This window comes from Hydra viridissima, unplaced genomic scaffold (genome assembly GCF_058129835.1).
Source record: "Hydra viridissima isolate aposymbiotic clone 2 unplaced genomic scaffold, HvirCarnegie_v1 scaffold_6, whole genome shotgun sequence".
Taxonomy (NCBI): Eukaryota; Metazoa; Cnidaria; class Hydrozoa; order Anthoathecata; family Hydridae; genus Hydra; species Hydra viridissima.
The window spans coordinates 17,789,483-17,933,661 of NW_028324305.1; the positions used below are offsets into that span (position 1 = coordinate 17,789,483).

A 144,179-nucleotide genomic window follows, 5' to 3' on the forward strand; every position below is an offset into this window, starting at 1 on the left:
ATGTGTAAGAAGACATGGTTGAGATTATTTACTTAATTTCAACCTCATCACGTCTCGTGTTTTACTAGAACTTCTGAATATTAATTTGTAAAATAAGTTTGTTAGTTGCGTCATATGGCCAACGTAAAATTTCAGTTGCGCGCACGCAATTCTGTGTGGCATTAGAATAGATTGCTTTTAAAATCTGTCCGTGGTGAGCCAAATAAAAAAATTAAGTATATACCCTAGAACCAAAGAAATTGCAAGCAGTAGTCAATTCTTGAGCCATTAATTTTCAAGAATTTACAGTTGTGAAAAAAATGGCATTTAAAAACGGAAAAATTCATATCACATTTTTCAACTCTTAGTAATTTAAGTGTCTTTAACCCTTAAAGGACGGCGGGGTATTTTACTACCCCAGAGGAGTTTATTTTTAACTGCCACATCAACAAATTTTGTCTATTTTCATATTATTATATTTTGTCTATTGTCTTTATTATTATATTAAGTTCAACATATTTTGTATAAAAACCTATGTTTTCAGTTGGGGTAGTTTAATACCCCAGCTGTCCTTAACGTAACTTTTTTTCCCGTCCTTTTAGGGTTAAGCTCAATATTCTTTATACGATTAATTTTTTTTAAAAAAGAAAAGTTACATGTTTAAAACCTATTTTGTCCTAAGTCGCCTTAATTGCAATCAACTTGAGCCACATCAAAAAACAAAAAAATTTAGGCCCATAAAAAATTTTGCAGGAGGGGTTTTTATATTATTTCAGGTTTAAAAGTGCAGATAAAAAAGCATATCAAAAAATATTGTTAGAAAAACGGAGCAACAAAGTTCTGAATTATTTTCCGTTCTATTCTCCTTTCAAACCAACTGTCATTCATACCTTATTGTCTGATCACTTTCTATATAAGGGTTGCCTAAAGATGCTAATGATGATCAGTTTAGCCATAATAAGATTTTCTTTTGAGATTTTAAGAACACAGAAAAGTTAAAATATAAAGAAATGAATCGAAAAGCAATAAGCGAAGTAACAAATTTGCAGATCATATGTAGTCAGGATGGCTTCAAAATTGGCAACAGAGAAAGGTTGTGGTAGAGGGAGTGTTGGTAATTGGGGGTGCTGTAAATTTAATCGAGGTTTGTATAATATCTATTGACGTTTACAAACCTCCACTAAGTTTAGATGAATCAACCAACACTCCTGAGAGGAATATTTTTTTCTCTCAAATTGGCATTCAGGTCTAATAATATCCTCTAGGTCTTAGTAAATTAATGATACAGGAAGTTTTTATATATAATGGATTTTTGTCTAAGATGCTATTCTCCGTCTATTGCGATACCTGAAAATCTGATTTTTTCACCGAAAAAAATTATTAACAATGGAATTAGAGGTTTTAAATTTCTACAAAATGAATGAAATTGTTAGCGTCAACATTTCTAAACTTCAAGTTTTGTGTTATTATACCAGTTGATTTGAAAATCTACAAAAACTTCGGATTATTCTGATATTAGTTGGATATTTTGAAACTAAACTTAAGGCAAACAATATTTAAAGCATTATTAAACACGGCTTAATGAATGACTAAAACGTCCAAGATGGAATTGAAAGCCCATTATTCCTTCAAGTCCTTCGTTGTATGGCATTGAAACAAACTCTTTAGAATCGTTATGAGCCACAACAGCCTTCCGAGATATTGTCATAGAACTTCGGGAATTTATGCAACTTTTCTAATGTTGTCAATCTTTGGTGTTTTGGTCGACATTGGGATACAAAATCTGCAATTTTATTTATTGTTGTTATCGACTTCGACTAAATCGACTAAAAGTTGACTAGTCGAAAGTCGAAATTAGTCGACTTTGAAAAACCGAATAGTCGATTTAATCGACTTTTGGTTTCCTACTAATCGACTAAAAGTTGATTTAGTCGGAAAATCATTCTAATATCTTTATTTCTATTTTTTTAATTTTATAAATCTTTAATCAATTAGTATCATGGCTCAATCTTTACAAATAATTTATCTTGTAAAGAAAAATTATTTGTAAAGATTGAACCATGCGTTAGAGAGGAGCGGTTAAATCCTGATATGCGGATGACAAAAGTAATACTTCAAAACAATGTTTTGAAAACACACCGCGTATATCTTTTTAAATGGATAATTTACGGTTGTTTACTTAAATCGTGTTAAAACGCTTCTCCAATTTTAAAAATTTTCGAATTCTTAAAGTTCTTTAAATAATTATTTTTCTCTGTTAATTCATTTTATAAATGATACTCAATTTAATTTAAAATTTTTTTGTTTTTGCTACTATTATCAAAGAAGTAATTTGTATTTAAAAGAAGTTTATGTGATAATTAGTATTATAAACACAATTAAGGAGACCATGGAATTGCTCTACACCTTTTCAAAATGTAATTGAGAACTTGAAAATTGTAATTCAGAAAAGTAAGACGTGATTTAGAAATACAACATGTAATTTAGAGATCGCGATATGCAATCAAGAAACACAACATGTTTGAAAATTCACCGACTCAGTTAAATTATTTGTGTTTTATTTATTATTCATCTAAAATCTCAATTAAATTTTTCACAAAAATAAAAAAAATTTTAATTGACACCCAATAACATTTTTCCAGTTACCGCCTAAACCTCAAATGTCTTTTTCATTTTGTGTCATTTCATTTCATGACTTTATATATCCTATTGATATTATATTATTTTCAGCTATAAATTACAATGTATATTAGGACTACAAAATTCAAAATACAAAGAACTTTGTCTTCTTTATACTTTCTTTAATTACAACTATCATGTTCTCAATTACATTTTTTTGATTTCTTATTAACAACTTTCATTTTCTCAATTACATCTTGAAAAGGTGTATATTTGTGAAACGTCAAAGGGTGAACAAAGGGTGAACAAAGGGTGAAACGGATAACTTTGAATTTTGTCTTGCACAACAAATTCAATTTTTTCTGATTTCAAAACACTATTTATATTTGCACTTACTTTTATATATTTAAAAGTGCACAAAAACCTTTAAAGATTTAAATCTTTAAGAAACGTATTTTGAAATTTAGAAATGAATTATGAACAATAATTGATACACTTTGGCATTAACTCTGTTAATTTATATATCTATACCTTATATAATATGTTTAAACTATGTTTAAAAATCCAAGGACAAGGTTGTCTTATAATATAACTGTTTACTTTATTTTTTTATATTATTCAAACAAAAAAAACACAAACAAACGCAATCTGAAATAAAGAAACTTTGAGGTCAGGAAGAAATACATATGTAAAATAAATAAGAAAATCTAGATGTTAAATTGATTCAACTGTTGAATATTATTAACTAATCTTTATGCTATATTTACACTTATATTTGGAATCGTTACGTTTATAGTTGAAATCCCAATTGTAGCAAGTTTATTGGAACAGCTTTTGTGAGTTACTCCATCAACAGTGCAAAGAGATTTTTCGTCTTCATTATTATTCAGCTTTTCGGTCTTAAAGATACTTTCTTTCTCATAAGTAGTGGGTTTACAAAAACGCACATTAGTTTTTTCTTTTCTTTTTTTCTTTGTTGAAACAAAATTTGTTTGAGGCTTAATTCTTTTGTTGGAAGCAACTAATGACGACGTCTTTATTTCTTTCACTGAATGATATTTTGACATTGCATCAAAAGTGTTTATTGTAGTTGTTATCTAAAATAGATTCCAATATATATGTGTGTGCGTGTATATATATATATATATATATATATATATATATATATATATATATATATATATATATATACACATATATATATGTAAATATATACACATATATGTATGTGTGTATATATTTATATATATGTATGTGTGTATATATTTACACACACACGCGCACACACACACACACATATATATATATGTAAATATATACACATATATACATATATATATATAATATATTTAATTGTGTGTGTAAGTGTGTGCGTGTGTTTAATGTAAAACTAATAACTGTTAAAAAGATTGATATGGTTCATTACTCACTTGTTTTCCAATGTATTTTAAAGCTTCAATATCCAAGTTGCTACAGTTGTTAACACGGTGCATCAAGGTATGGAGCAAGTTCACTGTCTTGGACTTTGTTTCTTCAAATTTTGAAACTTTGTGTAATTTCTCTAGGTTGCATTTTATTGAATTTATTTCGTTATAAGAGTATCCATCCTGTAGTTCAACTGAATTTTTAGCTTTATCATCAACTTTATTGTTCACAGCTAAAAAGTCCTTAAGCAGATGTACATGTTTACACAAAGTATTTTTTATGAGAAAGTCAGAACAATTGCAATGGAAAGTATGTGTACATACAAAACAGGTTATACACTGCAACCGACAACCTACTGTATTGCACTTGTCTGACAGTCTTGTTGCAACATATTTATTTTGCCCATCTTCAGAGTTGATTAGGAAAACATTTTCATCAGAAGTCTTATTTATGGCTGTATAAGACATTTTTTTACTACTCAAATGTCTGTCATAAATATTTTGCATACGTTGTGTCAAAGAACCTTTAGTTAATTTTATCAAGCGAGAAAATAATTTATCTCTTGAAAATTTAAGAAGATTCACAAGAACTGTGTCAACACGTTTATTACACTTTCCTTTTAAATAGTTGTATTTAAAAGTTCTATGGAATGCCTCAACAAACATATTTGTATTTATACCTTCACCAACGCGGTAGCAATAGGCCCAGCTTTTTGTCACACAAATCCAGTATTTTAAAAAATACGCTTTAAACTCACTAGTAGCATGGGATTCTAGCCTATTAATGAGGGATGATAATTTATCTTGGAAAAGAATTTCATTTGTTTCCTCAAAAACTGTTCTAAGCATTTTGTAAACAACTGTTTCAATTTCAAAATTTTTAATTTTTTTTCGCAATTCTTCTTTCCATGCTTTGTCTACATGCCATGCACAGTATAACCATTTTGGTTGAAGATTAAAGACTTCACAAAAAGCATTGTAGAACTGTGGAGCTAAGTCTGTCATAAACCATTTAGGTTGTATAGTCCCAACCTCATTTTTTATTTTTTTGAAAAAGACTTTAACGAATGATTCATTTTCATGGTTTCATGGTCAACACCAAGCAATTGGATGACCTTGACCAAACTCATCCATAATCAGTAGAGAAATCAAAAGAAAATTATAACCAGTTGTTCCATGTGTTGAGTCGCAGCATAAACCGTTACTCCCAAATTTTTCCAGCATTTCCTTCTGTGCCTCTGTCTGGATTACTATGATAAAATCTTCATCTTTAAACTCGTGCTGAGATGAAGCTTGGCCTAAAATATAATTTTTTATAAAAACGATTTTATTAAGATATTAAAAAAAGAATTTTGTTTGCTAAATTCTTTCCACAACGTTATGGAATGCAGAAATTTCAAGCTTATAAAACTTAATTTTTTTAATATATGGAAATAAAAGTAATTTTTTTTAAGATTTACTGCCAAGAGCATTAAAAGTAAGTTATTTACCTTGAAGTTTATAAAAAAGAATAGGGGTCTTATCTAGTTGCTCCCATTCTTGGATCCATGATAAAACACTCATTTGGTCATTTGCATGTCGTTGCACTTCTTGCAATCCAAAAGCGCGTCCAATGTTTAAAATATCTCTGTTTTCGAGTAAATGAATTCTTTGAAACTTAGAACCAATATCATCTCTATCATAAAAATTTGTAAGTACATTTATGACAAGAATAAAAAAACAAATTACTATGTACTAGTTGTTTGGAATCATATTACAGACTGTGGAATCAAAAGGTTTGTAAGTGACAGGGTGTATGCCAATATTTTAAGATCAGAAAAAATAGACTTTAGATTTAATAGAGTTTTGTTTAGAAAAATGCTCTTCAATTGCAAAAATATCAATATAAATACAATACACATTTAAACAAATTACCTTATATCATCTAGAATTTTTCTGCGTGTAACTCCTTGTTGTAGTTTAGAGGCAATTTCTTGGCGTTGACGTTTAGTTATCCATGTGTGATGATAGCCTTGGCTATGCCCATAATGAGTATAGCAGACTTCAACTTTTACTTTTTCATCACTATTTGTAACTTCTTTGATGGTTGATGTGCAGTTTTTCTCAATCTTGCATGTTCCTAAATTATTACAAATTTAAAGTATTACTTACACACGAGTGACTTTCAAATAGATTTATATGCATAGACCTTTCACAAAAAAAATCTTATTTACCATAATTTTAAATCTGATTTTAATTAACATATCAACTAAAATATAAATATAAAACTAATAAAACTTCATTTTCTAAATGTAACCATTCCATGCTATGGTAAGACACAAGACTTTGTCACAAAGCAAACTAAAAAACTATGTTACCTGAAGACTTAATTCTGCGCTTTCCGGTTCTTCTTGATTTATATATATCACATCGATTGCATTGCCAATACTTTGTTTTGGAACCATCTTTTCCAATAACATCACCTTGAGTCTTAACATAAGAACTTCCCTTCTCTTCTTCTAACTGACATTTCCAGCTATCAAAACCTTTTAAATAAAAATACAAACAAATTAATGCTATATATTTAACATAGCATTTGACATTTTTCAACTAATATTTTTAGCCACAATTAGCAGACTTACTTGCTTTATTATCAAAATTGAGTAACTCGATTCTGAATTCAATATTATGACTTTGATTGAGGTGTTTTCGCAAATCTTTGATTTTATGGAACCGATGTCCACATTGAATACATAAACAATTTCCACTGTGACTAACATCGCTGACTCCATGGAGCTTGATCATGTGTCTTTTTAAATCATATCGACGTGTGAAAGTACTTTTACAATTGTCATATCCACAAGAAAACAGAGAAGTCTTCATTTTTCATTGTCAGTTATTGTAGACAACCGTAAATTATCCATTTAAAAAGATATACGCGGTGTGTTTTCGAAACATTGTTTTGAAGTATTACTTTTGTCATCCGCATATCAGGATTTAACCGCTCCTCGTTAGAGTATCATTCAAAGCGGTTTTTTAAATCATAGTCATAAGAAATAGATAGTCTGGCCACTTGCGGTATTCCTTTGATCAACTCTTTGTTCGCATTTTTTTCGTGTCCAGTCCGCTTCAGAGTGCACAAAATTTGTTTTCATCGATTGTTTATCTACGAACTGCTTGTTTAAATTACATCTTTTTCATCCAATATTTTGAATGCCTGGTGCTAATTGTTCTATTTATGGATGCAGTACTTCTAGGAGGCATAAGGGAGTCTCAATATTTAAAGTTCCTGCTTCTAACGACAGTTTTAATACGTCTTGGAGGGAAAGTCTGATTGCCATTATTCTCAAAGATCGTTATGAAGATTTAAGTTTGAAGACTCAAATAGAAAATAAGCGTCTGTTTATTTGTGAAAAGCATTATCTTCCAGAAATGATACTTTATAATGATAAAAAAAAGACATTAAAACCTGGATCATTGCCGACTCTGTGCTTACCAAAAAAATCTTTCACACCATCAATTCCTATACAAAGAAAATCTGCCTCTGCCATCATTGCTAAAAAAGATGCTTTAACGACTTCAAATAATATTACTGCCTTTAAGCCTATATATAAATCATTTGAAGAGTTCTTAAATCGTATTAGCAAGTTAAAAATTAGTGACTGGACCATGAGTGTGAGTCCTGTTGTGGCAGAGTTTAAACTTTATGATACAATCCACACATGTCCTCGATATGAAATATATGTTGATGATAGTCTTGCTTTCACCATTCGTGTATATTCTTGGCTCATTCCAGATGATCATTTAATATATACAAAATACAGAAGATCTATGCGACATATTTCAGCATCTAATCTTTTATCTATTGTTACTTCTTTTAACCTTTGTTCTGGAATAACTGATGTCTTTGCATTAAAATCAAATCTTTATATTAAACATTGTATTTCAAAAAAATTTGATTTATTTTCATCTAGGAGTGAGTTTCCCTTAAACCAGACAGAGTATTTTCGATCTCAGTCATGTATTATGCTGATTGAGTGGATGTTATGCTGTTCACAATGTAAAAGTATTGAAAAAAGTGAAATTAAATGTTTGAAAAAAAGATTAGCTACTTCTAGTATCCCTGCTAAATTAAATGCACCAATTACATTTACATCTCCAGATCGTCTGAAGCTTACATTACAGAGTGTTCGTCTAGAAAATAAAGAATTAAAAAAAGAATTAGCTTTGATGAAGCAAGAGATTGAAAATTCATCACTAGCTATTAGTAAAAATATTGAAAGTGATTTAGTTCAAATAATGGCAGAAGCTGATAAAAGTCAGATTTCTCCATTTATGAACCTGTTTTGGGAGGAGCAGCAAAAATATTTAAAATGCTCAAAGCAAGGGATTCGTTATCATCCAGCAATAATACGTTACTGTTTGGGATTAGCTGCAAAATCACCAGCTGCTTATGAAGCAATAAGGTTAAATGAGAAAACTCATTCTGGTTTTTTAATTTTACCAAGTCGTAGGCGATTGCGTGACTATAAAAACTATGTAAAGCCCAAGTTGGGATTCAATAAAAACATAATAGAAGAATTAAAAGATAAAGTCATTAATTTTTCAGTTCAAGAGAAATTTATAGTCCTAGTTCTTGATGAAATGAAAATTCAAGAAAATCTTGTTTGGGACAAACATTCTGGAGAATTAATTGGTTATGTTGATTTGGGTGATCCTAGTGTTAATTTTGCAACGTTACAACAAGCTGATAAGCTTGCTTCTCATGTTTTAGTTTTTTTAATTAGAAGTATTGTAAATCCTTTTAAATACAGTTTTGCAAATTTTGCTACTACAAATATTACATCAGTGCAATTATTTTCTCTATTTTGGAAAGCTGTAGGAATTTTAGAAATCTCTGTTGGTTTAAAAGTAGTTGCTGTTACTTGTGATGGAGCATCATCGAATAGAAAATTTTTTAAAATGCATTTTAATCTGACTGAAGAAGAAGATATTAATGGTAATGTTGATGTGACTTACCGCACTGATAATCTATTTGCTGATGATGATGATAAAAGATTTATATATTTTATTTCTGATGTTCCTCATTTAATTAAAACAGCAAGGAACAACCTTTACCATTCTGGAGCTGGTAAAAGCAATCGTTATATGTGGAATCAGGGTCAACATATTTTATGGTCCCATATTTCTGATTTATTTTATGAAGATTTAAAATGTCAACTACATGCATGTCCAAAGCTAACTGTTGAGCACATTAAAATAACTCCATTTTCAGCTATGAATGTTCGTTTAGCTGCACAAGTTTTAAGTGATTCATGTAGTACTGCATTAAAAATCTATGCACCATCAGATACATCTGGGACAGCACAATTTTGCAAATATTTTAATGATTTTTTTGATTGCTTAAATGTTCGGAATACAAATGATTGTATATTAAAATGCAACTCTTTTTTGAAACCATTTTCTGACACAAATGATGTTCGATTTACATGGCTTAGAGAAACATTTTTAAAGTATCTTTCTGATTGGCTTTTTTCTATTGAATCAAGATCTGGAAATTTTTCAAAAAGTGAGAGAAGTAATATGTTTATTACTTGGCAAACTCATGAAGGTTTAAAAATCACAGTTAATTCTGTTATTGAACTTGTCAAATTTTTAATTAACAACAATGTAAGTTATGTATTAACTGAAAGGTTTTGTCAGGATCCTTTAGAAAATTACTTTGGACAACAACGGTCAATTGGTAGAAGAAAAGATAATCCTTCCTTGTTTGATTTTGGTTTCAATGATAATACCATTCGAAATCAACTTATATTTCACCCAATTGCAGGTAACTGTCAAAATGTCAATGAATCAAACAAAATATCAAGGGAGAGTACAACACGTATACCACGCAGAAAATGGACCAACTCTGAAAAATGTATTAATATGAAAAGTTGACTTTTCAAGTGATTCAATAAAAATTTCCCTTATGTCTCCTTGTACTGCTGAAAACAAAGAAAAAGAACATACATAAAAACGGCTATTTTCATAGCCACAAATCTTATTAAAAATGTTAAATGGCATAAAATATTGATTAGTTACATTAGAATTTTTTTTATATTTGTAATAAACTAAATTTCAGTTAATTTTGTAGACATTTCCTTACATTTACTTTTGTTACAATATAAACAGGCACCTATTATTCTTTTTATAAAACCTCCACAGGTATCCACTTCCCCCAAAAAAACTAGTGATTTCACAGGCAGATCTAAGTTAAGATTAGTTGATGTATGCATATATATATATATATATATATATATATATATATATATATATATATATATATATATATATATATATATATATATATATATATTAGGGGTAGAATTGATCTTTGAGTTGTTTTTGATCTATGAGTTATTAGTTGTTTATTATAAATATAAAACTAGTGTGCATAGTTAATTTTGGACTTCATTTTTAACTATTCTTTGTTTTCTTTTAGATAAGGGAGGGTCTCTTACCTAGCTTTTATTTCTATAAACAAATAACAAAAATTTTAAAAACTAATCTTTTTAATGACAAATAGTTGCTAAAGTTACTATGCCAAGCATGCTTTCATGAGATTTGTGGCTATGAAAATAACCGTTTTTAAGTGTAATATTCTACTAAACTTCTATAATCCAATTGATGTTTTTTTCATTTTTGAGCGGAGGGATTTTGACTTTGTTTGATTCTCTTTGATTTTGTGGATACTTAGTTTTTCTTTTGCATACGAAAAAGATCTTACTCTGACATAAAGTGTAATCAGATGATAAAATAAGTTTAAAGACAGTTCTTTGGAAACTCGATTTGTGCAAAGACCACGAAGTTCAGATATGTTAGCCAAAACTCCACTGTTTTTTAAGGTTTCAGCTACAATTAACTCTGAATCAATTTTTTTTACAAAACTTTTACTTTGATGGCGAAAGAGAAACTCAACTTTTGTAAAAATTTCTAAAACTGGAGGAGACACTTTCCACAAACCACCACGATTTTTAGCATTCACAAATTTATCATAAGCTTCAGTGCATGTTTCTGGACTCTCAAATAATTGTTCTGTTTTACCAGCATTAAGAAGTGAAAGGCAGTCTGTGCTTAACTTTTGCTGCCATAATCGAGAACTGCGAATTCTGCAATAAAATGTGCTAAATACATAACCACTTAGATAAAAGATAATTTCTTTGTCTCTATCAGAAAATTCAACAGGTGATAAACCATTTAAATTTAAAAAAGAAGTATTGTAAAGTGAGTTTGTAAGAAATGCTAAAACATGATTGCATAGTTCATAGCCAAGAAGTCTAGTCGATTTTTTAGTCAGATTGCTAAATAAAATTCCTTGATTAACAGTTTTGTAAAATTTAGGATAAAATCTTTCAGCATCACCATCAGCTTTAAAACCAGCTATTACTGTCTCTAATAGAGATAGAGTTTGTTGTGAAGTATCTAAAATTATTGCATGATTAATCCTTAACTCATCTCTATACAAATCAGGATAGCATTCATCGTTGATTAAGGTAGTAATACTTTTATCAAGCAGATTTTTAAATTCATCAAGAAGAATAGGTGGTTTAGGACTTTGTATCGTTAAATCTAAAGGAATACTTTGATGCTTTGAATTTGTATGCCTTGTAAGTCCTCTTTGAGATATGCACTTCTTAGAACAAATTGTGCAAGAAAATGTGCAATCAACTTGTTCACTAGATAACTCCAACACCAAAGCATCTAAATCTTTAACAAAATTTTCGTCTTCAAAAAGAATATCATTCTCCAAAGAAAAAAATAATGCTTCTTTATCAAATTCACCATAGAGTTCTTTCTGCGTTTCCATTTTTTGTGCACTCAGTTCCTGGCCGCCCGACAAATTTCAAGTGTTTCGTATGATTATAAGAAAAATCCAGATATTACGGCCCAAGTGACCAGACTATCTATTTCTTATGACTATGTTTAAATTCAACCAAAATATCTGAACATTGAACCTAATTTGCTGTATCACATAAATTTAACTCTTAGCTTACTGTATGTAGCACCGCTTCATTAATGTTTCTTTATTCTCATTATAGTAATTAGTTGATGCTTTTTAAAACAAAATGTTAAGTAATGTGTTATGGTACTCAGTTAAGAATGGGAAAAAGTTTTATTAATCTGCCTTCACAAAAAATCTTTAGCCGCCCCATCTGCCCCCACCTATCTACGCCACTGTTTTTTGTTAATTAAATTTTTTGTTAATTTTTTGCTTTAATTGTTATGAAAAATGATACAAAATGCCCATCCGTGTTTTTTTTTTTTTTTTCTTTTCTTTATGATTTCCGTTTTAATTTGTTTGTTTATTCATATAAATAAACTGTCAAGCAACATTAAAGTATATGGTTACTATGAAATTTTTTATTCAAATATTTCGACTAAATCGATTTTTAGTCGACTTAGTCGATTTTAAAAATTTATTAGTCGATTTTAGTCGACTTTGAAAAAACATTAATCGATTTAGTCGACAGTCGAATAATTTCAAAGTCGTAACAACACTAATTTTATTACAGAAACGATACAATCGAAACTAACTTTATCTCTTGATAAATTTGGCTTTGATAAAATCGTTACATCCTCCGAGATATATGGTTATATACAAATTTTGTATATGGTTACATACAAATTTTGTATATGGTTATATACAAATTTTGTATATGGTTATATTATATAACCATATACAAAATTTGTATATAACTTATATACAAATTTTGTATATGGTTATATACAAATCTTCTAAAATAAGAAACCAATCCTTCAACTCTTTTGAATCGTTTGTTAATTTCAATTGTGGAAATTAAAAGTAAAATTGATTTTTATTGGGTTTTATTCTTTGTTTACTTATCACGCTCAACTAAAGTAACCATCAGGATCACACAACTTGACGGGTACTGGAATGAAACAGGCAAAATTACTTTTTTTTTAAAAGACTTTTTATAAAAATATTAAGTTAATAGTCCTCAAAAATAAAAAAAAAAAACAAGAAAAAGAAAAGAAAAAAAAGGTTTTTGAATCTGCACGAACTGCTATAATTATCTTTAGATAAAAATCAATTAAAAATATAGTCAAATAAATTTTTAACTAACGTAAGATATTATTCGTAAAAAAAGACTCAAATAAAGATTAAAAGTCATAACCCTCCAATTTATAATTAATAACAATTATGTAACTATTGTGAGTATATTTTTAATTAAAACCTCCAACACTGAACCAAACGTTCGTTGTATTCTTAAAGTATCAAAACGGTGAGCAGAGGTTGCTTCAGAAAAGTTATTTTATTATAATATTTTAATGAAACATTTGTTATAAAAACTATAGAATATATAACTAAATGCTGCATAAGTAAAAACTATAGAATATATAACTAAATGTTAAATAAATAAAAAATATGAAATATATAACTAAATGTTACATAAATATTCATTGAAAAGAGTTCTACATGCTGTTGTTACTGGCAAAAATTTGGTATTAAATCCCAACAGAGTATGAATAAGACTGAAGATGATCAAATTTTAAAAAATTGAATTTAGCTCAAGTTCAAAAGGCTTAACATAAAATCAAAAATCACTTCGAAACGAATCGAACTACGTTCAGAATGTCTGAACTAATTTTCAGTTAAAGGTTAATTATTGGTAATAATCAGATAAGTAAATTATCATAAAAATACATATTGTAGAGAAAGTTTAACGAAGTTTTAATTATTTTTAAAAAGTTTGCGATTTTTATAAAACAAAGATCTTTTTATCGATTAAATCGATGAAAATTGATAAAATGCTTTGGAAATGTCCGAATCTGATTTTTAAAAATCAGGGAAAAAAACTTTTTTGAGGGGAGGAGAGAGACGAGGCAGATTTCTTCTTGTTATTGATCCAAAAAGAAAAGTTTTTGCTTTGCTTCACACAGCAACATCTGTACTATAAACTATTTTAAAAAGTCTAAACATCAAGGCACACTATTTTAAAAGTAAAAAGCAGTTTAAAGGTGAGTTTCCACTCATCCGTTTTAGCTTCGGGAAAGGGAAGGGATGGGAAAATTAATTCCCTGAGCATGCGCAGTGAGTAATTTTCAAAACTAAATTACAAACTGTGTATGCTCACGTGATTAATTTTCCCATCCCTTTCCCTTTCCCGTAGCTAAAACGGATGAGTGGAAGCTCACCTTAAAGGAGTATGGACGAGATAAACAAAAGCCTGGGTCAAAAAGTAAGCTGAGGGTGGGGACTGAATATTACTTGGCCAAGGTCTTAAGGCCCTTTGTCCTCCTTTGCTAATTTTCACAATAGTTTTTTTTTTTTTAGTTTGTGTTATACCGCAAAAACTGTGCGAAACTACCAGCCTGAGATCATAATCTTATTTATCTAAAAGATGGTGTCTTTGAGGTGCAATGACAATGATAAGACAATCATTTGCATTTAAGTTAAACTTCAGCCGCATTGTGATGAGAGTCAAACACAAATACTTCAACTCTACAACGTCTTCTTTTCTGCATAATCAATAAACTTATATGTTCAATTCTTTCTAACTTGTCTTCTTCTCTGAGTAATCAATAAACTTATGCGATATTACATGACCATTTGGGACTTATATGATCCTTGTAATTTATTTAAAGAAGTTTTAAACTTCTTTACGTAAATTACAAGGATTAAACCAGATTGAAATTCATTAAATAGAGCTACTTTACTGTAAGTGTTAAGCTACCAGATGAAGTAGAAGCTGCCATCTTTTGCTGGTGGAAACACTCTTGAAAATGCATTTCAAAAATTAACAAAAGCTTTGAATAACTTTTATATCTTTATTTACTTTCTTTTACAAAAATAATGTGAAGTAAAGCAGTTTTTATCCAAAGAAAAATTCACTGCTTGAAATAAAATTTGCCTCTCATTCCTTTATTTTAAGTATTGTAATTTTATGAATAAATTTTATTTTATTTCATAAACATTTTATTGTTAAAGTTGTTAAAATGAGAACGTTTTATGTTGGAACTTTTTAGCAACAACAGAATTGATGAGTTGATCAAAGTTAATTAAATAACAAAGAAAGAGCAATATCACAGAATACTGATATATTGTTCTATTCCATCTGGTATCGATTTATTGGTTCTGATTTATATTCCAACAATATAACAACAAAATGACAACATATGGCATAAACAACAAAATGACATAAACGCACCTTTCACCTTGACCAAAACTATCTATAGTCAAACTAAAAAAGGAAAATGTGCTAAAAGTGGCAGGCGAGTTACCTCAATCTCCTGATACTTTTCTAATCGAATTTTTGGGAAAAGAACTGCACAGATAGATCTCACAATCGATGTGATCAACAAATGAAAAACACGTGGGAATGTCTTATTCACACAAGTGACAATCTCTCTACCAAAAAGCCTTTTAAAAAATTACCATGAGTTTGTGAAGAAATAAATAATACCAACAAAAAAAGATTTGAATTTACATTTTAGCAATTAGTTTCTGTTTTTTACAAAGAGTTTTTTACCTTTATATAAAATATTTTAAAAATTTAAAAAAAGTATTTTGAAAACTTTTAAAAAACTTGATTTTGATAAAAAAAAAAAAGATTTTGGGAAAAGTAAACTAGTTAAATTTTGATCACAATTATCAAAGACATTAAGAAAATTAAGCTAAACTAGTTAAAGATAAAAATAAAAACTAATTTTATTAGAAATTAAATATAGAAAAAAACTATCATTTTGTTATACATTAACTATTTATAATTTGAGTTGCATCATGATAAGAAGCAGGTCTGTGACTTTTTTTCATGCGAAAAAACTTTTCACCGAGTTTTTATCTTCTGAGTAAACACTATTAATAAACCAAAGATTTGCAGCTGAATCTTCACATACTAAATGTTGTTTTGAATTAGCAATGCTTCTTCGCAAATTCTGCAATACTTTTTGTACCTTTTGATATCATTGTCATGTATGTATGTATGTATGTATGTATGTATGTATGTATGTATGTATGTATGTATGTATGTATGTATGTGTGTGTGTGTGTGTGTGTGTGTGTGTGTGTGTGTGTGTGTGTGTGTGTGTGTGTGTGTGTGTGTGTGTGTGTGTGTGTGTGTGTGTGTGTGTGTGTATGTATGTATGTATATGTATGATAATTTTCAAGTAAAAGCAAATCTATGATATGGACTTTATCAGAAAGTTTTTTAATTGACGAAGTTTAAAAAAGAAAGTGAAACTTAAGCAACTTTTTAAACGGAAGTGCTTTTAAAAAAAAACTATTTAAATAGTTATATATATAATTAAAAAAATAAAACATTGCAGGTTTAAAAATAAAATAAAAAACTTTTTTATTAATAATTGCTAAAGACTTTTTTTAAGAGCATAACGGTTTTGTAAAAGTTTTATAAAGATTATTACGATAGTTTCACTAAACCGGTTGTTCCAGTTTGACAATTGTGGTTCGACAATCTAAGAAAATAAAACTGACTAAACTGAGTCTTAACTGTTCCGTAGAAGGAGAGGGAAAAGACCAGCCCAAGTAAGAAAACAAGCTTTTAAAAGTGGTATATGTTCACGTGCTTAATAAAAACCAATTGTTGTTTTTTTTCTCTTTAACGAGAGAATCGTAAGAAAATTTTAACTGAATGTCGAGGAAGAATTTTTTTGTGTACCATATAATAAGAAGACTAGTAAAATATGTTACTACGATTTAAGCGAAAAAGAGGATTTTCCTCTTTTCTAACTTTATATTCCGAAAGAATTTGAGTCATACTTTGTTTTCGTAACTTAAACAAGCTTTTTTAAATTCCATTAGCTCATTGATATTTGTTAATCTAATGTTATGAGCTTTATTTGATCTGAATGATATAGAGTCAGCAGCATAAGACGCGCGTATATCATTCAAAGTCTTATCAGTAGAAAAATCTATGGTTAAAAATCCATGAGTTTTGCACATTATTATGAATTATTTAAAGTGAATAAGAACTGTTTTTTAATAAATCAAACTTCAAGAGCAACATTATTATTAATATAATATATTATATAATTAAAGAAATTGGCGGTGGATATAATAACCCTTGTAACCGTAAGGCGTGGGTTTGTGGTATTACCCGATTAATATTGGCATTCAATGGAGATTTAATTTTTCGCATGCATCATCAACGCGAATTTTCACGTTATAATTAACAACATTGACAAGAAAAATTTTTCGTCCGAAAAATGGCACTCCTATCCAATCTCAACAAATTTAGGAGGAGGGTGGTGGTGGTGGTGGTGGTGGGGGGGGGGGTTAATTTTGAAACATTAAAAATGCTTAAAAAGACGATTGAAAAATTTCTAGCTATTGATCAATACCAAAAATAAACTAATGTATAAAACGCATTTTTTTTTTTCTAATTGTTAGTGAAGTAAAAAAAAAAAAAGAAAATACTTTTAACCAATTAACTTCTTTATTTCTAACGGTGTCCTCTTTTCTATGTGCATTAAAAAAATTGTAAAATACTGAATGCTCCAATATTCGTCACCAACATCCAATATCAATTGCAATCAATCAAATAATCTTATCAATCGTTAATATCTTTTTAAAGCTTTTGCGTGAACGAATCATAAATCTCGCCAAAAAAATGACAGTTTTTAAAACAAATGAACCTGTGCAGATTATGAGATTGACGTATTTCATTCAACAAATGTGACATTGTCAATTGTTAAAATTTTAGATAATTAATTTAAAAACTAAAAGTTTGTACAAATATTTTTCAAAAAAAAACAAAAAAAACAGAAAAACATTTTTTCTATTTTAATATTAAAACCATTTTTTTTAGAAAAAATGTATAAAACTTTTCTTACTTTTATCACTATTATTATTTGTGTTATATATATATATATATATATATATATATATATATATATATATATATATATATATATATATATATATATATATATATATATATATATTGTAAGGATGTTTAAATACATGCATACATTCATGCATTCATGCATTCATGCATACATACATACATACATACATACATACATACATACATACATACATACATACATACATACATACATACATACATACATTTAAATATATACTTGATATCATTAATTTAAATTTACATATAGCTGAAGTATCAAATAACTCGTGTGTGTGTGTGTGTGTCTATGTATATTAGGTTTATACATATATATATATATATATATATATATATATATATATATATATATATATATATATATATATATATATATATATAAACCTAAAGTTTCTTCTTTAAAAATAGCAACAACAAAATTAATAGTAAAATAAGACTGAATGAAGGCCCACTTTTTCAAAAACTGTTATTTTAAACATAAGGTTGCCGATTCAAAGCAACAAAAACAAAATCAACAGTAAAAAGTATCGGAACAGCAACAGCAATATCGATGCATAATGGGAATATAAATAGCCAACAGACAATAGACTTTGACTCTCTTGAATAAGAAATGAAATGTTATCATATAATAGAAATTTATATTTTCGTTAACTCTGCTTATGCGTATATACATATTTACAAAAAAAGATATTTCTTTTTATAAAAAAGAAGATAACGAAACAAGTTTAGAAAATAACACCATGCCCACTCTAGTGACTTATAAACACTGGTCTAAAAAGTCATGGTCTATAATTTTTGTAATATAATGTCATAATTTCTTTTACATGTGAAATGAAAAGTTGGGACGAGTTGGGTTTGGTCTCATTTCAAGCGGTCTCATGTCACCTGAAACCTGTGTATATGGAAACATACTTTCGTGCGTACCATAGCCGCCACCCATACGATAATACCATGAATCTGGTGAAAACGGAGTTGGGCTATGTGAAGTATTGGAAAAAGAACTAAGATGTGGAGCAACGTGACCAGGATATGCCTTATTGTATTCTGACCATACAGTTGGGTTACCAGTTTGACTAAGATTTGCTGTTGGGGTCATTTGTCCACCGTTCGCCTTAATAATTTTCTTAAACTTCGAGCGTTTATTTTGGAACCATATTTTAATTTGAGTTTGTGTGAGTCCGAGTCCGTGTGCCAGTTCAGCTCGTTCCGGTAGTGAGAGATAATGCGTCCGCTCAAACGAACGGTTCAATTCACGGAGTTGATGACTTGTAAAAATTGTGCGAGGTTTGCGGGGAAGTTTACCTCCTTTTGTTTTTCCTGTTACATCTGATAAAAAGAAACAAACTTAAAAAGCAGTTCAAAGTTAAAAAAAAAAACATTTTTAAATATTCATTCACTTCTCTTTTCTTTCGGACAAATTATCCATCCATTAACATTTAAGAAAACATCTTTAAGTTTAAAAAAACCTTTAGTTTTTAAAGATAAATTAAGGAAAGAGCGAAGAGACCAAAGAAAAAATGGGGTAAAATTAAAATAAAGGCTTTAATAAACAGTTTTTATTATTATTTCATAATTATCTATTAATAATTTATTTCATAGTATTTCATAATCAGTTTTAAAAACACAAATTAAAAAAAAAAAATGTAAAAAAATTTACATCATTGTTTGATTTTCATGATTTTTGACATTCTTTTACTTTTTTTTGACATTCTTTTATCTTTTACTCGAAATACTTTACAAACTACAAGATATCAACAACTGCTACGAAAGCAAATAGTTTGTCTACGATTTATTAGGAACTATTCTAAGATATATAATGAACCCAAGTACCTTATTCGCTGACTTTACATCAGGAGAGATCGATTTAATCATGTCTCCCCAATTTAAACTAAACGTCTTTTTAAACATTTTTTAAACTACTTTGAAATTCAATTTAGTGTGCTGACTACTATGGCTTTCTACAGCAAAAAACAAAATTTCTTTAACAAACTGGCAAAAAAAAAAAAAAGATTTAAGCTGTTATAAAGCATTTTAACTCTTCGTAAAAATTATTGCAAAATGTAAGTTTATGAACTTTTATCTCACCTGCTTCTTCTTCTTCGTCCTCACTTTCGTTCTTATCATATGAACTAGTTGCAGATTTTTCTAAGCTATTAGAAATGTTCGTCAATGATGGATTCATTGGGGTTTGAGAACTTGTGAAGATACTTGTCGAAGTGTGTTCTTTAGAAAATGCATTGTACGATGTAGTTGAAAAGTTTTCGACGCCATTAAACTGTTTCTGTACAGGTGGAATTCTTGAAAAAGGATATTGTAAGCCAGAGGGGGTGTACTTTACCTCAATGTCGACTTTGTTGTTGTCTAAAGGTGGAACGACGTTCTTTATATTCATGTCGTTATAAGTTATTGAAAAGTTATCTCGATAATTCTCGGCTGCTTTAGGCGGAAAATTCATGTCGGGAAAAGGGTACTTGTCTATAATTAAACAATTACAAAAAAAAACTGATTTGGTGAGTAAAGCTTTGCTATATTTGAAAGCAATTTACTCTCGTAAACTACGATCGTTTAACAAAATTAAACAAACCAACTTATGGTGATTGAATCCAATAAAAATGTCATTAAAACTAACCTTGCTATTTTATCGAGTGACAAACAAAAGAAAAAGATTGATTTATGTAACAAGCATAATCCGATTAGTTGATTGAGGAAATTATACATCGCTCGCTTATATTATATTGATCGCTTACATAGAAATTCAAAAATTCATTGACGGTCTTGAACCGCCTTAAAATAGGGCAAGGTTTGTAATGAAAGTTATATTATTTCTCTTTTTTTACAATCTAATTGACTGATAAGAATCAAATACTTCGAGGCTAGTATTTGTAAATCATTGGCTATCGTAACAAAAACTCTCTTTTTTTCTTCTTTGCAGCTTGTATACTTTTAGTGACATGTCACACCTCTGGAAGATAATCAGAATCGTTTGTCTGTCGTTTCAACATGACTATTGTAAGCGCATTAAATTTAGGAACTGAGTTTACGCCTAACTTGGCAATGGGGGTAGAACAAATTCCAATATATCTCAGCTACTTTTCAATAAAAATCACAACAATTATCTCCGCTACTTTACAATGTTATGAAAAGATGTCGCATAGTAATAGTCATTATTCTGTATTTACTTAAATGACTTCGAAAACCATATGTAAAAGTTTAATTGCAGCAGTTAAAAAACGACTTCAATAAAGTAGCTATTTTAAAAATTTAAGCAATTAAAATATTTAGGTGTAACAGGCGTCTTACGATCAACATTTTTAACCACAGATTTTTTTTCTATAAAAGTAAAATTTGGTGCTTCTCCTAAAAGAAACTCCAGAAAAAAAAACAACCAAAAAACTTGAATGTTTCGCTGAAAAAGTACAGGAGTTAAAAGCAGTCGAGCTCTAAGCTGTTTCCTGATAACAAAGATAGGTAAAATAAACTGGGTGAAAATAAATTCAGGGAGAAAGAAACCAAACAGCTTTAGTAAAAATGCTTTTTTGACAATAATAAGTCGACAGTTTCAATGATTTCAAGTGGGTAAAAAAAAATACAATTTTTCGAAGAAAAAAAAAAAAAAAAAGATTTTAAAACCTCTTTTACCAAAATGCAAAACATGTAGTAGATTTACTTTTTAAGACCTTGAAAAGCATTTTTATTGATTAAGGAAAAACTTTTTAATTACAGGTTATGAAAATAGTTCAAGATAAAAATCAAGAAGAATGCTGGGATTATGTTTCTGTCGTCATTAGTTATCAGTTTGTTTTCAATAAAACTTCCTGATATTTGTCCGTTGGTTATTTATTTAGGCTACATTTTTTTGTGTTTCAATTGAAGAAATATTTTGTTTTTTGTTTTTTTAAAACATCCATGAAAAATCACTTTTGAGAAATATTATTTAATAAGATCCAGTCTGTATTAACCACGCTTATAAAAAAATATTTTAAGTTTTTGAAAGAAGCCTTAGTTTTTACGATATTGGTGATAAAATTAAAAAGAGGCGTTTTATAATCGAACGTTAATATCTCATAATATCTAAAAAAAAGATAAGTTTAAAATGACAAAGACGATTATGTTGTTTTTTTTTCTCTCTTGAATTAGCGTATTTACCTCACCAAAGCATTTTTTTGATGTTTTCATGTTTATTTTCAAGTGTAAGTAAGGTTTTGTTAAGAGTTGTTGAGCAACACCAAACAAGATTCTTTATTGTTGACAAAATAGCAAAAAAAGGCAATTAAAAATCCTTTAGAGTTCTGTAGTAACATTTAGAAGAATTATAGGAATTACCTCTAATGATTGCTTACAAATAATTATTTAAATAAACAACCGAAGCAAAAGTCAAATTGGTTAATTGCCGATAACATTTTTTTTTTTAACGATTGATTCTTGAAAATAATCGTGTAATTGTTTAATTGGAGCGAGAAGAGATAAATAAAGGAAAATACTTTATTCAACGGAATTTATGAGGAGGGTTTCATTTCTTTTCACGAGAATATCCATGTAAACATAGAGAATGATTTTTATGACGAAAGAAGGTCTTTGTTAAAAAGCTACCCCTCGTACTGCCTTGAACCCTCCTCCTTCTTCTCTTACAATCAATTTAACTAAATACAATTTAGTTAAATCGATTGTAGGAGTTAAATCATTTGCAGAATGTTACGAAATGCAACCTTTTGATTGTGGTTGCAAGAAATTGTCTGTTTCAGACAATTTTTTAACCTTATATGGCTTCCCTAACGCCTCTTAAACACATTATAGTAAAACTGAGAAAGCTTTAGAAAATGTTCACTACTTGGAGATATCCATTAAATACTTGAAAATTGATATTTTATTCAGTTGATTCATTAAATATTTAGGGTTTAATTTAATTGACTTAAATACCTAAATTTATCCATCGAATTTTTCAAAGTATACAAAATTATATACTTAAAAATATACACGCGTGAAGTTAATTAATCGTTCGAAATATAATTACCAGTACTGTTATAAGAGAATTTTTAAATGTAAAAATTTACTTACCTTTAACTGAACTCACAATCATTTTAAAAATAACCTCCGTAATCTTCAACGACTATTAAAAGGCAATCACCAATTTTCTGCTAATTTATATAGATTTTCAAACGTCCATAAAAAGAGCCTGGAATTTAGTGGTGGCGTCAAATGTTTTATTAATAGGAAGAATATTGAAAAATTTTTCCAGCTTCCGTCCAAAATTTGTCATTCCTACCCCTTATTTATCCGTAAAAAATGGTGCCTAAAGTTTGTCTGTAAATATGTTCTGTAATCTTACGCTGACATATTTTAAAAATACTTGTAAAAGTGAAGTTATGTTTTTAAAATTTAATGGCGAATAGATAATTTCTACCGCAAATTTTCGAAGTAAGATTTGCAAAAAGGAATACCTTTGCATATTCAGATATGTTATTAATTGCTTAAAGTTTTTGTAACGTAATTAGTTTTAATTCATGAAAATAATTTGGCTATTATGAATAATTGAATTTATCATTTTTTTCTTATCCAAGTTCTAAACAAAAAAATTATATACGAGACAAAAAAAGAACAGAGTTAAATATTTTACTCATGTTTCTATCTTTTTTTAAATGTTTTCAAAGTTAAAACTTCACCATAAAATCAAAAAAGTGGCAGAGGTAAAAAAAAAATTGAACAATCGAGAGCGTGGGAGTTATTTTTTTTGAATCTTAAGTCATGTCAGTTTAAAATCCAATTAATATCCTAAAACTATCTACGTCATCAATTAGCGCACCAATAATTGCTTTACTGGATTATTTCCCGATTCTGAGTTGACTAAACCTAATCTGGTCTTTTTTTGCGTTCAGGTGACGTGCTCTTTTTTCGTTTGCACCTCATTTTCTCAATGATATTATTAGCTTGGATAATTTACTCGGATTCCTCATTACTTTGTGTAGGAAACCCGAAAAGTCCCAAGCAATGCCAATTATTTTTTTGAATACGTCACACAAATATTAGTTTGGTAAATTATTCAAAGTTATTGTTAGGTTGTAATGGTTTCCAAAAATCTGCACAAAGAACTGAGTTAATTTTGCTCAATACAAAAACTTTAAATGTATTCTAAATATAAACATTTATTGAATAAATGTGATTGATGATTATGCATATTTATATTACATGTGAATAATATAAATATTGAAATGTTTTTGACAGTTTGATATTTAGGGTCTTTTTAAGATCACTTTTACTGTATGCAACATTAGGGTATTATCTTTATTCATATCGTCTTGTATTTTTAACAATTATTCCGCGTTATAACAAGGCTCAAGCTTAAATATTATCATTTTAATTTGGACGCTTAGTAAACTTGTCAGCAATTTGTTTAAAAGAAGCAAACGATTAATTTTCGTGTCTAACTTAAGAGAAATCATCAATTAAATGCAGACCACAGTTATTTTGTTTTGTTTTATATAATGACGCATAAACTATGCTTTGCCGGAAAGAGCGGATGTTAACGTTATCTGCCTATAGTCTTGCTGGTGTGGCGCAAAAACACGAACTCTATTGCAACTTCTATATACTCAGACTCTGGTAATTTGATTTAAATTAATTGCTTCTAAATTTTTTTAAAAGAACATTTCAAAATGTTTTAATGACTTAAGTAAAAAAAGTAAAAGTTTGCGAGTGCAAATAATTTTTAAAAAAAAGGTTTTGTACAAATGAAAAACGCCTTTCACTTGAGGGATTTTGGTCTAGTTAACAACTCTAGTAAGGAATTCTACAAATGCCATTTTCTGCTACTATAGTTCTTTAGTGATATATGATTTTAATCTCACACTGATTTTACAAATGATCACCGCAAAAGATTCATCAAACTCTAACCGTGCCATGAGTACAAACATACCTGTTTTCAAACAGACATTATACTCTTAAAAAAAAAAGAATGTATGGTAGAAGGTAAACCAAATCCAAGTTGTGGGGTTTGAAAGATAAAAGTAATTTTTTACTTCGTTTATCACACAACAATCAGATTTTAGGGTCTTTAATAGAAAACAACTCAAAGTCTTGAGATTAATATAAAAAGATAAAGTGCTAAGTGAAAAAAAATCGAATAGCAACCCATTATATGTAGAGCCCCAAATACAAATAGTACGCCGACTGAACTAATGGCAATCATCACCGAAATTATTAACAATCAGTTTTTTTAACGTTTAACGTTTTATTTATTGAAATCATTACTTAGATCTGTACTACTTGCTATCATTAATTGAGATCTGTACTATTTATCAATAAATGTACTATTATTTATTAACCAAGAAAGTTTCAAGCGGAGCGTTTTTCAATTTGTTCAAAAGTTTAAAAGCTTTAGAATAACCGTATGATGCCATTGAAAGCTTTAAAAGTCGTTCAAATTTTGCATAAATATTCTTATAAAAGAACAATTAGGGTCATACATGCACGTATGAACAAGTATATAGAATTTAGGTCTTTTTCAACGAACCACCGGACAGCAGCCGTTAAAATTGCTCCCGAATTTAATGAGCATCTCGAAAATTCAGTTTCTACAAAAATTGTCCGTCAGGAGCTTCATATTGTTGGGTTTTATGGAAGGGCTATTATCCGTAAACTTTTGCTCTCAACATTAGAAAACGTTTAATGTGATGTTTGGAGCAGTGGACGAAAGTGATATCCTCAGATGAATCGTCATTTACATTATTTCCGACCACTAGTTGAGATTACGTCTGGAGGAACCCTAAAGAAGCGTATGAGCCCAACTCTCCACTTCCTACTATGAAACACGGAGGAGGATCTGTGATGATCTGGGAAGCAATATAGTGAAAATCAGCCGGCACAATAGTTTGCTTTCGTAGCTGAATCAATAGTCATGGCTATTTGACTATTTTATAGGATCGAACCCATCGAATGATATTAGAACTGTTCCCGGAAGGCAACGCAATATTCCAGGATGACAATGCCCCAATCCATACCGCCAAAGGAATCTCAGAATGGTAAGATGAAAATTCTGAGGAAGTAACTCATCATATCTTGCTACCAAAATCGTCTAATCTCAATATTATCAAACATTTGTGGCGCACGTTAAAAAAATGATTTAAGAAAATATCCACCACCGAAATCACAAAAAGAATTAGGACAGTTTTAATAGAAGGATTGATAGGGGGTCCTACCCCTTAAAGGAATATAATTTTTTTGTTTTCGAAAGTGTTTCCATTATTTTTTCTAACTCCTGTATATACACATATTTGTTAGGATTACACACATGAGGTGATGAGAGTCAAAGGTGATGAGAGTCAATAAATAAAACAGTTTTTTTTATTAAAAATCATCAAATATTTTCAAAATCTCTAACATTAAACCTGATTTTTTTGCACTTAATGGGATAAAACGCTCTGCCCTGAAAAGTTGTAGTGAAGTGAGTTATACCACTTTGACTCTCACTACCTCATATAAGATTATAACTCATTGAACTTTTTAAAAGTGCTTATAGAAAACCTGTGAGAAAACATGTCAACTTCATAGTTGTTTTTTTTTGTATATATTTGTATATATTTTTTCAATAGTAATATCTTATAATGTGTACAATATAAGTTAAACTATAATACCGAAGAACAAGGACCAGTAATTTGAAAGTTAAGAACATCTGGACCAGTAATTTGATGAGCTATCACCAGCCACATAGAATTGTATGCAGAGTGCAACTCCTAATGCAAGCTATTAGACAATACAAGTTTCTTGGAGAGCAAACAGAGATCAAACGAGGAAAGTCAAAAATAACGGGAATATCCAAGGAAGTGAAAAAATTAAGGAACAATAATTGAATTTTTTACGTATCCAATAAGTAATACGAACAAAACATGACAAAATGATGAATCTTTTAGGAGGTAAAAATATGAATGAACTATTTAATGCAACAAATATCAATGGGCAATTGTTATCCATTGAAGACTTTCTAAAAGTGGAAAGAAAAAAAGTGGGGTACTTAGCAGGTCAAATTGCAAGCGAGAAAACATTTTAGCTTTCAAAAAGATAAATTGCTTGCCAAATCAGCTTCAACATCAACATCTAACAATCTTATACCTAATGGTAGTAGTACTGAGTCTATAGAAAAAAAAAAATGAAGTTGAGAGTACTTGTTTATCAGCCAGAGATTACAACATTAGTAAAGTTGCAACCAACTTGTTGATATTTTGGCATTGTTAGCTAAAAAAAGAAAATTGGTAAAGCTGAAACTATTTCTGCAGGAATCACCAAAGCTTTTGATGAATACAATTTATGTAATGCAAAAAAGATGACTTTGCTGAAACAACCAACATCAACTCTGGGAAAAAATTTAGTTCTGCTGTTAAATTACTACAGATGCTCTTAGAGAAGGCTTTTACCAAATTACATTTTATCAGTTGTCAGCAACGGATTCTTTTTCTGGTGATGTACAAAGAACTTGATGGTAACACGTCTTCAAACATAGAATATTTGTATCTAGTGAAAAGGTTCGAGGAATTGAAAGCAAAATTTTAAATGGAACAGAAAAAAATCTTGATAAATCAGACTGGAGAATGACATTAAATTTTTATATCATCTAACACACGTGTTCAGATTATTTGAGGAAAAAAGGCCTTTTCCGTTGATTTACTTTCAAAGAACTCAATATAACCGGTACACGATGGAACTGAAGAGAAATTCTCTTTATTCTTGCTCTCATTACTATGACTACAATAAGGAAGATTTTGGAAAAGGTATGCAGATTCAAGAATGATCATACTATTGGTTTACCAATCTGATGCACAAAAAAAATGACTTCAAGAACTTGTCAGGACTATTGAAGCTTTACAAAAAAGTATTACGCTTATTGGAAAAAATTACTGGAAGCAGAAGCCATCGTTACTTAACCTACCAAAAAGTAATCAGTGCGTAGAACGCAAAATCAAAGTGATTCAAAAACTGTATACTCCCTGCAAAAAACAAATGACAGACTACAGTTGGAATTGAGTGGTATTCCGATCTGGAAATTTGTACAAAAGAAATTTGATCCAAGAAAATATTGAAAGTTTTAAACTAGTTTTTAAATAATTGAAATGAGTTAGTCTATAAATTTCTCCTAAAGTAGTTAGTAATCTGTAATACGATACTTTAAGAGGTACAATCAATTATTCGTCAGGCACGTTAGTTTTTCCTAAGGAAAATTATCTTCACCATTTTCAACCTTTAAAAATTATGCAAAAATATTGCTCCAAGTAACATTTTTTAAAAAGACGTTCACCATAGTAACAAATTTCCTATTTGTTAAAAGCTCAGTCAGCGTAATTCTAATCAGAATACATTTTGAAAAATATATATAAATAGTAAAGAGAATAAGGATTCTTTTCGTACAATAGCTCTATTCGAATTCCCTAAAAAATGAGGTAATACGCACAATCTTGCACCATCTACGGCAAAAGAATTAATTTTTAATCCTCTCCCTCAGAAACACGTAAACTAAAGTCTAATGCCGAATAATCACATAATTCGCTACTTTCACTCACTGAACGAACTTTAACTGAACTATCTATTTTCTCAAATTCTTCTTCTTCCTTTGTATCGCGTGTCATCGACGAATTTTTCAAACGGTCACTTGAAAATAACGACGCCTCGTCATTTTCATCTTCACTACAAGATGGCTATTAAACAAAAAGAGAGGGGTTATAGTAAAGTACGAACAATAATACCGTGGTTAAACTTAAAAACAAAAAAAATTAGCAAAACAGGCGGGGAGCGATGTTGGTGGTTCGCACATGCGTATCTTTTTGGAAGGTAAAAAAACCCATAACCAAACCAGGCGATTGACGACTACTTTAATAATCTTACAAACTTTTGAAAAGTCAGACAAAATATTTTGCATTTTAATGACTTCATTTTAAACACAAAGACAATACTAATAGCTAAAGGATGCGTAAATCATCGGAAAACTGGCGGAAATTTGAGATTTATATATAAATATACGTCAATTTAACATTTTAAATCTTTAATTACCGTGCAAAAAAAATCCCTTTTCCCCTTGCAAAAATATCAAATATTGCCACTACAGCTTTAACCCTGGATATTTCAAAGACCACTGAATATTATCCAATCAAATTTTAGGCTTTTTTTCTGAAATCCTAAGCATTTGAAAAATCTAAAAAATTTTCATCTCTAATATAAATTTTTTAAAGGGCGCCCTATAATGGCAGATTTGCAAAACAGAAAAAAAAAAAGATGAAATCTTGAGATATTCAACAAAAAAAAAATTTTACTTTAGATTTCGTAAAAAAAAAGCTACGAATTTTCAATACCAGTTCTATATTGAATAACCATGAAAAATATCAGCTTAAAAGTAAAAATTTAATCTAAACAAAAGAAGAACATGAAGGAAGCATGAACGCAGCACAAATGATGAATATTAACACAAAAAACACCGGATCATCGGAGTGATCTAATTTTGTATGGTAAGCCCTAAAACAACTTCCGGCTCATTTTCATACTCCCAATCATTATCTTTACCACTTTCCTCATCTTCCAACAAAATATAATCATTCTTTTCATTTTTAAGCCACGTCGAGCAGTGATTTTTGAGAAATGATTTTGATCAACGCTTACTCGGAAAGTTATCGTAGTTTCGGAAAAAATTCGGTTTGCGGAGTTAACACATGCCTTAGAAGAACAATTTAACGATGTTTTGATTGGCAATGGGACTGCCAACAGGAAAGTTTTATTGTTTTCTATTGGCAGTCCTACTGGGAAGGGTAAATAAAGGGTCAGGATCCCTTTGCTAATTAAAAAATTTAGAACCCTTATGTGCATTTTAATAATAACAAATAATGTCCATAACACTTAGCAAACATTTGTTTAAGTGGATTGAAATTTCATTTTCTTCAGTCTATTGTAAGACAATCTAATTGATAGTCTACCAATATAAATTTGGTCTTTTGATGAAGAAAAACACTGTATGTTGTATTTTGATACCATAAAGGTGAGTTTCCATTCATCCGTTTTAGATTAGGGAAAGGGAAAGGGATGGGAAAATTAATCACGCTAGCGTACGCAGTTTGTAACTTAATTTTGAAAATTAATCACTGCGCATGCTCAAGTGATTAATTTTCCCAAGTGGAGGCTCACCTTAAAACGGATTAGTGAAAACTCACCTTAACCCTTTAGCGCCCACCAGGGCTTAAAATTTTCAAAAAACTCCAAAAACTTCAAAAAGCAATTGTTTTAGGGCCTAGATTATGAATTAAAAAATAAAATTTTAAAATTTCACTAGCAAACCCAATTTTGTCATTGTAGCATATGTGATACATATAAATTCAGATAGCATTTTGTGATTCAAAAAGAGGAAACTCTCTTAAATACTTCTAAAACTTACATGTGTTATTAATTTAAAATAAAATAAACAAATAAGCTTTAATATTCGTAAAAAAACAGGAAAAAACTCTCTTTGAAAATACCTTGTCTGACAGCAATCATCCGATTTTTAAAAAGACAATTTTGATGTGTTTTTAAGTCTTGATTATCTAATTATATTAACCTAGCTAAATCAGATCAACAAAAATATGTTGTAAATATGCTACAAAAGGTGTTTTTGAGATCACTGTGTTGACAGGATGGCCATAAAAGGTTTCTGAAGTTATGTAGCAGATCTGCTACACGGGCGCTAAAGGGTTAAAAGTACAACGCATTAAAATAAATCATTCTATATTTGTAACTATTAAATAAGTCCATATATAACACATTCATTTAGTATGTCAGGATGGCCGAGTGGTCTAAGGCGCTGCGTTCAGGTCGCAGTCTACTCTTGTGGGCGTGGGTTCAAATCCCACTTCTGACAAACTTTTACCTTTTGGTTTTCTCCTTTAATGTAAAAAATAATTTCTCAGATTTTGGAAGAATTCTTACGGGTTTTCGAGAAAATACACTTAACCGAAAATTTAACGCACCACTTATAAATTCTAACTTTGAAAAATATGATGTATTTCCCGGATTTATCAATTACAAAGATGTTTATTGTTACGCCTTTAGTAGGTTTTATTCCGTTTCCCTTATTTTCGAAATTATAGCAGCTTTTCATAAGTAGCATGTTTTGCTGCAATTAAACCTCACCTCGAAAAGAAAAGTTTGTATTGCTTTTAAATTGTTTTAACAATAGAAAAGATAACTCATTTGAGCAACACATCTGCTCGCAATGCAGCGTTCTAGACGAAATTTAAGTCGCGATGAATGTGTTGCAATTGTTACTTTGTCAAATGAAGGATTAACAAATCGCGAACTTGATAGAAGATTTGGAGTGTCTCATACAACAGTCGGTAGGGTTCTACAAAGGTTTGTAGAGACTAATGATCACCCTAGACGACTTGGTCAAGGCAGACCACGAGCTACCAATGCCGTGGATGACCAATTTTAAATGCTTCTAACACTGAGAGAACGGTTCACTACTGCACAAAATCTCCAAATACAACTTGCTGAGGTTCATGGAACTGCTGTTAGTCAAGATATTATAAGAAGAAGACTCGTGCTTTAAATAAATGACCTTGGACAGCAGCTACTGGTACCAGATTGTCTGTAGACCACCGAAGAAACAGACAGGCTTTTGCAAGGAGGCATATGAATTTGGAAATACATGAGTGGGGACAGGTCTTATTTACAGATGAATCAAGGTTTTGTCTTGTAAGTTCTGATCACCGCCCAAGAGTGTACAGAAGACCAAATGAAAGATATTTCGCTTGTAACATTCGAGAAGCCACTTTATATGTAGGCGGCTCATTGATGGTATGGGGCGGAATATCTTTAACAGCTCGCACAGAGCTTTTTATTGTCGATGGTTGTCGTCTGATTTTTCAACTATACGCAGCAGACATCTTAGAACCTTTTGTGGTACCTTTTGCACCGTACATTAAAGATGGATTCCTTCTTATGTAGGATAATGCTAGACCACATACGGCACATATTGTTACTGAATACTTAAATAATTTCAATATCGAAGTTTTGGAGTGGCCAGCTTGCAATCCTAAATTGAACCCAATAGAGCATATTTGGGACATAATGGGACGCTGTGTTAGAAGCCAACATCCACTACCTAACAGCGTATACGAGCTGCGACAAAATCTTATCCGCTTGTGAGAAGATATGCCTCAAAAAACGATTAAATCTCTAATTGAATGTTTGCCACAGCGCATACTTTCAATTAGAGATCTAATTAACATCAAGACATAGTAACACTAGTTCTTGATAAGTCAAAAATGTTTCAATTTAAGCTGTATTAGCGTGCATAGCAATAATAATCATTTACTTTATCTTATTAAACGAACCATATTTTTGGTTTTAAGGCCTGTTTATATGGAAAGCGGACTGGCTCGGCAAACAAGCCAGCCCGTTTACCGAGATATAGACGTCATCAATATTTTAACTTAGGGCCTGTTTATATGGAAAGCGGGCTGGCTCGGCAAACGAGCCAGCCCGTTTGCCGAGATATCGACATCATCAATATTTTAACTTAATTTTATTTTGCGTTTATATGAATAAACGAGCTGGCCCGGATAGCGATCCGGGCTAGTTCGTTTATTCATATAAGCGCAAAATAAAGTTAAGTTGCAGTGAGATCTCGCTAACCCGGATAGCGAGATCTCACTGTTTTTTGCCGAGATCTCGGCAAACGGGCTGGTTAATTTCTTATATAAATTTGTACGCATGCGTATAAACTCTTACATTTTTTAAATTTGAAAGCTTCCGCATAAAATAATAAATTTAATAATAAAACTGCCAACTTCCGTGTACTTAAAATTTTAGTTGTTTTGCTTTTATAATTTACCAAAGATCCAGCATCTTTTAAGTAATATAAAGTAATAGCGACTTTTTTATCTGCTGATAGAGCTCTAGAATTAGGCGAAAAAGGGTCAGGAGATAAATAAGGGCTTAACTCTGAAACCAAATTCATGAGAAAAAACCGTGAAAGGCTAAAATTTGTTTTCCATACATCAATGGGAGCTACACCAGTTATTATATTATGCCACCATAAATCAGTTCTGCCAGTTTTAAACCAGCAACTACGATTTTTTCTTTTAAGTCATCTCTCTTGCTTGTTTCATCTTTTGAAGTGATTGTGATCGTTTTCGTAAAAGAATAGTTTTTAAAAAATTATCAAATTTAAATTTGTAAAGGTTATATAACACAATTAGGCTTTTAAGAAGCATTATTTGTGTTATAAAACCAGTTAAACATATCGTGAAAATGCAATGTGTTTTTTTTTTTGTCGCTAGCCGCCATCTTTAAGGTTATTATTTTACCGATAAAGAGGCCAGCCCTGCTAGAAAAAGCCAGGCTGACCTCGATATCATTTTTTTTTTAGCAAAAATTCATATAAACGCAATTTTAAAACTGACTCGTTTTCCGGGCTAGCTCAGCAAACGGGCTAGCCCTTGTCCATATAAAAAGGCCCTTAGTTTCTTTTTCTTAACCCTCAAAGTCAATTTTATTATCATCGAAATAATTATGTTCATGTGTTCTATTCTTAATGTGCTTGTCAAAATGTATAATAATTAAGGGTTTGCGTATCGTTATCGATATGAACCGATATTTTGAAACGATAACGATATAAAATGATAACGAAATCAAACGATATGAGTTTGTCTATGAAACGATAACTTATCGTTTAGAACGATAAATGAATGGAAAAGTATCGGTTCAAACGATAATATCGGCTTTTTTTTTATCGGTTTATCGGAATACATAAAAATAACGAGAATACCGATATTTATCGGTATAATAACAATATTTTAAAAAATATTCCAATTTTTTTTTAAATGCCAAATTTTAGTTCAAATATATTATATATCTACAAGTCGAGTAAAGATGTCATTTTGCCTATCTTTAACGGTTTTACAAGTTAATCTTTCCCAATTGTATATGTTATCTAGATGTCTATCTTCACAAAAATTCTGTAAAGAAAAAGTGAAGCAACACTGTTCTCCAATTGACTCTCAGGTTGAAACTCTCCCCACTCTCGATTTTTTTACATTTTTTATCAATCATATGCATTAGTAAACACAATATGTGTTGGTCAGAAAAATCTGAACTAAGTGCTAAATATCTACATTTTTCAAATTTAAAACGCAAAATTTTTGGCTTTTTTTCTTCCAAAGTTTTAATAAAGCCAGCCATTAAGGTAATCAAAACAAACCCATTTACGACTGCTTTTCAGATAAAAAATATCATTTTCCAACATGGCAGCAAACTTTAAATTATCAACTTGTGCAGTTTGTCTGATAAATAAAGGTATCAGATCAAAATCTCTAACGCCCATGTCACCCTTAAAATGTGAGAAAATTCAAGAATATATTTGGCCAAATTTTGATTTTGATCTTGAAGTTTGTCCTTCACCAGTGTGTTCCCACTGCAGAAGAAACTTGATTTGTCTGAACAAAGGTGAAACTGCATATCTTTACAGCTGGTTAGAGAGTATATCAAAGATACTTTAAAATATTTATTTATATATATATATATATATATATATATATATATATATATATATATATATATATATATATATATATATATATAAATAAATAAATTGTATTTGATAGAAAATAATGTATTTTAGGTAAATAGGAGTATTAAGCAAACCTCTTCACTGCTATGTATCCAGATAAATGTTGAGCCAGAGCCAAAAACTTTAAGTGTGGCTGAAAAAATCTGTGGACTCAGCTATTTAAATCTTAGTATGGATTATTTATATTTATGATTTTATAATTTAGAAATAAGGTTAAAATAAGATTGATTAAAACATTTTTTCTCTTTATATTATTTTACTGTTTGATTCAATAGATTCTTTATTGTTTTTACTTATTTCAAAAATTGTAATAAAATTCTTACTATTAATTTTAGTTTCTTATGATTGCTGTAAAGCTGTATGCAATATCATAGATATTAGTGAATCACTTGGAGATAAACAAACAGTACAAGTAGAATCTGGTTTGTTAAAGTATAAAATGGAATGTGAAAGCATTTTAAGTGGAGAGTAGTTCAAGATGTCTACATCTTCTCTCTGTTACAGTTGGAGTGAATGAAATTAAGTCGAAAAGAAAGAAAATTATATCTCATTTCAAGCTATTATGGAGCTATCAAGTGTATTAGAACTTTCTGAAAATAAAACCAAAAAATTATGTTCTACTTTATGCAGGAATCTAACAAGTGCTGTAGAATCAAGCATTAATGTTAAAATGACTGAATTTCTGGAAACTCTGAATATCTTTAGATGGTGTTCAAAACTTCTTAAAAGCTATTGCTAATGTTTTCAAAAATTATTGGCACCACTTCAACTTGAAGAAGTGAATTTCAGTATGGCATTTGATCTAAAGTGTGCAAACAGTGTTTTCGGACTTTCAAGTCACTCTCGCAAGTATTGTGAAGGAGAATGCTCCCTTGAAGCAGGGAAACTAAAAACGTTGGGTTCCATAGACTTATGTTATGATAATATGTATATGGAAAAAATAGATTAAAAATGTAGGAACACAAAAATGTAATAAATCCTCGTTTAATTTACTTAAAAGAAAATCAAGAAACTTTTCTTGAACACATTGTTCCCCCACCTGAGCTTCACATTATGATGGGAGTTGTGAATAAATTCTGTACTTTACTTTTATATGTTTGGTCAGCTTTTCAAAGCTAATTGAAAACACGTTACATTTTAATGAGAGGGTATCATGGTGTAGGTTTAGATGGAAACAATGATAATTGATTTATACCCCTACTAGATATTTTGGAGAGGGATGTTACCTTAACTGCAACAATCAATATTTTACCAATAAATAATTGTTTGCGTAAGTTTTCATTAGTGAAATCAGCTGTGTTTAGTTTGGGAAATGGGTACAGATATTTCTGTTTAAATTGAAGATTTCAAAAGTTCATTTTTTAGTCTTCAACTATATACAAAAGATGTATTTGGCTATAACTTGACAGTTTCATGGAAAATACATATTTTAGTGTGTCACATTCTCCCCTTTGTATAACACAAAAATATTAGCTTAGGTACCAGAACAATGTGGTGAATCTGTTCATCACAAATTTAAAAAAACTTGGATGAACTATAAAAGAAACATAGGACACGAAGGTTTCGCAGAAAAGCTATACTCTACTGTAGTAAATTTTATTTTAAACAAAAATTAACATTTAAATTATTTGTGAGACAAATGTATTTATATTATGGTTTTTTTTATAAATAAAATAAATTAACCCTTTATTGGCCAAATTAAAAAATATACTTTTTAAAAAAAGTTTGTTAATATTTTCAGAAAACTTAAGGGTCTAAGAAAAAAAGTTCAAACTTTTTTTTTCTTCGTGAAATCAATTTTTTAAAAATAATTGTCATTTAGCAGCTTTGGTCTTGTATGGGGAATCATCAACGACCAGGTTTTGAGGTACACTTTCATTTTTCTTTTGTTGCCATATGGCAACAAGGGCCCATAAAGGGTTAATATAAATGGGTTATTTTGATTACCATAATGACTGACTTTATTAAAACTTTTTAAATTTTGCGTTTAAATTTGAAAAATGTAGATATTTAGCACTTAGTTCAGATTTTTCTGACCAACACATATTGTGTTTACTAATGCATATGATTGATAAAAAATGTAAAAAAATCAGGAGTGGGGAGAGTTTCAACCTGGGGTCAATTGGAGAACAGTGTTGCTTCACTTTTTCTTTACAGAATTTTTGTGAAGATAGACATCTAGATAATATATACAATTGGGAAAGATTAACTTGTAAGACCGTTAAAGATAGGCATAATCTTTACTCGACTTGTAGATTTATAATACATTTGAACTAAAATTTGGCATTTAAAAAAAAAAAAAAATTGGAATATTTTTAAAAACATCGTTATTATACCGATAAATATCAGTATTCTCGATATTTTTATGTATTCCGATAAACCGATAAAAAAAAGCCGATATTATCGTTTGAACCGATACTTTTCCATTCATTTATCTTTTCAAACGATAACTAAACGGATATTATCGTTTCTTAGACAAACTCATATCGTTTCATATCGTTATCGTTTCAAAATAATAACGATACGCAGACCCTTAATGATAATATTAACGACAATTGCGTTAATTTTGCGGTTAAGTGAAGTTTAAAATAAAAAATCCTTCACAGGTGTGAATCTGAGAAATAGCTTATTTCCTGCTCTACAAAATTGTATTAAAAGTAAAATAAAACTGTGGAGGTGTATTAAGCGCGATTTTTTTTTTTATAAAACTTAAAAAAGAAATAATAGAAATTGATTTAAAAATATTAAATATTACTGCAATTTTATGTTTATAATTGTATATATCTTTGTTAATAAATTTATACGATTAATTAACAGGAACTTTGTAAAACAGGAAAACAATCTCCTACAAAAAATTTTTTAAGTGTTATTTGCAACAAAAATTTAAAACTGGCTCACACTAATTTTAAGATATAAATCACATGCAAATTACGATAACTAGGGTCAGGATGGCCGAGTGGTCTAAGGCGCTGCGTTCAGGTCGCAGTCTACTCTTGTAGGCGTGGGTTCAAATCCCACTTCTGACAATGCTGTCGTTTTGATATGAAGCCTTCCAGGGAAAAAACGATGAGATTCCAAAATTTACATGAAAAAATTGAGCTAGTACCATCTAGTAGGATTTTTGTCGCCTTTCAGACTATCGTATTGCGAAAGGGAAAAAACAATGGCAATCCTACGAAAAATGCGTTTTTAGATTGCCCATCCCTTTACAGCGTGTTGTGAAAGTTTCTTTTGCTCATATCTCAAAATGAGATTTTTGGTTATCTCATCGTTTTTCCCCTGGACCCTACATATGGTATTTTATGAAAATGTGACTGAAAAGTGGAAGCCTTGGTCTTACGAATATGTTTATGGAAATAACTTGCTTGGTTAAAAAACCCAGTTTTTGGTTACTAACACTCCAAAAATAAGGTTTTAAAGTTGGTTTTTACACTCCTTTGATATCGAGCTACATCACTGATGTCTGGATTATCTATTTAAGAAACAACGAATAGAATGAAAATGGTGAAGGTTTGATCTTACCTCTTCGATAATTCTGTTCCTTTTCGTCTTTCGATTCATTTTGATGTATTCTTCATAATTGTCATCTTCACTTTCTGATGGTGCATATTCTCGCTTTACAGCTTTGCTTATCTTTATTTCTGATGGGTCTTTAGCGTTTTGACAACTAAATGAATACAAATAATAATATTGTTAAAAAAGTAAAATGCAAAAGTTTACAGTAAGAGATCAAAGCCAATGAAGGCCACTTATAAGCGAGAATAAAATGAGAAATAAATTTAACAAATCTACGCAACATTTTAAATAGAAAATTTTTAATGTGTAGATCCAGCTACCAAAAATTGAAAACAACAACAAAAAAAAACAAAAAAAAAAACACTAAAAAGATACTGGAAAGAAAATTAACGAAAAATTTGATAAAGCAGAGAAAATATTGTATTTTGCTTAGAGTGATTGGTAGACAATGTAGAATGATGGGAGACCATATTGAAAAGTTAAATAACACCATGCAAACATTGTTATACAAATACTTTTTTGTTCTAGACGGTATGTGTAATATATCGGCATTGATGTCTCGAAATATTAAAAACGGTTGCTATTTCAACAAAATAAGCTTTGATGATAGAGACAATGGTAAATTTTGCTACACGTTGTTTTCTGAATTAATATGAAAAAAAAAAAAATTAAAATTATCTCCATGGTAACAGAAAAGCTTCATAACATCAATTTTGGAAATAACAACCATTTTCTATATATTTGAGGCTTAAGAAATCAAAAAAAAAATTGGATGTCAATCAACCTCTGGATTACCTTTCATTTTCCAGAACTTTACTTTCAGAATTTACAACATCTAAGAAAATATTCAAAATACTATTACAACAAAATCATTATAATTTAAAATATAAAAAAATATTTATGATAAGCATATGAAACTCACATTCTTTATCTAGATCATCAGTAAATCTTCTTAAAATAGTCGGGCTTAAAGTTTCTGGAACTCTCCAAAAAGCTTCCTAAAAACAAATGACATCCTTTGCTTAAAAATTCAGACTCAATAAAACAAAACAAATTTAAAATCATTTTTCATGAAATAAGAAAAGACACAACACCTGCTCATCAGCAGGAGGTTTTAAGCCAATAGCTCTTAACAAATATTGAAAATCTTCACAACTTAAAGCTTTTTCATCACTTTCAGTTAAAGTCAACAAAGGAACTGGATACCAATCACCTAAATTTAAAAGATCAATTACATTTTTATGTCAATAGAACAATTTTTTTGGAAAACAAAAAAGGATTTTACATTTTCTAGTTATTTTTAAATTCATTATTCAAAGTTTTTCAATGTGTTTACACAATTCTTGAGCGCACTGGACAAAAGTAACTGTCGAGTTCAAAGTAGTGACATTCAAACAAAATCTTTTTTTTTTTTAAATCCAAGTACTGCGCTATTATAATCTGTTGACATTGTAAATTATAAGATAAAAACACAATAAAAAAATTTAATAAAAACATAATAAAATGTATTTTGCATTTTTTGTGTTTATTATGTAATATGCACATATCAAACATCAACAGAGCTTAGTAATGTTCTAATCAGTGCACAATACACACTGTATGATGTTTATCACTGTTTATTACTTAAAATAAATCTAAGTTGCAGCTTTTCCTGGTTTTTGCAGATATTATAAAGTTCCTGCATCACTTTGATAGCGCATTTTGCACACTAATAGCTTGCATCTCAATTACAAATGGTTCCTGCTTTCAATAATTTCTCAATGACTGTAATGCTTTTTTGTATTAGTGCAATATTTCTGACAAGTTCTTGAAAAAATTTTCATTTTACATGACTGGTAAACCATGATTTATAATAATAATACATGATTTGTTGATATTTATGTGGATGTCACCAAATTGGTCACTGTTTTACTTTTGTTGTATTTTCTGATTGGAGGAGAAAAGTAGCACTAGATACATGATCACAATATGCTAACTTTGATTTTGAGGCTAATTCAGCAGTCAGCTTTCATCTCTTAGAAGAGTGAATGGTTTCCTTACTTGGAACTTTAACTGTTAAACTAAGGCAAAGGTTCATCCATTTATGATACAGGAAATCTTACATTCACAAAAAAACTCATAAAGTTATAACCTTATTCAACATATGGCTAAGAAATATGATAAACTAAGATTCTTTATAAATTTATAATTACAAAATAAACTCAACTACTTTTATTTAAAAATTTCTTAAAAAAATTAATTTTTAAAAATTATAAAATATTAGTAATGACATAAAAATAGTAATTGTAAACAAATATGAAACCAAAATGTGTTCATTCTGCTTTATTGCACTTTTAACAGGTCATTCACCTTTTTGTAATTCTTCTATTACCTATCTTATACCAACTGTATTTGTACTAATTTCTCTTACAGCTAACAAGGTAAATTTGTTGTTTTAAATATTTTGAAACTTGCATGCATATGTAATAAACTTTCAAGCAAAAATACATTTTCAAAACACAAAGACTGGAGGATCTCAAAAACCAAAAAAAAAAATCCTGTAGCACCACTCACAACCGCAATGTCACAAAACATAAATTCTGTACAGCAACTCATTGCTGATGTTGGCCACATTGGCCAGAATCATTTATTTCTTTAAACTCTTCAAACATTCATAAGCATTCTTTTCATTGTTCCTCAAGTAGAGCCTCAAATATCATTATCCTACAGTAACATTAAAAGAACCACTCATGAGTATCTTTATTTTTAAGCCAAATTCAATTAAGGTAAATGGTAGTGGTGTGATGTTTTCATGAACAAAAATCTTGAATCTACTTGACACAAATTAGCAGTAAACAACTAAACTTATCATGGTTGGGTATTGCAGAATCCTCAAGAACAGTCTTCCATTAAGCCCAATTTAAGCCTAAATGCATGGTTCCTTTTTAAATTGACAGACTCCCTTTTTATCTACTGTTCAAAAATACATCAGAGACTGTCTCGAGTTTATTGTTAACATTGAGAAGCAACAACCAACATCAAGTAGCAAAAACATGAAAATCTTGTTCACAAAGGTTGTCAGAGAATACTTGAACAACAAGGGCATCAAGATAATCAACCATCAACTGAACTTGCAGCACATGAGATTTTGTGAATAAAAATGAATACAGCTTAGAAAATCAATGTCATTCAATTGAAGGAACATCATAACTGAGAATTTGGTAACTTTGATAGACAAAAACGTGATGAAAAAATATATGTTAAAAGTTTTAGTTAAGCCAAGTCAGGCTTAAGAGATAGTAGGACCATTAAGAAAACGGAGAACAACTTGTATTAGCAGCTGTTCTTAAATCTGGAGAAAATTAATTACATTAACAGAATTTTTACTTCAAGGTAATCAAAAGAATCAAATTTAAAAAATTAACATTTGCTGCTTAAAAGAACTTGAATAAATAAACCTTGTAGATTTTTAAATATTTTTCAAGTAAAAAAGCTTTAAATAAAACAACCCCTCATTGATTTTAAAGCTTTGCCTACCCTAATGAAAGCTTTGTCTACCCTAATGGAATGAAAGACTATAACAAGATTCAAAAAACATTTTCTGTACAGCATTCTTAAATAAGCATTTATGAAAGTAATAGTTTAATCTGGTATTTAAATAACTTTTAAAAATTTCATGCAAACTTTACCATCTTCCTCCCTTCCTTCAGCTACTCTCTTTAACCTTGTTTGCAACCAAATAATTTGCTGTGAATAACCTGAACACAAAATATAACTTTAAAATACTTGTTATGCAAAATTAATATTATTATAAAGTTATATTGACAATAATAAATGTCATATGAAAAGACATTATTTTTGTTTTTCCTCTGCTCATCTCCACTGCCTAATAGATTGTAAAATATATTTTGTTCTTATATATATTGAATGTATGAAAAATTTAGAGCAAAAATTTACATTTTTTAATGAAACCGCTTTCCTAATTTTAGGGCTCTATTGGCTCCCTTAAGAAAACCAATTAATCAATACTCTGTAAAAAAATGAATGAATGGATACTCTGTAAGGATAAATTGATATGGATACTTGATAAGATATATGGATGGTTAAACTTATTCACTCTACAAAAATTACATGATAAGAATTTTTAGGTGAAACTTTAATTGTTTAGATAACTTGTTTTTCTTGCCTCAATTGTGTAAAGTTTAAACTGTGTAATTAATATGGTAAGTTTAACCTTTAAAATGGTAAGTTAAAAAGAGTCATTCACAGAGAGAGCATCAGTACCATTAGGAAGAAAATGAGGTTGGATAAATATCAAATGTGAACCAAAATAAGTTGCTTTATAAGAATGTATTTTTATTTTTTAAACATAATTTTTTTTTCACAAGTGTTTTTTTTTTTTTTTTTATTGAGAATTTTGTAAAATTGGTATTTTAAAAAATGTTTCCACAAGTTAAAAGTTTCTTTTAATATTTTATTGAAAAAAACCTCCATAGAAATATGCAACCTTGCTGCTTGAGCTGGTGACATAGTTTTGTAACTTTATCTCCAATATATGGGGAATCTTCAGAACCAGCTTCATTATTGAGGCTGGTTTTAATTTTGTCAAAATAAATTGTTCTTTTGTTGACATGTTCTTCAGCTAAAGAAAGATAAATTTAAATTTTAGAATATAAAAAAAAAAGAAGTCAAAAATAAAAATTAAAGAAACTTCTAAAACAAGTACTCTAAAATAAATACTTTTATATTAATATTAGTAAAAGAATATTGAGTAAAACTAACTATCACTGGAGCTATCATTGTTGTTGTCATGGTTGGCTGTATTCTAAATAAACAATACTTTTAGTAAAATTTTGCTTTAACTTCTCGCGATAAAATTTTTTAGGGAATAAAATGCTAATACAAAGTCTTGTAGAGTGCATCAAACAAAAAAAACAAAAAAAAAAAAAAAAATTTAGTAAAAGACTATATCAAAACAGAAAAAACTGACCATAAAATCTGTAAAGTGTTTTTTCGATTTTCTCTGTTTGTATAAGTCTTTTCTCTCTGTAATTTTTCCCTTTTCTATTAGGTGCTTTATAATCTGGAAATTAAAAGTGTTTAAAGAAAAAATTGTAAAATATTCAATTCTTTTCCTTTTGGAAAAAAAAAATTATTTCATTACATTCAATATTAATTTTAACATGTAGTTTATAATAATCATCCATAAAAGAATAAAAAAAATTTTTTTAATAAATATCAAAAAGTGCTTAACATACCATATTTTTTGATTTAGGAAAAGTAAGAGCAGCCATTATGTTTCCAACAGGATCATTTGTTTCTTTAAACTCTTCAAACATTCTTAAAAGTTCTTCTGATTGTTCTTCAGTCCACTTTGGTTGTTTGACTTTTTTCTCCCTGATAATCATATTTTAATATTTATACAACTTGGATATCCTGAAACCATTATACTACAATCACAAACATACATTAAGGAAAGAATAGATTGTACAGAAATAAGATAACCTTCATTAAATGTTTGTATTAGAGGTATGTGTTCACTACTTACTAATTGTGTTGCAAAAAAAATGACACTTTAGAATTTGTATTTATTTTCAAAATTGTCCACCAAATGAAAATTTAAAAAAAAATTAAATTAAAGATAGAAGGGTTTTACAATATTTAATTAATGCAGCCGCCATCATCCACAATTGCAGCTTCAATCCTGAGCCAGAACTTTGGTCACACTAAATCTATGCCCAAACTGAGAAATCAAGGGGGGTTTATCTTAAGTAAAGAGGGAGTCCAGATGTGATATGGCTAAAAAATTATAGCCTAAGACAGCTAGGTTTGTGCAGTCTTTGCTGTATGACAGACATTGCCGTCTTGAATAAAGAAAATTTCTTGTGGGTCAGTAAAGGTAGCAACAATCAAAAGAAGGACATGAGCCTTTAAAACCTGGCTCTGATACTTTTTAGTGCCAGTCCTCAAGCCTGTTTTAAAAAAGGAAGACTGCATCTTTTCTCCTAAGGAGACAATAAATATGTGCTTATAAAATACATAACCTTTTTGGAGTATTCCAGTGTGAGAGCCTTTAGAGAGTCAGTAAGAAAAAAAGTTTTGGTTCTCATCAATGACCTGACACCAACTTTCTATCTAACAACCCTTTTCACTGTTACTTCAGATACATTGAGGTCTTTTACTAACCTTATCATTAACCTGGCTTTTATTTGATTTGTCCATGTTCTTTTAAACTGTTAACTCTGCAAATTGTGCTCAGTGATTTTCCAACTTCACTCATTATCACTCATGAGAATGTCATTTTTGTGATGCAATTTGTAAATGAAATTTTTGGTTGCTAGTGGCTACCATTTATAGATGTAAAGACTTTAAACATTTATAATACATTAATAGGTAGAACATTTATAGATGCAATAACTTGCAGTTGATAGTAATTTATTTGGAATTCATTTTAAACTATTTTGATTTTTTTAAATTATTGCTTTAATTTGTTAAACAATAATCAAAAATGTAAATGATCAATGAATAGAAGCACTAATAAAAAGTGATACAAGTAGATTAGATATAAATATTGTAAATAATATAGTTAGATGTAACTAATATAGAAAGAGATAAGAAGGCTGAGATTACTAGAATCTTCAAAGATTATTGGATGTCAATTAAATTAATGGGAAAAATTCAAATAATGTTTTTATTTGTCTTACCCCACACCCAACTTTCCCCAAAGTTTTGCATTGGATTCAAGTATGAAGTAGAAAAATTTTGAGAATATCTTTTAACGTTACCTGGTAGCTTTAACTTGTATTGTATCTATTATACACTTTTCATGTTAATCGATTATTCTTTAGTTCTACTGGTGTATATATTACACCAGTAGAACTAAAGAATAAACTGCCACATATTACAAGCATTAAAACAGTTTGATAGATCTGGATAGGACTGGAATCATTTAGACAAACATAATTTTGAAAGCAGCACTAGCAATCATTCTGTTATTGTCATATTTTACTGCAAAAGCAAAGCCTCATAAACTTTTTTTGGTATCAGTTAGGAGAATTCCAGCCTAGAGACAACTAAAATGAACTTGAAAGTGCAAGATTCAAATATGACCAAGAGAATTTGGTTCCTAACTTTTATATAACACAATGCTCATGCTTCAGAGATGATCCTCTGCAGTTATTTATCACTAATATGTGCTCTAAGAAATATTACTTTATTACAAAATTACAATAAAAAATTCTGTATGATTATCTTACTTTGGCAATTCTTTAGCACTCTCAACAAGATGAAGTCTTACCATTTTATTGACTATCTAGATTTTAAATCAACAACTTAACTATAAAAATAATTAAAAAGAAATAAAATTTCTAAAAAAAATTTTTAAAATAACAATAAAAAAAATTTACACACTTGTCTTCTTGTACGACCTTTAAATTTATCATTCTTTAAAACCTCCTCAACAACATCTAAAAAAGAAATATATTTAAATATAATATTTAAATATATTTACAAACATTTTGTCATCATATAAGTAATTTTTTATAGACGCTTAATCAAAGAAAGTAACTAACCATTGCTCTCTTTAAACTGATAGTAAATTTCTTTTAGTTCCTCCTCCTCTTCGAATGTCCATTTTTCACGTATTTTAGCTCCATTTCTACAAGAAATAACATTTTTCATGTTTTAGCTCCATTTCTACAAGAAATAACAGAAAAAAAAAAACATAAATTAAGTAAAATAACTTTTTCTATTTGAATCTTTAATAGCTATCAAGAGTATTTTATGATCTCCACTTTGTTGGGTGTAGCAACCCAACACATTATTTTTTTGAATCTATAAAACCAGAAGATGCATAAAGGAGTAAAACAAACAAATGAAAAAACTACCGATTCTCTTCCTCCTCCCTCTCACTTATTTGATAACAATCACCAGAGCCTTTCCAAAAAAGAACTTCTAAAAAAATGTTCGGGTTGCTTTGGGCAGTTTCAATGAACTTGTTTATAATATACTTTGCAAAATCAGCTAATTCCTAAAGAATAAAGATTTAGCAAACTTATAGAAACATTAATGCAAGTGTTATTTATAACCTTAAGTTAATTTCCCAATTTAGACAAATAAAACATAAACATATACTGAAACAAAAACCTTATACTGAGCGGAAGGTTCTTCTAATATTTTTTTAAAGGTAATAAATGTAGAGAGTTGAAAAAACAATTCTCGTAGCTTCAGATCCACTGCTATCCTGTGCATCATTTTAATGACCGCATGATTTGTTGATTGTGAATTTGAGTGAAAATTTTTAAGTAAAAAGCAGTAAGGTCGAATAACTTGATGAGTTGCCAGTCTGAGGGTAAAAAAAAAATCAAAGACATAAAGTTGAAATTATTTACATAAAATATCCAATTAATGAAAAAAATATTAAGGCTACTTAGGAGACATAATACTAAAGAGTGTAAAGGGTGTGTACTTACTAAATATATAGTTTCTGGCATGTAAACACAATGAGACATAAACTGAAATTTTATATTCAAGGAGAGTGAATAAGAAAAAAAAAAAAAAGAACAACTTACGAAGTTAAAAAAGAATTTAAATAAAACTCGCGCTCGACAGCTCGTTCATTTAAAAACTCTTCTTCTTCCTCTTCGTCATCTTTTATAAATAAACAGAAATTATATTATAAATAATAAAATGATAAAATAAAAGATAAAAACTGTTAAAGTTTCTAGTTCATAATGGGTGAGGCCAGGGTGATATAACATATCTCAGTACTGATTATTAATGAGTAGGATAATAGAATGTTTGTCAAACAATTAACATTTGAAGAAAATTGAGCTAATTTAATACTCACTCAATTCATCTTCACTCTGCTCATTTTCTGCAGCTGGACCTCCTAATAAAAAAAAAAAAGATGAAAATTTTATTACATAATATTATCACCTATATTATTATACTGATGTTAATTCAAATAAAATTACAGGTTTATCTGCTCCTATAATATTTATTACTGCATCAACAAAATGTTAAGAAAAATCAAGATAAACAAATCAAAAGTACATAAACTAGACATACTATCCAAATCTTTAAATAATAAATTTCGAACAACCATAAATTCATCTTCTGGATTCATAGTTTGAGGACCAAATGCTTCTTCATCTGGCCAAACTTCCCTAAATAGTCATTCTAAATAAATTAACAACAGTTTTTTTCTCATAAATTACATATACTTATAACATAATATTATAAAATATGTTAGGAGGAAAAATTAAAAGTTCTTCTTGGGTATATATGAGAAAAAGCAACCCTACATGGTTTCATCAATCTTGCAGTGTTGTTTTTAATTAGTTGACTTGCTAACTAATCATAACCAACTATACATTTTAGCTAAATAATTGTTATAACATTAACTAATCACAACTAACAAAAGTATCTAACTATTTAAAACTAGTAAATTTACCAGCAAGTTAATTTGAATTTTAATTTATTTTAGATTTATTTCAGATTATTTTAGAGCATGTATTCACAACCAAATAGGACTTTCTCAATGAAGAGGAAAGCAAGAAAGAATGAATCTGAAATAATCCTTCAAAAATGTCTATAATTTTCAGTGGCTTCCAACCCTCATTGTCAGCTAATATTTGGACTGGGATTAGGAGATAATGAACATAGACACCTCCAAGTTAGGAATTAATCATAACTAATTATAATTTTGTATCTAGTTATAACTATAATTACCTAGTGAATATATCAAATTAATCATTCCTTTTACATACATACATATATATGTGTGCTTGTATATATATATATATATATATTAGAAAATTAAAATAAACCTTGATGCCCGCAGAAGGGCAACTCCCTCCATCTTTCCTGCTCTTAGATGATCTTGAATGCGTATCATAGCAGCATAACTAAAAAATGTAAATTTAAAAGAGCATAGTATTTCATTAAATTATTTTCATTTAAAACTATCAGTCAACAAATTTATTTTCTTTAAATTATCAATATTTAGGAGTAGAAATAATAGCTTTAATTAAAAGAGAATTTTTTAAATATTTTTTTAAATATTAAATACGACCTCCCTGTCTATTCTAATTGAGATTGAACATATCATATTAAATATTTTGATCAAATTATATTTAAATTTGTACAACATGCAGCTTAGCTTTTATTTAAAAAAAATTAGTAGAAAACCTTTGTTCTTCAATAGGTGTTTCAGAAGCAGGGTTAAAGACACTTTCAGAGTTTTCAGCTAACTCTTCATTTCCTTGCAGTATTGCAGAAAGCCTGGGTGCTAATTCATTTTCCCACAATTCTTGAAGTTGGTCATTGGTCAATGAGTTTTGCTTTTGTGTAGCCAGTGACTTTTTATGGCGTTTGACTTTTTTCTTTGTCTAAAAATATTTTTAAAATAGCAATTTATATTTGCTTTAAAGTTAAAATATTAGATGCAAACATTTGGTACAAAAACAGCAATTACTGACTTGAGTTAAAACAGTTCCCTTTTCTCCGCAAAACTTTTCCAACAGTTTCAGAAATACATGAAATGTTTCTGCTAAATCAGCCAAGTACTTTCTAAGAAAGTAAGTGTAAAAAAAGATACAAGTCTAAGATAAAACTCATCAAACATTAAAAAAAGAAGACATTGAGAACATAAATAAAAATGCTGAATTTTTCAATATCCATGGCTGAAACAACTACATATACTACATATGGCTCCAAAGGCCATATGTAGTATATGTAGTTGTGATTTACATATGTAGTTGTGAAAAATTTGAAATTCTAATGTTTAAGTCTTTCATGCAAAAAATATAAAACTACAAAATTAATTTGCTTCATTTTCAACAACACCTCTTAAGAATAATGTTTGAGCAACTTTAATGCTATAATCTTACGAGCCACTACCAATGTTATTTAAATTAAAAAAGGTTTATTTAAAAAAAAAAATCATAAACTTACAATATATTTTAATCAACAAATAATTGAAATAAAAAACAAAATTATGAGATTAAAAACTATAAAATGCTGATTTAAAAAATTTGTTAAATAAAAATAACTATTTACACAAAATTATTTCTTCCCTACTTTGTCTGCTTATTTGCAACGAAATTTCGAAGTAACACAAGGAAGATATTTCTGTATTCTTCATGGTAAAACACATTGTCTAGAAAAAAAAAAATTCTTCATCAAGTTTTCTATTTTAAACTGTTTCAAAACAAATTTGGGAAATAGGAATTAAGTTCTAATTAAGAAAACTAAGACACATTAAATTATATGGGTAGTGTGGGATAATATAGGTCTTATTCTGGTCATTTTTAATTCTAAGTTTTTGTTAGAAATGTACAATTTATTATCTATGTGTTACATACTAAGTACATACTAACTACATCAGAAAATACTTAAATTGTAAAGTAACAATACTAATAGTATTACTTCTAAAATCTATATTCTAAGATATAAAATCTATATTCTAAGATGTTTTAGTTTTGATTCTAAGATTGTAGTAAGATTACTTAAGCACTATTTCTAAGTCATTAACTTAGAAGTTTAACTATTGCTGTAGCATTTACATTTCAGATCAATGTTTAACAAACATAGAGTATGGCAGAAGCACATGGTCCAAACCCTATTAAAGTAGCACACCATATGGATACAGAAATTTAGTTGATTGGCATGCAGACATCATAACAAATTGCACTTTGAGATTGCTCTTAAAAAGATTGCTTTGTTTAAGTACCTCCATGATTACTAGTCACAAATTCATATAAACAAGTTCAGGTCAGAACATGACAACCCAGTATGCATTTAAAAACCTTTACACAACTTGTTGAGATGAAGAGCAATGCACTTGCTTTCACAAAGGAAGATCTACAATCCAGTCAGCAAGTTAATGTTAATTATTGAGATTTGTTAGAGTCAACAGTATTCTTATGGACCCTGAAGTAATGCACAGAGCTAGGTGGATGACCAAGTTGCTGTACTCTGTGAAAATCTGTATGTTTAAACAGCACTTAAAAGCTTAAAGAAAACCTGCATTAAGGTATACAATTCTTTTTAGACGACTGTTGTACACAAAAGGTTAGACATTAAGTCCAATGACTGCTGCTTCAGCCATTGATCTTTAGTAAGCAAAAAAATATGAAAATATTAACAAGAATATCTCCAATATTGCAGTTAAGGTATTCTTTAGATATTTGTGAACTTTAGTAAGGAGCTGATTGCCATGGGATTTTATGATGATGGTGAAAACAGTGACACCAAAAGAAAGATGAGCAGCAAACAAAGCTTTGCTGAAGAACTGAATTAGAAATAAAGCAAGATTAAACCTAGTTCCATTTCAGACAAAAAAACCTGAGGAGTTTGTGTTTAATTTAAGTGTGTTCTTCTTTGATACACTTGGGTTAAATACTGCCTTTCTTAAAAGAAAGAGAGCTAGATGAGTGGTATAGACTGGAAGATTTTCTACTTGCAAATAAGTCAACAGTCTGGTAGTGGTCAACCAAGCTGAGCAAGATGTGAAGCTGATCCAGTATTACAACAACTTCATCACAACAAGTGAAAGTTAAACAGTATCCAATGCTAATTATCTCAAGCCCCAGAGCCAATTACCCAAAAGTCAGAAAATTGCTGCTTTTCAGAGATGAATTTCTGAAGAGAGGACATTGAATAATAATTAGCCATTATATTGTTAAAAACTGAGTGCTGTATCAGTCACATTAACTTTTTTTGCATGTTATTATAAAACGCACAGCTCTAAAGCGTCTAATATTGTTGCCTTTTTATGATACCTAAAACCCTTTAATCATAATGATTTGCTAATTACTAAAAGTGAATTCCAAAAGCAATTTTAAAACTTTATTTTTGACAATACCCTAATAAATACATATATATTAGACTCCAACTTTCAAGAAATTATCTTCAAGCAAAACAACTTTTTATTCTGTTACTCATTTTACTGTCCTAAAGTAAAAAAACAAACAAAAATACTTAATTCAATCTTGAATAAAGAACAATTACCGGACAGTTTGTTTTTGTGAAAGGTTTTTTAGCAAATGCATTTGTACTTTTCATAAGGAAAGTAAATCCTCACAAAAATGATTAATTTCCTCCAAATTCATCATTACCCTGTAAAACTAATATTAACCCTCTCTGCCTCCCCTCTTCTCTCAATAATAAAAATCAAAATGAAATGGAAAAAAGAAATCTTAACAAAATTACTTTTAATGATAGAAGAAGCATCTTTGAGAAGACTATCCTGTGATCTATCCATGTTTAAAATATAAGTTAAAAGCTCTTTGTATGTCTGAATTGCTGAATGCAACCTGAAAAATATTTAATTTATTTAGTATTTAAATTATGTACATAAAACACAGAAATATCTGATTTCATCAAAAAAAAAAAAAAAAAAAAAAAAAAAACAAACATTTTTTTATAAAACTTAGCATTATTACCTCTTTTGCCAAGGCTCCCAACCTCCTCTCTTATGTAAGAAAAACTGATCAAAATAATTGTTGATTTCTTTTAGAACATAATGAAACATATTCATGTTAAGTGTTTCACTAAAAACATAAGTTATAGGTGTGTTTCATCAAATATAAAACTCTACGAAGTAATTTTTCAAAATTAAAAAATAAATCAATATTCACTACCAGAATTTTACCTCACATACTCAACTTTGAACAAATGAGCACGATTAAAAGCCATAAAAAATCTAAATAATTTTTTAAAAACATTTATAAATAGTAAATGACATCACATTATAAATAAAATAAAACGTTAGTCTTTAATCTTTTTTTGTATAATTTATCCTGGCAACATTTCTGAAAGAAACCTTAAAAAGCACACCTGACAGCCCATAGATAGTAAGTTTCATCATTCTCTTGCATACGTTTTGCTACAATATTATTCTTAAGAAAAAAGCATTTTAAAAAATATCATTAACTCTAGAATGAGGTCACTTTTGCTGTCAAATGATATATACAAATATATTAACAACAATGTTAAAGATAATAAAGATATTAATATATATATGAAGATATTAATGAAGTCTCAGTCATCTTCAGTTATCTGCCATGTTATTATGTTGGTATAAGTGATGTTAAGATATCTGTCATTTTATTAGGACTCACAATATATGCAGTTATACATATAATCAGAATAACTTTGTATAAATTATGTGAAAAGACCTTTTTTTAAAAAAACCAATACCAAATTTTTAAATGCACTTATCTTTTAAAGACTTTAACTTTTAAGCCTATAAATTTGCATCTATGAGCAACATTATTTTAAGAAACAAACCTTGACCACTCTCATCAAAGGATTATAGCAGTACTCAAGAAACTTTACACAGAATTCTTTCAAAAACAATCTAAAATTTAAAAATATTAGGTTAAACAGAAGAAAGTTTAAATTAAAAAAAAAAAATCATTATTTTTCAACTTAGCTAACCTAATGCTCAGTGTAGAACTTCTCTCAACCCCAGTTTCTTTTGCTGCTTGCTTTCGTTTGCTAACTTTAGCAGGATATTTGTTATGGTCAAAACTAATGTCATCTACAGCTAAAGAGAAGAGAGTTTTTTTTTAAACCATTAAAAAGTTTTTTTAAAAGAACTAGTTTTTTATGATTTAAAATGGTGACATTACTAACAATTAAACAGTTTGCAGATTGGTAAAGTAAAAATTGAAACTTTTCTTTTATTTATTTGTTATAACAATATTATTATCACAAATATCACTTTGCCATACGAGAGTTTATACATAAATAAGTATTAAATGCTTTTAACTCTTTATAACTCAATTGAGCATCAAAGATTATGCTGTGATAAAATTTTTTTTATAAATAATTGATTTTGCATTAGTATTAGCAATAAAGATAAATGTAAAATAAAGTCAGATATACAATGATCCACAAATGATATATGGAGGTTAAAAAAAAAAAAAAAAATACTTTTAAAAACTATAATATATATATAGAATATATTTTTAAAAATAAGTATAAGTATAATTATAGGAATATATAAAAAATTTATTTAACTTAATTCATCTATTTAAAAAAAGTTTTTTTTTACTTCTCCAAATCTATCTGTTAATTGTATATCTAAATTTATCGGTTATTTTTATATGTAAATCTATCTGTTGTTTCTATATCTAAATCTTTTTCTTTGATGTCCGATCTTAACACCTTAACATCTCACCATTCTTTCTATTATCATTCTCAATATTTTCTTACTTCATTACTATCAATTGTTTTCTTACTTGTGACGTGCTTATGGTGAACAAGTGTCGTTTTTTTGCCAATCCCTTTCAAATTCATAACCCAAAAACTTCCACCAAATCTAGAGTGTCTAAATACAAAATAAATCTTAAATACCAAGATGACTCTCTGCAATCTCCTAGTGATTTTATAAAATCAATTTAGTAAATCTATTGTTTTTGTCATTTCAGTTATTTCCACTCAATGGAGCATTTCTCCATTAAAGAAGAAATTATGTTTAAATGTAATAAACCATATTTGAAATGTTTTTAGTGAAAATAAATGACTACCTGGTATTTGAAAGTTTTTTTGAAGATTGTTTTCTTAAAGCTTCTTCTTTTTCTTTTGCCACCAAAAGAGCTCTAAATATAATATTTCAACAAAAACAGTTTGAAAATAAAAAATTTTTAAGACATCTCATAGCAAAGCATTTTCCTTTTTTTTTTTTTTTTTTTTTTTTTTATAATGCTGCAGAATTTTATAAAGGTATAATTGATGTTTTAAATGGCTACAGAATTTTAAAAAGCAATAGTTGATGTTCAGTATATCTGATTGTGAACAGACAAGTCTAAAACTTACTTTAGTAAAAACCTTCCATTTCAATTCAAAAAAGGTAACCATTCAAAAGTAAACACAAAGAATATTTCAACAAAAATATATGTGGAAATAATGCTGAGATTATTTTTTTTTTTCCAGCACAGTTTTTTAAGAACACTTGAATTTTATTAATGATTTACAGAATTTTATCAGGAAACTTACGTAGTGCCTTGTAGCTTGTATTAAAAAAGATGTAATCATAAAATTAAGCTTTAAACTTCAATAAATTGACATCATAGCAAAATGCACAAAATCTAAAATTAGTTCTTTTAAGGCAAGGTTAGTAAACAGTGCTATATTTTTCAAAAAGTAGGTCTAAATCTATGCAACTTAACAGAGTATAGCCATAGTATCTTATGGTTTTCTGTAGCTTTAAGTTTTAAAGCTGCAGAATACTATAAGATACTATGGCTGTACCAAAACCTTTTGTTTTGTTTTATTTTTTTTAAAGTTAACAGCAAATTAAAGTGGCTAGATGTATATTCCAAATTATTTTAAATATAAAAGAAATTATATCTATAATGAAAGATATATCTAAAACTCAACATTTTATTTGCCAGCTTTTTTTAACTTAGAAATTCTTATTTTTAGTAAGAACATGATGGTATCTACATTTTACTTGCAGCAATCAGCAAAACTGTTAAAAATAAATAATCTTTAAATTATTTGTGACATGCTTTGTTTTATTTAAGACAAAATGCACTTTAAATGTTTAAAAGTTAAATATATTTATCATGTATTCATCAAAGAAAATCCATAAAATTGAGAACTATACCTAACGTTTTCAGTTTTATCATTTGTATTTGATGCCAATGCTAATTTTTCAGGATTCTTTAAAGAATAGTAAAAAGTTTATAAAAATTTCAAAATCAGAAAAAATATAACATTTAAATAAAATATTTAAATAAATATTATATTTAAATACAATATTTAAATAAAAATCACTAATGAATAAACGTTAAAAAAAAACAACACTGCAATAATTATTTTACTCTTTTCAATAGATTAATTTATGGAGCCAACATCTATTTAAAATAACATAATATACAAAAACCTACAGTTACTAAAGTTGTATTCTGTGGAGAACAGGCCTTCATGAATTAAAATTCCTTAGTTCAAGAAAAATATGTCAACTTTTTATTTCATATTTTCTAATGAAATTTGTTTGGAGGCGAACCCAATGAATTATTTTGTTTAATATTCTTTTTATATTATTCTTTTAGTTGATGCAACATATTAATTACCACTTGTTAAATCACTGCTAATCATTTTAACAAACTGCTTTACTTATCAAAGAAATATGGTTCTTCTTTATATTAGACTTGCAAATTTAAATAAAAAACATATTTAAGAATTGGAATTTATTTCTAAAAAAAATACATCAGAACTAATTTTTAATTAATAAATCAGAACTTAAAGAACTTTTCTCTTTTAATATGTAATTGGCGTATTTATTTCTGTAATTTGGTATTTTTTTATGAATAAGCTATTCTTCACTGTCAGTTGGTCTTCTTTTCATTGAAATTATCTTATATTAACCTTTGAACCTTAACGCTTGAACCTTTTATATTAGCACAATAAAATCTATAAACGGTTTACTAAACTTGCAATCAAAATTATTGCATCCTTTAACTTGTCAGAGTTTATAGCAGGGCTATTATCAAAGCATAAATACCACAATACTGTATCTATCTTAGCCTCAAAAACCCAACATTTTTGTAATGATATTTTCAATAGATAGATCAAAAGTAAAACTTTTTCCATTAAATTGGATTGTTTTGTTTTCAAAATTAATTTTTAGTAAAAAATATTGATATATATCTGTGTAGCGCATAAACTTTTGATTTTTGGAAGCTGCAAGTTCATAAAATAATTTTTTTTAAAAATCCTTATCAATTGCATGCTTGTAATTGAAAAGGTCCATGTGTATGATTCTAAACATGTGTGCACCTCATGAAGGCCTGAAAAGAGGGAGAAGGTTGAATTGGGGGAGGGACATGAGGAAGAGCAAAATAACCAGCTAAAACAGAATATATGTTAAGATTAGATTTTTTTTTTTGATAAACAAATGAATGAAAAAAAAAACTTACTTGCTCTTTTAGCATGAGGCTGACAATTTCAAGTGCATGCATTGACCATCGAATCTAAATACACCAGAGAGCCTTTTATGCAACAAAATTTGTTTAAAATTTTGTAAATACTTAAAAAGACGCATACCTCATCTGGTGAACTTGTTATGTAAATTAAGAGATCATCAATCCCATTCATATGGATATTCCTTTTAGAACAGAAAAAAAGTAAAAAAAAAAAGTTAAAATCGCAAACAAATAAATGGATAAGATTTCCAAATAAAACATTACCATAATACTTGATCATGTACTGAAACATCATCCTCTGTTCTCTAAATTACAGATTTAGATCATTTTAACAGCTAATTTTGCTATAAACAGATATATTGATAGAAACATTTTTAATATTTGAGCTCAGAAACAATCTAACTTTCACTACAGTATTATTAAAAAATTAGCATAAATAAAATAATTTGTGTAACCTTTTCTTCATTGGGGTTAGAAGGAACATGCAAAATATTACGAAGAAGGAGCAACAACCTTTCAAACATTAGTATTTCATCTTCACCACGGTCTTCAAACTCCTGCAACAAAAATCTCAAAGATTAGGGGAGATTTATAAAAAGATTAATTGTTCATTTAAAATCTGTGTTTACAGTAAAGCAGCGATAAATAAAACTTTAAAATAATTTTATACTTTACGTTTTCATAGAATGTATTACATATTAATTCACTTTTAATAAACATTTTGTATACAGGTGCTTAGGAAAAAAAATATACACATAAAATTTTATTTATGAAGGTGTTATCCAGGATTAAATTCTATTCTAAATTTTATTTTGATTGGTAAATGCCTCTTTTCCAGATTTGGTGAAACAATATTTCCAACACTTTCAACTTCAGTAAATATTAAGATAAAGGAAAAATAATTTGGTAAAGATATTTTACACATTTTCTTGCACTAAAAAAACTAAACTTGCTGAAAGAATGAAAAACTAGTTTCAAAAAATCTAGAATCTAAAATATCTAAAAGCAGATAACAAAATATTCAAGCAAATAATAAAACATAAAAAGTGAGTAAAAGGTATTTCGTCGTTTTTAAAAATGGATTTAACTGAAATTAGTGTATTATTTATAGTTGAGTTATAAAAAAGTAATGCCATAAAATGGTTCCTATAAAAAATTTAGTAATATTTTATTTGTATTTTAAGGTTGTGGTCATGTTACACTAAAAGTCTTTTCCTCATCTGTAAATCTTTCTTTTAAAATGTTCAGAGGCAAATAGTACTGACCTCTCAAGTGATAGCTTTCTATCAGTGAAAATTGATTTTGAAGATGAGTTTGGACTAATTTATTTAGGAAGAATAACTGTTGAACACAAGCAGCACTCAGAAAGCATAAAAAGACATGTGAAACTACAAGTAGAAGGATTGAATTGACACTTTTTGTACCAGACTACTAACGAAAAAAGTTCATGTTTAGCCAAAATTAAAATAATTTTTGAAGAACACTTTTCTCAGGAAATTCAGGAAATGGAAAATATCTTTTTCATTCTACCCTAAAACCAAAAATCAAAGAAATTACAGCATATTGAATTGATTTTAAAACTAAACAACTGGATGAAAGAGCATGCAGAAGATAAGAAGACAAGATGTTAGTGGTACTGGAGGAGACAGTGAAATTGGTGGTACTGGGGGAAGACAGTGTAACACTCAATGGAAAGGTGAAACTGCAATTTATTGTGAGAAAAGTTATAAATAAAATGTTAATTAGCTCATTTTCACAAAAACAAGTTGCCTCTAAGGAATTTACTTCTCAATTTAGGTGGAAGATCAACTACATTATTGAAGTTATCAATACTTGAGAGGATCTTGTTATCCTCCACTAAGTAATACTACAAACTTGTCTGACAAATAAAAGTACAGATTCAGAATATTAAGTAAGTGGATTTTTTTCACTAGACTTTGGTTTACTGGAAAAAGGTCCCATGAATCTTTCCAAGTTGTTCAGCACTGCAAACAGAGTGATTTTTTAAGGAAAAATTGCTGATATAAAAATCTTAAAGAACAAAATAAAAAGAGTTTACTCATGGCAATAAATCAAATTTTCTTAAAAACAATAAAGCCACAAACTTAAAGAAGTAGTTGAAAATTTATGGTTGTAACATATTTCTAAAAGTTTAATTTACTAGACACCAGAACTTCTTTCTATCATGTTGAGTAGAATTGAATTAGGAGCATTACTATAGAGAAAAGATATTGTGGTAAACAGAGCCTATCAATACTTGCAGACAATTTCTAGACATGTAAAAGAAAGTTCTTCCTTGAATACAAAAGTGATGTTAAGAGAAACAGAAGGAACATAAATTAAAGGCAAAATTAACAAGAATTTTTTTAAGAATATCTGAAGCATGTTAATGCTTCAAATATTCAAAAAAAACTAACTTATTTTTCTTTTTAAGTATATGTAATAGAATATTTGATGGACTCACTGTTGCTAATATAATTTCTGAATAAAAAAAAATATATATATACAGGTTTACATATACATTTTGAGTTTTGGTCTATTACTTTCTTTTTAGCTGTCATAAGCTTTCTGCTTGTATGAAAAATAACAAATTTTATTTTTTTAAATTTGAATTCAGCATGTGAAGTTCTTTATAAAATGGCACATTTCATTTCTGAAACTTAAAAGAATTTAAAACCTGTAGAACAGTGTAATATTTATCAATATCTTTTATTACATTAAAAGAAAATTCAATATACCAACTGCAAAATAGTTCCGAGATGGCTGGCTATTGCAGCAAGAACTTTCTCTTCTGTAAATGCCTAAAACAAGGATTGTCATTGAGATCATGTTTATAATTTTAAATCAATTTTTTTAAAATTTTTTTAATAATTTAAAAAAGCTGTTTTCAGTTTTAAAAGTGGAATCTTTTTTCGGTAACAATTGTTAAACAGCTTAAGAGAAAAATTTGATCAGTAGTAAAAAAATATGAAACCTTTATTTTAATAATTGTAAAACTCACTTCTTTATATGATTGAAGGTAACTCACAACTTCTAGAAACTTAGTTTGATATGAACTGGTGAACTTTTGCTTCCCTAATACTTCTTCAGCCTCCTCTGGTTTCTTATTGAAACAGATATCAGCAGGTGATGTCAAATTGACTAGTAACCTATTACAGTAACAAACCTTTTTCAACGTAATATCTCTTTTATATTAAGACAATATGGAACAATAAAAAATTGTTTTTTCCAGAAAAATGGAACAACTCTACATTTTTGCTTATACAAACATCATGTTGTTACATATTTGAAACCCAAAATCTTCAAGCAAACATTTAAAGTTTAAATAATAAATACTATGAAAATCACTTTAATTTGGTCAAATTGTCTAAATATCACAAACTACTTTAGCATTTTAATAATTTATTAGAATACGTGTTATGCATGGGCTTTAACAAGAATTAGGCATGTTTAATAAATATCTACAATACCTTATAACAATATCAATTAGTTCTTTATCTTCAGTTTCACTAACCAGTAAAGGAAGAAGGTCCTAAAATTACAGTTTTCATAGACATTTATGCAAACTTATCACAGTATGGCTAAGAATTTGGCAGGATATTCTCTCAATCTGCATATAAATAAATTTATATGCAGTTTGAAAGAATGTCCTACCAAATTGAGTACAAAAATGACTTATTATTTTTTTAGATTAATTGTGTATGTAATGCATGTACACACACAGAGAAGAAAATCAAAAATAGACAAACAGGAGGTTGATTAAGTATGTATCAAGAGGTTAAAGCTATGTGCGTACTTTTTGCAAAACTTGTGAATGTCCAAGCTGTCTTCTAATATCACAACTATCATCTTCCTTTCGAAGGAACCTAACAAGATCTTTAAGACTTTCTAAGCAGTCAGCTCCTTTAAAATAATCATCTCCATCAAAATATCCTAAGTTTGCAACAACACAGACAAGCTCTGAGTTCATAGCACTAAACAGGGGATTTTTGTAAACCTATTAATTCATATTGAAAAACTTTAAAGTCACTCAGAAAAATGTATTAAAAGAAAAAAATTTCATACTAGGCAACAAATTTTCCAGTCAAAGTTGATTTTTATCATATCTTGGCTTTTAAATTTTTTTTGTTTTGTTTTCCTAGTTATTTTAGTCAATAGTACCTCATTAAATTAGTTATTCTTTAGTAATAATTAGATTTATTCAAGTTTAAATTTTATGTAAAATGCACTATTTTAGCTAACAAAAGTAGTATGTGATACACATTTTATTTGTTGAATTTTCAAATAGGAATCTTTTGTATACTATATAAAGTCTTAAATGGCAATACTATGATTCCTACGTAGGTTGTATGTCCATTATAGGTGACCAAAAGTCCTAATAAAAATGTAGCCAGCTATGCATAAGATATTGAATAAATACTTAAACTCAAACTATGTTAAAATTTTAGATTGAAGGGTGGTGCATGAAATTTATAACTTTTAAAAATTAGTGTCATGTCAATTGTGGCAGGTAATTCCTGATGTATATTCCCGCGCAATATACACTTGTGACAAAACCATCCAATAAGTTTGTGTGAACCGAGGCAATCCTGGAGGCAGTGGCGTACCTAGGGTAAATAGCGCCTGGGGCAAACACCGATCACGCGCCCCTCCTCCCCCACATAAAGTACTTAATTACAATTTTTTTAATAAATGATGACACAAACTTTATTTTATATAATATATTTATTTTATATAATATATTATTTCTTAAGTTATTTTATATAATTCTCGCTTATTGTATTGCAACCAAGCCTCTTTTGCGCCCCTTTCAGGTTGGCGCCCATGGCACGTGCCCTGCCTGCCATACCCTAGATACGCCACTGCCTGGAGGAGCAGATTAAATGTTGATGATAAAATACTAATTGAAAAATTCGAAAAAAGTTTCTTATCACTAAATGCTTACATTAAGAGTGTTAACAAGATTTAGTTTTATTGCCTGGTTGGAGGTGGAAAAGGGGGGTGGGGGAGGGGGGGCGAGGGAGACAAAAGTGCCTGAACAGAGTAATTTTAGTAGTGGGTGCAGTGGAGGACCTTTTTTTTTAAGAAACTTTAAAAAAAAGTTCTTTAAAAAACAGGACGTTTGAAACAAAGGAAAGTAATCCAGAAGAGTACCGATCGGCGGTAGTACTGTTCTGGAATAGTCCATGGCATTTTAGAACTTTGGGGAGTCACTTCTTAAAATAAATTGTTTCAAGTAAAGGATTTTTTTTTAAGAAAAAAAAAAGTTCATAAATTAGTTTTTTTTTAAGAAAAAAAAAACAACTAATTTATGAACTATAAAATTAAGGTAAAGAAGGGTGGATAAATGATAAATGCAAAAATAATAAATTCCTTTTTAATTAAAGGTTTTCACTAAATGGCAGCCCCATTCGTTTGGTAAGGTTTCTCATTCATTAATTACAAAAAAAAGGAAATTTTTGGATAAAGAGAAAATTAATTTTTTATAAATTTACTGAATATCAATTAATCATATTTTTTTTCAAAAAAGTATTTCTAAAAACACTTTTTTTTATTTCTTTTAAAGGATTTCTTTAATACGCTCGTGATTCAACAGACAGTTTGTGCAACCAATTGCAATCAGCATTTTCTGCAAATTTTTCCGAATAAAAGAATCATTAGAATCGTACCTTGAAACCATGGATATGACATAATTTCTAGACATTGCATGTAAATAAAATTATGAATGTAATGTTTGTACGATAGTTTCGATAGAAGTTTCACTAAACATTTGTTTGCATTGTTAATTATACTTCAAGTAAAATTGGAATAAAAATCAGAATAAAAGTCGGAATAAGAAAAGTATTAAGGGAAAAAGAAAAGAGAAAGGTTCGGTTTTCTGTAGTTGCGAAAAGTACATTCCTTCGATTATTTTTAGCATTGAGCTAAAAAACGAGTTGAAAAAGTTATGGAAGATGCCTTTAACTATTGTCATCTTTTGTTTTTTAAGACTAAAAGCTGTTCAATGATAACTTGTAGGACGAATATTTAATGATTACTTAAAAAAATGAATATTTAATGATTACTTAAAAAATGAAAATTTAATAAAAAAAAAAAGAAATTTCATTGTATTTATTTATGAATTTAAAATTCCAGAATAGCTGTTAAATAATAGTATAAGATAAAGTATGTTTGCACTATACTTTAAATTCCAAAATGAATAATTTACATAAACTTCATAATTACAACATACTTCGGTCGACAAATATATTTTTTCAAAACTTCTCAATAACTCTCAAATATCCCAAATGCCTGTACATTCATAACAAAACGCTTTAAAAGCTAGGGTAGATTTTGTTGAGCAGCAGTATGTGCTTAAAACCTTTTTATGGGTTATTGGCCTAAGTAAATACAGGTTACTTTTTAAAAATAGTATTTGCTATTCTACGAATTATGCAGAAATCCAAGTGTTCCATGTAATATGCAGAACCCAGGAAAAACATGTTATTGCATAATAATATTTTTAAAAAAGCTAGAAAGTTTTACAAATCTACATCTACAACTTCTTTTTTTTTTGCTTATTTATAAGTGCAAATATATATTGCTAAATGCTATTTCTAGTTTTGAATTTTTCACTGTCTATTTTTTGAGATGAGTTCAAAGAAAAAACAAAAACGTTTTAAATTGCAAAGTTCTTACTGTAACAACGTGATTTATTAACCACGTCAACAGACCCGTCGATGGGATGAGTGAGGCCCAGGCCATTATTCATCCTATCGACGGATAAAAGTTTATCTTAAGTAATTAATAAAAGTTAAAAAAAAAAGGCTTGAAAAAAAGCTTTTCATCACTCAAAGTGGTTGGGCCCCGGCAGGTAGCTTTCTCAGAAATCTAAACTTGGCTCAGCCGTTAAACATTTTAGCATTTAAAAAACTTGCTTCCGTAAAAAGTTCGTTTACTTAGTTAAAATGCTGAAATTTTAAATTAAATTTACATCGTTGTAACTCGATTACAGTGTAAAAGGCAATTTCATGCAACAACACCTTGTCCCAAATAATTCATCATTCATTACTCTCTTTCTTTGCAATGAAATTTTCTTTTTTTTCTATTTTTTTTTTTTTTCTTTTTAGAAAAAAATTAACTTTGAAACTAGAAATCTTGATTGTGTCATAGGAAAATATAATTATTATGCAAATCTAATTATTAAAGTATAGTCATTACATTTTCGTTGCTGTTATTTTTATCATTTTCGATGTTTTTATATGAGAAATATTACATGAAACAAACTACGAAGTTATCTAAGAAATCTATTTAATCAATATTGTACTTTTAAAACCAAAAAACAGTCATTTATACAATATTAAATCAATAAAATACTTTATTTTTTAAAATATTTACATTATTATTTACAATTCCTTTGTACAACCCTCACGAATGAGAATAATAAAAAAAAAGAAAAAAAAGACATGCACACAAATCAAAAATAAAACAGAAATCAAAAGGCACTTATACGACTTAATAAATTATGGGCCATTTTGTTTCTCTGTTTTCGTTAAGAGCGTTTCTTTTCAGTTTAAGATTACCGTTTGTAAGTACAGGTCATAGTAGACCACTGGCGTTGTCTGATCGTCTTATAACTTCTTTAACGTACTTTAATCTCTCATTTCTTTATTCAGTACTTCAAAAGCTTTCTTTACTTGTCCATTCTAAGCTCTCCGAAGGATATCTTAAATTCGTCGTACAACCCGGCGGAAGAAGCTGATCTCCAGTTATAGACAGGTTTGGGTTGTCGCTTTCCAAATAATCAATCTTGTTTTTTTGTATCAACAGCGACTTTAGATCCTGGAATTAGAAGTATATTTTAAAACCGAAAAAATATTAAAAACAAAAAAACAAGTGCAACAATCAAGCTTATGAACATATGAGCATTAAATGAAAATCACCTTTGAAATATTTATCAAAAGTCTTGAAGTCGCAGTAGATTTACTTGAGTCAATATACACATTATCTTGCTGAATAAATTTTTGTGTGAAGTCTCTTTTGTAGGTGTACGTATCTTTAGCACTTGAAGCTATGACAAATATTTTATTAAAGTTCTTTATGCCACGACTTCTTCCTTTCGAGACTTCATCGATAACATGACCAGCATGATTCTGATCTGCAATAATTATTACGTTCTTTGCACCGCAATTTTCTAAAGGAGTTAGAAGTTTGCTGATAGAAAGTTTTCCAAAATCACTTGCAGATCTGTCTTCGTTTTTATCCCATAGAAGTATATCGCCGTTGCGTAATGTAGGCCCATTAAGATATATCACTAAAGTATCAATGCAATGCTCTTTGAGTTCACATATGCCTTTCAAATGATTGATAATAACGTTGGAATCATCCGCAGGTAGAGTATCTTGTGTATTCGGATTGCCGTCAACTAGACAAAAATAAAAATTGTTCTAACATCGAGCTAAACAGCAGCAGAAAATTTTTAAATTATTAAATAATTTTCCGGGAATAAATAATTGTATAAGTATAACGAAAAAATGTCGGTAAAGAGTCACAAGAGCTTGAAGAACAAAACTCGATGCGAAAAAAAATCACACTCAGGCATAACTACGAATCTTCCGCCTGTTATCTTTTATAACTTAAAATTCAATAAAATCGAGAGATTAGCAAATGTTGTTATGCAGATCTCCCGACAAACCACGTTACAAAAAAGTTCCCGCAGAAAATTCCATCTAATACAGCGACGATATTTTGTTTCAAAAGCTTGTGAAAATTTCTACATAACTAAAAACGCTGGTTTTCTAATTGGATTTCAATAGAGTTTTTTTTTTAAACCTTTCTTTGAATAACAATTTACCAATAAATCAGGCGAAAAAAATAAACAAATAAAGAAATTTTTATAATTTTTTTTTATAGCAGAGCAAGGTTTTGAATCTGTATTTTAATTATTACGAAGTATTTTTATTTTTTTCATCACTTTTTGTGTTGACATCCACAAATTTTGCTTAATCAAAGTGCTCGGAAAATTCATTATTTTCTTAAAGAAAATAAATTTACATACGACTGTTAATTGCAATATAAGTTGAGGTTAGAGAATAGACTTTTTGAGGGGGGGAGGGGGGCGATGATTTTACAAAGCGTTTAATATAAAGACAAAAAAAAATTTTTTGGATAAACTTACGATCTATAGTTGAATTATTTGCGAAGAATACTTTGATATTTTTTTCGTTATATCCTCTATTCTTTAAATACTTGAACATATCTTTGATGTTATGTAAATGTCTCACGGATTGCGTATGTTTGTCCCAGCCACCAAATATCATAATGCTAAAATCACATGTCAATTTACAAGAATCTTTTACATGAGTTATAGGCTGGTCACATTTAATTGAATTGGAGCACCTAGTATCCGTTTGAGCATTAATTGTCGGGCAAGATGCGAAACCTTCCAGTTCATCCATGCATTGCAATTTGTTTTGAAGTTGTAAAGAGGATTTTTCATAGACTTGAGGAAGAAAAGTTAATGTGCAAGACGTTTTAAAGCCATCGCCACTAAGTTGCCTGTGAATTAAACATTTTTTCGTGTCCGGAAATACCAAGCATTCAGCTACACCGCCTAAAAGAATGACGGATATTGTCGGTTTATAAAACATCGAAAATCAATTTTATTGTAATCTTATCAACTTTGTTGCATTTATTTAAAAAATCAAAATTAAATAGTTTTTGTTCATCTTGCTTAATTAAATATTTATTGTGAATTCTATTTGCTTTAACCAAACGACTGATACGCAGGAAATAAAAAGTGCATTGAAAATAGTAGCACGACATGCTTAACAACTGTAGTTTGTTAAATAATTTGCTTAATTATAATGCCAACAAAATATAGCTAACATGCAAATGAAGGTGAATATTTCTAGATTACAAAATTACAATATGCGTGTTAGAAATTTAAACAATGGACGAAAAGTTGTAAATGAGAATAATTTTTCGTAAGAAATACCTTGGCTGTAATAACTGCCATCTTTGGTATCACATTCCTCTTTTGACAAACCAGCATAGCTTAAGATCAAAACAAGAGTGTGACCAAAATGTGCTTCGGGAATAGGGTCTACAACTACGACTGCTTCTAGTTCAGTAAATTCACGGTGAAAATACTCCGTCATTATTGCGTTGAGCTGCAGCTGTTTTTTTGATGCCATGTATATTCTCATTTTGTGTCTATATTTCCTAAGTACTCTACAGTCTTCAGCTCCCATCAAATCTTTACAGCCGTTAGTCTCATTGAGCTTGCTTTTTATAAAATTGAAAGCTTGTCGTGCACGTTCGCCAGCGCTATTATCAACTTTCTTTCGGTCAACACCACAGTAAACCACACTCCAACAATAAATAGCAAAAAAACACTTTAAAAGCGAACTCATTGCAAAAGATACGAAGTCAGGAAATTTTTAAATATGTGAATGCGCCAGGTACTTGCTTTCTCTGCGTTTCGCTTTGTCTATTTAAATTAAAATAACCTCGAAGACGGCCATTAAAATACGCTGAGTTGAATACGCGGCAAAGATTTGACGCTATTGTGTCGGGTGCTTTGATATAATCAACGCTAAAGGTAATACACTTTCTTTTTTGTAATTACGTTGAGAAAGAAATTTGCGGCCGTGCAATTACATCCATTCAATGATTAAGAAAATGCTTGTGTTTTTGCAATATTTCTATGAAAATAATTCAAAGATGTAAACTGTGGAGCAAGTAATGAGTAAGTATTAAAAAAAAAACAAACAGATTTTTTAAAGCAAATGTTTAATGTAAACAAACCGGCACTAACAATAAAAAACAACATTTATAATCGCATTTCATTGTGATTTACGACATGCATGTACAATACATACTAATAGACGCATTTTCGAAGGAGGGGAATATTTAATGTTTCTAAGATATAACTATTTCGATGATTAAACGACTGCCGAAATTATGTTACACCTCGTCTTGAACAAAAGCCGAGTTGTCGGTATGAAGATATCGAATGTAGCTGTTATAAATAAAACTCCCTCCCCATGAACGTATGTATTCAAACTTATGAATAGACAAAGCCTTCAGTAGTTTTTATCGGCGGTTGAAATACGATTTAGTTAACGTTGAGTTAATTAATGCCCTTTAGTTTTACGTTTAATGTATCTCAATGTAAATGCTTGTGTTGTGTAGCGCTTTCTCAAAATGGCGTAAACATCAACGGCAATCGAATGACATTCGCAACTATCCTTTGTAGAGAACTGTTTAAACTGTTTTTGGTTACTAGAGGATGGGTTGAATTTTTTAAAATAAACCTAGTCTAAAAACTGGATTTTTAACATAACTTTATTAGTTGAAAACTTATGGCAGTATGCGGTGATTTTCAATCAATACAACTTGTATATCTCCGCCACCTTACTCCTTCACAATTACGTCAAACTTACCGATTCTCATTTAACGGAAATAAATCTTGGCATTATCATTGTGGAACCGATAAGCTTAAAAACAACGGTAAATAAATGAAATAAAATTTTACGGTGAAACCAAAGTCCGGCTTTAAATTAGAGTGCCTTAACTTTCAAACTACGACAGCTGACAGATAAATGCTAGGATTACTGTCAACGTTCGCCGGCGACGTCGACGTTCGCGAGAACTTAAAAAAAGTTTAATCACGACAGAAACCATCATACCAGCAGGTCTTCTTACGCTTGCGTTAAAGTTCCTTTTTTTAAAAAAAAGCCTGTTAATCAAATCGACTAAATATATTTTCATCCAAATTAGGCACATCCAAAAAATCTTATTTTAATCAAACTTTTAATGCTTTACTAACATATTGTTCATTTTTCAATTTTTTTTTTTTAAAATGACGTTGTTAATTACAAGATTTCCCAAGACTTTCTCTGTAAACCTTCGTCAATTTTTAAATCCGATTAAAAGGTGAGTAGTTTTCCTTCTGTTAAATGATATCCAATAAGATGGTGTTGTACGTATTTGAAGAGAGTAAAATGTTTATGGCTTGGCAATTTAGGACAATATCCTTATTTAAATAGCTAAGTCTATTTTTAGGCCATTAAAAAAATATATAATTTTGCGGCAAAAAGTTAACTAGTTATTTTAAAAGTTTAAAATAGAAAAGCAAAAACCACAACAAAAACAATAATAACAAATTGGCTGTAGCAACAACAAGAAAAATTTTGGCTGTAGCAGCAACAATGGCAAGAAAAGTATTGAAACTGAAAAAATAACGAGAAATTCAAGCGGCTGCAATAATCGTGGTCACACGAAAAACGCTTTTTGAAAACAAAAGTAAAATTTTTCAACAAAAGCATGCAAAAATATGTATATGTAGAAAAAAAAAAAAAAATTGAAAAAGATTATAAACTATAAAAGTTATAAAAGATTATAACAAAATTTGGCGAATTATTTAAACGCAACGATTTTTAAAACAAAGCTAGAAATTTTCATTTAGCATAAAGTATTAAGCAAATATCTATTTAACCTTACCAAAATTTCTTTTCTTGCTGTACAACACAAGTGAACTTTTTGTCGATAGATATAATTACTGTTTTAAAACTGGTATCGAAAAAAATATTCACTCTTTTGTAATCCCTAATAAACCCATAATAACCTTCAGACAGATATGTCTGTCTTTGAAGTATATTTCTTTCATGTAGCACAAAAGGTTAACCTTTCTTAAATCTCTTAAATTAACTGTGCTTAAAACGAGTAAACAACCACAGTTTATAAGTAGAAAAGTTGACATTTTCATATCATTACATTTTATTGAGCCACTCATTCAGACACAGTTGCTTAATAAGCTTTTCTAAATCAAAATGCTTTGCATTTTGAAGACTTATCTTCGTCGTTAGAAAAATAAACATCGTTTGGTTTACGTGTTGTTCAAACCAAGATTAACTTGCAGTTGATACCATTATTACAACAAAACACGTCATTTTCCAGGGTGTAAGTAAATATTGCTTTTTTTCTCAGAGAAGAACAACAAAAATTTTAAAATATGCAATGGTAACGCAGCCATTTAATTTAATACTTATTTTATACTTAGAAAATCCTTTTAGTCTCTTTACATTCATTTTTATTGCCTTGAAAAATTCTAGATTGAGCCATATTAGAAAAAATGCATGAATTGTCAATAATAATAGAGGATTTTTTTAAAATGAGGAATCGTTGTAGAAACTACAGACATTTAAAGGAATTTTTGAAATTTCATCTTGAGTCTCATGATTCAAAAGTAATATTAGTCGATACTGTTATAGAAGTCGCAGATTAAAATTGCAAAACATTCCTTTTTTCAGTAAATAAAGAAACAGTTTTCATCAATAGACATTATAAGAGCAAATACTTGAAATGTTGAAAAGTTTGAGTTGTTGTACATTGCAGTGTTATAAGAGCCTATCTTGCAATTAAGAATTAAACGTAAGCTTTGTAAAACTTCTTTTTAGCCTTTGTGTAGGTGTAGTTCAACAATTGAAAGAAGTTAACATTTAAATGGCGAAAAATTTCTTAGATATCAGTCGTTTTAATTAACTTGAAAGGTACACAGGTGGCAAAACAGTTTTTGGTTTTTTTTCATTGGCCAATAATTTGGGCTTCCTTGATCAATATGACCTTAAATAGATTTCTACATTTTTAAACTGTCTGTATTTATTATGATGTCTTAACTATAAGAGCCAATTTTAGGCTTAAACACAATAAAATCATAAGTCCGTGTTTCCCAACGCAAAGCCCACGCGCCCGAGGGGGTAAAAATGCGAGTTAAGTGTTAGGCGACAGTTTCTTCAGTGAACACTTTGATTTTTAAATAAATTAAGCATATGATATACAGGCATAAGAATTTTAGAAAGGCTCAGGTAACGCAAAACAATTTTAACTTTGAGACTTTTATAGAAACGCAAACGATCAAATGTTAAAACTCCAATTCAGAACAAATAAAAGGAGAAGCCTGCCATTAGCTAGAAAATAGGAAAAATTAACCACACGAAAACAAAAAAATAAAAACCAGTCGCATTTTAACAACGGAAAAGTTTTCAGTACAATTCTAAACTTTGAAGAATAAGTGAGTAAAAGACAAACGTAATCTAAGGAAATTCATCATCCTCAGCGATTTCCTTTGCATATTCAAGATCTTGCTTTTCACGTTCGCGTTGCTCCTAATAGGAAAAAGTATAATTACAGCGTAAATAAAATGACTTTGCTTTACCAAATACAAAAAAAAGTTCAGCAAGTGCTTACCTCTAGTGTCTCTAAATCTTTATGATAAGATTTTGCAGGGTAACGCATAGCCTAATAATAATTAAAATTTTATAAAGACACTTACATTTGCAGCATTTATTACATTGAGTTAAAGTATTGTTTACATTTGCAGCATTTATTACATTGCGTTAAAGTATTGTTTACATTTGCAGCATTTATTACATAGCGTTAAAGTATTGTTTACATTTGCAGCATTTATTACATTGCGTTAAAGATTTTTATAGATTCTTAGAACTCTGATAAAATTTAGAGAACTTCAATATATTACCAAATAGAATAAATTTTAGATTCTCATTAAACATCCTTGACATAAATTTTTATAACAGTGAAAAAAAGGACACGTAATGAAATCATCACAGTAAAAATATTGACATAATTAAATCATTACCATGTCATAGCTAATCAGCTTTTTATAATACTTTTCTGTCGCACAAGACTTCATTGTTAAATAATACCCGTTAAAATTGAGACTTCAGCTATTCAAAGATATTAATCAAATTTCTTATCTGGGGAACAATTGAGGTTTTCTTAAAGATGGCTTTAAAGCATATTTTAAGCGCTTTCTTTTTTAAACTTTATTGGTAAGCATATCTTAGTTACGCCTAATTCAAGAAACCGATTTCTTAGCCAGGACAATTTTCCCCTGACTGGAGATCGGCCTTTTGATGAAAAAACAAAGAAACTTAAGAATTCCTTATCTAACAATAAGAACCATTCTTAACGAATAACAACAATAAGAACCATTCTTCACGAGATAACTACTTTGTAATTAGAAATTTCATGAGCTACTTATTCAAAGCAAATAATTACCAAATCTTTTTACCAAAGCTGAACATTTTGCTTAATATATCACTATTTCTTTTGCATAACTTTATTTTAAATGTTTAGATTGTAGGAATTTCGATAACAAAAAGAGAAAATACCTTAACAGATTGGTTGTAAATATCTAATGAAAACCGAATACGTTGATGAAAAGCCTGCTGTGGTTCGTTAGTTGAATAAACGTCAACATTTTCCTAAAATTTTAAATTTATGCTATTATTATCATAAAAAATATTAATAGAAAAAAAAAAAAAAAAAAAAAAAACAAAAAAAAAACAGAGCAGCCCTGCTACAGTATCTAGGATACCTTTGATTGAACACATTTTTGCTCATGATCGATAGTAGCATCAATAACACCATCACGAATCGCCTAAAAAAAAAACCAGCATCATAAATTTTTTTTACTATGCTGCTTATCTTAGTACCTTGTAACAGTCAACGGCGTTAAAACGTTAAGTTTTAATTTTAAGTTTTAATGCATCCATTGATAAACTTATTTTGAATACTTTAACGCTGTATTACTTGCCACATTTTTGCCAGATTAAATAGTTATTTACTTGAAGATTAAAGCATAATTTTTTGATTATTAACTCTTCAAGCTAAACTTCAATTAAATCTGGAAAATGTCACTCAATTTAGAACAAGTTCTTTTAAGCGTTCGACAAATAATGGAGCGCCAAATTATTAAAAACACGAGTATCAACGCATGGAATAAAAATTAACGTTTTAGGTTTCAATTCCGCCAAACGCCGCAACGCATTACGACATAATATTACTTGGAGATTCAATTAAAACAAATTTCATGAATTTTCAAGTCAGAAGATTATATAACGTTTCGTTTAGTTTTTTTTATTTAAAAAAAAAAAAGAAGTGAATTTAAAAGAAAGTAACGAATAAAATCCAAAATAATATTTTATTTTTATGAACCAGATTTTTATGTGTACAAATTGTAAAAATACAGAAAAAAAAAAAAAAAAAATTCACCAAGTTTAATTTTTACATGAATATCTTTTATTTTTAACAAGAGTATTTATCCTTTTCGGAATTGAATTGGTAAGATTTTTGCACAATTCCGGAGTGATTACCGTCACCCAAACTTATTGTTACTCATTCATAAGCACATCGATTGTTTTAGCCTCTGGCAAAAGCAATCCAATGTCGATAAAGTCACAGGTTTATGAATTGTTTAAATCACAAAGTTAAGATGTTTATAAAAATTAAGTTGCAAATTTTATAAAACACAAAATCTCAGAAAAAACCAACACAAATCATGAAAATACAGTGTGAAGATAAAATTACCCAGATTTAATAACATAACTTAAAAGATTTTCCTCGGTTTTTTTTTATAAACAATAATTCAACAGACTACGCAAAATTGGAAATAAAAAAAAAAAAAAAAAAAAAAAAAGATATGATTATATTTAATATTTTAAAATATTTTATTTAAAAAAATACTTTCTAGCTATATTATCAAATTCTGAGCTTTATAAGCTATTATGCCTGGGTTCATTATTCTTTTATCAACACCAAAAATAAAAACAATAAAAAATCCAATCCAATAGGTTATAAAGTAAACAAAGAAATTATAAAGTATTTTTTTCACCTTACTAACAATGAATTCAGAATCATCAGCAGAATCAAGGCCCAACTTTGCAGCAATATCACTCAGTGATATCCGAGAATATGACAGACTTATCATTTTAATACCTGTTTTAATAACATTGTGACGCAACCTTAAAAAAAATTTATATTACAAATAATATTAATAAATTAAAATGTCAAATATAAATATTGAATTTATTGTTTCTATATTTTAATTCCTAGAAATAAATTGCTATAAAATTAAGTTGAATAAGAATAACTGATATCAAATTTATAGAAAGATTTATTAGATGTTATTAGAGATAAAGTAATAAAGATTTTAATAATACATTAAAGGAAGTTTTTTTTTATTTATTATAATATTATATCATGTAACATTTCATAATCTCTAATTAAACGTTATTAAATTGTACAATAAATTCATTCCATTTAATTCAATCAAAAACAAAAATTCAAAGTACCAGACAAACTGGTCTGTTACAACATAACTAAATAATGTGAGAAATCGGCAAAATATGTTTCTTTTATGGTACCTTATGATAAGAGTGTACGTCTTCTCAAGCAGAAACTTCTCTTTATGCTGATCAACAACTTGGCTGAACAATAGTAGATTACCAGTTCTTACAGCTAAATATATTCAACATTTAATAAGTTTGCAAAACTGCTAGGTTATTTTTTGTCAAATCAACCAGAAATGTTTAAATTTGTCACTTATCATTTCCAGTTTGGCTCATTTTCACCACACGTTTCATGCATAGATTCATTATTCATTATTCATGATTCATTAGATAATCTGTGCTAATTTTTATCAAGTCCTTATAATTTCTATATTCTAATTGATTTCAATAAAAATGCACAATAAATTGCTTTAGAACTCCATATTTTAAAATACTAAATTTTTATTTACAAGAAAATGCAAATTAATAAATAAAAAATATGTGTTAAACAGCAAGGATATTTTATTTATCAGTAAAAACAAATTGTGATGAATTCAGACAATAGCTTTTTGTTAAGAGTAAAGTTTAAAAGAATATTAATCAAAGAAATAACTTACCACAAATACAGATAAAGGCAAGCAAAAAAAAAAAAAAAAAAAAAAAAAAAAATTTTCTGACAATCAGAAGGAATGTAAAGAGATTATAATGTTAATATCAGGAATCAGAGAAGAAGATGCTATTGCATGCAATTCCCTAATTTAAATTTCTAAAATATATAGCATATGCAAAGCCACTATTGTAAAAAAGCAACTAAATAATAAACACGAAGAAGCACAAATGCATTTGAAACATCTCTGATACATTAACTGGTCTGAACTGGTGATGAAGTTGATTTCCTCAATGTTCTGAGAAAAAAACTTTTAAAAGGTTGAAAATAAAAAGATATGAGCTTAAAAAAAAATTTATCAACTTAATCATGACAGAAACCATCATCATACCAGCAGGTCTTCTTACGCTTGCGTTAAAGTTCCTTTTTTAAAAAAAAGCCTGTTATTAAAATCAACTAAATATATTTTCATCCAAATTAGGCACATCTAAAAAATCTTATTTTAATCAAACTTTTAATGCTTTATTAACATATTTCAATTTTTCTTTTTAAAATGATGTTGTTAATTACAAGATTTCCCAAAACTTTCTCTGTAAACCTTCGTCAATTACAAGATTTCCTCAATAATACTAGTTCTGAGAAAGAGTTTTTAAAAGGTAAGATGGAAAATAAAAGATATGAACTGAGCAGTGGAACTAACCAAATAACATGACAGTTTCAAATTGAACCTTAAAGATTTAGCTGTCAATAACTTTTTTTGAATTCCACAAGTCAGACATAAATAGAACAATATTCCCATAAAATTTATAATTGTGAATAGAGATTTCCCATTAGGAGAAATAATATTTTTTCCAATTCTATGTACATCATAAAGAATAAATCTCTACAGTTAAAGCCGGTTTTTCTTTTTTCTTTTTAGTCAAATTGATATTCAAGCAATAGCTAATCATCAAGCTTGACTTATATCATAATCTGAAACATCTACAACATTGATTGAACTGCTTCCTCCAAGTTAAATTGTTTGACATCCAAATCTTGCTACAACATTAAAAGATGACAAATTAAGGAAGCTGGAGATTAAAGTAGACATTATCAAGTAATCAAAAAAATATTTCTATCGTAGTCATCAAATTCATTAAGACTAATTTAACTAAATTTTATAACTCTCATTTCATATAATTTTCACATTCTCTTGTAATCCCAAGATTACAAGAGAATGTGAAATGCATTAGCTAACTTTATCTTATAAAATACAACAAGATAAAATTTTGATATTTATGTTATACAATTTGGACTTAATTATAAAATACATATTAGCGAACTTTATCTTATAAAATGTAACAAGATAAGATTTTATTATTTACATTATGGGATTTGCACTTAATTATAAAATGCATATTTTTTATTCAGTATTTTTGTATTGAAGCAAAGAAAATCTTACAATATTTTGATTATTAAAAGATAAAATGTCAATTTTTTATAACAATAAATAAAAAAGCTTTTTTTATGATCTTTACAGTAAACTGCAAGTCATCAAAAAATCCACGCAATTCTAAGACAACTTTATTTAAAGAATTAGAATTTACTTATGTGGGAATTAAAAACTTCTTATATTGAATGCCAAAATAGGATTTAAAATAATTTTGAAAATTTTTAATGAATTCAAAAAAGTTTTCTTAGAGACTCAGAAGTTATTGTTAATTAAGTGTTAAAATTTTATTCTCAGCACTATAAATGGATTCTCATGGTGCTAAGAATAAATTAAAAATGATTGGTATTACAAACTATAATTAGGGAATTGTAAGGAATTAGACCATAACACTTTCCCAGCCTATCTGTGCATGATTTGAAAATTGATTAAAAAAAACCAGCTTACTTTAAGATAGTAGATGGCATGTGGTTAATTTAATATGGAACATCACTACCTATATTTAAACTAATTTTCTCAAATTTTTTTTGCACATCACTTTAACTCAGTTTGCTGTGATTGAATTATTATTCTGTAGATCCAATCAAATTACTTTGAACAAAAAAGATCATTGCATCAAACTTTGAATGAGTCTGAGGAACATAAGATTAAAACCATATTTCTCATTTATATTTTTTGAAAGTCTAATTTTTACAAAATATGCAATACCTTGTGTTAGCTGATAATAAGGAACTAATGTCTTCTTAAGAATTGGTTCTTTGAATGTTTTACGATCAGGAATTTCACCCAACAGCAACTGGACTACAACTGCCAGTCGATTCACCTATGCAATAAAAACAAGATTTAGCTGTGCTAATAGTTAACCAAATGTAGTATTTCTCACCATTTTGATTGCAGCAGTATTTGAGAAAGCTTAAAAGTAAAATAAATAAAATACTTTCTTTAATATGGTATTTATCTGCAATTACAGTAGGTTGGCAAGTAGAGTAAAAAATTAGAATTAGTGGCCAACTACTAAAATTTACTGATTACATTTTTATATTTTTGCATTGAGTTTTATTACCAAAGAAAAGGTATTGGTTTCATATTGAAACATTTAAAATTTTCCTTAAACTGAAAGGTTAAAAAAAACCATGAACAGTGGCTCAGAAAGAAAGTTTAATTAAAAACTTCAAGATTGGCTAATCAATTGTAGTTAGGCAAATTTCAACAACTTATGAAAATTAACTGGGTTTCCATACCAACTTTCAGTTGGCAACAAAGCTCACCAAATCTGCATTCTAACACTTTTACTGCAAGAATACTGTATTGGGTTATAGTGTGATTGCTTTGTATCTACATCAGTTTTCCAATATTGATAAAAATAATGTACAGCCTACTCTTTATAGAAATGGGAAAAACTATCAATACTATCAACAATATTGTTATATATTCTCTATTTTAAAATACTTGAAACAGTATTGACAAAGCACAACATTTTGCTTCTTTTAAGCATTTAGATATGATTTAGTAACAGTTCTTTTTTTAAAACACTATATAACAATATAACAATATATAAAGTTTTGCCCGACTCAAAAGGCTTAGAAGCTGCTATTAAAACAAATCATTCTCACAAGAAGGACCTTATAATATTTCACCATAACAACACCATTTCAAACACTAAGCAATTTAATCAATTAACAATAAAGTAAGGTAGCAATTTGAAAACCATCATCATACTATTTTAAAAATTTTGACAAACAGTATAATTAATTTGATAAATAACTTATATATAAAAAATTTCTTATACTGATATCTAGAGGTTGCACCACACCCCACAACTTTTGTTAAATGTTTTTGAAAAAATCTCTTAGCAATATTGTTTAATTCCAGTAATATTAATTTCTAAGTAGATTCTTTAAATAGAATTTTAATTATAAGATTTCATGTTATCCTAACAATAATATGTTGCTGTAATTTAATTTATTTTGGATTGAAAACATTTGTACAATTTACAGTAAATTTCTAATCTTTTATTTAATGCATTTTAGTGAGTGTATAACCAAAATCTTTAGCTTTGTTTTGTAAAAAGGGCTGTATTGCATCAGAAATTTAACATATTTTAAATTAAAGATACAGCATTATTGAGATTTTCTGTTTTTTTTTTTTTTACTTATGTTCCTATTAATCTGTATGCATGCATACATGCATGCATGCATACATGCATGCATACATGCATGCATACATACATACATACATACATACATACATACATACATACATACATACATACATACATACATACATACATACATACATACATACATACATACATACATATATACATACATACATACATACATACATTACATACATACATACATACATACATACATACATACATACATACATACATACATACATACATACATACATACATATATACATACATACATACCGAGGAGCCCAAATCTCCTCTCCAGTGAACAAAAAAGTTGATAAAAAGTTCACTAAAGCTTAAAAAGCATGTTGAAAAGAATTCTACTATGTCCATCAGAAAGACAACAAAACTGTTCAATGTTGATGAGAGTACAGCCAGAAGAACTCTAAAAACACTTGGAAAAGTCAATAAGGCCCAATCTACATGCCAACTTTTGACAAAAAGGCTAAAAACTTTGAGATTGGAGTGATCAAAGAAGCTTCTGAATCAGCTGAAAAGCCGTGCTTCATCAACAGTTACAGTTTTCTCATATAGAAAAATTTTTAGTGTTGACTGTGTACTCAATAGATGAAATGACAAATTCATTATGCAGAGGGGTGACAAAGCACCACCTGTGTGTCACACTAAGCATCCTTAGTCCATCATGATGCTAGAAATAATTGCTTCTAATGGAGAGAAATGTCCACCAATCTATATCAAAGAGAAAGAAAAAGTTACCTCTGATGTGTATATCAGCTTCCTAAAACATTATGTGGTGCCATGACTGAAGAAGACATTCCCAAAAAACAATTACATCTTTCAACAGGAAAATGCACCTTGTCATGAGTCCAGAAAAACCCAACAATATCTTCAGGACAATATGGCTAAATTCTGGCCTAAACAAATTTCGCCACCATCCAGCCTTGACCTGAATGCCCTTGACTATAGTGTGTGGAACGTAGTTGAGAATAAGGGTTGTAAAAAGCCCCACTCAAATATCAAGTCACTAAAATCATCAATTACCTGTGCTTGGAACTCAATGTCAAGGGACTATGTAATCAGCACCTGCTAGACTTGAGGCAGTGATCAAAACCTAGGCTTGAGGCAGTGATCAAAAAAAAGGAGACCCAATTGAATGTTAAGGTGGGAAAAGCATTTATCTTCAACTTTTCTTTTATTAACATTCCATGAAGATAATTTTTTAGTGCTTTGAAAATTCATTTTGAAAAATGTTCTAAAAAATTTGTGAATTGCTGCCATACCCTGTATATATAAACCTCTGGGCCTGCATCAGTTAAAAGAGAAATCGGTAAAAAAAAAAAAAAATCAAAGGAGCTTTTCATTTAATTCCTGATAACATCTTCAGTGAATTAAGTTCAGATCAAAAATATCTTTACAGTAACTTTTTATTCAAATATAGTATTTAAAAATTCTCCACAATACATTCATTATGGTTAACTCCATGGTAGATGCAAAAAGAAGTGTTAGGAGAGAAACATGAAGATACTCTACATACTAAACTGGGGATCGAATTATGCTTAGTTCTTCATTAGTTAACAAAAAGTAGGGGAGAGCGGAGTTGGTTGTCACACTTTTTACATTTTAGAGTGCTCAGCTTTTACTTTTCATCAAATCAATGCCAAACTTTGCACAAAAGTAGTTTAACTATTTCCGGTAACTATTAGAATATTTTTATGACATTGAGTGAAATATTTTTTGCTGTAAAATCATTTATCAAAGACCTCTTCCGTGTGACAACCAACCCCACCCACGAGGTTGGTTGTCACATACTATGGGGCTGGTTGTCACATTTCTTGGTATGTTTTGATTATATTTAAAACTGGTACCAATAAATTTTGTTTACATAATACCAAGAATAAATCTGAATAATCTGGGAAAAAAGAGGCTACATACTGAAAAAAAGAAAATACTATATATCGAGAAATGTTTTTTTTAAATATAACTAAAAACATATATATATATATATATATATATATATATATATATATATATATATATATATATATATATATATATATATATTCTTATTAATATTTTTTTAGCTAGTTTTCTTCTTTTTATAATTAGCAATCCTTTCTTTGACAGGTGAGTTAGTAAGAATCATAGATGAATGCTTTTTCCTACCTTTTTTTGGCACTAACCTTGGACCTGCTTTAGGCAGAGGCCTAATACTCTCAGGTAGTATGGTTGAATTTTTTAAAACTAATAGAGTGATTGGGTCCTGATTAGAGGTTTTATTTGATACAATTGAATCTTCTATTGCTATATCTACCTGATTATCTGGTATCTGAATAAATTCTTTAAACCTTTTATTTGCTGGTTCTGGTTGCATTGAATAAGATTCACAGTTTTTTTAATTTAAATTAAGCTGTGAACAAGGTGGCTCAGGGCAATCAGTTACATAATTAGGACAATAATCAATTACCAACCAGGATTCATTACCAACCATGAAGTCATAGCAGTACTTATATAGTTTTTGAGAGGATCGTAAACTGCCCTGTCCAAGGGCTGCAACTTATGCCTGCAGTGCGATGGAAAAGTAAGCTTTACTATTCCTTTTTTTTTTTTTGCCACATCTAAACCTTCAATACTAAGATGAGTTTCATGATTGTCAAGCAACAATAAAGAAGGTTTTTCTTTAGTGCATTTTGTATTGCCTATAAAATGTTGAAGATATTTTACAAAGTTTTCTTCTTTCATCCAACCACTTGCATTGGCATCTCCTGCACTTCCTGTTGGTGCTCCTATTAGGAAATGATTTTTAAAGTTTTTACGAGGAAAAATAAAAAAAGGTGGAATGCTATTTCCAATAGCATTTACTGTGCATGCTAATGTTACAAGAGTTCCTCTTTCAGCTGATGTGATGGCTCCTACTTGTTTTAATCCTTTTTTGGTTACAACTTTTTTAGGTCTTTGTACAGTAGTTACAGCAGTTTCATCCATGTTCCAAATGTCATTTGGTGAGAACAAGTAATTTTGCATACAGTGCTGCAAATTGCTAAAAAATAATGCAACATTCTGCTTATTGAAATTTGTTGCTCAACTTAAACTAGTAGCTTCAGGTTGCCTAATGAAAATTTTTGGGTGGCGCTTTATAAATCCTGTAAACCAGCTTGTTCCTTTAAAGCCCAAGAATTGGGAACTTTTATATTATTTTTAACTGCAAGCTGTGCACACACACTAAATCAATATACAAACAAAACAACAGACAATTGTGCAAACAAAACAAACAGATGTAGTTACATAGATGAAGTTAAAAATTTAAAAATTGAAGCAATGGTGACTGTGTAACAGACTAATCATTTATACATGTTTTGAATCTACATTTTATTTTCTTTAACAAATTTATACTTAATAAAAACAGGTATTAATTTTGCATCAGCCCAAATTCAGTAAAATAGTTAATACTTAAAAACTCAGTATTATTCTCACATGCTGTTTGAATCCAACAGCCACTTGTTGAGGAGCTTTACGAATTGCATTCATCAGGTGTTTGTGAGATTCTGAATAATCAAGCTGAATAGCTTTAATTAGTCCTAAAAAAAAAAACGTTTAACATAATGGAATACTTCAACATTTGTATAATCTACTTGACACTTAACCCACTAGTTTTGCAAATATCAGCACTTATTTTCAGAAAAAAGGTTTTTTTTCTTTATCACCAATTTTTTGCAGTTTACTTTTGTGAAAGAAAACATGTTAAAGAGAAATTACCTCATAAGTCTTTAATGTTATTTATAAGTCTATCATGTATAATAATTCAAGTTTTAAAAGTATTTTATTAAAAGTTTATTGGTTGTAGTTGAAAAGTTGAAAAAAGCTGATTGGTTGTAGAATTAGTTTAACTAAATTTAATTCCTCTGGATTAAAGTTTTGATATTTTTCACCCATTAGAATTTTTTTTTAATTGCTTTTATTTTGCATCAAACTGTAAAATTTAAAGTTTTACCTAAATAGTATAAATAGCGAGCCCATTCATTATTTGTAGCATTCTCTGGGAAGACAGATTTGGAAACTAATTTGTCTGCCTATAAAAAAAATATCTAAGCTCTGTAAAAATATACATTAAAAAAACTTTATATGGCAAATTGAAAGCAATAGTGTGATTATGAAAAAATTAGTTAAATTTTTTTTAGAAAGAAAATTTCTATTTAGTAAATGTTTCATAATTATAGCTTGCTGTTATATTGTTTAGTCTTTGTTAAACATTTAAATATACCTGATCATACAAATTGTAGTGGATGTAGTTGCGTAACAATAAGTTCAATAGTATTGCCTGGAAGGTATGTTAAAAGCTATAAAATGACTAAGAATTCATTTTCAATAAATAAGCTGATATAAGAGCAAAAACATAATAAATAGCAAACACATTAAAAAATACACAGATCATAGATAAATATCTCCTAGTTTCAGAGTTTTTACTTTGGAAATTCTTTTGAGATCAAAAAGAATTCAAACGGAATTTCCTAAATCTTAATCTATTTATAGTAATTTTTTTAAAGTAAACATTAGAGTTTGTTTTTTAAGTTAACAATAAGGAAAAAGGTATTAACTTTTATATAAGACTTTGAAAAGAAATTGAATTTTCTGAAGTTTATTAAAAAAGAACTCTTTATGAGTTTAAAACAGTAAAAATTTGTAGTGTCAGAAATTTACATTCATACATAAATTGTTATTTTTGCAAAATAAGTTTAATGAATTTAATTGAATAAAAATTCGGCATATTATCTAAAAAGCGCTGAAAGAATATAGTTATGTGAGGTATCCTGTTTTTACTGGAAAATTTTGTGTGAATAAAATATATATTTTTAAACTCAATTTATTTTAAATGACTGAACTAAACATTATTAACAGAAAAACAGAACTCTAATGCTTAATCTTAAGCCATACACTTAAATGATTTTTCTGACGATCTCAAAACTGTGCACATTAAAGTAGTGAACAACTACTTTTGTTAAATAAAAACTGTAATTTAAATAATTTTAAATTCAATTGAAATTTAATTCTTTTTTTTATCATTTTCAATTTTTTTTCGATTTGTAGCTCGCTAGTCTACTCTTAATCTGGTTTATTGGTAATTTTTTAAAATTTTATTTATTTATTTTTTAAATTTTTATTTATTTATTTTTTTTTTGTTAATTGTAAAATCTTTAAAAAAATCTTGAACATTGATTAGTAAATTTCAATTTTCAAAATAAATTTTCAAATTACCTGCCCATCTGTATCATGCCTAAGCGTTGTTGTCCTTAATCTTGCATGTAGAAATCTACACAACAATGTAGGTGTTAAATTTTATTTTAAGATTATAAAACAAAAATATGATATATAATAAGTAATAATATTAAATAACAGCCCCAAAAAACAAAAGCAATTTAACTAAATTAAATACTTTCCTGCTAGTTTCTCCCCCAATAAAGAATTTAATTTACCAAATTCATAAGAACATAGAACTTCAACTTTTAAAAGATTGATTTTACTACTTATCAAAATTATTTATAGTTAAGGTTGAATACTATATATATTTGTAATTTTCAAAAAGTTGAAGATGCATCAAATGTTCAGTGTAAATATGTAACTTAAATTTTCTTATACAATAATAATAAAATATGTATGCAAAAAGTTTATTTTCAATTTTGAATGCACTCCTCAGCAAAATAAATATACAGAATTCAAAATTGAAAACATAAATAAATGATGACCTTTAGAGGTTCAAAATAAATTGTTTAAACTTAGTGTTATCACTTACTCTCTAATTTCTTTTAAACGATTAACCAACTCATATGATCGAGAGTAGTAGAAATAACAAGATGCTGCTAAAAGATCTAATGTTCTACGATTGTAAGTTGAAACTCTCTGAACAAGAGCATCAGCACAAGTAACTGTCTAAAATAAAATCAATTAAAGAAATGTTGAAAAAAAGTCTACTTTTACAAGGAGTAGGTTTGAGTTTTTGTTGTAATTGGAAAAGCCTTTTTTTGGTTGATGATTGCCAGTATGCCAGTATAAAACTTTAAGTACCAACAAAGTTGTCATCCTTTGCAGTATTTTCAATGTAATTGCTCTTGCCAGCGGGCTATTAAGCACTCTTGAGTGAAGAAGTCTTTTACTAATCATATATACGTATGTATGTATGTATGTATGTATGTATGTATGTATGTATGTATGTATGTATGTATGTATGTATGTATGTATGTATGTATGTATGTATGTATGTATGTATGTATGTATGTATGTATGTATGTATGTATAGATTTGAGAAGATAGGGAACAATGATTTTTTTCTAAAGACTCTTTCAAAGTGCCTAAATAGTATTAGAGATTTTCTAAGACTATACAATGCCTTTAATATATAGTGGTGTAAAATACTGTTATTAAAATTAATACAGTTATAACACAATTTTAAAAAACTTTCTACTATACCTTATCTAAAAGAGCATTGTCTATAAAGTAAATAGTGGCTAAAAGATGCAGATAAACATCTATTTCTGGCAGTTGCTGCACATTTGATTTGTTTTTTTCATCTGTATTCTCAGTTGGTTCACTATCAAAATATCCTAGTAATGAGGTTTTTGTACCTAAAGAATTAAAAGATATTTAAATAAACCATAACTTTCTAAACATATTGTGTGTACAGTATTAAGATAGCATTAATTTTTCAACTTTCTGAAATTTTAAAACTCTCCCCGCTCCCCTAAATCATCCTATTTCAATCAGTAAAATCAAAATCTGCAAAACTTTAACTCATTGACCATTAATCAATTTAAATTTGTTGTTGAGTGAATTATACTATGCAATTTTTCATTATCATTAACAGAAAAACTTATTGGGTGATAAACTTTCTATGATAATATACAATTGTATAAATTTATTATACAGGTCAACAAATGAAAAATATTTTACATGTTATGGAGCTTGTATTGATTTGATGTATTTCCAAGTTGCTGAATTCAAAAAATGACTTTAGTTTTACTAGTAATTCTTTGTCAATTTATCTCTAGTATTTGAGATAAAAATCTACTTTAGTTTTGTTGATTGGCTCTAGTTTTTAAGAGCACTTCTAAGTTAATATCTTACCAGTATTTTTTTTTTCATTAGTTATCTAGTAAATCTAAGGTTGATGTATGATAAAACACCTTCTAAATTTCTTTTTTATTATTTCCTTTATTCTTCTTTCTTTCCCAGCATATGTACTGAACACAGTGACATTTTATTTTTTAGTTTTTCATATAAGTACCTTGTATTTTATAGTTTTTCACATAAGTACCTTTTACTTTTTGAATACTTTTACCTAAGTTTTCATGTTGTTAATATATACTAATCTATAGTGCCATCATGTGTAACTTTTATTTATTTTTGCTTTTCTTATTTTATTTTATTTTTTTCACTCAGTTATTCATTTTATTTAAAAAATTAGAGCCAATCTAATAAAGTGATTGATCTGTATTTAAATACAAAACTAATTTATGATTTTAACAGTATAACTTATCATTTCAAAACAATTTGTACTGTTGTTAAAAATTACCAACTTAGTTTTTAGTTTGTTAAAAAATATTTTTAAAGAAGGTAGATGGTATTAATACTTGTCAATTACTCCTGCCCTGCCCCCCCCCCCCTGCACCATACACAAAATATTCACTTAACAAACCTGCTTGAGCAAAAGTTGCTATAAGATTAACAAGTAGATTTTCATTTAACTTCTTTCTAACAGTTACAAGGGATCGAAGTACACGAGATGAATATCGAGGTTCCTTATTGATGACAGCTTTTTCAATTAGTCGTAGTTGATCTTTGATATCTAGTAGAAATAAAGAATAAATCACAAGAAAAAACTTTAAAAAAAAGTTATCAAAATATATATCATTCTAAAAAGCAATAATAATAACAATAATAATAATAATAATAATAATAATAATAATAATAATAATAATAATAATAATAATAATAATAATAAAAATAATAATAATAATAATAATAATAATAATAATAATAATAATAATAATAATAATAATAATAATAAACCTTAAACAAAAATAACCCTTAAAATAAAAATAAAAAAAATGTAAAAAAGATAAATATTGAAATGAAAAACAGCTTTATCAAGTTAAATCCTAATAAGATTCTACTTGGATGACAAATTGTGAACTTTGTATATTCCTAAGTTATTTAACTTAAGTTTGGAAAAATCTACTGTAATTGTTAAGTGAACATCTCTTGTCTGCCATGTTGTGACCTCCAATGTTCACTATTAAAATGCCCTATCATATCCTTTCACAGATAAGAGTCTTTATTAAAAATAAAAATATTCTAATAACTTATGACAAAAAACTTTTTTAAAATAGATTAAGTACCTATAAAAGAAATCTTGTTCAATTCTTCTTGGCTTAAAGGACCAGTCTCCGCTGTCATTTCAACATCCTCTGTATGAGTCATCTTAATAAGATATCAAAGAATCTGAGATTTTAAAGCTAATTTATATTTTTAATATATTTTTCTTCTAAAAAAGAAAGCATTGATAACACTAAAAAAAAAAAATCAGTATAACACATTTTCCATATATATATATATATATATATATATATATATATATATATATATATATATATATATATATATATATATATATATATATATATATATATATATATATATATATAATAATAATAATAATAATAATAATAATAATAAAGAGACAGTTAAATACATGTTAACTAAAAGGTAAAATTACATAATAATAGTAATAATATAGTTCGTACAACAGTAAAATTACATTATGGATTACATGTAAGTCAACTTATTTAAAGTTAAATAAAAGCCAGGAAATCCTGCTCAGTGGTGGTGAACAGGATAACCTCTCAATTATTTGGGTTGGGCAAGGGTCAAAACATCATCAAATGATCTTAGATTTTTTCAATTATCTAATGTGTGCGTGTGTGAGTGTAACAGAAAGAAGGCGAGAGTTTGTAACAAAAAGAAAGCATATGAGAAAGAGAAAGGGAAAAAGAAAAATAAAGAAAGAAAGAGAGAAAGAGAAAGACATACACCTTTTTTAAATGGAAAATACAGTTTTCTTTTACATTTTAGGTTATAAGTTTTAGTGAATTCAACTTTTAGAACAGATGATTTGCTTTGTTTACACTTTAATATGCATGTGTAATAAAGAAAAAAACATTTAAAAATGAGTGAAGAAAAATTAGTATTAAAATATGATGCAAAACAAAATTAATATAACACCAAAATTTATTTTCTATTATTTTTAAAACTTAAATAAGACAAAAACATAAATAAACATTAATAGCATGCTAATGCAGACCATTTATTAAACAAAAATGAGTGAATTGTCAAATTCATGAGCAAACATTTATAATGTAAGATATACAACTATGAGGACCAACCACAGTTAGGCAATTTATTGCTTTTTGTAATATTTACTGTATAGCTCTAATAATTAAGTTGGCTTTTTAACATAAACCACAATCTCAAGAAGATCTATATTGTTGGTTAATTATTTTCTGATGAAATTGTTTTTTTTAGTCTTCTTAACAATCGTGATGCCATTTGATGTTGACTCTTTTGATTAACCTCCTTCAAACAGAGAATGCTTGAAAAGTAAGAAGGACTTGAGCAATTCGTTAACGTTTTTCTTGAAAGAAGAAGAAAAAAAAAAAAAAAAAAAAAAAAAATAGACATAAATGTTAGCGTTATATGTAATTTGGGATTTTTCAAATATAACTTTTCATGACTACATGTACATATTTATAAAAACGACTAAATATGATTGGATTGTGAACACGGCTAGTTCCAATCATTTGACTTTTTTCTTTAAAAACAAATTCCACAAAGCTCAGAAACTTTCACTGTAATTTAAAATATTATTTTACACAAACTTTATAATAATACTTTAAAATTTAAATGTGAGACGTTTTTATGAGTGGTTACCTATAAGAGTTTTTCTAAAATCCTGTTCAACCTAAAATGCTAAATTATAAATCATAAAGAACCAAATGTAAATATTTACTGGCTGATCTGCTACCGGATACGTAATTCGAATCTATTAAACATTTCAGCCATTACCGCGGGACCGTAGCGTAACTGTAGAATTTCAAGTTCTATAAAATGTTGTTTTTCTCCATTTAAATAGCATATATGTATATTTATATATTGCTCTATTATTATAACATTGAGCATTCTTTTACGTACAAGAGCTTTGAATTATTTTGATATAATATATAACCAATCAACATAACCAATCAATCAATCAATCAATATATATATATATATATATATATATATATATATATATATATATATATATATATATATATATATATATATATATATATATATATATATATATATATATATATATATATATATTGAAGTTAAGCTATCTCGTATGACTTTTATTAAAAAAAGGGTTACCATTAGGATTTATACCTAAAAATATAAAAATAAACAGGTGTACTGTAAGTTTCATTTTGGTATTTATTTTGGTTTGTAGGTGTATCATTTGGCATATAAGTTTATCATATTGGTTTGTAAATGCATCATTCAAGTGTATAATTTTCTCATTTTCTCATATTCTTCAGGGCTTGTGTGCAATAACCCGGCGCTTCCAAATGACCGTCACTCGACAATGATCATAACGCAGTGTCAATTTTTCTTCACGTAAATCTCTACTCCTCCAAATTAGTTTTTCGTTCTGTCTTATAGTTTAGTCTGGAAGCCTATTCTTCTAACTTACGATTTTTTTGTTATTCTATCATAAGATATTCCATAGGAGCAAGTTATTGCTTAACTACAAATAATGCTAAATAATCAGCCAACTAACCGAATAATGGATTTTTAAATTAAGTATGTAGTAGCTTACTAATATATCTGCACATTTTAATTAATTTTTTAAAAACTGTAAAATCCCTGAAGCAAATTGTGTTTTTCTACCATGCACAGTTTTTATCTACTGAGAAACATGGAATTGATTGGGAGGTTAAGTAAAAGTATTAAATAATATCAATTTTTAACTTTGAACTTACCCATCAGGTCTCACGAATCAGAAATAAAAGTTGTTGCCAAAACAAATATTTCCAAGAACGATGAAAATTTTAGTATAAATTTTCTCAAAATTAAAAGAAGGATTCAATATGGGACTAAGTTTAGATAAAGAATTGGCTTCTGGCTTCTCAAAATAATCAAACAACTTTAAGAATAAATTCTCTATTTAGGAAGTTGTTTTAATAGAATATCGAAGCAAATTCGATCTCATGATCATTTGACTTTGCCTCCTCACTGACTTCTAAATCAGTTTCAACATATGAAGAATTCGATGATCTAATTTAAAGACTATAAAACTGGCGATAAAGCTTGTTCGGATTTTACTTGAACATTGGAACTTAAGAGCATAAAAAAACCAATTGTACAAAAAAAACGAAATTATAGATTTTAAAGAGCCTAGCCTATAGCACCACATTTTATCGTCGCAATCAATGAGTTATTACAGTTTAGTCACATTATGACTAAAAGGTCTGATCGTAATTTACACAGTAAAAAATAAAGAATCAAAATAAAATAAAAAGAATAACTTATAAAACAAAATTTTATGATATTTCATCACCATTGTATATATTGCACTATTATGATATATGAGGTATCACCATTTTAATATATGATATATTAGACTATGAACAAATTATGCTAATGAGTGTTGTTTCTGTTTAAAATACACAAATCAAGTATTTTTTATGTTTTGTGTCTTTCGAGATAGTGAGTAAATCTTTTTAGAAACTATTTATGCTAACTCAAGTTAAATATCAACTCGGGTTAGCAAATTTAAATTATAAGAGTAATATCATATTGCTAAGACCATTTTTATTGTTCATTCCCATTTCTGTTTCTTTTCTTAAGAAGCGATCTACAAAGTACACTAGTTAAGATTAAGCAAGAAAAGAGAAAAAAAAAACGATTACATATTTTTAATGTTCGATTTTTGTAACAATTTGCAACGTAGCTCGATTTCTTTGTAGACATAAAAAACTTCTTTAAACTTAATTAAAAAATAAACTTGTCCCGATTTCTATATGATTTCTATATGATTTCTATGTAAACCTTTAAGTTAACCTGTGATACCTGATTTAATAAAAAAAAGTTGTTTGAAGGTCTTTATCAAAAAAACCTATTCTAATATAATTTTTGTAATAAAAAAAATTCTTAAAAGTTGCTTTTTGACAATTTTTTTTAAAGCTTCATATGAAATAATAGCATTGTGAAGATAAAGGAAATTTTTGGCAAAAATTATCTGTTCCCCATCTCACTATGAATGCTTTTTATGCAGAATAAACTGATAGAGCCAAAATGTAATGAATAGTTAATGTAGAGTTAATTGAGCATAAGTTGAAGTAGACACAGTAGTTTTTAGGGTTTGTATTTCTGCTCTTTTTCTTAGAGCTAAATTTGTGCATTTAGTTCGATTTTAAGGGGTCAAATTTCAAAGCTATTTTTCTCCAAACAGTTAAAAGTGGAAACAAAATCCTACATTTCTTACATTAACATGAATTTCATTTATAAACTTATTTGCAATATTCCTAATTGAGATCACAAGTCAAGGTAGATTCTCTGTATACTCGCGTGTGTGTGTGTGCATATATATATATATATATATATATATGTATGTATGTATGTATGTATGTATGTATGTATGTATGTATGTATGTATGTATGTATGTATGTATGTATGTATGTATGTATGTATGTATGTATGTATGTATGTATGTATGTATGTATGTATGTATGTATGTATGTATGTATGTATGTATGTATGTATGTATGTATGTATGTATGTATGTATGTATGTATGTATGTATGTATGTATGTATGTATGTATGTATGTATGTATGCATATACATACACACATGTATATAGTTATTTGAATAACTAAAATGTGCTTATATAGTTAAAATAAGTATATGATATGAAAATGACTTTACATGCTTATATTTATACTTCATAAATAAATAAAAAGTTTATTTAAAAAATATTTACGATAATAGTGTTTTTGGGATTTCTGCATACTCGTGCATATAACCATTGTTATCGACACTCGAAGACATGAGCGTATACACGGTTTCTTCATTAAAAAACTCTTGTGGAAAAACGTTCACTTTTTTAAAGCTTTTGCAAGTATTTTTAGGCAAATGAACATTTGGAATATCGTATACAGTCTCAAAACTATCTTTTGTTTCTTTTTCATCGTTAATTTCACATGTGCTTTGAAAGAACTTGTTAAGTTTGTCACAATATGCATGGTGTTGTGAGTCTTTTTTATTACTGAAAAATTCATAGCCATAATTGTTATAAGCATTCTGTCTGCTGAGTGTGCGGGGTCTTAGATCTTTAAACTTCCCTATCGTGATACCTTTGGTTAAGGACGATAGTTTTGTATTTTCAAATGACATATTTTGCTGCGTGAGTCCTCGATTATGCGGATTAGTACCATACAAAGATTGAGTTCTTGAACGACATTCATCAACTTGATTGTGATAGCTTTGTTGATTATCAAAAGAATTGAAACTAGACGGGAATTTATTTCTCGTTTCGAATGAACTGGAATATCCTCTTGGTCGCATTGAATCGTAAGCAAAAGAACGAATCATTCGATTTAAAGTATTTTTAGTTGTTTTACGAACCTGTTCAAAACCATTTTCATAATAATTCTCCTGATCTTTACGAGTTTTGTTTTTAATTCTTCTTCTTAAAAGAGCGCTTTTGTTAAGTTGCTGATAAAACCTTATTTCGTTGTACATAAACTTTAAATGAGTATGTTCCGCCATTTTATTTCTAGAAACAATATCCTCAACTGCTTCCATCTCTTCATCATTTAGGGAAAAAGTGTTTTCTTGAGGCTCTAACAACTCAATAAAAATATTTTCTGCAGGAAATGCGTGAAGTTCATAAGTATTTTCAACTTCTATAGCAGCTATTGCCAGGGTAAAGCAACTTGACCTTATAACTAGCAATCTTTGCTCAGAAATATCCTCTAACTCCTTAGGAAGAGGCCTTATCTCGGTTAGATCAGGAAATATAATTAAAAATGGAATAGTTTCTTCAGCTATTATTTCAAAAATTGATAGCTTTTTTGAATAAGTAGGCGAGTCACAAATTCTGAAATCACCAGGCATATTTATATCTATTCTACAATTTCTTTGATCTGGGTATAAAATAACATCTAAATAGTATTTTTCTTTGTTACTAAAAGATGTTTTCGGCATTTCCATCACTTGACCAGGATTTAGCACATCCCCATTTGATGTAGTCAATCTCGTTAAATTTGTAATCCATTTTAACTTGTTTTTTTTCTGATAATTTATTACATCTTCAAGATTAGAGAAGCTAAGAGATTTTTTTATGGATATGTAAGACACAGGTATGGGTAAGCGAGTAGGTATTTCAATTAAATTTGAAGTCTCTGTTACACACTTAACCTTTTCGACCGCTATCTTTCCGACGATTGTTGCAGTTTTTGAAGTAAGCTCGTGGATATCATTTTCTGTTGGGATAAATTTAACAGAGAACGGAAACTCATTGTCTTTTATTGCACTTGCAAGACTGAGTTCTTCTGAATTGCTATAAACCTGAGGTACACTATTATAATCTGTGGGTAACTGATGTTTAGACTTAGTGATTTTGTTAGCGAAATATTTATCTGCGAGAGGATTTTCTTGAACAGTTGTGAGCTCCTTTGGCTCGATCTAGAAGAGCGACAAATTCTTTTTAAAAAAGAAATATAAAAATCTTTTTATATTTCTTTTTTAAAAAGATTAGGTTTTTTTTATAACAGATTTCTCATTGATTTGAATTTTACAATGTCTAAATTTTCGAGAAACGTTATATAGAATCACTTTATTTATAAACCTATTCTACTTTTAATTTTTTTTTAAAAATACAAAAAAAATATTAAGCTTCATTAATAATACAGTAAATTCAGTAAGGGATGTCCAGAGTAGTTTTTAATGACTATAAGCTACCATTTTCAAAATGAAAATGTTCCTCTTTACAAAAATTTCATTTTATCAATTCTAATTTATGTCAAAAACTTTTATATTTCTAAAAAAAAGTACCTTAAAAGTTATAAGTTAATGAATTTTATAACTCACTATAAAATCAGTAGAGTAGCTAAACTTTTTACTTGACTTGAACTTTCCTCTGATATTCATCGTTGCAACAGCGATTTCAACTTTTTTGGTAATGTACAAGGAAGCAGAAAAAACTTTTTTGCCAAAATCCGTCGAATGCAATAGTTTCTTAAGTGCACGTGATATGTTAATTTATATTAATTGATGTTTCAGCAAATATATTTAGCAATTATGAAATCCTGTATGTATAATTGTAAATTAAAGTTATGAAAATTTTTTTGAAATGAAAAGCTTATTATCTATTGTATAACTGTAATAAATTGACAATTACAGAAGCTACAAAAACTAAATCATGGTAATGCGGGTCAGACAAGAGTTATATAATTTATAATATAACTTTAAAAAAATAGATTTCACATGAGCTATTGATAATTGTAAATATTTTTTTGACGGTTTTCTTCAGTAAAATAGTATTTTTTTAGTTACAACTATTATCATGATAATGATAGCTTGTTGGACGGTGAAAAAATTTTCAAGGTTAAATCAAAGTTTTAGATTTATAGTTGAAATACTATGAAACATCGCTTTCTCAATGTTTGTAAATAGTTACCTAGGATACTGGTTTTTTCGTCCGGATATGAAACTCGTTCATGATTAACTTTAGGCGTATTTTCTTTAACCTTATTTCCTTTTTTCAGAATTTAAGGAAGGAAGTTTTTAACGTAATGTGAATAGTTTATAATCATCTTAATTATTACTAATATTATTGTCATAACCCGTCATCTTCAAGTTTATCATTTTCATTGCCATTAAACTCTCGCTTGCTCATTATAACTAACTTAAATATGTAACAGAAATTTCTAATTAGTAGAGAAGAAATATTTTTTTAAGAATATAAAGATCTAAATATGATAATAAGTATAAAGACCTAAAATGCTGATACAGATTCTTGGTCTCACAAAAAACCGTAATTTTTCTGATTTAAATAGAAATTGGAGATTTCCTCGTGGCTTACTTTATGCTTTTAAGGTTCAAAATCTTGCAACATTTTTTTTTAGGTTGCTAAAAAAAAAAAAAAAACTAGATGAGAAAAACGTGCTTGTTGAATTATTAAAAAACGTATTAATGCAAAACCTTTTTAAAACGACGTGTTTTTTTTTTGTCACCATTCATTAAAGATTTTGCAATATTCGGGTAATTTACTTGGGTAAGTTAACCAGGTAATTTTTCAGAATACAGAAAAATAGCATTCAGGTAAAATCCAATTTTGTAAAGAAAACTTTACCACTGGAATTTTCCTGAACAAAAATACCTGAGTAAAGTTCCTCGCCAACTGCAATAGTGAACAAAGTTCGGGTTAGCAAGTTTTTCAAAAATTGACGACAAATTTTATGTCTATTTTAAAATTTTTACGATTTACGGTTTTTTTACAAAATACAGATTTCTCTAAACAAATATCAAGATCGTCATCGACTTTATCCAAATCCTTTTTGAAAAAATTTTGAAATGCAAAATTTATAAAAAAAAAAAAATATTGAATACCAAGGTAATTTAAAATGTACCTCCTCAGATAAATTATTTCAGGTATTCTTATTGCTCTTCGAGTAGTAAAAAAAATTTTTTAAATTGGGATTTTTACTTAAAAACACCAATTTACGTCATTACCCTGGTAATTGCTTTAGTAGAATTGGGTATTAGTGGTCGCGATAAGTATCCAAAATTTGAAATAATAATTCAACTGTAGAAGCAGAGTAAATTTACTTTATAGGAAACATCTGAAAGTTTGTCTCTCTATTTAAAAGTATTTTTTTCCCCACCAGTGGAAATATTCTTAAAACTTAAAAATTGACGCAGAATTACAAACATAATAAGTTTTTCAATCCAACGTAAAAGGCTATTATTGAATGGTGACTTTTATATAAAAGTACATATTCTTCACCAAGAACGGAATTAATAGAAATGCAAAGTTATTAGAGAACAGTAACTCAATTTCTTTATTATTGGCACAAAGACAGTTAAACAACGGCAACATCGAATCTTCATTTATTTTTTTTTTGTATAAAGTTATTTCACAATTTGCGTAACCTTTTAATGCTAGACCACCATTTTTTATTCCTAGTGCCCCTAGCAATACCCTCCGTAACTTATGAGTTTTAAAAATTTTCCTAATCTTCATAAAATTATACATTTGGTAGGTTTTCAGTTTGTTGGATTCTGAATTCAAAAACTGTTCTTGCAAAGAATGAAAATGTTTAAAAAACTAACCTGGTACTCATTTAGTACCAAAAAAACTAACCTGGTACCAGGGCTGTGGAGTCGGTAAGCTGCTGTTCCGACTCCGACTCCGACTCCGACTCCATGATTTTATCATGGACCGACTCCGACTCCGACTCCCGACACCGACTCCGACTCCTTCATAAGTAACCAATTTCTAACAACAAATAGTTATTTGTTTTACTACAGTTATTTGTTCGTAACAACAAATAACTGTAGTAAAATGTTAACATCGGCTATTTCATCACTATGATACAAATAATCCACCACTTAGTGCTTTAAACAATATTTATAAGAAAACAATTTCTGAACAAACAACTTTTCTGAACTCTGGTTATGCAATAAACTCTTATGCAGTCGCTAATAACATTATGAATTTGTCAAAATCATGTTTGAAATATTGTCAGTTGGACAATATTTCAAACATGAAAGATTTTGTTCTTCTTTAAGTTCATATTCTTTAAGAATCTTTTCTACTGAGACCTGGAGAAATTCGCTGGTGTGATTAGTTTTGGCGTCTTTTACTGCCAATGTCTTGGTAACTGCTTCATTTTTTTAAAAAAAGAATTAAACATTGATTGCAAAATAGTTCACTCTGTTAAGAAACACAAAGCGTCCCTTGAGACATTCATTAAGTTCTTCTTTTTGTTTAACAACTTCTTCAATCACTAATTTTCTAATATTCTCTCTCTCCAGAGAAGCAAAGCTAATTGAATACTTACAGTCTTTCTGTTTGTGGAGCAACTCTTTGGTGCTTGGTGGTGGCACGCCTAGCTTTCTACTAAGAATATGTAGCACAGTGCCAGACAATTTAAGTCGAGAGTTAGGGGATCACGAAGTTATATAGTTTAACAGAAGCTAGAGGAGAGCGCAAGGGAGGTGATATATGATTCTCAGTGAAAAGCAGCAAAATACCCTATTGCTTATCACTGTTTTAAAGGCCTAAAAATAATATGTCAAACTCCTTGTCCTCCAGTTGTTGCAAACTACAATTCCCATTGTGTCTGGATATCCTACAGCTTTCAGAGCATTCTGGGACTTGTAGTTTTGTAACAACTATAAAATCCTTATGAAAATTATGAAACTTTGAAAGATTTTTTTTAAACCGGAGTCGGAGTCGGTACAATTTTTCCGACTTCGACTCCAACTCCGACTCCAGCCAAAATGAGCTCCGACTCCGACTCCGACTCCACGACTCCCACTCCGACTCCACAGCCCTGCCTGGTACTCGTTTCAAAAACTAACCCGGTACAAAAAACTAACCTGGTACTCATTTCAAGATTGTATTATTACAAACATGTCAATTCTATGAAGATTTTTTTTTGTTCACTCACCAGTTGGACTTGTATATGATCTGCCGCATTGTCTTCGCAGCAATATTTCAAATCAACTGTATTTTCCACAACAACTTTTATTCCCAGGCCCTTATCATCTCAATGAGAGATACATTCCCAGGCCCTTATCATCTCAATGAGAGATACATTCTTGTTTATCATTTTTGTTGATATACATAAAGTTTATATCTTCAATGCTTTTGTTACGGTACACAAAATTATCTCATGAGTTTGCAATTTTTTATTCCTACGCCATCCCGTGCCATCTTCAAGTTGCTCCCGTTTTTTAATGGATTGCATAGACATCAATACGCTATCATCTATCACTATCATACAATATCATCATCACTGCCATCAATACACGTCCTGTAAACCAAATTTTACTTCTTTTATAATATTGATAATGACTTATTGAGCTTTATAAATCGCTTGTTCCCTTCTCCAGCAAAAAGAAGTTTCTCCTATAATAAGAACAGTAAAAGATGTTTTTTCGACAATAGGAACAGATAAAAGATGTTGATTTTTTTTTGTAAACTAAATGTAAGTTTGTTATTTTAATGAAATGGTGAAATTGTAATTCCATCAAAAGCCCTTTTTTTTTCTCTTTTTAAGTCATCTATCTTTTGGAAATAAAGTCTTTTTTAGTTATTTCTCACAAGACCAACTTAAGAAATAAAATTGCAATTAAACCAAATTAATATTGGTTTGTAAATAGAGGTATACTAATAGTGAATATGGAGATCAGCGTTTTTTCCTAACAGGGGGTGATGTTGAAAACGTATTACATTCGGATTTATACGAACTTCTTACACTTCACGAAAAAATCAAAATCGTTTTTAAAATTGTTTATAAATTTTTTGCACGAAGTTTGTAGCATAACGAAGAGATAAGTTTTTAACATTAGCACCAGTAAACTTAACGAAGGTGTAAGTTTTACAATTGTGACTCCAGGTGGGTAATGGTTTTCCGTTAAGAACGAGAAAATCGGCGCAAATACGAAAACTCGTATTTACTCAAAATACGTAATAACATTAAAGCTTGATAGACAAAACAATATTTCAATACCTCAATACTTCAATATCAATATATATTGTATGAATAAGAATGTTACAGGCCATTGCAAATAGTGATTCACTAATAAAACGCAATCACCTAAACAAGATTGAGAAAAGATAAAATGAAAACATGAAAAACAAATTATTCACATAAAAAAACAAAGATTCACAAAAATTTTATTTCCATAGTAACCCCCGTAAAACATCTTTTTAATATCTACATTTAATTATTATTTAAATCTATATAATTATAGATAAAATAATTAATATAATGTATTCACATATTTGCATGCACATACACAAAAAATATTTTTTTTTTAAGATTATATACAGCTATTCACGAAAGTTTAAACGATTGCAGAATTTTCAAATCTAATCTTCGGTTTTTCTTGAATAAAAATCTAACGGAAATAGATATCAAAATAATTATTTTTCCAATTTGGTAAATAGGTTATTTGTTAATAGAATAAAAAAAAGTAGGCTTTGACTCATTACCGTTTACTCAGAAATTTCATTAAAAGGTAGGTGATACAAATTAAGAGGTTTCACAAAAGTTTAAACGATTTTATTTAGGATCAATTATTTGCTAATTAATTGATAAATCCGCTGCGAAATTTTTTTTCGCAGCGAATTTATCAATTAATTAGCAAATAATTGAGTAGTTTTTCAATCAAAAAATTCATCACAACATCATCAGGCAGCTTTTAATTCATTAAAAATCAACTTAAAATATTGTGAATTTCAAATTAATTTCAATTGCGTGCAAATGGGTCGAAAATCAGTTTCTAGTGACATCAAATGGCAAGTTATTGGTATGGCGCGGACAAAAAATTACACAAACGTTCAAATAGGCAAAATACTTAACATTTCTGAATATTGCGTTAGAAAAACCATCAAAACCTGGGAACTTACCAAGGACGTCTCTGACATGCCGCGTACTGGGAGACCATCCAAACTCAGCAACCGTGACAAAAATGGTATATTCAGAATGAGCAGAGAAAACCCCAGACTCAGCTACAAAAAGCTAGCACAAATCTTCAATGAGTCAAAAAATAATCCAAAAGTTAGCAGAGAGCTCGTGAGACGAACATTGTCGGACAAAGGTATTGGAACGTACATAGCTGCTAAAAAACCTATTCTTTCAATCACGGATTAACGTAAACGACGAGTGTGGTCCAAAGAAAGGCTGGACTTGTCTGTAGAACAGTGGGCAAAAGTTATTTGGAGTGATGAAGCTGACTTTCAAGTTGTAAACCGCAAGGGAAGAATCTATGTCAAAAGATTTGCAACTGAGAAATATTCAGACAAGTTTTTGCAACATCGTCAACAAGGCGGTGGAGGTTCGGTTAGCATCTGGGGATGTTTTTCTCACAAAGGTATAGGCTTCTGTGAGCTGTATGAAGGCCGAATTAATCAATACACCTACAAGAACACATTGGAAACTTGTTTAGTTCCATCAATCAGACACTTGTATGGCAGAAGCAAGCAATTCATCTTTCAACAAGACGGGGCTTCAGCTCATACAGCACACTCAATCAAAGAATATTTTTTGAAAAAAAAGTTCAATGTAATGCCCTGGTGCCCTAGATCACCAGATCTCAACCCAATCGAAAATATTTGGTCTTGGATCGACAATCAACTGACATACCATGAAATTCAATCAACTCAGCATTTAAAGCAACTTTTGAATGAGTACTGGCTGAAGGTACCTCGCGTGATGTGCTTGAAATTAGTTGAATCAATGCATAAACGAGTTTATCTTTGCTATAAAAACAAAGGAGGACACTTCAAATATTAATTTGGCTTTTTTTTTCATTTTTTGTTCGAATGTTGCAATTCGTTTAAACTTTTGTGCTTCTTACTTTTCCTATAAGATTTTTTGTAATAGCTTTTTTCTAACTAAATATTAAAATTTTTATAACATGTTCATATTCATTTTAAAGCTAATTACTTTTTCTTTAATAAATAAAAAAAATTAAGTCGATATCATTTTACAGTTTTTCTTTATTAAACAAAAACCAAACATACTTGATAAAAATTCTGCAATCGTTTAAACTTTCGTGAATAGCTGTATACACAAAGAAAAAAGTTATAAAAGTAAGGAATGAAGTAAAGCGTAAATTTATAGGTAGAAACGATGAAGTAACTTTAACAACAGATTCTTGGACCTAAGGATAAAATCTGTTTTTAGGGTGTTCAGAAGGGTGTTCCAGAAAGGATACACTGGTATATAATGGAATTAATTTCATGTTTGGTTGTCTGTTTTAGTGGGATAGTTAAGTTGTTATAAGTGCTGATCTTAGGTTATACCTACACGTTGTCCTATTCTTAAAGTAGTAATGAAATATCGTAGGAAGAAGACCGTGTTGTTGATCCCTCCCTTCTAAGCAATACAAGTGCAAACGCTTTTAATATCTGAAAAGGTGGCATTAAAAGATAAAACCTATTTACATTTGGAAAGATACAGTTGAAACCACTGCAAGGGTGCACCATTATAGTTAAACTATGATAGAAGAAACTGTCATTGTCTACGATGTCAAAAGCCATTTGCAAATCAATGAAAACCCCTCAAGCAAGGTTTCATATAAAAAGAGTTGCAATTAACATCAGGTACTTTAGAAAGTTAAATCTAAAATTCTGCTGGATAACTTTGAAGCAATAGTAGTAAAAAATTTCTAAAATGATTTGAGCTTTAGAATTAGTTTCGCATTTATTGTTGATGAGTATGCTAGTAACTTTTATCGACTCTTTCATTTGGCTAAAATTTTTATAATATTTGTTTTTGCTAAACTTCAGAAGTTTGCTTATACTATTACGATAATGTTTAAATTTTATGGAAAATATAATTTTCATTCTACAGTTTTTTGATTTTAAACATTTCTTATGAATTCTATTTTGAACTTTTATTGATTTGAGATTGCTTTTCGTTATTACCAAGGTTTATTAAAGGTTTATTTAGTTATTTAATTTTTTGTTAATTATTTGTAAGGAGTATGTTTATTTAAAATACAATAAAAAATTTTGATAAATTTTTGACTGAAATTATTTCAGAAAAATAAAAGTTTAGAAAAACATTATCAATTATTGTTTTAAAATGAGTGATTATACGTGCCGACCTCTGATGAGCTTTCACATTTTTTTTAAAATCACTGGTTTAAAATTCTCTTTTTCCTTTAAAAAAAGGAAAATGAGAATTTTAAACCAGTGATTTTAAAAAAAATGTGAAAGCTTTTTTTAAAGGAAAAAGAGAATTTTAAACCAGTGATTTTAAAAAAAATGTGAAAGCTCATTGGATTTTTTACATTTTAGAAAATCAAAGTTGAAACTTCCCATTAACATAAACATTTTTTTGCCTAAACTAATTTATTCAGGAAGAGGATTTAGGTACTGATCAACGAATTCAGATGACGCATTGATGAATGACAATATAAACAACCAACTATTAGAGAGCTTTTTTTTAGAACTTTTTACTTCAATAAATATAGATTTTTTACGCTTAAACTGGATCAATTCAGTTCTAATGTTAAAGTTTAAGCTTGATATACATCAAAGCACCAACCTATTTTCTTTAGCTGGCGTGTGAACAGATACATGTCCATCTAGTTCAACATTAGTTATAGACACATCTTTATCGTGCAGGCTAGACTCAGTAATCCAAATGGCAAAAGGCAAATTATCAAAAGATGATAATATTAATTTAAAATCATGAAAATGATAAGGTAGTGAAGATATGATTATTTTAAGATAACTTACAGAATTTTGGGACAAGTTATTGTACCTAGGAACATCTACCCGTTCTTTTCTGAGATTTTTCTTTCTTTCCGGTTTTATTTAAGTTTTTTACTCTAGCTTTTTTTAAATCTCTTTGAAATGCTTTGTTTAATTTTTCATATTTCTTTTCCTTTGTTGATATCTTCTTTTTGCTGAACCTTTTCTTATAAAAAATGTTGTTTTCAATTTAAACTTAACAAGTTTTTTTCGCCATTTGTGAATACATTTGCGAAATGAAGAAAAAAAGCGAAAAAATTGTAAAAACGCGAGTTTTTATTCCTACCTTGTGTACCACTTTAATTTGATCAAAATAATAACATTCAACTGAAGTAATAAAAAAAAACAACAAAAAAAATCAACAATAACAAAAAGCAAATAAAAAAAAATGGATATGAGACTTACTATAAAGTCAGCATGGCTTAATATGTTGCTGCAAGTTTTCTTTCGTTTAGGAACATTTTTAATTAATGCTATTTTGTTGAGATATATATCAAAAGAAGTGTTAGGCTTGGTTAATGTTAGATTAGCATTGCTATACAGTACTATCATATTCATTTCAAGAGAATCGTTTAGAAAGTCATGTTTAAGTAAAAATTGTTCTGAAAAGGCTTCCTCAAACAGTAAAAAGCAACTTGTTAACTTAATATGGCTCTCTGTTGTTGTGGGATTATTTTCAGCACTGGTATTGTGTTTTATTTGGATGCTGTTGCTGGAACAACCCTCTATTCAGTATTTAAGACAATATCATGCAACCTGCATTTTTATTTCATGCTCTGCAGTGATTGAATTGACCATTGAGCCATTATGGATATTTGGACAGAAATCAGGATTTGTAGCATCTAAAGTAATACTTGAAGGGATATTACTTCTAGTAAGGAGTGTTTCTGCTGTGTTGATTGTTATTTTAAAGCCGCAATATGGACTTTATGCATTTGCAATATCATACTCAGTTTCTTCTGTTTTTTATGTTGCTTTGTATTTTTTCTACTTTTGTAAAGTGATCTGTTCAAAAGACAATTCATCAGGTTTTTCAAGTATCAGAGAAATATTTCCTGACATAAAGGCTCATCCCTTTCTTGATGCTGAGTATACAAATTTAGTAAAAAGTTTTTTTAAACAATCATTGTTAAAACAGTTTTTGACTGAAGGTGAGAGATATATTATGACGCTGTTTCATGTTTTATCATTAGATCAGCAAGGGGTTTATGATGTTATAAATAACTTAGGATCACTTGCAGCTAGATTCATTTTCTTACCAATAGAGGAAAGTTACTATGTTTATTTTTCTCAAACCCTTCAAAGGGATGTAAAGAAATACCCAGATGATGTAATGAAACAGTGCTGTACTTCACTTTCAGTTGTATTGAAGTTTGTTTCACTTGTCAGTCTTATAATTTTAGTATTTGGCTATGGATATTCAAACCTACTTTTGGAATTGTATGGTGGTGAAATACTAAGTACAGGGGAAGGTACAAAACATTTTTTTTCTATGTATTTACAATAGTATGATATTTGTTTTATTTTAAAGAAACCCTTATGATTTTTAAAAAATGATTTTGTGCAGAAAAAAGAAACTTTAATTTCCTTACTTTTTTTTTATTCATTTTGCACGAATAAAAAATAACAAAATTTGAGCAAAAAACAAGTATTATCTTTAAAGACAATTCTTATACTTTCTAGGCTGCTATCTACTTTTGCTATTTCCTGAAATATATGTTCTATAAAGTCTGTTTTTTATTTCGGCTATGATTTGAGATATCTAAGGTGAAGAATTATCTCCATGTTAAAAAATTACTTTCCTAAGAAAATAAAAACCTAAAAAGGAGTCTGCAAATCAAAATCAGACCTAAATACCATTACAAAGACACAAATGAAATCAAAAAATGTGTTATTGGAGAGAGGTTTGTTCAGAATAGCTGAGAATTGTAGGTTTTTGTACAGTAGCTTCTTGGCACTGAGAGTTTGTCATTTCTAAGGTAGAAAAACAAGCACAATACTACTAGCTAGTTGTGAACTCTTCATCAGTGAACTCTTTCATAAAAATTATCAATCTGATATTAATCAGTGTAGAAGAATATCATTTCATAAGATGATAATTTGCCATATTTCATGAAAAATAATTTTATGAAATGCAGTTTTTGTCATTGATTAAGAATTATTGATAATTATTAACACTAATATTTATCAGCTGAATAATTTTCAGAATGAAGCAGTCCCCAGATAAATCTCATTGCAAGCAACTTGTAATCATTTTACAGTTAATGTTATTTGATATGAGTTTGTTTGCTAGTGGACATATTGGAGCGCCACTTCACAAGCATTGTACTGCAAACACTGAAACAATTAAGATTTTCTTTAAAAGCTGCACAGGAACTATCCAAAGACATTTCTTTTAACATGCCTGTAAAGTAAAGTAATTTGCAGGCTCATTTGAATAAAGAGAATGTAGTTAAATATAGTTCCTGAACACATCTAAAATCATAGATCTTACAGCTGATGCTAAGAATGTGAATAACATCCACAAGAATGTCTTATAAAATAATTAGGAGAAGTATACTAATATCTGCTCTCTCTAATGTGAGTATAGCTGTCCTTAATGAGGTTATAAATTGCTAACAAGTATACCATAAACAATTGTTTTAGACTATATATATATAGAGAGAGAGAGAGGCTATATATATACAGGGTGGTGCAAAAAAAAAGCCACACTAGTTTTTTAAACAAAAACAGCAACAAAAAATGAGTAAGACTCGTATAATAAAAGTATTATAACACAATTTTGATAAAAATGTTTATAACATCATTGTATATTACATATAATAAAAAGAAATTAGGATTTGTAAAGCATTTTTTAGGTTTCAGCTGTTTTAGTACTTAATTGGCCATCCTTTGTTTTTTATGACTTCTGCGCATCTGGAAGGCATACTATCTACAAGTCTTTTTAATAAATCGTTTGGCAAAGCATTCCAACCATCAAGAAGAATTTGGAACAAATCATCTTCATTTGTTGCTCTACGATCTTTCAATTTTCTATCCAATATAGACCAAAGGTTTTCTATTGGATTTAAATCAGGAGACTGTGCTGGCCAAGACATAACTGGTATTAATTTAGATTCTAGATATCTTTTATTCAACCGTGCTGTATGTTTAGGATCGTTATCATGTTGAAAGATGTAGTCACTATTAGGAAAAAGTTCTTTTATACTTGGTCCAAGCTGATTAACTAAGATTTTATGATACATATGCTGGTCCATGATGCCCTTCACCCGGTAAAGTTTTCCAACTTTGTGTGCACTAAAACAACCCCAAACATTAATCTTTCTGTCATGTTTAATTGTTGCCTTGCATGTTTGGGGGTTGAATTTTTCCCCAATTAATTTCCAACAGTGAGATCGACCATTATAAAACAAAACAAAAGGAGACTCGTCGCTCCAAATAACTTTAGCCCATTGTTCACATGTCCAATCTTTGTGCTCAATGCACCACTTTAATCGTTTTTTTCGATTGATTTCACTAACAAAGGGTTTTTAATTTGCTTTCCAGAAAAAAAACAACCCGATGCTTTTATTCTGCGAGATATTGTCCACTTTGAGATATTAGTAAGGTTCAAATCTAGTTTTATCTCAGAACATGTGATTTTACAATTTTTTTTGACAGCGTTAAGAATGTAGCGATCTGCTCTTTTTGAAGTTTTAGGCTTTCTCCCAGATCCAGCAGACCTTTCAGTTTTACCAGTGTGTTTATACTTCTTTACCAATCTACTAATAGTTGAGTTTTCTCGTTTAAAACGCTTTCCAATGCTTCTATGAGACTCTCCTTGGTCAGCAGCTTCAATAATTCGTCCAATTTCTACATCCGTTAGATGTTTTCTAAAATATTAAATGTGTCCATATTAATCTTTTTCTTAAAGATTTTATTTATGTAAATATTAGTTTATATATAAACATACCTTTTCAGTCCTAAATTTTTCACTGACACATCCAATTTTTTTTGTTTTGCTTGATTATACATTTTATACTTAAAATGAAGAAAAAATATTAGTGTGGCTTTTTTTTTGCACCCCACTGTATATATATATATATATATATATATATATATATATATATATATATATATATATATATATATATATATATATATATATATATATATATATATATATATATATATATATATACAGTGAGAGAAATAAGTATCCGAACAAAACATTTTATTGTGAAAAATAAACTTTGTCAGGTTTTTTTCGAAAAACATATGTTTTTGATAAATACTTTTATAATTATTCTAAAAGCAAATTTATTCACGATTTTATGTTGCAAAAAATTAATCAAAGGTAATTAACTTGCGTTGCTAAAATTTAACGATTCCCGAAGGAGTGTTAAAACTTCAATGAAAAATAATTATCCGAACATGTTGTTTTGTAAACGAAGTTTTGAAATTGATTATTAAAAAAAGTTTTTAAACCAATGGTTTTAGAAATATTGTTGTTTTACAACGAGTAATTTTTAATAATTGACTGATATTTTTTTAAATTCATTTGATTTACCATTGATATCATCAAGTATGGGAGTTAAAACCAAGGAATGGTCCCAAGCTCAGCGCAATTTGGTTATTGACTTGTTCAAGCAAGGTAAAACGTTTAGGTCGATAAATAAAGCGACTGGAATGGCATTAGGAACCATCAGCGATCTGGTTAAAAAGTATAATATGTTTGGATATGTGCAAAATCAGCCCAGATGCGGAGCAAAGCGTAAAACAACATCAAGAATAGATCGACAAATTGTAAAGATGGTGCAAAAAAACCGTTTTTTATCAGCACCAAAAGTGTCAAGCCTCCTTGAGAAAGATTTTGGGTTAAAAGTGAGCTCATGTACTATTCGAAATCGATTGAAAGAAAGTGGATTCAAAGCAAGAGTTCCACGCAAGAAACCATCCCTTTCAAAAATCCATCGAAAACAAAGACTTGCATTTGCTAAAAAATATGTAAATATGCCGGTATCATTCTGGAGGAAAGTTTTGTGGATGGAAGAGTCAAAATTTAATCTTGTGAAGTCCGATGGAGCTCAAAAAGTTTGGAGAAAAAAAGGGGAAGCATTCACACTCAGTTGTATTCGAGGCACAGTAAAATTTAGTGGAGGCAATGTTATGGTATGGGGATCGATGGCTTGGAACGGAACAGGAAAACTGGAGTTTATTGATGGAATTATGGACTCTGAGGTTCATGTTAAAATTCTCAATAAAAATCTTCTGGCTTCAACTAAAAAACTGCGATTAGGAAAGCATTTTATCTTCCAACAAGACAATGACCCTAAACATACGTCAAAGAAAGCAAAAGAGTTTTTCATCCAAAAGCAAATTGAGTTACTTGAATGGCCTGCGCAAAGTCCAGATCTCAATCCAATTGAACATCTCTGGGCAATTCTGGATAAAAAATGTGGCACACGATGTCTAAAAAGAAAAGAAGATTTAAAAATCATGCTCCAAGAAGCTTGGGCTGATATCGACTCAGATACGACAAAGAAATTAGTTGAATCGATGCCATGTCGACTTGGAGAAGTCATAAAAGCTAAAGGCGGTCCAACTCGATATTAAAAAGTCAAAAAAATAATTACTCGGAGAAACGTTAATCTTTAAGCCTTAATCTTTAAAATTTTGTTCGGATACTTATTTAATGCTAAAAAATTGCATAGTTTAAATGTATCTTAATTTTTTATCAATTAAATATTATTATTGATATTTTTTTTTTGCATATTGAATTCGTAATAAAATTTTCTTTCAGAATAATCATTTCTTTTATTTCTATAAAGTTTTTTTTTTTCGAAAAAAACCTGACAAAGTTTATTTTCCATAAAAAAATCTTTTGTTCGGATACTTATTTCTCTCACTGTATATATATATATATACAGTGGCGGCCAAAAGTCTTGGAACTAAACATTTAACGACCAAAAAAATTTATTTTTGATCTAAAGTATAAATTTTGAAGGTTTGAGGTATATTTTTAAAGAGAATGTTGTTTAAAAAAATACTTAGAACTTATTTATTTTTTTATTTATTTTACTTAAAATATTTACTGTAACATAAAATATGTTGTTCCAAGACTTTTGGCCACCACTGTATATATATATATATATATATATATATATATATATATATATATATATATATATATATATATATATATATATATATATATATATATATACTACAATTATTGATGTTTTTGTTGTAAGAGAGATTATTCTGGACATAACTGCATTATTTACTTCAATTAATTACAAATGTAATGGTTGTGGTGTATTTGATTGATTTAATGACTCTTTAAGTATTAAATTAAAGAATTATGTCTTATTTTTAATTAATATTTAAACACGAAATAATAGTTTTAATTTAGGAAAGATTTTTCATGAGTTGAATTCTTTTTTCAGGCCCAAACCTGTTACGCACTTATTGTCTCTATGTTGTGTTTATCGCTTTAAATGGAATTACAGAATGTTTTATGTTTTCTTCGATGAACCAGCAGCAAGTAGATGCTTATAATTATAAAATGTTACTGTTTTCATTGGTGTTTCTACTTACATCATATTTTTTAACTAATTACTTTGGAGCAATTGGTTTTATTCTGGCAAATTGTTTGAATATGGGAATGAGAATCTCGCAAAGGTAAGTTTTAAGTAGGTGTAAAGTTATCCCAAACTACTTAAGTAGTTAATTATTTTTAATAATCAAAAGATTGAGCTTTTCTATTTTTAGTACTGTAATTGTTCCTGCATTAAGTGATGTTCTTGTTCAAATGATATAGTGATTAGAGACTCGTATAACAATGGAAATAAAGTTAAAATTAACTTTTCATATGAGTTTCCAATTTTTTTTTTTTTTCTTTTTAGCGCACTATTCATACGAGATTTTTTCAGTGAATCGAAATATAGGCCCCTTAAAGCGATTGTTCCTTCTACCCAAGTTGGTATTTTGCTTCTCTTTTCGCTACTTATTACTATTATTTCTGAGCAAAAGCTCTATTCTCCCAAATGGATAGATCGTCTTATGCATGCTGGAGTTGGTGGTGCATGCTTATTAGTTGTTTTAATATCGGTATATTTTACAGAACTTGAATTAATTGGCTTTACAAAAGAACTCTTTAAAAAAAAGAAAATAAACTAAAGAATTTTTGATTAAAAAATTGCTTTGTTTTTGTGTCAGTACGGCTTTTCCTGAGTGCCAAATACTTTTCGAATTTTTTACTTCAAGCTTATCTTTAAAAGAAACAATATTTCGATAGTTAAAAAACAAAATTTTGAAAAAGAGAATAAAATTTGTTTTAAATATGCAGGAGTTTTTAAAAGATATGGTAAGAGGCTTTTTCTCTCGATATCAACCATGTATAGTGATCTGTGGTTTACAAGATTTTGTAGGTTAATATCAACCATGTATAGTGATCTTACAAGGTTTCTTAGCTCAATAAAAAATGTTTACATACTTCTACATACATAGCTTTTAATTTTTTGCGGTTTTCAAGGTACTGCCTGATAACCATCGATAATTCTTAAAAAAATGGGACTAAGTTATTTTCCCGGTCATTTTCTATCATTTCATTTTTTGGAAAGAAAATCCAAAAAAGTTAACAAAGAACGTTATGAACTTAACAACGACTATGATGTATATAGGAATGAGAAAAATTAGTAGAGTTACAGTTTATGGTTCGCTTAGAAGTAGGTAGGCTATTTCAAAAGTTGCATTTTTCCATGGGACGATTTCCCTACTTCAGACTCAATTAGTCCAGGTCATGGGATAAAAAAACCCTGGAGATACTTTTTGAAATGTTTTGGTATTAGGATTGCTAGTAGAAGCAGTTATAAGGAGGAAGTCGACATTATGCTGGTGTAATCAGGTGATTGGCTCGTAGAAGCCATCTTATGGCTGTTAGAAGCGTTTAGATTGCTACTAAAAGCAGATATTTGGGTGTTAGTAGATAGTAGATGACTGGTAATTACAAATGGATAGCTGGAAGAAGCACAGAGGTGGCTGGTAATAGTCATGTCACAAGTATCAGCAACAGAGGTTGTTTCACTAAAATTTAATATCAGTAGTTTCTACTGCCAGAAAATCTGCTTTGGAAAAAAATATTTCTTTTACCTGGCCATATGCTTGCTTTTTTGAAAGCCGTTTATGGCATTTGTAATTGTGGCAGCTTCCAGGTAGACTAAGCTAAAAAGTGCAGCTATTTGAAATTGAGTGACCATACGTCCAGGATTAGTTCTCAGCCACTTTCTGATATTGTGGTCACAATAAGTGCTAAGTGGCTTTATAAAGTTGAATGAATTTTAATACCCCATTATGCCCCACATTTCCTACTCCAAAACATTTGCAAATTTAGGAAAAGTTCACACATTTCACAATTCAAACGTTTTAATAATACCCTGTTTTATATTTTAGTTAAATTCAATACAAGCTTTAACATGTAACATGAAATATTAAATTACTGCATCGTATAATATGATACTGTAAAATTACATTAAAAGTCATAAAAAGCTATACTTATTTAGTTAAGACAACTTTGGCAAAAATTTTAAACTAATGTAACTCAAGGTGGCATCTTGTCGCGTGAAAAATTCAAAACTAATGACTATTTTTTTGTTTTTATTATTGTAACAAGATTAACTTACAAAATAACATTTTCCCCAGTACCCTGTTTTCTGTACCAGTTTTCCCTATATTTGAATATGGTCTGAGACGAATTTTTTTAGTACTTCTATTCATATCAACATTGTATAAACTAATCTTTAGTTAAATATTCCTCGTTTTCTGTAAAAATTATAGGGGAAATAAATTAATTTAATAAATGAATTATTTTATTTTTGTTTAACTGGAACATAGAAACAATTAAAGGCGAGGAAGACCTTAAATTCTAAAAAGTCCTTTAAAGACTTAGTTCTATTAGATCTATACAATTAATTTTGTTAAAGACGACTACAACACTGACGTCAACAATGTTGTCATTGTTTTCAACAAAATTTACATATAAAAACCTATTGACGCCAGTGTTGTCATTGTCTTCAAAAAAATTAATTATACAGATCTAATAGAATTAAAATTCTTTTACTGAAATGAATGTAAAAGATCTAAAAGAAATCATTAGTCTTTTACTTCTATTGATAACTTTATCAATAGAATTAAAAATCTTTTACTTTCTGTTGATTTTATAGTCTGTCACTGACCAATTTATAAAAGACTCGTTTAATTCACTCTATTAATTCATTTGTGAGTTGCAAAGTGAGAAGTTAAATGAAAGACTGTTCTTATTATAAAATGAGTAAAGAGAGTTTAAATATTAAAAGTTTGCCAGTCACACTAAATGCCGCTATCCAAATGAAACTCCAAGTCCTTTTAACGGAACCTTCCATCACCACACTCTTCTCGCAATTAGATCAAAAAATCTTTTTTTAAACCAGACACAATCAGTACCAATCTCAAACGAGTCTTTTTTAAGCAACGAAGAGTTGTCCTTTCTGCAATTACATTACAGTACAAAAACCAATTCAAGAGTATGCGAGTGCAAACGTTGTTATTTCAACTATTGCAAGCACTACGTTGCTTGAATTAGCCAAGGAGACGACCAAGAAGTATATGATTATGATTCAAAAGGCAACCGCCATCAAAAAAAAAGTAACTAAGTATTCCAATTGTTTTGCAACATTGGTAATATCATTAAACATTATTAATTCTTGGTGTTACCATTTTTATTTGTCTCAAAGTGATGAATTAAGAAATATCAAATTAAAAATGATACCAAATGAGTTGGAGTCGATTAAAAAGCTGTAATTAAATAGAATTGTAAAATGTATTTGGATAACGACATTTTTTTACAGATCGGTTAAGTAATGATATTGATCAAAATAAAATTGGCGTACTAAAATATTTTATTTCTCTTATTGCAGATTGTAATCAAATGCAACCTACTATATTAATGGAAATGTTAAGTGATTGGTTTTTTAATCCAAAGAAAAAGGGTTTTATACAAGTAGGTAAATTTGATACTGGACCGTTTTTTGTCGGAGAAGTCAAATAATTTGGTCAAATTTATTGACTTCTCCGTTTCTTTCGTATGAAGTTGGTACTTTCAATCGTCCTACTGGTACAAACCCTTCTGTATTTTTATTTCAATCTTTAGTAAATACATTGTGTTATAGATGACAAACTTAATTTTGAAAATATAATATTATTACAGCAATTAAAGTTTGAAGGTTGTAACAATCTCTGTATGGACATTAAGTATAAAGACCCATTAAAATTAGATGGCAGACTTGTTATTTTATCTATGAGCTGGAAAAGCTTAAAAGGGGTGTTTAAATGGCATCCTGCATACAAACCTTTCAAAAACAGGGCTATTATGTTGTAAATGGTTATTTCTATTTCTGAAGTTTTTACATTTGATCAATAAAAATTACTATCAGAGTCCAAAATCCTAATACAGAAAACAAATCACAAAGTATATTTTTTCAATGAGAACCCAAATCAGAAAGGAAAATATTTTAGAAAAGCTTTTTAATCTTATCTTTAATGGTCCAACTTTTCATCAAGAATTTATATAATTAGTATTTAAATATTTCCATATTAAAAAAGCTTTTATTAAAAAACTGTTACTGAATTTATTTAATTTAATTAAAAACCAAAATTAGGTTTAAAAAAAACATTTTTAGACCCGCCGCACTGTCACTGAGGATGATCAAAAAACGGCAAAAACTAAATAAAAGTTGATAAATATTGTAAATAAACGTACTTAATGTAAAAATAATAGTTTTTTGAGTAAAATTTGTTAACAAAATTTACGCGCAACTTTGACGCGTACATTGCGCGCATACGTGTTCATGAGCGCATAACGTTTTGCAGCACGCGTAAAAAAAAATTTTTATTAAAATTTTAGAATTTTCAAGCTAAAATAAAACATTTTCATAAATTACACTATTTGATATTTGTATAACAATGGTTTTTAAAGGATGATAAAAACAAAACATTTTTCAGATTTGCTGTTTATTTCATTATTTACCTTGAAATCATTTTAATAATTTCATCTGGTAATGGTTTTCCCTGATAATTCTTATGCTTTCTAAAATTTGTTATTTATTTATTCAAACTCTCCAGTACATGCTCCGAACACTTAGCAAAATTAGCTTGTGATATGGAAGTATTATGCAGTAGCAGTTTGTGTACAGTAGGAAACATGATATACCAGCCATACAAACTCACTGTGAGTTTAGCTGTTTCAGTGGCAGTAAAAATCTAATTTATCGTTATTAATGGGACATCCACAATATGTGGTTATGAGAATGTTATACCAAATCACAAATCAACGTAATTTCAGAAAAAAACGTGATTTTTAAATGCTCCTTTGGCAGAATTGCTATCAGTTATTTCAGCTGCTACTATTGATATTGTTATACCATTTATATAATCACAGCTTTAGCAATATTAATGGTAGCAGCTGAAATCAGAGAAAAATGTACATTTTTAGGATAGTATTTAAATTTTTTCCACTAAAAAATTGTGCAAGAAAGAGATAAATACGTGTCTAAGGGCCAAGTTTCTGATCATTTAATATTGTTTATCGCTGAGGTCAGTATTTACTTTTAATAGAAGAAGGGAAAGGTTTTATCAAAAGTGATTTTAATTTTTTTTGATCTCAAAAACGTTAGACTCTTTTTTTAAAAAAACGTGAGCTTTATTTTTTTCACCAGCAGTATTTGCACTTTTTGCAGAGGCTATAAATAGAGCATGATGTTCAACAGCTAGTTCTTTTATTTTTACTTTACATTGTTTATGGACATAAGATTTCCTTGAAGCCATTGATATTCTTTTTCTATAAATGTATCATAGTTTCTACCACATTGTTTTAGTTTTTTTTTTCACTTTTGAAATAAACATAGCTAAAGTAACCTTTACTTTATTTATGTTCTCTTTGCTAAGTTCTTCAATTTTATTTCACTTCGTTAAGTAAATCCTTTCTTTAATCCTAATATATCCACTCTTAAGTTAGGTTAATTCGGGGTAAGATCCAATCTTTTCATATCTATTGTTTTTTTTAAGAACCGCTAATTAAATAAAGTCATTAATATATCAGAAACATTTTTTAATACTTTATATAATTTTTCACTCTACGCTGTTTAACATTTTATGTTGTTGTTGCTTTGACAATTATCACATTACGTTTCCTATAATGTTTAAGTAAATAATGTTTATTTTATATTACAGGAAATACTGAAGTTGTTAAGTAAAGCTATTTCAAATATTTTGCACTTATCGAATAAGAAATCATTATTCAAAATTGGCAATAAAAATTTTAACAAAATTCTAAGTAGCACATGATGACAAAACTATGCTTAATGAAACTATATTTGAGATATTAAAGCAAGTTATACAAATAAAAAGCTCAAATTCAAGAAATAAAAATGTCATTGAATCGATAAAAATCTTGTTTTCCGCCATTTTCATTTTTTTTTTAATATAATAAACTACTGTTAAAAAATGGGGGAAAACAAGGTTTTTATGGATTCATTGGCATTTTTATTTCTTTAATTGCTTCCTATACCTAAGGTGACCGCAGCAATCCCTTTATCTTCTAAAAGAAAAAATGTTAATTAAATGAAAAAAATACTTATTTCCTTGGAATTCGGTGGAACATTTTTTTAGCTGATATTTAAAAAAAATTTATGTATATATTTTAGAAAATCCGTCTAATTTAAACAAAAAAATTGGATTTTAATTTCTTTTTTCAATATATTTGAAATATATATAGTTAAATAATTATCTTAAAAGTAAATATAGACTTAGATTAAAAAGCCTCCATGTTTACTAAATAAAAATCTCTCATTTTTAAGATTTCTTTGAAAATAATATTAAACTTTTTAACTTCTTCTAACTATAAAATTTCAAATACAAGTTTTATAAAAAAAACTGTTTTTACTTTTTAAATAAAAAGTTATTGTAATTTAATATTCTTAAAAAAAAAAGGCGCCATATTTACAAAAAAGTTGTTGCGAGGGGTTTATTGCAATTTTTGTTGTTGTTTTGAGTCGCTGTGCGCCGCAGAATAGGATTGTTTTTATCTGTAACGGAAGCTCGAAACAAAAGCACTTTTTGTTGTTGTTTTCTACCTGTTTAATTTGCAAGTTGTCATCTTACGAAGAGTAATCAGTTGATTTGTTGTGTATAAACAATTTACTTTGATAATATTTTGAAAATAAATACAATTTGATTTAAATCCTCTGTACTTTAAAAAATCTTCCACTCTCGTTGATGGTGGCTTTACATAAAAGTGGCATTATTCTTCCCGTAGACTGTCAATCTGACTCAACAAAATTTGTAATATTTCCTAAAGATCCTAACGATATTTCCTAACGATTCTATCACGGCCACTCTATATAATTGAGCATTCTACATTTTTTACATGCAAATAAAACAAACAATCTTATGCACAGCTTCGAAAAGTTTTGCTGGGTCGTTATCTTCCTACAATTAAAATCCTTGTCTAACTAAGATTCACTTTAAAATGTCACAAAACCCTTCTTTCTTTAGAGTTCCTTCAATTTTAATAAAGTCAAACCATGACTGACCTACCTCTATGTTTACCGTTGAAGCTATACATCCCTCCAATACTCGTTCTCACTTGCGTCAACGAACAAAATCTTGTTACTTCGATCCAAACATTTGAAACTATGATTCGTTATCCAAAGGATTTTTTCAGTGGATATATTCCTAATTTTAGGCATTGTAGTCCAAGCCAATCCTTTTACTTTATTTTGTGGAAAATCAGTTACTTTTTATTTGAAATTCGGCCATTTAATCCACTTTCATAAAGCATCTCCTAACAGTCGCAATGCTTAAGTGCATACGACTTGCGTTTGCTTCTACTATCAGTTCTTGTGCATTTAAGTCAATCTTAGGTTTTAAACCCTTTTTTGAACTAGTATGTTATACTTTTGAACAATCAAACTAAATTTAATTCTAGGTTTAACGTAGATAAAATATAATTCGGTTTTATAACTGGACACCATTGTTGTTAATATTAAGATTTTGTGTTATTGTTTAGTTAAAGAAGCGATAATGGCAAAGTCCAGGGAAAGTCAAAATATTTATGCACTCTAAATAAAAAATAACTAAATGAAATGTTTTTTTACAGAGTTTTCTTTAAATTTTTTTCTCAAATTCTATTTTCTAGAAGAAATTAACAGAGTGAATCTACATAAACAAAGCTAGCGAAACAAAGCGTGAAGCCCTTGTAAGCTAAAGAAGCATAGGATTACTAAACACATATAATCGGTTAACCCATTGAGTTTTTTGTTAGAAAAAAAGAAATTATCATTTTAAACAGACCTAAAAAAATCAGAGGTGATTTTTCTAGAGCTGAAAAAAAAAAAAAAAAAAAAATTGCTTGGAACATCCAATCTTTTACTCAAAAAATGCAGATCCAATTTTTTTTAATAAATGATTTCTCTGATTAGCTAAACATGATTCTACCATTTTTTTTAAAATTTTAATATGAGCTGAAAGTAGAACCTGTTGCTTTGAATAAAAATGTACTTCTAATGTTTTAAGAATTCCGCTACTTTTAATTTAAAACCTTGAGAATTAACTAATAATTAACTGCAGAATGGGTTGTTAAGGATTTAAAATTTGAAATTAGAAAACAATTCGTCTAAAATGTTTCGGAACCCCTGGTCTATAGATAAATCAAATGTTTTCTGCTAGCTTGAAAACTGCACAACTCATGATTTAAAAAAATCTGCTTTTACTTTTTTTTGTAGTAATGTCAGTACAGTTTATTAATCTACATTCAGCTTTATTAAAAGAGAACTGATTGTCGATCAATAGCAAAACAGACCTTTTCAATGTTTATCCATAAAAGACAAAACATCATCGCTTATTGAGATGCAGCAACTAATTCTCTTCAGGAATGATAAACTATCCTTACTTTGTATCCAGCCATCGATGTTACCAATAATAGTGTGGCAACTACGTAAGCGCAGTGCGAAAATTGAGCCGTTTGAATTTAAAAAAAGATAGAAGCAATTAAGGAAATAAACTTTTATATAAACTAATAAATATAAAAATGTAAACGTAACTAAAGTAGTAACAACGTTAGACATGCGGAAGCTAAGTTGCGAAAGTTTTGTTTTTCTGATTGTTCGTTTCAAATGTGTACAATTTGAATGTTGGGAATTTTAGTGTTATTTGCGTGTGCTTGAAAAAAAAGCCCTAACTCTCAACCATAGACGTCCGCAAAAGAAAATCAAAAAAAATCTTAACATTATTGATTATTACACTTTGCGATTAGTAATACTCAACGCAATAAAACACGTGTATGCCCTCACGCATTTACGTTACAGTGCTTACAGCTCGAACTAGCAGCAAAGTAAAAATCACTAGTTACTTTGCGGTTTAACTACCGGTACATTAATGACGTGTTTTTTTGAGAAGCAACAAAGAGTTCGCAAGGTTAAAGCGCGTGTTACCTTCTCGTTTCCTTCTCCATGTTCCTTACATCATGATACTGTACATACTAATCCTGTACATGTTAGTTAAGATATTTTAAATTACATTTCGTTCCCTTCCGTACAACAAAGATGTTATCGTAAGATGTTATGTGTTTATCGTTATGATATTTATGATAAATATTGCTTGACACCAAAACTTTTGCGTAGTGGAAAATTTTCATTTTTTAACTTTTTGACCTTTTTTCAGAACTTTGCCTCGGGCGAGTTTAAGTGCATAATGTACGTCATCACGCTATATTTCTGTAACCAAAATCCAATAAAGATAAATTAGCCATTGAAAATCATACTTTTTAAAAAACAAAAAGAACCGAATCGATAATTATTTTGGTAACTTTTTTTATCTACATTAGTAATAAAATTTTCAAATTATGTGTTTTTAAAATATATGCACCTTATGCTTTTTATAGTTATAGCCATCTGAATAACGCTCACAAAGAGGGGCGCTATTTTGAAGTCCTGAAAATTCGAATATAGAAATTTACAACATGTTTTTGCATTCGTAGTTATAGGGGAGAATTAAAGAGAGCCAAACTCAGCCTGAAGAATGCACTCATTTTAATATTTTATCTTAAAAATGCTATAAATGTAAAAATTTCCTGCCCATATGAAATACACAATTTCTCCTGATAAAGAAAATCTACTGTTTTTCGACAAAAAGGTCAAATAAATTGTTTTTTTACAGTTTGTGTTATTTTTTAAACTTTTTGAAACTTTTAGTTTTAATAAAAAACAACAAAATGATCAACTAACTTTCTAAAAATACTGAATAATTTCCATTTTGAGAAATACACTACACGCATATTTATTTATTTAAAACCGCATTAACCTCGAATTTAAGAATTTGCGGTTTAACTGTTATCTATTATCTAACCGTTTTAAGTGAGAAAATTATCACGTTTTCAACTTTAAGGTTATTTATTTTGTTATTTCTGTTAGCTACAAGTTATCTATAACTAATCAGGTTTTTGATCTGAAACTGGTTTAAGTTCAGTACTAACTCATATAAATACCTTCTAACTAAAAGCTAACTTATCAAGAAATTTAACTAAAAAATAAGGGAATCTTTATAGATGAAACAAGTGCATGCGTAAATTCAAAAGAATTACGACTTTTCTTAAGCGTATGTTAAAAATGTAAACAACATTACTGAGATTTTTTTTTTTAATTGACTTTTAGCAACCCTCGGATCCAAAATTTTTACTAGCTAAAGAAGCTTTCCCGAAACAAGTGTGATTTAAATAAGTTCAACCGGCTTTAAAAAAAAATTTTGGAAGAAAAAGCTGCAAATGATAAAATCAAATAACAGGAGTTTTATTTTTATTGAGTAATTTGGGTAAAATAAATATATAGTTTTTTATCTTGAAAGTTTTAAGAAATTTTGGATAAAAACTCAAACGTTTCCAGATAAAAGTTTCAGCGGGAGAACAATGATTTCTTCATAAAGGTCTGTTTACACTCACATAAAAATCGAACTAATTTTTTATTAAGCGAGGAAATGTTAAACCGGTCTTACTTAAAAAAAGCTTTGCTATTATTTTTTAAATTTGAAAGCGATTGGTCGATTACGAGAAGTTATTTCTTTTTCCAAATAACGCTCCTTTTTTAACCTCTCATTCTTAAGTAAAAGGTTATTTTATATTATTTTAAAATGCAGTAGAAAAAAAAATAAACGCCTTTAAATTGTAAAAATTAATTTCGCATCTTGACGCTCTTAAGTGACGCTGTTCAAACCAATCTGGTTTTTTCACCTTAAAAATAACTCTTTATGACAATGGTTGCCTCCTTTATCATTTTCAATTAGTGCTATATAAGTAAAATACATTTAAAAGTCTGCTTTATTTGCATTACGTATCAAAATCAATAAAGTTGATAGCGGATCTCATCTTGAAAACTAGGAAGATACTTTTGGTGTGTGCAAAACTTTCCACAAAGAAATGTATGACTCGTAACTGTTATATTCTTTCTAGTAAAATACAGAACTGTCACGTGTTTTAAAAATATTTATTTTAGCATCTGTACGAACCCTTGAATTTTCTAAGGTAAAATGCAGCATTTTATAATCTGGCAATTTAAATATTATTAATAATTAGATAAATATATATTTTTTGATATTAAGCACAAACTTTTACTGCCACGTTTAAATCATAAACATTTCCTTTTAAATTTCAGCCACAATGCAAGAAAATGAACCAGTTTACCAAGTCAACACGGAGAAAGAAATTCAGAGAGCAAAATGGTACAAGGAAGATTTAGAGAAATCAGGATGGAGGGAAGTTTATAAAAAACCGGAAGAGACTTTTTGGGTAAAATCTATTTCGACAGAAGAAGTCAAAATCAAAATTCTTTTTAAGTTTATCATGCCCATTCCGGCGGATATGTTTATGAAACTATTGCATCCAACAAGTCTAGAAACACGATGCAAATGGGACAATTCATTTAAAGATCATCAGTTACTAGAAACACTTCCGAACAATAGTGGTTATATTACGTACATGAAAGCAGTGACACCATGGCCACTTGCTGATCGCGATTTTGTATTGTTTATTCCTCCTGTTGAAGAAATTGATTGGTTTGGACAAAAGTCACTATTTCTTGTGCAGAAAAATGCTTCACACAAAGCCAAACCGGATGGTCAAACTATAGTCCGAGCAACAATTGGAGGTAATTTTTTTGTCGCTACACCAGATGAAAAACAACCAAATGATAAGTGTGAAGTATTTGGACTTTCAAACAATAATTATAATGGCTGGTTACCCGAGACTATACTCACTCACTCGGTGCCTACAACTTTTAGCATGTTAAGAAGCGATATGATCAATAGTTACAACCAAAAAATTGCCGATAAATGATTTTGACCGTTGGTGTAGGAGCAATTATTAAACTGAATAATGCTTCATTTCTTTAAAAATCCTTTGCAAATATTTCTTCTTTCTATGTGGAATCTAATATTTACATTATTTACGATAAATTTTAGCTCACAGTGTCTTTAAGTATATGATATTTTACTTCTGATCTTTGACTAATTATTTTCTCATTTCAAATTCTTGGACATTTCAAAACAAAGTTAAATTTAAAAATTGCCATGAGTTGAAAAGTATATACTTGTCCTTACTTTTAGGACAATTTAATGTATTTTTTTTGGGGGGAATTTTTATTTAAATTTAGAAAATAAAGATTTTTTTTCCAAACACCTAAAGCTAAAAAAAAAAAAGTTACATGAATTGATTAGAGTGATCATGACGCATTCGGGTAAAACTGCTACAAACTTCTTACAGAAAGTTAAATCACAATATAACTATGATTTTGATTGATTTTACGCACTTTTCTAGTTGTTCTAATTTGGTTTTCTTATATTAAAGAAAAAAGAAATCTACTTTGCACTTGACTGTTTTCGGTGTTGTTAAGCAAAGTACCATTACAAATTCTATCTAGTGTTACCTGTCCCATAGCTGCTGCATTATCTTTCACAATAATATCGTAATAAGATTTTCTTGTAAGTGTAAGTGATGGTATCCATATGGATACCGTAGACAAAAAAGGCTTAAGACGATTACTGAACTAGTCTATATGAAGGGCTCAGTGGAAAAAGTACTCAAGTCACAAAATTAATGTTTTGAGAAAATTTAGTTAGATCAGAGATATAACACTTCAAAACAAGGATTTAAAATGGCTGATCAAAGTAGATTTTCTCAAAACATTTACTTTGTGACTTAAGTACTTTTTTCACTAAGCCCTTCATATGTAGAATGTACTTTTTTTTTTTTACAAAGCTTCCGTAAGAAGCTATGGAAAATCTCATTCCTATGATAAAATTTAAGACTACGAAAATACTATTGAAGGAAATAAGAAATTTTAGCTTAGAGAAGTTTTTTTATGCAAACCCTACGCATAAATTTCGGTAGAAATTATTCGATAATAATTATGAAGTTTTGAAAACATTCTTGAATATAAAATGTGCTGTTGAAGTCCCATTAACAATAGATAAATTTGAGACCCTAAAGACCCCACATCTGATTTGACAAAAAAGCTAGTCAATTATTAAATAGAACATAAACTTATACAATCATTAGCAGTTATTTAAACTTACTAGCTTGAAATAAAGATTAAATTACGGAAAAAAAAAAAAAAAAAACTCGAAGAGTTGATCCTTGGTATGAAGACAAAGTTATATACATAAATTTAAAGCGAATCTCGTTAAAATAATTCATAGATACCTACGCAAAAAGGAACAGCCTGACATAAAAATTCAAGGAAACGTTTCGATAACGCTTTTTTACATAGTTATTTACATGTTTATGAAAAATATATAGCTTTAACTAAAAGAAAACTACAAAAACCTCACAAACAAACCGAAAAACAAGTCAGGTTCAAATAAGAATATATAAAAAATAAACTATAATTTTCAATTTACAAGAGATCTTTAAGCAAAAACCTTACAATGTTTGTTTCTTGTTTTTCCTTTTGAATAAAAGAAATTATAATAAATCAGTCCATTAATAAAATTTGATGCCTGCTTTGTGTTATAAAGGTTTGTTTCCACTGATAAAATAGCTTTAAATAAATACAATATACATAAATAAAAATTTATTTTGAAAAACCAAAGATGTCAGCTCTATATAGATTACTTCAATATTTTGAATTTTTAATACGAAAAAGCCCTCGAAGAAATGCAAAGAAATACATAAAAACAGAGTGAAAAAAATATCTCTCAGATAAAATAAGAAGCATAAATTATTCGGGATAAGAAACTTTTTATGCTTCTTATTTTATCATTTAAAAGCAAAGAAATGTTAAACTTTTAACCGTATACAAATTATTTCTGGAATAAAAATATTCAAACAGAAAAAGTTGAACTGGTTATTAACATAGAGTTTATAATGCTATTCTTATATTTACAAATACTTTGATTTGAATTAAAACATTTCCCAAGAACATGCATCATATCTACACTTTAAAACTGTAAAGATATGAAATACACAACAGAACTGTGTAATTTTGTGCACAATTTAATCTCCTTTGCTGCAGTACAAGTCTTTCAAAGATTTAAGTTCTTCAATAAGAGCTTTATTTTGATTCTCTAGTACAGCAACACGATTCTCCAGACACTTTACATATTCTTTTTTTTTTCTTCGACATTCTCGAGCAGCTTCACTATTAAAAGAAATTAAAATCAAGTATTTCATATTATAAAATATTTCCACAGATATAAAACAAAATAAAACTAACCGATTTTTATAAAGACGTAATTCCCTTTTTCTAGTGGCTTCTTCAGCCAGTTGATGAGGAGATGTTAAAGATGTATTATCCAAACCAATTGGAAGTGTTCCTTTTATTGTATAAGCCTAAAAACCGAAAAATCAGACAAAAAATCAAAAAAAAAAAAAAAAAGTTAAACTAAATTTAAAAAAATTATTAGAACTGTGATGGATTGATCAAAAGATTTAATGCCTCAATTAAAGACTAAAAAAAGAAAAAAGAAAAAAAAAATTAAATTAAAGAACACATGAGAGCTACCTGTATTTTATTGTCTGGTCCTTGTGTTGTTATTATGTATTGATTATCACCTGGCTAAAATTAGATAAATTTAAATAGATCACTTAGGAGCTAAAAAAAACAAAAACTTCTCATCTTTTCTATAGTTTATCTTTAAACTTTTGAAATATTTTTCTAAACTTCCTTTTGGATCACAATTTCATCAGTATCACAATTTATCACAAAACTAACAGTATCACAATTTATTATATTAAAACTTTGGATGTAGCGGATGTAAGATTTTAGTTTTTTACCAGCCTGTCACACACAATTACAAAAATAATAATGAGGAATTAATTTCTGATATGTAAGTATGCATAAAGTATTTTAAGGAAAATGAGGAATCAATATCTTAACACTGAAGATAACTTTTTTTTATTAGGTTTGTACAATAGTTGATACAAAGCATTAAGTCTCTAATGTATGCAGGATATCATTTTCTAAAGCTACATTTTGGGGATTTTGCGAAAAGTTTGCAAATAGGATTGTTGTAGATTTTTTCAAACAAAACATCAATATAAAAGGATATCAAAATTTAAATTAAAGAAAAATAGAACAGCAAACTAATAACATTGAACAAATTGAATTCTATGACAACTCTTAAGTCAAGAAAAAAGAAATTTGGTTGTTTGTGCAATTCTAGTCAAAAGTCTTTTTAAAAACTGAAAGAAAACAAAAACAAAAAACAAGCAAACAAAAAAACAACAATTAACAACACAGAAATCATCATTCAACCAAATTTTTATGATTAAAGCAAAAAATAGATGAAATGTTTTAAAGATACGCTCAGACATAAAATTACCTGAGAATCATGCAACTGATTCAATGAATTTTCACCTCCTTGTACAGATGAAACAATTCCATTTAAGTGTATACTTTGATACTGTTTTTCCTGATGGCTCACACTTTGATTTATTCCATTGATATCTTCTTCATTGTTTCCATTTGGGCTGGATTCACCACTACTTCCAGTATCATCATAATTTTCCATTTTTACAGGTCCATCTCCTGCAAGATCATCAAGTATACGCCTTTAGATAGAAACATAAACAAAGTTAACTAACACTTTTATTTGCTTATACAGTTGTTTAATAAAAGTAGACCAAGAGATTGCCTATTTATTTATTTTAAAGGCCTGTAACTTGTGTATATTCTTAAAAGGCCATCTGAGTTTCTAAAAAAAATTCTATTATACAAGCAGTTTAACCAGAAAATTGAATTTCTGAATTAAAAACAATCAAACAAAACAACCTGTATGAAGGCCTTCTAGCTAGTATTTCTCTTCTCTTCCCATCAATGCCCCCATCATGCATAGTTTGCAGCTGGTGCTGCAGTTGGTGCTGATTGGGTTGGATTACTGACTGTTGTTGAAGCACCACAGATGTTTTATTAACAACATTTGATAAGCTAGGAGCAACATTTAATGGTTGCTGAAATGAATGGCGAGCCAACTCCATAATCCTAAAGCAAATTTTTATAAGTAATCAATGGAAATGAAAAGTACAACTCTTAATGTTAATTTAAATGGTCAGCAAATAAATACTTAAAAAGCCAACAGCAAGAGCTGTAAGCATTACAGCTCAGATCAACAGCATTCCAGCAAAATTGTTTCTTGGGTTAAAACAAGATCCAAGTCTTTTGAAAAATGATCTGCCTCAAAATGTTATCAAATAGCCAATACAATTAAAAGATCAATGCAAAACTCAAATAACAGTTCAGTTTGGCATAACATTTGGTGAGTAGAATAAATTCATGCTGCGACTTAGTTAAGAATAGTGTAGAAACATAAAGCTTTACTTTGATTAAAATGATAAAGGCATATATATTCAAATTAACAAAACAATTGTAAAATCAACATAAAGACTTTTTCTTTATAAAGTTACAAAGAAAAAGTTAACATTAACAATATGTAGTAAGATAATTAGTACTAAAAAAGTAACTACATAGTAACTCATTGTAAACTACATTCTTTTGACATTGTAAAGTAATGAACTGGCTCTTCTTTTCTGACTAGTAAAAGATAATTTAAATATAGAACTTGTTATCTTTAACAGTGTTAAAACTGGTAAAATTGAAAGTGCTAAGTTTAAAAAACATCTGCTTAACAATTAAACAACTTCATTTGATACTTTTTTTTTTAACATAAGGTACATCGTGACTAAAAGTTTAGATATATATATACAAAACTAACAAATATATTTTGCACACTAATTTCTTGTCAAAAAGTAACAAACCATAGGTGTAAAAAATCATTTAAGATTTAACTTGACAACACTTTAAGGAAAAAATATATTTTTTTGAGTAAACAATGAACTTAGAACATGAATAATTATGGTAGACTTATAGGTTGATTGAAATAAATATACAGACATTTACAGTTTTACAAAAATACTTCTGAACGATTAGGTGGCTTTCGATTTTACTAGGGGACTTTTTGGAAACAGTGCACCTAATTGTTAAGACAATGTCAAGACAGGTATCTTTTAGCTAAGGTATTTTGGTATTAACAAAAAACTTTCTCATAAGGTAAAGCAGGGTATATAGCTAAAATTTTATATCGGATTTTAAAAAAAAAAGATTAAGAAATGAATTTTATCGAACGACTCACTTTTTCTATTACCCTCGTGGTAATAAATAAACTTCAACAAGTTATTTGTTACGCTTTCTTGGATGCTCAAGTTGTGATGAAAAATGCGTCATACACTCACGTCACTTACATCTGAGGTAAAGAAGAAATTTCCATGACTTTGAGTCGTTGACGTACGCGGGCGTCATCTGAATCCCCTCCAATCAAACATTTAAAAATAATCCTTGGTTACACTACCTTAATTTAGACTATCCTAAATGAATTTTTTCAGCAAAATTAGTTTATGGTAAAATCGACCAATGTTTATATCGTTAAACCAATCAAATCAAATTCGCTGTTTTAGTGACGTCATTTACTTACTTAGTGCATACACAATACTTGATGACTCCGAACTATCCAAAGTAGCCTTTGTTTCGTCGGTTGTATAAAAAAGCATAAGTCGGAAACAAATTACTCTTGTTTCACAGTCAAGTAAGCCATATTCAAACGAACTATGTACATTCAAAAAAATTTATTTATTAATGAATATTCAAGATAAAAATGAGTGTAACTAAAGATTTCAATAACCTTAGTACAACAAAACTGTTTTACCAACAAGAAAGATCAAACACATTCAATTGATTTGTGTAAATACGATTTCAGTAATCTAAAAACGACAAATTTTTTTTATTGTGATGGCTTACAACTAATTAACTTTTGAATCGAGTAACAGTTTGAATGAACAAATTAAATTGAAAAAGAAAAAAAAAACCAAAAAAAAAAAAAGTAATATGCATCAAATTGGTCAGTTACACTAAAATAATATATTTAAAAAAATTATAACGGAGGTTGCAGATACTGAAATTTCAACAAATGAAATAGGCACAAAATTCTCTTCCAAACCATTTTACATCTGTATTGAGAATTCAATATAAGTTGATCATCAGGATTTAGGTAATAAACTCTGATTCTTTTATGTAGTTAAATTCTTAGCTAACTAAGTCTTTCATGAGGAGTAGGGAAGGGAAAAAATTCAAATAAAAAAACAGATCAGCGCAAGAAATTTAAGTTGTAAACAAATACATTCGCCGTGTTAACAATAGAGCATTTAAAAAGATAACATTTAATATTCTCTTTTTAAATGTTTGTCTGGCCTTTTTTACGTAAAAGTTATCGTTAAAGAACAATATTCTTCCCAAAAAACTTGAAAAAGGTGATCTTTCTGATAAATGCGTCCTTTTTTTTCTGTTAAAAAGTCACATCTTACATTTTACTTTTGTTTCACTTGAACTGATGGCTAGCAAGTTATGACATTTAAAAATTAAAAAATCGACATTGAAATCTTTGTACTTGAATATTAATATTGAAATCTTTACTCTAATTCTTATAAGCTATCGCCTTATCTAATTTTCGTGGAGCTTTTTTTGGCAATCACAAAAGTACGTGTTGATTTGTAAGCAATTTACTTCTTAAGCTTTACAATTTCGGTAAAAAAAAAAAAAAAAAAAAAAAAAAAAAAAAAAAAAATGAAAACAAAAAGGACTTTAAAGCTTTTGAATATTTTTTTTTTGTTACACATCTCTTTTTTGACAGACGTTTTCTTTTTTTTTACAGACATTTTCTTGTAGCTTGTAGATAAGTTTTGCATCCGTAGCCATTTTAAAAATTTTAAATTATTTTTAACTCTACTGCGCATGCGTATAATAACTTTCCTCTTACAAACGACCGTGTTTTTTTGCGAGACATGCTCGTTGCGCATTGTTACAAACTTTTTGTTTTAAACAATAACAATTTAATTCTCTTTAAGTCTGTTGTATTCGTCGAAAATTTTTGGTCTCGCTAACCAGTCACATTAACTTCCTTTTAGGTATTAAAGAAAACAGCAATAGAACAAAGTTTTAAGCTTAGTTTTACATAGCTAGACATTCTTAATATTTAAAAAAATACCGCGGATGATGATATAGAAATTGAAATCATTTGCATAAATAATACAAAATATCAACTAATTTTGTGGCTACCTAGAGCACAATGGTTTTATGTCCAGGGAACTACTCCATCTACTATATTGCTGCAGATTATCAGTTAATGAATATTATAGAATTTTTTATTTGGGCTTGCTCTATCAGACACTACAGCTCCTACTTTGATAAAATGAATGTAAATATAATAAAGAAAAAATAATTTGTCACAGTTTTAAGGAATTTAGCAAAGTCAATTTATGGCAAACCGCAAATAGCTAAGTAATTAGGCCTGGTGAATAAAAATGAGCAACTGCTTTTACTCAGTAACTGGTCAGCTTTACGTGAATAAAAACTTCAGCAATTTTCTTCATATTTTTATTCGCGTAAAGGTAAGCAATTTGCTCAGTAATTGCTCAATTTTACGTGAATAAAAACTTAAGCAAAGTTTTTGAAGTTTTTATTCACGTAAAGCTGACCAATTACTGAGTTAAAGCAACTGCTCATTTTTATTCACCCGGCCTTCTAATATTAACATAATATGATTTACCAACTATATATAAGCTAAATTTTATTTGACAAAAACTAATTGGTTATTATGTGCTTTTTATGATAAATGAAATAATATATGAAATATAAAAAAACGAAAACATGAAATATCTGGCCGCATTTTACCAGATAATTATAAATTTAAATAACTTTTTAAAAGGTTTTGTTATATCAAATGAATTGTAAAAAAGCCCATTAGAAAATACACCTACTAAATAAATGCATTGTGGAGTATATATTATAGAGCTTATAGAGTAGTCGAGGTAAAAAATGACGGCATATCGGAAAAAATACTAAGGACTAAGCATCTGCGTCTCGTTATTTTTTTTATTCGAGACAAGACGAGACAATAATATCCGGGATACAATATTTAAATTCCGAAAGAAAATTTATTGTCCCGGTTTTTAACTTTATTCCGGGACAGTTTATTCGTCAATTTTTTCCGGGACATTTCTCGTCTCGTTATGCTTGTTCCGGTTCATTTCGAGAAAACGATTCCGAGACGCAGACCCTTACTAAGGACCAAGGAATTTAATGAAACCAGATCTTTGTAAAAAATCCTATTTAAAATTTTTTATGCTTCGCTATAACTTTTTTAGTCATTTTAAAATTATCCTCACAGGTCTATTTTATCATTGACAGGCTTTGTTTACACGAAAAAAGTTCCCAAATTTACAAATGATCATCTTGAATAAATGATAAAATCTGTTCGTGCCGACAACTAATTTCCGTTACCTTGGTGTAATTTGTTTAGTAATTTGTCAACATGTAAAGTAATTACTTTATCCTGAGCAGTCCTATTAAACAAATGCTATAAAAGTTTAAACTAATACCATGTGAAAGAGGTTTCTGTTTTAAATCTGTCAGCAGCCATTTTATTAGATTTTTTGCTGACGGCAGAAAATTTAGAGTTAGCCAGAAACTCGCATGGCTCGCTGTATTATCGCTGGATTTCGCGATCCCGGCCTTTTTTATGATCCCGAAATCCTGGGATTGTCTAACATCTATCCCGGGATTCCCTATAAGATCGAACAAAACAAAGCGTAATGAAAAAATATATAAAAATAACAACAGTTTTGCGTATCATAAAAAAAAAATTTTTATTTAGTATAAAATTGTAAAAAGTAATTTTTTTTCAGTTGTATAATAAAATACGATATCGAAAGGGATTGATTTAGAGAAAAATAATAGTGAAAATCTTCGCACAATTTCATGTTGGTTAGCATATACACTATTTAAAAATTGAATGCGATCTGATTTAAATAGTAGATTTGTAAGCAATCAAAAATATTATTATAATATGCTTGCTTGCAATACCCAGACTTTGTATCATTATATATAACGGTTTATATTTATTTTATAATAATTCAAATTTACCTCGTTACTAAAAAGTTATTTACGTAAACATATAAAATATTCGCGTTAAATTAGCTAGATTTTTTAATACTTTAGTTACTATTGTTAATAATTTTTAACAGCTTTGTTACTATTGTCAGTTTTTTCAAACCGAAGAAAAGCGCGTTTCTTATAAGGTAGAATCTTAAAATTAAAAATTAAATCAGCACGTCGTATGTGGATTTTACAATTAAAAGTAACTCAGCTGTTTGGAAATATTTTCTACGAGATGAAAAAGGCAAAACAGCGATGTGTGAATTGCCAAACTGCAAGAAGATTTTAAAACTTGGTGGTGGAAGAAAATTTTAAAACAAAAGAACTTCATAGACACATGTTGTCAGTGCATAATGTAAAGGTCGAAATTCCAACCCAACCTAATATTACCAGAGAATGCACACCAAATAAACCACTAAAAAAGAAATCTAAACCTCTAACAGAATACTTTTCGATTTATGAAAGGGAAGATAAAACACTTTGTGCTACACTTGCTGGTTCAAAGACGTCTTGTTCTACTTAATACTATATAGATGTTGTATCTGCTTTTCAATCCCGGGATTACTCCCAGGAAATTGGGATTGATGTTTTTCCATCCCGAAATCCCGGGATTGGAAAACATCAATCCGGGATTGCAATCTCTAGCTCGCTGATTTCTGCGGCCTTTTTGATGTAAAACAATAAGTTGCACGTCCATCTCTAATACGTCCATGCTGCAGTATACAGTACCTAAGCATGGGGTAGGGAATATTCCTGACCAAAAATATTGAGAACCTTTATACGAAGTCATTACCTCGGCGTACTGTTTATCTCCAAACATCATAATTTTTTAAATTCTTTTTAAAATTGCCTTTGCATTTTGTTTATTTATAAAACGAATATAACTAAAGTTTGAAAATTATCAAAAATATTCCTACTGTTCATTGGCTTTGTGACAATATTTATGCGCAAAACTAACCTATAAAAATTTACACAACCTTGACGAGCAAAATTTAATGCTTCTCTAGATCCAACTGTCAGCAAGAGATGAAAAAGTTTAAACATAAGATGTTCCATTGGATGTTTTACAAAAATAAATTAACACCGTGAAATTAGCACATGAGCATAAACCAAATTTTTTTCCATATTGTTTGCTCTTATGTAGTTAAGTACAATGTTCATTCTTTTCTATAAGAGAATAGTATCAGAACCCTATTATTTTTTTTTTTAAGTCGTTTGCAACATCTGGTAACTCAAAGAAACCTGTTAACTTTTTTTCATCTGTTTTCTTTTCCTTTTTGACTTTGTTTTCTAACGGTCTTGGTATTGCTTCAGTCATTTTTGAAAACTATTGTTCTTTTCTTTAAAAAAGAAATAACAAGAACAGGTTCTGCAGAATACGCACTTTACACTTCAATTTTCTATTGAAAATAAGTTATAGTTTTCTGATCTCTCATTGGAAATTATGGAATTAACTTTAGTTTACTTATAATCGAAGACTTCAATTAAACTACCACTTTAAAAATTTTCAATCTTCATTGTATAGTACGTAATCATGGGTATGTGAGTTTAACCACACTTTTGCCATTTAAAATTTGGTGTCAAAGCTTTATTATTGGTATCATTTGACAAAAACATGCTTAGAAAATTAAATCAAACTTAGTGCGTCAATTATTCTGAAGACTCGGAACGCCTGCAAGTTGCTGAAGGGTGTTAATTTTGTCAAGAAGTTTTTTTCAATCATTTCTTTCAAATTGAATATTGCTGAATGTCGAGTTCAGGACTTCAACTATCTGATTGTAACCAGATCCCTTGCAGTATTTTTAAACAAATCACGGATGAAGCTTTGGATAATAAAAAATGAAGACCATGACAATTTATGCAGCATCTAAGTTTTATAAAATACCAAAGACAACCTTGTTCAGCGAACACAAGGTCGACTTAAGAGTCAAATTGGGCATCCATATATTTTTGATAAATCTATAGTGGTTAAAATTCAAAAGTGGTTTCTTGATACGAGAGAAGTTGGTATGTTTGTCACAAAGAAAATTCATCTTAGGTGTATGCCTGTTTAAACATAAAAAATGAATCTTAACTATAAAGTTGGCCGTTGTTGAATACGCAGTTTTTTCGAGAAGCATTTGATGCTTTCGATTCGAAAGACTCAGACACTTCCACAGCACAGAATAGTTGTTTTCAAAAAATAACGGAATATATGGATAAAAATGATTTATCGTCCGTGTTTGAGCATCCTAATAGAACTTGGGACCTTGACAAATCACCTTTTGACCTGTGTCCATCTACTAAAAATGAAGACAAACAAAAAACTAACGATTGTGTAGCATAACCGCAAATACTAATAAAGAAAGTTTCTCAATCATGATAACGGTTAATGCAAGTAATTTATTGGCACCACCTTTGGTTTTGCATCCATAAAAACGGCAAATTCCGTCAGAAATTACAGCTGATTTTCCTAAAAATTAGGTTAAAGGTAAATCGACCATAGGTTACCAGATGTCTCAAACATTTTACGAATTTGTCTAGACCTTTGAATGAAATTTTAAGAAGAAATAATGTCCCGTACTGTAATTGCTGAAACATAATTGCCAATCCAACTTTAATACCACATGGATTTAAAAGCTGCGGTTTGTTTCCCTTTTTACTAGAAAACTCGGATTTAACAAAAACCCCGTTAAGCTTACAAGAAAGATAAATTCAAGCAAATTCCAAAGAATCCACCGAAATTCCAGTTATGTTTAATTAATAAGGCCTAAAATGATTTAGAAACTGATATGACACAAAAGGAATTAAAATCTCCTTTTGCCCATTATATTTTCATATATAGGACAGGTCCAATAGAACAAGAGGCCTTATTTTACTAAAGGCACAAGAAAATGGGCAAAATAGAAGGCGTTGATCCCACAACTCAACAACAGAGCATAGTTCTAGAAATGCTATTTGAGGAAATTCCAGTAAGTATTGATAAATTTATTCAGCCAGAACCTACAATTGAAATTAATAAGAAAATTGCTTAGAAGAAAAAAAGAAAGCTAAAAAATAAATTATAAAGACAAAGAATTGAGAAATGGTACGAAAAGGAGAAAGAAAAAAAGCTGAAAAAGAGTCTGAGAAACAGCAAAAAAAAAACGAATTCGGCTTGAAAATTCGAAAGAAAAACAAGAAAAAACTGATAAAAAGTCTAAAACTACGTAAAATTATTCCTAGAATAATGGAAAAGAATTTTTGATTTTATATGTTTCTTTTATTCCACACAACTAAAATATCTTGTTAATGTCATAACTTCAAACAACATTAGAGCTTAAACTAAGAGTTTTGGAATCAATTCACGCCTAAAATAAGATAAAACTGAAAATTTGTTAATTATTTTACAATATTATCAAAAAATAAGAGTATGAATTTATAATTTATAACTATAAATTTGCTTTTATAAATTGAGATATCGAAAACACCACGGTAATTAGATTTTAATACTTGCATTTTGTAGCCTTTGGAGATGTGTACTTTCATAACGTAAATTTTTTTGGATCAGCTTGACTAACTTTTTAGTTCATTTTAAAAACAATATGGTTGGTTTGTTCATTGAGTTATTTTCAACCGACACCTTTTTTAAGAGCAAAAAAACTTTGAAACTTTAGAAGCATTTATATACCAATATCGCACAGCAGTTGTACCTTCTATTTCACAAAAGCTAATGCATCTATGTCTCTCGCTCATACCACGCTATTTTTCAGAAGATTGTGCTTTCAGCGCATTTATGAAACAGAGAGTAGCCATATTCAACTTCAATTGCCGTACTATTGGATGCAATATCCAAAAATTTTTTTGTTTTCTTCCTTATAAAGAGTAGAGAGATGTCCAGGTTAAAGTTTCTGTTTTTTCAAAATTTCTACTTGCTGAGTACTGTGAAATTCCATTCGCACAGCTTCAATTTGCTGAAATTAAATTTTCCTGAATTATAGTTTTGGAATCATATTTGCTAAGCGAAGCTAAGAAATCATTTACATAAAGTTAACTATGATTGTTCTCATCGTGTAAATATAAAGTGCATTTTCGCTCGATCTGGGTAGCACTAACAATATTCCTGTAAAACAATCAGGAGAAACTAATTTCGTTTTTCACCATTTAATGCAAGTTGGTCTTTTTATTCATTAAAGCCACTCCCATCTCCGCAATATCATTGAAAAGAAAACAATAACTTTTTGAAACGAACAGCTTTCATCTGCTTGCTGCGTTATAGTTCAACGTCTTTGTTTGAGAAAGCTGACGGCATTCCGATCATAAATAAGAATCTGAGAGTGTTTTTTTTATAAAAAAGTTTTGAAGCAACATGTACAGAATCATATGTTATATAAAAAAAAATAGCTATTAACTTGGCTACAACACGGTTAACACTGTTTGCTAATTTTTGGAATGCCTGGAAAATAAAGAATCATTATTTAACATTTGCAAAGAAACCATCCTATATTATAACATATATTACTTTTAACCCCAGTTTTGATATGTTGGTCAAGTTGGTTTAATTTAATCTACTATTTAAATGGATACCTTCCTGGAAATTGGAGCTTTTTTGTAAAAAAGAAGAACCAAAAATCCCAAAGATAGAATTCACAAAAACAATTAACGCTAGAGTATTTTTGAATTGTTGAAAATCAACATTCGTAACAAAGAAAACTTATGACTGACTTAATTCTTGTTTTTCAAAAAAAAAAACTCAGAAACAATTATAAGTTTTGTATACAGACAAACACATTGTTTGCTAACTAAATACGAAAAACACCAAGGAGCATTTTAGGGTTATTTTAGCTTCCTTGGTTCAAAACTCCGTGAATTGTAAAAAGCAGGATCAGTTGACCTTCTAGATACATATGGCACTAAATCCTAAAAAGATCAAGCATTAGACTCATTGGCAAATGAATTATTAGAGGAAGTACCATTTGCTTGACCCTGACAAAATTTTAAACGTAAATTTTAAACCTTTAACGAAAACATTTTTCAGTTTGTAATGAAAAGGTATACAACATATGCGGCAAGTTTTTGTTGTAGGACCCTTACAATCTAATTTTTATGGTAGCCATTTTATCTATTATTAATCTCTTCTCTTTTAAGCTACCTTTTTATGTACACTAAGATTTAATAACCAGTAGAACATATTATAAAGTTCTTTTCATCAACTTCCGAGCTAAAAAATTAGCTGTATGGTCAAGGCATGCAAAAAGTATATTTTATCTAGTAAAGTTTAGTAAAAGGTGCAGCAAGTATCAGAGACATAGTGTTAACATAAGCTATATTGAACTTTTAACTCTACTTATATACTTTATTGAAAAAAATATGTATTATATATATACATAACAAGGTAAGAGAGCTTCAAAAAAGCTCCGAATTTCACTCAGAGTTTAGCAATTTTTATAACACACAATATGTTTTGGTTTTAGATGTATAGCGTTAAAACTAAAAATCAAAATAAAGTGTGTTTAAAAGTATGGACTCAAGACTGTTTTAAAATAAGTAAATTATGAGCATCTTTGGAATAAAAACTCAATTTAGAAAACTATTGTTTGTTAAAAAATTATTTCATTTTTAATACGTCTTACAGCTCAGTATTTTTTTGGACTGAATACTTTACTTTTAGATTAAAATAATATATTCGGTCCAAACTAAACGAAAAGGGAATGACCATCAACGATTGTTATACACAACAACTGCACTGTTAGGTGTAACTAGAATCACACACTGTATTACTAGAGATACTCTTTGGTATATCCAGTGATACAGTGTGTAATAATATGAGAAACGTGTACAATTATTTGAAATTGACTGCAGAGTCACTGTGTGACTCTGCAGTCAATATCAAATAATTGTACACGTTTCTCATATTACAGATTACATACTCCACTTGTCTGAAAAATGAGATAAGTTACGTAAAATATACATAACAGGATGACTTTAATATGAATAACGTATTTAGCATATTTAGTATATTTAGCATATTTTAGTATATTTATGTCGTAAGCATAAATAGCAGGGTTTTATGAAACTCGTTCAAATGGATTTTTATACGTAAAAATTGTAAGATCAATAAGTAAAAAACCAAAATAAAATAAAATTTAACGGTGCGAATATTTAATATAAGCAATAATTCTCTAACTTTTGATCTTTCGTCATAAAAGCAGCTTTGTCATGAATTTACTCCAAAAAATTAAATAGTAAAACAGATATCTAGCAAATTTTTCCAACAGTTTCTTCTACTTCCAGTTTAAAGTACACTAAAATTGCAGAAACTCTTGAATCCCTATCTCATCATCGTAATTTGATAAGTATCAAGTTGTCTATTATACATTTTACAGATGGTTTATTTATTTTTTAATACTTGCTTAGTTAACTAAAGTTTTTATTTTTGGCTTAAAAACCTTGCAAAATTACAAAGAAAAGAGAGGCAAATTACTTTCGTTAAATTTTTCTACAAATTCGCAAATCAATGATTTGAATTTAAGATTGCAAGAACCGGTTTATATTCAATTTAGGTTAAACAACATTAAATCTAACATGAATTTTAATCAAATGGTGGAAAAAGTTTGGAAATAAAACCATTTAAATAATTAAAATGATTGTCATAACTTTGTTATGATTATTATACTATTAGCTCCTTTTGGCAAAAAGAATCTTATTGAATTTAATAAAATGAACAAGTCGAGAAAGCTTTGTAGATTTGCTGGTAAAAATGATTAAACATTTTATTGAGACACAAAAAGTGTTATCCGGTGAAATAAAAAACAGTTCACAAGATTTTAGTTGGTTTGCTTATTACGTCGGCGTATACTAAGTCAGTGTATATACCCCTTTCAAAAACCCTCCTAAGTAAATTTCTCTTCTACCAGGTGTGTTTAAATATGTAAGTTCGGTTTCCGCATAGAGCTTAAAATTGCCTATTATTGGATTAACGGATATGACCAGTGAACGATATTTTACGTCTTCGTCATTGGCTTGTATTTCGAATGTTTCGTTTAATATCACATCAATGACTCCATTTACCGATGGATACACCTTTGAACACCAAACCTGGTTTTCATGGCTTGGTACGACAGATACTTCAATGTAAAAGCCAGGAATGAATTGTGGAATAATTGTCTGAACAGCCAGCGATTTCAAAATGATAAGCGACCTGCAACAAAAGAAATGTCTGACATGACAACAAGAAATTTAACATGAAGAGAAATAATAAAAATAATAATAAAAAAAGATGACTTGCTTGTTTCTTTGGTACTGTAGTATGCATTGCATTTGGCCCTCATCCACTTCATCTAATCCCTGAAAATAGTTAAATGTGTGTTTCAAACACGTTGTTTATATCAAAATGTTCAATATGAGATTTTATGTTAAAAATTGTAAGTAATATTTAATATAAAATAACCACTTCAAAGTTTTTGAATAAATATTTTTTATAACAAAAATTCCATCTCTTTCAAATACCTCTTCATAAAACAACTCTTCGCCATTTACTTGAAGAGATGGGACACATTGTACATTCTCTGCGCCTACATTTGGGTTTTGTAATAGGAATTCTTTTTTTGTTTGATAATTTCCAGCCTCATGTTCGTCTCCTTTTTCTTGACACACATTTGGTAAGCTACTGTATGTGCTCATTGGTTGCGTTTTGTAAACTTTTTTAAAATTGATATGTTGGCTGCTAGAGCATCTTCTTAAAAAGTCAAGGTTCCTTGAATTCAGCAGATCGATGTTGGTAGGTGTAACAGATTTTGATTGGAATTTTCTTTCAAAAAATTTCTATAATTAAACAAAAACTTGAACTTTCAAATTTTTAAAAAATATCATTCGCCATGTCCATGCAACATGTAATCAAATTATTCGAAAGCAACAATAAGATATTCACCCACTAAAACGCGTGAAGCATTAAACACATATAACCTAAATATATATATCCGATGTTTGTGTATAAACATTTTTCACATAAAAATGGTTTAGGCTTTTAGGATGAAATCACAACTTTTAAAAAGCCGCAACACGTTTTTTTTACGCAATTCTATTAAACAAAATACTTTTTTCAATCGCGTTATTTGCATTACTCCTTAGAAACAGAGAAAAGTCAAATGATAGTAAAAGCAAAAAAAAGAAAAAAAGAAAAAAGTTATTCATTTTGTGTTATTTTAAAAAATTAAAAAATTCATTCACGCTATTTCGTGCATTATTGATTGTAGAAGTTTATCATGATCGTTGTATCGTTCATGAATTTTAAATTTCCCTAAAGTATAAATATATGTTCAAAGCTATAAATATTGCTACAATTTAGATAAAAACAAAATTGAATTAAAGTTTTCTTGCAACATATTTAATCCATAATTCATGAACAACTTTGAATAACGGGGGCTAGATAAATTTAATAATTTAAATAATTTAATTCAAGATAATTAGTATTCCTAATTTCACGGCTGTAAAAATTTATAATCAAAACTATAAATATTCATAAATGCAATTAAAATAGATAAATATAGTTATAAACAGCAATAACTGTTTTTACCGATGCGGACGCATAAGTTTTTTGTTAATATCATATACATTGTATAAATCGATAAATCTAAATCTGTGTTCATTTATATTAACGCGAGATTCAGTCAGTTAATATGAAGGATTTCAAAAATCAAATTAAATTCGATCAATCATTATTAAATTATCGAATACATTCGGTCATTTTGTATGAAGGATTTTCAAAAACTAAGTTTGACAACTTTGTAAGAAAGTTAAATAACTTTGTAGAAAAATCAATAAATGCTGCCACATGCCAAAAAAATCACAAATGGAAAGAACAACAACACGCTCTAATAGTTTAAAATATATAACGATGGAAGCTAAAAGTCTTGTAATTTAAAGAAACATATTTTAAGTTATGAATGTGATTGGCGACCTGAAGTCGTGACGCTCATTTTATATGCGACTTTAAGTCGTGACGCTCATTTTATATGCGATGTTGTTCAAAAAAAAGAAATCCTTGACAGTCAATATTTATAATGATTTCCGATTGCATTTCCTTAGGTATGAAATTTGCCGATCTGTTACGGCCCGTTTTTGATTTCATTGATTATTTTATCTTTTTAACTGGTATTTGTTCTAAGATTTAACGTAACTAAGAGCGTCGATAAGGAACTTTGGAGTTACCTTTGTGTTCAAAGAAGCCAAAATGAAAAATAGATAATACTAAACAGTGAGACTTTTTAAGTAATAAAAAAAAATTCTGATTCATATGCTTTCCATAAAATCCCATTGCTGTTCATTCGCCATTTTTTATTGGAACAAGACCTTACTGTTGACCTGAAGCTTATAATCATATAACTATAGCTAAAAGCTTACAATTGCATTACTGGAGCTAAAACGCATTTTATTAAATTATTTTTAAACTGCTTGGCAGCATATAAGAAATAAATAAATAAAAAAAAAAAAGAAAAAATCCAATTAGGAAGAAGATTAGGAACAAGTTTACTAGCGTTTCATATGTGTAAATGAGCTTTGTTTTTAAAGGCGTGTGGTTTAAGATTTTAAGTTCAGTTTGTTTTCGGTTCTCATTTTTAGGTAGTTATATTTACTAATCGATTTATTTGGATTTATATTGAACTCTCTATTCAAAATGTTTTGTTATATTTGAAGCAGCAATAAAATAACAATGGTAAAAAAAAAAAAAAGATAATTAACAATAACTGGAACATAACAACCTCTCTGATCCGCAAATTTATCAACTGAAAACCAAGTATAAGTGCGAATATCGCGCAAGTGGGAGCTGTCATTGCGCCATACGTCTTTACACAAAACGACGCACTAACTATAACTCGCAGTTGCTCGTGTAAAAATGTTCGGTATGGTCATTCTTAGGAAAGTTCTCCTTTTTTTTTTGAACATCATTTTCACGATCCAAGCTTAATGTTCTTTTCTTTCCCCGCCGTACAATCTTTACTCGACGGCACAAAATACAAACCTAACGTCATTACGAATTAGCATCATCAAATAACATGACATTATGCAGCCTACGCTGATCGTCATTTAATTATTCAATCAAAATTTCCAGTTTTCTAAAGTATTCTTTCAAATAAAAAAAGTGATTAGTTATTTTAGCTATAAGCACAGACCTATTTTTTTTCTTTTTTTAAACCATTGGTAACCTGGCGTAAATTCTCAAATTAAATCTTAGTTGATTTTAAACAGATTTAATTACAAACAAAAGTTGAATTGCTTTTTTTTTTTTTAAAAAAAAGGGCCTAAGTCATATTTAAGTATTGCTGACTTACGCCCTTTTAGAAAAAACCAATTCAATTCTCGTTGTATATTTATGAAATTGTCTCCTTTTTATGTATGAATATAGAATATTCTGACGAATTTGTTTATTCGGAAAAGTGATCAAAAACGATTTTATTTATGTGAATTTTTATATAAATTCATTAGATCTTCATTGAAATAATCATTTTTAAAATTTTAAGTTTCTAAATAACAAAGCACGAAAGAGAAACTTACCTCTAAAAAGCCGATAAACCATTTTGTGACTTCATTTGATTTTTCAACAAAATTAAAACAAAATGTTTTTCATAATTTCGTTCACAGTCCGAACGTTTCTATTATTCAACCAACTCTATTATTCAAACAACTCTATTATTAAGTTCAAACAATATATCTCTCTAGAGGTACAGAAAGCTTCGAAAACAGAGTCCCACGACGGGGTTGCAAGCCATCTTATGTTTTCGCACATTTTCATACTCTATTCCTTTCTTATCACACCGCATCTCAATTTTTTATCTATTAATCAACCGATAGGTTTTTAAAACAGATTTATATTGCGTTTAAAGTAATTTTGCAGCTGCTCTCTGTTATAATTTAATCATTTACAGGAAACTTTATATTATAAATCAATCAAAATCAATAAAAGATAAAATTTGTTAAAAACTTAATTTTTGTCAAGAGAAAAACAAAGGAATTTTTTTCCTTACTACACAAGAAAATTATGAGATTTTATTTGACTTAAAAAACAGCATTTTTTTCATTTTTCAATAGAAACTAAAATTGGTAATTTGTACCTGTTTCTTCAGGAGTTTTTCTCGCCCAAACTTGAAATGTACTTTGGGTAACCCATTTTGGTGCTGGCTTCCCGGTGTATTTACTATAGAGTGCTTCTGCGTCAAATGAAACGAACTATAAGGATGATCTCCGTTCTTTAAAACTTGCAAATTTCTTGCCCAACCAAGATTGGTTCCCAATCGAGGCGATAAAATGCCAGCAAATTTTTTATATTTCTTAAAAGAATCGCTGCTAATGAAACGACGCGTGTGTTTGCGTCTTTTGCAGCCTCGTATTGGATTTATGTAACAAATGAGAGCTAGTATGCATATACTTGTTAAAATGAGAGCTCCAGTGGCAACTTTGATGAAATAGTAACCTAACGCAAATATATGACAATAAAAACGGTTTCAATTAGGTTTTATTAACTTATTTTTTTTTTCAGACTTTTTTCTACTTAAAAATAAGAACAATATTTTTTTTAAAAAAAAAACATTAGTAAAACCATTTTGTAAAATACCCACTACTTGATATTGCCACTGTGCATGTCATTTCTCTTCTGTTGTATAAAACCTGTTGTTTTTTTCCCCCTGTTTATAGATTTTTCTGCTAGAATTTCAGCGTAAACGAAAATTAATACGATGTTCTCAGATAATTCCCCGAAGAATACTATTTTATTGTGAATAACTTTTTGAACATCGGTTTTGAAAGTAGATTTTGTTTTGTAAAAACATTTTAAAGGCTCGTTTGTTAATTATTAATCTCGTAATATGCAATTTAGAAGTTTAACTCAAAATATAAAAAATGTCAAAGTATAGAAAAATGAGTACAGAGAGAGAAAAAAGAAAAACACTGTACATAAATCATTAATGAATGTACAGACCTCAATCTAATGCGTTCAATCTCGATTACTTATATGCTTAACCATAAGTTCACTAGAAAAATATGAATTAACAATATTTAAGATTTAGAACTTAAAATTATTTAATTTAAAACGTATTTACTTATTATAAAGTTATTAATCTTCATAAATGTTGTAAATTCTAAATTAACTGTCAAATTTTTTGCCATTTTTTTTTAATTTACCGTTATGCAGTTTAAAACAAAAATTACTTTATCTAATCAGCATAGCTTACAATAAGAAATTTCTAAAAAAATATTAGAATTATAAATATTATTAACGCGTTATAGCTGTATATATTTATTACACTAAAAAATAATTTTTCTGAAATATCGTTACAAAAAGTTCGTTGAAAAATCAGATTATAACAATTAACAGTTAAATAAAGTTATGCACAGGTGAAAGGAGCCTGGGTAGAGAAAATTTTTAAAAGATCGTTCGCCATGACGTTATCAATGTTAATAGCGTGCTCTAGACTTCGAATGTTTATACGTACACTTGTAATGCCACATTTATACATATATGACGCTAGAGCCATACATTTTCAAATAACTGAAAAAAACAAATAGTTAATAATTTTTTATACACATACCTGCCCGAACGTAACAATCTCTTAAAAAAAAGCGTCATTAATGTCTATTTTCTGGTATTTTAGCAGATTTAGAACAAAGATTATACCACTAAATTAGTAGGAAATGGGTATCAAATTGGCATGATTGCTATCAATTTGCACAAAACCTATTTATTTTCATTTAATGCTACTGATTTCTTCTTTCACTATTATTTCAGAATTAAGGCTATCACCAATTACATCAAAAGCAATACTCTAAACACGCACAATATTTGGTTACTTTATCAAAAACCAAAAGTTGATGTCTCAGCCTCAATGCCTTCCAGTTGAGGTTAGGTTCGTTAGCGTGTCACCTGGGATAGGATTAGCTATAAATAACATTACCATATATTTATCTCAATTATTGTATTCGCATAAAATCTCTAGTTCTATAAATTCTACAATCTATAAAAATGTTTGTGGATGAAGCATCGGCGTTTTGTGTTTTGGTTAATATCGAATAATAACGAATATCGAATAATAACGAAAAAAGTACAAAATTCTATTCTCGTTTTTAGAAGTAAATCAAACTTTCTGAAATTTACTTAAAAAGAATTTTTTACGCGTGTAAAACAGCACACAGTTTTTGTTGCGACAAAGTTTTTATTCATAGAAAGCTTGTTACTTTTTGAAAAAATAAGTTTAATGGATTGAATTGAGTTGAAATAAAATATTATACATTTGAAATTATATTATATTATAAATTATATTATAAATTATATTATATTAAAAATACTATATAGTTGAAATAAAATATTATATATATATATATATATATATATATATATATATATATATATTATGCGAATACAATAATTGAGATAAATATATGGTAATGTTATTTATAGCTAATCCTATCCCAGGTGACACGCTAACGAACCTAACGTCAACTGGAAGCCATGAGGCTGAGGCATCAACTTTTGGTTTCTGATACGAATACGAGTTGTAGTTAATTTTTTTTTTTACTAGAACTTTGTAAATTTTTATGTCTAAATAAATGTTTCCCAACTCTTTTTGTCCCAGGCCTCACATTATTAGGTATTAAAAATTATATAGCATATTAACAATTTTTAATGCTAAAAAAATTTAATTGTTACTGAAAAAACTTAAAAGTTCATTTCCAAATCCCCCCCCCCCCCCATTAAAAATCAAAAAGCTCCCCCATTAAAAATCAAATAGTCCCCCCTATAGAGCTTGAGTAACAATGGTCTAAATGTGTATATAGGAGTTTGTAATAACTCGTTTTTATTTGTTATTAACAAAAAAATTTATACTTCGGGAGAACGGCTTAAATATTCTCTAATATACATAAACTCACCTAATTTCTTCATATTCTTCCTGCTTGAGGAAGGATATCAATTGAAAAGTTTGAAGAATAATTTACCACTGACATTACAGGTAGTGCAAACAAATAAAAAGCTGCTTCAATTAGTAATTGTTCCTGATTGGACTCCCTGTGGCAAAGCCGTTGGTTACAAGTTAAAGTAATATCATTAATGAGATTATTTCCCGTTTTTTGCCCTCCCCCAACCCATTTTACTCTATGACTTACTTATGAAAAAAGTGCGTAATAACTTCTCTTAATTACACATTTATTTTGATTTGCTGTTGAACGCAAAATGTCAAAATTCTTTGTCACTAAGCCTCGTGTGCAATACAAACATTTCTGTATAGTGGAACGTAAGATCATAAATCACCATAGTTTCAAACATGGTGAAATAAATAGGGCTAGAAAAAAAATTATTGCAGTTTTCGAATAAAACGAAAACTTTTCTTGGAATATTTCCCTTCATCGAAAAACATTAATGAACTTTACAGGCAAATACTTTATTTTTACGTGATTTTTCTAATTAACCAAGCATGTTACTATTTCTGACAATGTTTCAATCGCTGGAAAAAAGTTTCCAAGTTTATATGCATGAGTTGTTATAATGTTGATATTTGGATCTTGGCATGGAAATTTTAGGTTCAGAAGAGGGCGTTTAATAAAACTTACCAACTTATGGAGTTTATTGCAAATAAACTCAATTAAGGTTTTAAAAAAACGATAAATGAAAACTCTGTGAAATTAAATAAACATTATAAAGTTATGAATAAAATAATTAAAAAATTCAAGTTTTCATTTGGGCATCAATGTAAAATCCATAATTTTTTTTAAAGAAAACTACAAAAGCGTTATGCTCATTGAAGTGATTTATGAATTATGTAATTTAAGTTCATCATTTTGAAAATATAAAGAATTTTAGCGTTTTGTTATAAATAAGGGTTTTCTTCAAGTTTTATAAAGTTTAGGCTTCAGGAATATATATATATATATATATATATATATATATATATATATATATATATATATATATATATATATATATATATATATATATATATATCGTAAATTCATGATAAACTGCACGGATTGATTGAGATATTTTTTTAGTTACAATATTTATATTTTTCGAAATGGAAAATGTTAAAAGATGTTTTAATTTTTAATACACTTGACTACTTGAAACTGAAGGATTTCCTCAATTTTTAAAATTTATTATCAAGTATGTCTAGACCAGTTGTCGACAAACCGCGACCCACAACCTACATACGGTTCTTTGGCTACTTTTGGGGTAGATAATACAAAACGTACCCCGCCTTGGTAACACTACGATTTTCGTGAAAGCGTAAAAGTTATAGTTTTGCAAAACATTTTCTTGATAATAAAAGAATAAAAGTAAGAAGAGAAAATTACAAGTTCTTAGTTACCCACACCTTTGATTGTTAAATAACGATTTTATTTTATTTTTTGTAAAGTACAAGAAAGTTCGTGTAAATTCGTACCTAATGTTTTATAATATCGATACCCCCCACCCCCCAGTACGGCCCTTTTATTTGAATAGCCAAATTACTTTTTAAAGTTTTTAAAAATTCTGCTAATTGTGGATTATTGGCCAATAGTTTCCGAATCGTACTCACGCGATCTAGATTGAAATATTTTCAAAACAAGTTTGTCGTCCATTGGACTAGACCTCAAAATAATGGTTACGGTATAAAAAAAAAAAAAAAGAAAAACGAATCAGAAAAACGAATGAGAAAAGCAAATTAAAATATTCTTTTGTTTGTCTTGAAACAAATAAATCAAACTATTAACAACAGTAAATTTATAAGCAGAACAAACTTTAAAGAAAAATTTTTTAAATTATTTATTCGTTGATAAGTAAACAAATACGATAACCAGAGTTGTTATCTGTCCAATATGTCCAAGACAAATTTTCTGCCGACATAAAAT

The 144,179-nt window shown here is 28.7% G+C and overlaps 13 protein-coding genes, 2 non-coding genes and 1 pseudogene across 26 annotated transcripts in view; 5 read left to right on the forward strand and 11 right to left on the reverse strand.

Moving 5' to 3' along the window:
• The window catches only part of LOC145190212 (cytoplasmic 60S subunit biogenesis factor ZNF622-like), a 2,142-nt gene extending 2,001 nt beyond the window's left edge, over positions 1-141 (reverse strand). Inside the window, exon 1 of the mRNA XM_080067014.2 lies at positions 1-141. This exon is cut by the window's left edge and continues 318 nt beyond it. Coding sequence (XP_079923140.2) covers positions 1-16 — 16 coding nt within the window. The 5' untranslated portion in view covers positions 17-141.
• A 3,100-nt stretch (positions 142-3,241) lies between these two features.
• LOC149887329 (uncharacterized) lies at positions 3,242-5,027 on the reverse strand. The gene is made up of 2 exons (XM_090090551.1): positions 4,029-5,027; positions 3,242-3,695 (listed from the first exon to the last, which is right to left on the reverse strand). Exons 1-2 carry the CDS (start codon positions 5,025-5,027, stop codon positions 3,351-3,353), a joined length of 1,344 nt encoding a protein of 447 aa, XP_089946677.1. The 3' UTR covers positions 3,242-3,350.
• LOC149887330 (zinc finger transcription factor family protein 17-like) lies at positions 4,900-6,949 on the reverse strand. 3 transcript variants are annotated; one of them, XM_090090552.1, is made up of 5 exons: positions 6,644-6,949; positions 6,380-6,547; positions 5,937-6,141; positions 5,513-5,697; positions 4,900-5,320 (listed from the first exon to the last, which is right to left on the reverse strand). In XM_090090552.1, the coding sequence occupies exons 1-5, from the start codon at positions 6,882-6,884 to the stop codon at positions 5,115-5,117; spliced, it is 1,005 nt and encodes a 334-aa protein (XP_089946678.1). In that variant the 5' UTR covers positions 6,885-6,949; the 3' UTR covers positions 4,900-5,114. The 3 variants fall into 3 exon arrangements, 2 of the variants coding, with proteins under 2 accessions (XP_089946678.1, XP_089946679.1); XR_016453376.1 differs by having other exon boundaries at positions 5,190-5,320; positions 5,513-5,678; positions 6,644-6,947; XM_090090553.1 differs by lacking the exon at positions 4,900-5,320 and having other exon boundaries at positions 5,506-5,678; positions 6,644-6,947.
• Positions 6,950-10,606: 3,657 nt separating this feature from the next.
• LOC149887331 (uncharacterized) lies at positions 10,607-11,964 on the reverse strand. The gene has a single exon (XM_090091895.1). The coding sequence runs from the start codon at positions 11,848-11,850 to the stop codon at positions 10,657-10,659; it is 1,194 nt and encodes a 397-aa protein (XP_089948021.1). The 5' UTR covers positions 11,851-11,964; the 3' UTR covers positions 10,607-10,656.
• A 6,541-nt stretch (positions 11,965-18,505) lies between these two features.
• On the reverse strand, positions 18,506-23,085 carry LOC145190217 (uncharacterized). 3 transcript variants are annotated; one of them, XM_080067019.2, is made up of 3 exons: positions 22,943-23,085; positions 19,973-20,362; positions 18,506-19,213 (listed from the first exon to the last, which is right to left on the reverse strand). In XM_080067019.2, exons 1-3 carry the CDS (start codon positions 22,962-22,964, stop codon positions 18,708-18,710), a joined length of 918 nt encoding a protein of 305 aa, XP_079923145.2. In that variant the 5' UTR covers positions 22,965-23,085; the 3' UTR covers positions 18,506-18,707. The 3 variants fall into 3 exon arrangements, with proteins under 3 accessions (XP_079923145.2, XP_079923146.2, XP_089947730.1); XM_080067020.2 differs by lacking the exon at positions 22,943-23,085 and adding an exon at positions 20,517-20,537; XM_090091604.1 differs by lacking the exon at positions 22,943-23,085 and adding an exon at positions 20,472-20,490.
• Positions 23,086-28,173: 5,088 nt separating this feature from the next.
• On the reverse strand, positions 28,174-60,085 carry LOC145190050 (protein timeless homolog). 2 transcript variants are annotated; one of them, XM_090091765.1, is made up of 40 exons: positions 59,966-60,085; positions 59,697-59,874; positions 59,371-59,432; positions 58,902-59,049; positions 58,639-58,701; positions 56,356-56,457; positions 56,165-56,205; positions 56,022-56,082; positions 55,895-55,948; positions 54,580-54,635; positions 53,498-53,569; positions 53,210-53,298; positions 52,404-52,512; positions 52,254-52,323; positions 51,801-51,862; positions 51,616-51,666; positions 51,407-51,514; positions 51,174-51,277; positions 49,041-49,119; positions 48,440-48,530; positions 48,150-48,349; positions 47,789-47,866; positions 47,028-47,125; positions 46,807-46,848; positions 46,529-46,607; positions 46,104-46,302; positions 45,845-45,987; positions 45,530-45,615; positions 45,369-45,424; positions 45,215-45,270; positions 43,217-43,355; positions 42,949-43,041; positions 42,741-42,783; positions 42,466-42,600; positions 41,648-41,716; positions 39,074-39,192; positions 38,902-38,977; positions 38,775-38,814; positions 37,986-38,130; positions 28,174-28,566 (listed from the first exon to the last, which is right to left on the reverse strand). In XM_090091765.1, exons 2-40 carry the CDS (start codon positions 59,868-59,870, stop codon positions 28,357-28,359), a joined length of 3,702 nt encoding a protein of 1,233 aa, XP_089947891.1. In that variant the 5' UTR covers positions 59,871-59,874; positions 59,966-60,085; the 3' UTR covers positions 28,174-28,356. The 2 variants fall into 2 exon arrangements, with proteins under 2 accessions (XP_089947891.1, XP_089947892.1); XM_090091766.1 differs by lacking the exon at positions 59,966-60,085 and having other exon boundaries at positions 49,020-49,119; positions 59,697-59,899.
• Trnal-cag (transfer RNA leucine (anticodon CAG)) lies at positions 30,666-30,749 on the forward strand. The gene has a single exon. It is a non-coding gene; the product is annotated as a tRNA-Leu (tRNA).
• On the forward strand, positions 35,215-36,079 carry LOC149887333 (uncharacterized; annotated as a pseudogene).
• Positions 37,406-37,489, forward strand: Trnal-cag (transfer RNA leucine (anticodon CAG)). The gene has a single exon. It is a non-coding gene; the product is annotated as a tRNA-Leu (tRNA).
• Positions 60,086-63,542: 3,457 nt separating the features above from the next.
• On the reverse strand, positions 63,543-68,554 carry LOC145190002 (uncharacterized). 2 transcript variants are annotated; one of them, XM_090090059.1, is made up of 5 exons: positions 68,387-68,554; positions 65,877-66,585; positions 65,058-65,492; positions 63,823-64,304; positions 63,543-63,721 (listed from the first exon to the last, which is right to left on the reverse strand). In XM_090090059.1, the coding sequence occupies exons 2-5, from the start codon at positions 66,292-66,294 to the stop codon at positions 63,560-63,562; spliced, it is 1,497 nt and encodes a 498-aa protein (XP_089946185.1). In that variant the 5' UTR covers positions 66,295-66,585; positions 68,387-68,554; the 3' UTR covers positions 63,543-63,559. The 2 variants fall into 2 exon arrangements, with proteins under 2 accessions (XP_089946185.1, XP_089946186.1); XM_090090060.1 differs by lacking the exon at positions 68,387-68,554 and having other exon boundaries at positions 65,877-66,943.
• A 1,338-nt stretch (positions 68,555-69,892) lies between these two features.
• LOC145190208 (26S proteasome non-ATPase regulatory subunit 3-like) lies at positions 69,893-85,767 on the reverse strand. 2 transcript variants are annotated; one of them, XR_016453236.1, is made up of 15 exons: positions 85,599-85,767; positions 84,896-85,045; positions 83,671-83,825; positions 82,997-83,133; positions 82,462-82,516; positions 81,470-81,526; positions 81,200-81,278; positions 80,683-80,786; positions 75,759-75,873; positions 73,111-73,204; positions 72,579-72,708; positions 71,283-71,345; positions 70,370-71,169; positions 70,133-70,291; positions 69,893-70,050 (listed from the first exon to the last, which is right to left on the reverse strand). XR_016453236.1 is itself a non-coding variant. In XM_090090061.1 (15 exons), exons 1-15 carry the CDS (start codon positions 85,678-85,680, stop codon positions 69,979-69,981), a joined length of 1,437 nt encoding a protein of 478 aa, XP_089946187.1. In that variant the 5' UTR covers positions 85,681-85,767; the 3' UTR covers positions 69,893-69,978. The 2 variants fall into 2 exon arrangements, 1 of the variants encoding a protein (XP_089946187.1); XM_090090061.1 differs by having other exon boundaries at positions 70,133-70,183; positions 71,077-71,169.
• A 3,726-nt stretch (positions 85,768-89,493) lies between these two features.
• Positions 89,494-92,616, reverse strand: LOC145190053 (uncharacterized). Its single transcript, XM_090091915.1, has 2 exons — positions 92,394-92,616; positions 89,494-91,988 (listed from the first exon to the last, which is right to left on the reverse strand). Exons 1-2 carry the CDS (start codon positions 92,451-92,453, stop codon positions 90,279-90,281), a joined length of 1,770 nt encoding a protein of 589 aa, XP_089948041.1. The 5' UTR covers positions 92,454-92,616; the 3' UTR covers positions 89,494-90,278.
• Positions 92,617-99,319: 6,703 nt separating this feature from the next.
• On the forward strand, positions 99,320-107,983 carry LOC145190417 (man(5)GlcNAc(2)-PP-dolichol translocation protein RFT1-like). Its single transcript, XM_090090824.1, has 4 exons — positions 99,320-100,133; positions 100,241-102,275; positions 107,232-107,466; positions 107,691-107,983. Exons 2-4 carry the CDS (start codon positions 101,192-101,194, stop codon positions 107,962-107,964), a joined length of 1,593 nt encoding a protein of 530 aa, XP_089946950.1. The 5' UTR covers positions 99,320-100,133; positions 100,241-101,191; the 3' UTR covers positions 107,965-107,983.
• A 10,542-nt stretch (positions 107,984-118,525) lies between these two features.
• Positions 118,526-119,200, forward strand: LOC149887334 (uncharacterized). Its single transcript, XM_090091508.1, has one exon. The coding sequence runs from the start codon at positions 118,526-118,528 to the stop codon at positions 119,198-119,200; it is 675 nt and encodes a 224-aa protein (XP_089947634.1).
• A 1,284-nt stretch (positions 119,201-120,484) lies between these two features.
• LOC149887335 (cyclic AMP-responsive element-binding protein) lies at positions 120,485-124,656 on the reverse strand. 2 transcript variants are annotated; one of them, XM_090091048.1, is made up of 6 exons: positions 124,492-124,656; positions 123,135-123,344; positions 122,686-122,914; positions 121,866-121,919; positions 121,578-121,693; positions 120,485-121,502 (listed from the first exon to the last, which is right to left on the reverse strand). In XM_090091048.1, the coding sequence occupies exons 2-6, from the start codon at positions 123,338-123,340 to the stop codon at positions 121,358-121,360; spliced, it is 750 nt and encodes a 249-aa protein (XP_089947174.1). In that variant the 5' UTR covers positions 123,341-123,344; positions 124,492-124,656; the 3' UTR covers positions 120,485-121,357. The 2 variants fall into 2 exon arrangements, with proteins under 2 accessions (XP_089947174.1, XP_089947175.1); XM_090091049.1 differs by having other exon boundaries at positions 123,427-124,512.
• Positions 124,657-135,032: 10,376 nt separating this feature from the next.
• LOC145190444 (uncharacterized) lies at positions 135,033-140,107 on the reverse strand. Of its 4 annotated transcripts, XM_080067317.2 has the most exons (5): positions 139,919-140,107; positions 139,415-139,773; positions 135,813-136,127; positions 135,592-135,650; positions 135,033-135,504 (listed from the first exon to the last, which is right to left on the reverse strand). In XM_080067317.2, exons 1-5 carry the CDS (start codon positions 139,944-139,946, stop codon positions 135,162-135,164), a joined length of 1,104 nt encoding a protein of 367 aa, XP_079923443.2. In that variant the 5' UTR covers positions 139,947-140,107; the 3' UTR covers positions 135,033-135,161. The 4 variants fall into 4 exon arrangements, with proteins under 4 accessions (XP_079923443.2, XP_089947473.1, XP_089947472.1 ...); XM_090091347.1 differs by lacking the exons at positions 139,415-139,773; positions 139,919-140,107 and adding an exon at positions 138,858-139,152; XM_090091346.1 differs by lacking the exons at positions 139,415-139,773; positions 139,919-140,107 and adding an exon at positions 136,238-136,417.
• Positions 140,108-144,179: the final 4,072 nt, after the last annotated feature.

Coding starts and splice junctions, on each gene's coding strand:
- LOC145190217 (XM_080067019.2), bottom strand. CDS start 22,964: ATGATTGTGAGTTCAGTTAAAG. Junction 20,363..22,942: donor GATTGTGAGTTCAGTTAAAG/GTAAGTAAATTT, acceptor GTTTAATTATAG/ACAAGTACCCTTTTCCCGAC. Junction 19,214..19,972: donor GGACGAAGAAGAAGAAGCAG/GTGAGATAAAAG, acceptor TCTTTTTATCAG/ATGTAACAGGAAAAACAAAA.
- LOC145190002 (XM_090090059.1), bottom strand. CDS start 66,294: ATGAGTTCGCTTTTAAAGTGTTTTTTTGCTATTTATTGTTGGAGTGTG. Junction 65,493..65,876: donor TGGCAGTTATTACAGCCAAG/GTATTTCTTACG, acceptor TCATTCTTTTAG/GCGGTGTAGCTGAATGCTTG. Junction 63,722..63,822: donor TTTTGATAAATATTTCAAAG/GTGATTTTCATT, acceptor TTCTAATTCCAG/GATCTAAAGTCGCTGTTGAT.
- LOC149887329 (XM_090090551.1), bottom strand. CDS start 5,027: ATGACAGACTTAGCTCCACAGTTCTACAATGCTTTTTGTGAAGTCTTT. Junction 3,696..4,028: donor TAAAATACATTGGAAAACAA/GTGAGTAATGAA, acceptor AATCTATTTTAG/ATAACAACTACAATAAACAC.
- LOC149887334 (XM_090091508.1), top strand. CDS start 118,526: ATGCAAGAAAATGAACCAGTTTACCAAGTCAACACGGAGAAAGAAATT.
- LOC145190444 (XM_080067317.2), bottom strand. CDS start 139,946: ATGACATGCACAGTGGCAATATCAAGTA. Junction 135,651..135,812: donor AAGAGTTGTTTTATGAAGAG/GTATTTGAAAGA, acceptor AACTATTTTCAG/GGATTAGATGAAGTGGATGA. Junction 135,505..135,591: donor CTACAGTACCAAAGAAACAA/GCAAGTCATCTT, acceptor CTTTTGTTGCAG/GTCGCTTATCATTTTGAAAT.
- LOC145190053 (XM_090091915.1), bottom strand. CDS start 92,453: ATGAATATCAGAGGAAAGTTCAAGTCAAGTAAAAAGTTTAGCTACTCT. Junction 91,989..92,393: donor GCTACTCTACTGATTTTATA/GTGAGTTATAAA, acceptor TCGCTCTTCTAG/ATCGAGCCAAAGGAGCTCAC.
- LOC149887335 (XM_090091048.1), bottom strand. CDS start 123,340: ATGGAGTTGGCTCGCCATTCATTTCAGCAACCATTAAATGTTGCTCCT. Junction 121,920..122,685: donor ATCAGTTGCATGATTCTCAG/GTAATTTTATGT, acceptor ATCTAATTTTAG/CCAGGTGATAATCAATACAT. Junction 121,503..121,577: donor TTACGTCTTTATAAAAATCG/GTTAGTTTTATT, acceptor TTCTTTTAATAG/TGAAGCTGCTCGAGAATGTC.
- LOC149887331 (XM_090091895.1), bottom strand. CDS start 11,850: ATGGAAACGCAGAAAGAACTCTATGGTGAATTTGATAAAGAAGCATTA.
- LOC149887330 (XM_090090552.1), bottom strand. CDS start 6,884: ATGAAGACTTCTCTGTTTTCTTGTGGATATGACAATTGTAAAAGTACT. Junction 6,142..6,379: donor GCGCAGAATTAAGTCTTCAG/GTAACATAGTTT, acceptor GTAATAATTTAG/GAACATGCAAGATTGAGAAA. Junction 5,321..5,512: donor TCTTTTTTATAAACTTCAAG/GTAAATAACTTA, acceptor ATTATATTTTAG/GCCAAGCTTCATCTCAGCAC.
- LOC145190208 (XM_090090061.1), bottom strand. CDS start 85,680: ATGACTCATACAGAGGATGTTGAAATGACAGCGGAGACTGGTCCTTTA. Junction 73,205..75,758: donor TTATTATCAGCTAACACAAG/GTATTGCATATT, acceptor GAATATATTTAG/CTGTAAGAACTGGTAATCTA. Junction 71,346..72,578: donor CTGAATTCATTGTTAGTAAG/GTGAAAAAAATA, acceptor TTTTTTTTTTAG/GCGATTCGTGATGGTGTTAT.
- LOC145190050 (XM_090091765.1), bottom strand. CDS start 59,870: ATGAACTCAGAGCTTGTCTGTGTTGTTGCAAACTTAGGATATTTTGAT. Junction 51,863..52,253: donor CTTTGATGAGAGTGGTCAAG/GTTTGTTTCTTA, acceptor TTTTTTCTTAAG/AATAATATTGTAGCAAAACG. Junction 45,616..45,844: donor AGGGAGGAGGAAGAGAATCG/GTAGTTTTTTCA, acceptor TATTTCTTGTAG/AAATGGAGCTAAAATACGTG.
- LOC145190417 (XM_090090824.1), top strand. CDS start 101,192: ATGGATATGAGACTTACTATAAAGTCAGCATGGCTTAATATGTTGCTG. Junction 102,276..107,231: donor AATACTAAGTACAGGGGAAG/GTACAAAACATT, acceptor TTCTTTTTTCAG/GCCCAAACCTGTTACGCACT. Junction 107,467..107,690: donor GGAATGAGAATCTCGCAAAG/GTAAGTTTTAAG, acceptor TTTTCTTTTTAG/CGCACTATTCATACGAGATT.